This window comes from Engraulis encrasicolus, chromosome 23, assembly GCF_034702125.1.
Source record: "Engraulis encrasicolus isolate BLACKSEA-1 chromosome 23, IST_EnEncr_1.0, whole genome shotgun sequence".
In the NCBI taxonomy this organism is placed as follows: Eukaryota; Metazoa; Chordata; class Actinopteri; order Clupeiformes; family Engraulidae; genus Engraulis; species Engraulis encrasicolus.
Genome location: NC_085879.1, coordinates 22,639,242 through 22,783,420, shown reverse-complemented (window position 1 = coordinate 22,783,420; position 144,179 = coordinate 22,639,242). Strand labels below are relative to the sequence as shown.

At 41.4% G+C, this 144,179-nt stretch overlaps 6 protein-coding genes across 6 annotated transcripts; 3 read left to right on the top strand and 3 right to left on the bottom strand.

The window, feature by feature from the left end:
* Positions 1 to 52,983: 52,983 nt before the first annotated feature.
* Positions 52,984 to 81,971, bottom strand: LOC134440327 (NLR family CARD domain-containing protein 3-like). Its single transcript, XM_063190360.1, has 24 exons — positions 81,621 to 81,971; positions 79,055 to 80,849; positions 76,743 to 76,910; positions 76,436 to 76,606; positions 75,910 to 76,083; positions 72,722 to 72,886; positions 72,524 to 72,601; positions 72,206 to 72,370; positions 71,714 to 71,887; positions 71,322 to 71,480; positions 70,608 to 70,781; positions 69,041 to 69,205; positions 68,634 to 68,807; positions 67,088 to 67,252; positions 63,844 to 64,017; positions 62,882 to 63,055; positions 62,566 to 62,739; positions 62,128 to 62,301; positions 57,465 to 57,638; positions 56,959 to 57,132; positions 56,470 to 56,643; positions 54,243 to 54,437; positions 53,703 to 53,876; positions 52,984 to 53,323 (listed from the first exon to the last, which is right to left on the bottom strand). Exons 1-24 carry the CDS (start codon positions 81,787 to 81,789, stop codon positions 53,149 to 53,151), a joined length of 5,658 nt encoding a protein of 1,885 aa, XP_063046430.1. The 5' UTR covers positions 81,790 to 81,971; the 3' UTR covers positions 52,984 to 53,148.
* A 1,957-nt stretch (positions 81,972 to 83,928) lies between these two features.
* On the bottom strand, positions 83,929 to 88,425 carry LOC134439939 (uncharacterized). The gene is made up of 8 exons (XM_063189866.1): positions 88,297 to 88,425; positions 87,913 to 88,026; positions 87,611 to 87,718; positions 86,553 to 86,666; positions 86,270 to 86,383; positions 84,808 to 84,849; positions 84,553 to 84,630; positions 83,929 to 84,019 (listed from the first exon to the last, which is right to left on the bottom strand). The coding sequence occupies exons 1-8, from the start codon at positions 88,356 to 88,358 to the stop codon at positions 83,929 to 83,931; spliced, it is 723 nt and encodes a 240-aa protein (XP_063045936.1). The 5' UTR covers positions 88,359 to 88,425.
* Positions 88,426 to 88,644: 219 nt separating this feature from the next.
* LOC134439938 (uncharacterized) lies at positions 88,645 to 99,866 on the bottom strand. The gene is made up of 9 exons (XM_063189865.1): positions 99,800 to 99,866; positions 99,140 to 99,347; positions 92,399 to 92,512; positions 90,398 to 90,511; positions 90,125 to 90,235; positions 89,816 to 89,929; positions 89,390 to 89,503; positions 89,037 to 89,147; positions 88,645 to 88,648 (listed from the first exon to the last, which is right to left on the bottom strand). The coding sequence occupies exons 3-9, from the start codon at positions 92,506 to 92,508 to the stop codon at positions 88,645 to 88,647; spliced, it is 678 nt and encodes a 225-aa protein (XP_063045935.1). The 5' UTR covers positions 92,509 to 92,512; positions 99,140 to 99,347; positions 99,800 to 99,866.
* A 4,829-nt stretch (positions 99,867 to 104,695) lies between these two features.
* LOC134439871 (proteinase-activated receptor 4-like) lies at positions 104,696 to 108,250 on the top strand. Its single transcript, XM_063189776.1, has 2 exons — positions 104,696 to 104,992; positions 107,237 to 108,250. Exons 1-2 carry the CDS (start codon positions 104,887 to 104,889, stop codon positions 108,217 to 108,219), a joined length of 1,089 nt encoding a protein of 362 aa, XP_063045846.1. The 5' UTR covers positions 104,696 to 104,886; the 3' UTR covers positions 108,220 to 108,250.
* A 3,089-nt stretch (positions 108,251 to 111,339) lies between these two features.
* Positions 111,340 to 116,044, top strand: LOC134440399 (proteinase-activated receptor 4-like). The gene is made up of 2 exons (XM_063190462.1): positions 111,340 to 111,644; positions 113,825 to 116,044. Exons 1-2 carry the CDS (start codon positions 111,545 to 111,547, stop codon positions 114,907 to 114,909), a joined length of 1,185 nt encoding a protein of 394 aa, XP_063046532.1. The 5' UTR covers positions 111,340 to 111,544; the 3' UTR covers positions 114,910 to 116,044.
* A 5,384-nt stretch (positions 116,045 to 121,428) lies between these two features.
* On the top strand, positions 121,429 to 131,501 carry LOC134439578 (proteinase-activated receptor 4-like). The gene is made up of 2 exons (XM_063189479.1): positions 121,429 to 122,526; positions 129,185 to 131,501. The coding sequence occupies exons 1-2, from the start codon at positions 122,421 to 122,423 to the stop codon at positions 130,258 to 130,260; spliced, it is 1,182 nt and encodes a 393-aa protein (XP_063045549.1). The 5' UTR covers positions 121,429 to 122,420; the 3' UTR covers positions 130,261 to 131,501.
* The last annotated feature ends 12,678 nt before the right edge of the window (positions 131,502 to 144,179 follow it).

Below are 144,179 nucleotides of genomic sequence, written 5' to 3'. Positions count from 1 at the left end.
GCAGGAGATGTAGCATGTGGTTGGCATAGACACACACTTAAGGGTGGTTTATGCCTCGAGATCAGCGTCACTGCATCATGATGCAGTGAGCCGCGCAGTTAACGTAGTGAAGCCCCCCCCATCACGCAGGTACTCTGGGGCACCTCCCCAAAATTGTGTCTCGACGCAGGGAGCGACGGCGTGAAAGGGCGAAAATAGGTCTCTGATTGGTCCTCTCGACCAGCCTGCTCTGTCCTCGAGTCGAGAACAAGCGCTACTTCCTTGTTCTAACCTTCGTCGGTCTACGGACTGTGAGCTCTTCATTAAATAAGTTGCCCGTGCTTTGTTGTTTGATTTATTTACACGAACCAACGACAACACATGCGCTTGCAAGTTACGACGCTGAAGTTATTTGGACAGTTGAACAGTGGTTCCGAGGTCGAGGAAACATTCCGCTTCGTCCTCGACAAATGAGCCACTTCTTTGTTCCAAACTACTACTGTGGCTGCCAGTGCGATCAAACATGCACGTGATATAAAGATTTAATGTTTCATTTTCATTCTCGTCGAGTCTGTGATGCTAAAAAACAACCGACACGTCTAGTTTACTCTTTGTATTGAAGGCAGTTTCAGCGTGGAATGACATCGCGCAGACCGTGCTTCAAAACAGGGCATAAACAAGAATTAACTGCATCATGGCTGCGTCAAGCTCACTCTGTGGCACAAGTAGGAAGCATAACTGAGCCTTTACACTCCACTGTTTTCTGTGGAAACCCATGGCAGTTGTTTTTCCTGCTTTGCCTAAGAACGTAATTGTGGTCGATGTAACTGTGAACTGTGTGTTATTTGAAACATATGCTTAATATTTTGATCATGTCAAGTACAGCCAGTATATGTAGTAGCAACCACACTCGATACATTTCAACAACACGGCAACTGTTCAGGAAGTGAAAGTGGCAAATGCTTCAAGCAGTGTGATCACCACCACAATACAGGAAATGTACTGAGTGACACAAAAGTAGCATGAGTTATCAGCATGAGCTATCAGTGTGTGTGTGTGTGTGTGTGCGTGTGCGTGTGCGTGTGCGTGTGTGTGTGTGTACGCGCCTGTGTGCATGCCCGCGTGCGTGCCTGCGTGCGTGAGCGTAAAGTGTGTGTGTGTGTGTGGTGGTTTTACAGTCCAGTCCAGTAGAGTTCTAGCTTATCTCAAAAAGAGAAGCATTCCACTGACTCCAACGGGTTCTAATAAAGTCATGCTGCTGCCAGCCAAATGCATGTGGACCCTAATGTCCCCCTGAGGTGTCATATATGGAGTTGGTCTTCATGATTACCCTGTCTCCTCTGGGTGCACTGGGGTTATCAGTTTGTTGTGTAGGCTTCTGCACAAAGGCGTATGCTGGATCACCGCCGTCTGCGTTGTCAGGTTGCTGGTTAGGCAACTGAACGAGGGAGTACATCGGTGCCTCGTCCCTCTGGCTCACTGCATAAGGGGAACCTATATAGCCGCCGAGTGCAGCGGAAAGAGATTGTAAAATAATACTGATAATACTAGAAAATACCTAAGGAGATCTATTATATTACGGTATGTAGAAATAATAATTAATCAAATGGATGACTACTGGTGTCAAGGTATGTGTATAACTTCACCACAAGCTAGACAGAAGACTTAAAAACAATAAAACAATAAAAAGATACAAAATACAAATAAATGCAAGTACTGAAATACAAACACAGTGTAGATCAGAAATACAAATAACTCACAGTCATCATTGTCCATGTCGTCACTTCCTTGTCTGTGAGAGAAAACAGTGATAGCGGATAGCAAGAAAAAGAGTAAAAAGTGGGTAACGCTTTACTTGACGCCGGTGTCACAAGCATGTCATTACAGTGCCATAATAGTGTCATGGCACAGTTATGCACGAGTCATAAACATTATGTCCGTGTCATAAACATTTGATGACTGTTTTTTTTGTAAGGTTTTTTTTCACGACTTTATTTGACAGGACCGTTTGAGAGGTGGACGGGAAGCGAATGGGGAGAGAGATGGGAAGGGGTCGGCAAATGACCTGGGCCGGGAATCGAAACCGAGTCGGCCGCATGGCAGACGAGTGCCCTATCGATTGACCACGGCATAAACATTTTATGACTATTGACCTTAAGTGACATTCGGTTATGGTTTTCTTTGCCATAACCGAATGTCACTTAGGGCCATGCTTATGACACCAGCGTCAAGTAAAGTGTTACCAAAAAGTGTTACATGAACATGCTTATGTCAACTGTTTCAGAGCATTCCAGCCCTCTGTTAACCATCATGTTTGGACAATGAAAGTTTTCAAGAATTCTGGGCCTCATAGAAAATAATGTGGAGTTTTAAAATCTTACATTGTTGTAGAACTCATTCTCTTCCAAAATTCCCCTGCATGGCAAATAGCAACATCAACATCATATCTCAAATATCTCAAATGATAGTTACCTTTGAGTTATGGTGGTTTGAGGTACTGTGAAAGCAAAACAAAAACAACTGGATTATATCACAAGTTCACAGTAAATATATAAATAAAAATACAATGTTTAAAATAAAAACATATATAATAAAATGAAATATTTATATTTTACCTTTGTTCCTCCGCCTTAGTACCATGATCACGATGATGAGAAGTAAGGCAGGTACTATGATGCCAAGCAAATATATGGGCTCAAAACCTGCAAATGGGGGATTCTGTTAGCCTACACAGTCCTGTCGCATGGTAATGGGCATGCTTTTTTATCACAGCACCACTCTGCCGCCTGACATGGTTCTGTGGACCACAGCTGAGGAGAAAGCATTGCATTTGCTGGTCAAGCAGACACCATGGGAATAGGGGTTGGCAGATGTCCACGAGGGGAAGGGGGCAAAGTACTCTCTCACACCTACTGGTAGGGTACAGGGAAGCTGCGTGGTTGTGTGGATGAGAGGCTACATCCCGTCTGCTCAGGGATCTACTGCATGTAGGCCTACACATTACATTAACTTAAAGTCAAGTTCATCACATGTGGCTGCTTTTATCTAAAGCAATTTTTGCAATGATTAGTATTTCTAGATAAGTATACAGTAGATATGTATTTCTTCAGAGTGGATCAGAGGGTTCCAAGTTTGAATCATTCCCTTACCAGTAACATTCTGGGCTCTATCTCTATTTAATCCAGGGACAACATGCCAGTTTGTCCCTCATTGGTCGGCGGCCCTGTGCACAAGCAAGGCACCTAATCAAATATTTCTTCTGAGACTGCAGCCAATGCCTTGCTTTGGATAAAAGTGTCAGCTACGTTAATGTACAGTAGTAGTTGACAACAGTAAAGTAATGTAAAATAGCTGCACTGACAGGTGTTTGTAGATGTGAAGGCTGAAACATCTGTGTGTGGTGGTCCCCAGATGAAGCAAGCAAGCAAGGCACCAGTGGAGGTGCTGCATGCCCAGAGCATTGCAGAGGAACATCTGCCAATAACACTAAGTATTGGCATCAGTGATGGGAAACCATGGATTCAGGAGCTACAACCCAGTGCCACATACTGTATTCCAAATAACTAGTACCTGTAAATTTGCTCAATTTGGGACTGGTAAAACCAGGTCATTTGGAATATGGGATACTAGCTTCTGAATCCAGGTTGCCATTCACTGAATAGGATTCACATGTTAGACACTCATTGACTTTTAGGTCATGTTTAGAGCAGAAATCAAGGGCCTAGTTCCTTACTGCAATTTTCATCAAAAATAAAGGCCTTATTAGCAACAAACTAGCAATCTGTGAATAGATGCCTAAACGATTGATTTTGCTAAACACAGGTCTTGTACTGTAAGTCACTTCAAACGTCTAGGCAAATATTACTGGCTAACATGTGAACACTACTCATCTAGCTGTATAAAGAAACACTGCTTACCAGACCCAGCATCTGTGGGGTCACTCTTGACTCACACTGAGTCAAGGAGCAATACAACTACATGTTGGAATTGGCAGGAATTCTCCTGAGTGATGAGTCTCACACACACATACATAGGGGCCTACATACTGTACATATAAACATTTATACATAAGGTAGGCTACATACATACATATATGCATACATGCATACATACATACATACATACATACATACATACATACATACATACATACATACATACATACATACATACATACATACATACATACATACATACATACATACAAACCCCAACTCCGATGAAGTTGGGACGTTTGGTAAACAGTGAATAAAATCAAAATGCTATCATTTTCAAAACATTCAACCTATTCATTAGATGGAGAATAGTGAAAAGACAACATATTAAGAGTTAAAACCGAGAAAAAATATTGTTTTGGGGGACATATGTACTCATTTCTAATTTGATAAATCCAACACGTCTCAAAAGAGTTGGGACGGGGATCAGTGAAATTTAGTAAACATCCAAATAAGATAAAACAACAAAGAAGAGCATTTCAAAATGAATTGTACTGACGGACAATATAGGTGTCCAGGTATAAGATCATCACAGAGAGGCTGAGTCACTCAGAATTAAAGATGCAAAGGGAATAATTACCATAGTTATTACATACATTTTTGAATTCCCTTTGATTTACCACGATTGAGTGTATATAAGACATATTTTTGTTAATAAAATCATTGTATAGGTTCATGACATCATGAAATATATATTGGCTGTAGTCTCACTCTAGCACTCCAGGAATTAGAGCTATTGAAAATTGACCATATTAAGAATGCTTAATGCATGAAAATGATACAGGGGTGTAACATTCTCCTAAGCACCTGAGCTCACTTGAAATAGACCCAGAAGACATGGGAAACTGTCCTTTGCTTACAGAAGTCAGCAGAAGTTGTAGAAGTCCATTCTTTTTGACAATAATAGAGCATTGCACATCCTGTGCTACAGTGAAAATGGACCATCCAACTTGTGTTAGTGCTAGCTTCAAAAGTCAGCCTCCATGATGGCATGCGGGTGCAGTAGTGCATTGGTTAAGATGTTCTCACTCATTAAATTAAGTTAAATACAGTGCTGAATGGTATAAATGGGTTTTAAACAGCATGAAAAGCCACTCATGCATTATATTTTTAAGGGAGATCTTCGATTACTGCCACATAGTAAGGTCAAATTGCATTCTCTACTATGTTTTAACAGTTTGGCTCCATCATAAGGACCAGCAGGTGATAAAATGGTGGGTTTTTGGTCAAGAGCTGTCACACTGTAAGCACTAAAGAAAGGAAAACATTGCAAAACATGACAAGGAATTCACCCACCATTCAAGCTGGTGAAATCATGTCCAAGATAGCAATTAACACTGTTTTTTATATAAAATCATCTCATAGGTTAATGTATTTAACGGTTAAGTGTTGAATTTTGTTTTGTTTTTAGTCTTCCTCGACATATGCTGCCATTTATTGTCCCCGTCCCAACTCTTTTGAGACGTGTTGGATTTATCAAATTAGAAATTAGTACATATGTCCCCCAAAACAATATTTTTTCTCGGTTTTAACACTTAATATGTTGTCTTTTCACTATTCTCCATCTAATGAATAGATTAAATGTTTTGAAAATGATAGCATTTTGATTTTATTCACTGTTTACCAAACGTCCCAACTTCATCGGAGTTGGGGTTTGTACATACATACATACATACATACATACATACATACATACATACATACATACATAGCCTACATGCATACATACATACATACTTGTCAAGTGGTTGAAAATAGCTTTCAGAATGCAGTAATAAGTTAATTAAATCACGTATCTCACCTGATTCTCCGTTGCTTATGATGACTGTGGCATTGGTGATTATTGTCCAGTTGTTGTTAACTTTTAAGGCACACTGGTACAGCCCATGGTCTGAGTATACAGCATTGCTGATCTTCAGGTTGAAGGTACTGATACCAGTTAAATTGAATTTTGTTGTATTTGACATTCTCTCCAGCAGGTCCTTGTCAGTGGGAAAGTGTTTGCTAAAGCCAAAGTCTTCGTAAGACGTAAACCCAAATGAATAGACACAGGTGCTGCTGTCTGCTCCTTTCTTGATCCAGTACACTACAAATGACCCTTTAGAATATTTTCCAGTTCTAACAGTGCATGTTAAATTAATTGTTTCACCCACAGTCACATTCTGTGAGCTTTCCATGACAGGTTCAGAGACCACTGTGAAAAGATGTAAATCAGTTTAAATCATAAAACAAGTTACACTTGCTTGTGATGTGAAGAAGCAGTTTTAAATTCATTCATACTTACTGTCTGGTCGTGCCTGTGCAACAACAAAGGACTCCAGATGATGATCAGATGGTCTAAATGGATGAATAAAGAATGAGTCGTTTTTGTTGTCTTTCACACAGGCATACACTCCTCCTCTTACAATGATTTGACAAGGGCTGGACTTAATTGGATTTAATCCTTTGCAACTGTTGTTTCCCTGATGATGGACTTGAGTGGTCGTGTTCCCAGAGATCATACAGTCCATCTTCTCATTTGAGTCCACATCAGCCTCCCACTTACATGTTTCACAGGACAGAGTTACCTCCTCTCCTTTACTTAGATAATGGAACTGACTGGACCCTTCAGAAAGAAAAAAAGATGTTGTGAATCTTGTATTATTCATTTACACTTCATTTACACTTATTGATATAATTTGTCTGTCTGTATGTTCGTCTGATTATATTGAATGTATGATATCACAATATAACAGCACTGAAGATAACTTGACACTGACAAAGTCACTAAAACTGGTATTATATCAACATAAAGTAGTCATTAGCCCAAATAGTATGTCTCACCATAGCACTGTGTCAGGCAGATGAAGAGAAGTGTCAAACTCGGTGACTCCATCGCAGCAACTGAAAGCAAATGGGGAAGTGCTTGACTTTTTGCTCAGCCCAGCAGATACATCATGGCTGGTGGTGAATCACATCCTTGAAAAACACAAAGTAATTCACAAAGTCATAGTCAGAAGAAGGTACAGTTGAATTAAATACAAATTAGCTTTTAATGTAGAATATGAACAATGAAGTAGGTTTATCAGACAAACATTTAGGTTTTTGGTGGGGAAATGTAAGTTTGCCTACCTGTAGTTCTCTCGATTGCACATTGTTGCCTAACTTGAACCCCACCAGGAGAATGCAATGGGTAAAATTCAACGCAATACTGTCATCTAGTGGTAAGCCTTCTTAAACAGATGCTGAGGCGCAATAGACACACAAATAAATAAAAGGCAAGGCAAGACAAGGCAAGTTTATTTGTATAGGGCATTTCATACACGGGTGCAGTTCAATGTGCTTCATGGAAAATAAAAGTAAAGGAATAATGAAAAGAAATAGAGAAATAAAACATAAATAATTAGAATGAAAGAAAATTAAAACATTAAAATAAAACGTGTTGTGCACTTGTTTTTAGCAAAAGCGTTACAATTTGCACCGTGGTTCTTTGTGGAATGAGAATGATATTAAGAAATGAAGAAAACCAAGGGCAGAATAAGAAATGTAAGAGGCCATATAGCCAATAGATGCTTCTTATTGTCTTCTATTTGTTCTAGATCAGCTAGTACTCTGGCTGCTCGCTTTTTCGCAACCTCCCCAACTCCACTTTGTCATGTATGACATGGCATTGCTCTTCTCCTTGTCATATTACCTGCTCTGTTCATGGGGGAATTGTTTGCTCTCCTAATCTTTAATTATTACATTACACTTTTGACGCTTTCATTTTATTCAAAGCGGAGCAATGTGGGGATGTCTTGCTCAAGGGCAGTTCAGCCATGGATGGAGATGTAGGGAGGGGTCAGGGGGGATTCGAACCTACAACCCCCAGATTTAATGACCAAGTCCCTAATCTAACCTCTAGGCCACAGCTGTCCTTAGGTGCCCTTAGGTGAGCATTCTGCTGATATCCCTCCTTTCCATGGTGCTCATGGAAATCCAAGGGACTCATCTGAACAGAGCCATACAGCCAAATCTAACTTCAGTAAAAAAAATTGCATTTTGAATTTTTTGTCTTTTATTTCTTGACTGTAATGGTCCTGACAGAAATTACTGCAATAGTGTCATCTAGTGGTAGGCCATCTCAAACAGCCACAATAATCAAAAGGTCTACTGTGCACAAAAATACTGTTCAAAAGTGGACCTTCAAATACAGCATAAACCTGCAAACTTCATACCATAGTATGAAAATAACATATTTTATAATTGTACAGAATTATAACACTCAGTTTAGCAATGCAATGTCAATATTTTGCAATACCAGGGTACAGACTGTAAAACTGATCAATTGGTTGAAAGTCCACTTGAGGTTATCCACTATGTGTAAACCCCAAGTTCAGATACTGGGAATCCAGTTCAAGACAGCCGTTGGAATTTCAAGGAAGTCCACCAGCTGGTGAACAGTTGCACTGAGCCTATCTATGGTCCAGACCATTCCCCCTGGTGTGTGTGTGTTTGTGTGTGTGTGTGTGTGTGTGTGTGTGTGTGTGTGTGTGTGTGTGTGTGTGTGTGTGTGTGTGTGTGTGTGTGTGTGTGTGTGTGTGTGTGTGTGTGTGTGTGTGTGTGTGTGTGTGTGCGCACGCGCGCACGTGTGCATGTGTTTAATAACTGAACAGAACCACTAGTAACAGTCAATATACGTTTAATAGTATGACAACAATTCTTACAGTCAATACATATAAATAAATATACTTAAAAAATATATGTTCACGGAATCCAGCCTGGGGTCGGAATACTTTAATACCTGAGACCAGGCAACATTTTTACGTTTTTTTTCAGCCATCTTGAAAGTTTTGACCTCCAAATTCTAATCAGTTCATGTACCTAGCGCATTAACACTCCACAGAAGTTATTGCCCAAACAAAAATTCGGCCATCATGAAGAATTGGGTCGTCTTGAATTCCCCTATCTTGAAAGTAGCCATCAAAATTTAATCAGGTCATATACATACCCTAGTAGTGCATTAACACACAGAATCTGGGACAAATCCATCCATCCGGTCAGAAGTTATCGTGCTAACACAAAAGACCTAACGTGATGGGCACAAAGCATTTTTTACATCTCCAAGCCGAGCCGGTCGTTTTAGTGTTTGAACGGTGTCTCTGTCACGAAAGTCCTAGGAGGAGATATGTTTTAAAATGTTTAGAGATTGGCACAGGCTTTCAAGCAAGCAAGCATAAACAGGACTTAGAAATGACAAGAAGTGGGATTTTCTGGGGCAAGCCCACTTAATAATGTTTTACAAAAATATAATTCATACAGCCTGTATTTTATTCAAAACATTTAAAATATCAGTACATTGTGCCTCCCCTCAAACTACGCCCATGGAATGGGCAACATAAATATAAGAAAATAGGTCACCTATACAAAAACTACACACTAGACTGTAGGGTGACACAGATGGGTGACCATGCCACTTAAGGGGTGGGGCAGTAATGAATGTCTCATTTAGGGTATTTTCTAGATTTCAACTCTGATTGGGAAATTTGAGTGCAACAGTTCCTTCCCCATTTCACAACTCAAAAAGCAACCAGATGTGCCTCTAAATATAGAGCTCATGTCCACGTCCCTTCACAACATATTACAGTGTGGAAATAAGGCCTCTTTTTTCAACATTCTCAGCAAAGTATACTGTAGTGTCATTGCTGTTGTTTACAAACTTGCTCCAAATGTAATAATGTAATATCACTGCAGCTGCATGAATATGAGAACAACCTCAAGATTCATCTGGTATGTCAAAAAATATGGAGATAAAACCTGGCTAAGTTACAGAAAGTGGTAAACCTACGAACATCTGACCTGCAGAGGTCATAAAAAAGAGGACTCCAGGCTCCTTTAGATGATTTACCACTACCTCAATGTTAACTTAACCTGGTTTATTACTTCTGAAGCATAATGTAGAATTAAACAAACATGAAGACTGCATTCCCTTAGGCCAGGTTACGGCCAAAGTCAACACTGAGTAACAAAATCTGAAAATAGAGAATCATTCACATTAAATAACACCCAGCAGATACTTTTATTTAAAGCGGCGTATAGGCTACAGTTATTTAGGTAGGCCTACAGGGTATTGGTTACAGTGCCTGGAGCATTGTGGGGTTAGATATCTTGCTAAAGGGCCCCTTTCGTCAGCCATTACTTTCTGGGTTAGTGTAGTGTAGCCTCGTGGCCAGGAGAAATTGAGCAATGCAGTGACACAAAAAATAAGGGGTGAAAAAATTCTGGCTCTTTATTTAACCAAATTCCCAAACAATGAAGAAACTATATACAAAAATGTAAGAGAAAAAACAAAACAAAAGTCAGACATATGACTTGCAAAAAGCCACCAAAAGACAACAGCTCGCATCAGCTGGGGCCTACAGCACACATGTGCTTCCAATAAAGAATGAGCCTCATGAGTTCCCTACACCGGGATTTACATAGACAAGACACTCAGACCATGGGCCAATCACATGGCACTACCAATTAGGCTCTTCTTCTTCTTTTCCACCCCTATCATACTCTGTACACTGCCTACTTCTGCATACTATACTATATCATGGATGTAGTGTATGTGTCAACACTTGTTCCAGGTCATGTTAAGACTGTCTACCTTACAGAGTATGTTTTTTTTTCTGCACATGGTCTATCCCAAGTCACAGAATGTCTTTTTGCACAATTACCTTTTTTACATTTTTTACATATTACATTTTCACATTCTTTATCTTACTATTTTTTACATATTACATTTTCCCCTCCCTGACTATTCCTGTGTTATTTGTGTCTTGAAATGTCCATGTGGGCATTTGTTTATTTTTGTATTTATGTAAGCTGGATACCTGAATTTCCCCCTGGGGATTAATAAAGTTACTCTACTCTACTCTATTCTACTCTACTCTACTCTTCCAATTGGAAATCATCTGGCTACACAGCCAATTGAGGGCACCTTGTTACTCAGCCCATTAAGGGCACATGCGCATTCCACCAAACACAAATGAATTGAGGCTTAAACATACAAATAAATCAAGAAAACAAAAGTTACAAAAAGCAGTACAGCATGTGCACCTAGGACACTGACTGAAGGTCTTACACATTTAACACAAGAAAAGCAAACAAATAATTATCAGAAAATAAGTAAAACTAGTGCGGTGGGGTTCACACCGTCACAGTTACATAATTACCTATAACCTTAAAGCTTTCAATCTCTAAAGGTCTAGACTTCTTATCGTAACAATTAACCATTAGGTCATGACTACGCCAATTTTTTGTGGTTAGGCAGCTGACCGAGGGAGTACATCGGTGCCTCGTCCCTCTGGTTCACTGCATAATATAAGGGGAACCTTTAGGATGGAGGGAGATTGTAAAATAATATTAATGATTGTAGAGAAATATACACGATAAAACAATAACAATCAAATAACTGTTGAACATACAAACTGTCTGAAATACAACTACAGCGAACATCCAAAATCTAAATAACTCACAGTCATCATTGTCCATGTCCTCACTGCCTTGTCTAGAAGAGAAAACAGTGATATGGATAAAAAAAACAAGAGTAAAAGCTGTTACATACAGTATAATATGTGTAAAGATGCCTGTCTCTGATGTTTCATCCCAAGCCTCGGTAGCTTGTTTGGACAGCGAACATCTTCAAGAATTTTGGGGCCCCATAGAATATAATATGGAGTGTTAGTGTAGCGCCCCCTAGTGGGCAAAAGACTACGCCACCCCTTATGCTAGTACACCCGACAATAAAGAGTAAGGGGAACTCCTTAAATAAATACCAATGCACAAGTGATTGCAAAAAGTATAAAAATAGTTGTTTATTCATTTCTTTTGTGTTGCTTTATCAATCAATAAAAGTCCATAGACACACAAGGAATGGTCGGCCACACCAGTCAGGCCACTATAAATAGACAACAGTAAACATTGTTCATCACACGTGCAAAAATAAATACAATATCTGGTAGTTGCAAAATACACAGCACTCTCACCGCTAGGTGTATTGGATAAATCACACTTGCACAGCAACCTGCCTGCTTGGGCACTTGAATAGAGCACACTTCACAGCACTGCACACTCACCCGTAGGTGCTTGATCAAACTTCAACACACTTGTGTGCTAGGAGAAAAGGGAACCTTAGTTTCTGCAGCCTACCTAACCAGTAGACCCGACCAGCTGGCCACCCTTGGTAATGGGACAAGAGGGTCGGGTAATACAAACAAGACAAACAAAAAAAAAGAAAATAAACCTCTAGCCAGCGGTCACACTGCGCACTGTGCCACACTGGCTTAGATCCTGGCCGCAGGCTAGAGGAGTACAAATCAAATAGAACCAAAATAACTTGTCCTATAGCAGCACCTGCATACTCAAGCATTCACTCACTCATTCATTCACTCTCTAGAGAACAGCAACTGACTGTTGAATGATCCTCTTGCGGCCTTGCAGGCTAGCACCGCAGTTAAAGTGCATCGACCCCGGGCAGCAGACGTCTAGGGTGAACCGCTTTTTACTTCGGGTGCAGTACCCCTGGATTCTCTCCCCGGTGTGGAAGGCTACGAGCGCTCCACCAACTCACCCCCGGTACTTGCGAGAGAAACTCAGACCCCGAACAGCCATCTGCTAACTCGCAGCTCCTGCCTGGAGGGTTCTGACCACTAACTCCCCAGCTTATCGCTGCCAACCCGACACACAAACAGCACGCCAACCCAGCTTCACCAGCGTGCTAGCCTAGCGGCTATGGACCATTACCGGTCTCAGGACCCCAGGTGGCTATATCAATGCCCAGTCTAAGGACCCCAACTCTGCCCATAACGCGCCTGTCCAAAAAACTACCCTGACAGTGCCTACGCCCCCAATGAGTTTCAGGAAAGAATACAGGGAAAGCAAAGGAAAGATTAAGTGCAAGGCAAAAGGATTAAAGAAAGTGAAAGCAGCAATAGGTTCCCTGGCTACAATCCACCCCCTCCAAATGGATCGGCGGCCCGACGATCCCATCTCAGGACCCGGCATCTTCCTCGTCCACAGGTGGTAGCCCGTCTTCTTCTCGGGTAGCCGTCGCTCTGGGCAACCGGTGAGGATTGGAATGTTGGCCCGCAGTGGATCTACCGGACCGTCGTAGGACCACCTCCTCCAGCCCAGTGTCCTCTGCGCCCTGGGACTGATTCCCCTCTGGCACCGGTACAGCTGGTGCTTCCTCTTCGGTGTACAACATTACTACCTCCCCGCTGTCATCCTCCTCAGCCACTGGAGGCGCGTCCGTTGGGCCCCTTCTGGCGGGCGGCAGATCAACCCCTTCACAGTCTTCCCGTAATCCATCGGGGACAGCCCGCATCTCCGATCGATGAACATGTCTGACTGGTCCCTCTCCGTCGACCGGTACAACTGTGTATACGGCTGCTGCCCCTGAGGGGCCCCGGAGTACTCGAAAGACACAAGGGTTCCAGTAATCTTGAATTTTGTTACGGCCATGAGCATGGTTGCGCAAATAGACAAGCTGCCCATCTGCAAACCCAGCATCATTAACTTGACTATTATGCGGCTGATTTCGCTTCAGGGCCATGTCCTGTGATCGTCGCTGGACATGTTCTTGTGTCATTCTAACACTCTCTTGATGTCTCTGGACCCACTCTTCCATTGTCTCTGCCGTTGGGGTCGCTTCCCCCATTCCCAGCAAGAAGTCGACAGGTAGTCTCGGGTGGTGTCCAAACATTAAGTAGTACGGAGTATGCCCTGTGGTCTGATGGGGAGTGGTATTATAGGCAAACGTCAACTGAGGCAAGTGGTGTGGCCAGCGGCGCTTCTCCTCTGCAGGCAAAGTACGCAACAGGTCATGTAAAGTACGATTAAATCGCTCGCATTGTCCGTTTCCTTGCGGATGGTATGGAGTGGTTCGACTTTTCTGAATGCCATACATATGACACAACTGCTGGATTAGCAGACTCTCGAAGTTCCGACCCTGGTCAGAGTGGATACGGGCCGGGGCCCGAAACGGTAAAACCAATGCTGGACCAGTGCTTGCGCCACGGTGGAAGCCCTTTGATCCCGGGTGGGGATAGCCTGGGAGTACTTCGTGAAGATGTCGGTCAGAATCAAGACGTTCTCCCTCCCATCGCTGGCCTGCTCCAGGACTGTGAAATCAATGGCGAGGATTTCATTTGGTTGCGTGGCCTGCAGTGTGCCCCAGTAGGGTCGCACCTTTGGTTGAACTGCCTTCCCCAGCACACACCGTTTGCAGTTTCGATACCATTCCTCCGCATCCTTGGCCATACCTGGCCAGAAGCATCGACTTTCGAGTACCTTCAAGATCCTCTCCGTGCCTTGGTGGCCCTGGTCATCGTGCGAACTTCGCAATGCTTCCTTCTGCAGGTTCTTTGGGAGAAGTAGTTGATGAACCTCAGGACCTCCTCCTGGTGGGTGAACCCGGCGGTACAGCACCCCCTCTCGATGGACTAACCGGTCCCAGTCTCTAATCAGCCTCTTGCTGTGCCTGGAAAGGACCCTGCGCTTCGCTGCGCCTGGAAACCGACCCTCCTGGAAGTGCTTGTACACTGGTCCAATGACGGGATCATCTTGCTGCAGGAGCTTCAGATCTTCCGGCGTACGCCCCGGTAATGCCACCATTTCAGCACACTGGCCTTCCTCTGACTGGACAGCACCCGCTAAAGCTCCGAGAACTGGAACCTCAGTCCCAAAGTTGAACCGCTCTAAATACTGCCGGGACAGAGCGTCACAGTTTTGATTACTCTTCCCTGGTCGGTACTTAATTGTGAAGTTAAACGATGCCAATTGAGAGGCCCATCGCTGCTCTGTAGCCCCCAGTTTAGCAGTTTGAAGATGACTGAGGGGGTTGTTGTCCGTCAGGATGGTGAAATGGTTCCCCAGCAAGTATTCTCGAAATTTTTCTGTGACTGCCCATTTAAGGGCAAGCAACTCCAGCTTCATGGAGCTGTAATTCTCCATATTTCGTTCTGCTGGTCTGAGGCCACGGCTAGCAAATGCAACTGGGCGGACTTTTCCCTCATGCTCTTGCGAAAGAACAGCGCCTAGACCTCCATGGCTGGCATCTACCTCTACAATGAATGGCTTCTTGAAGTCTGCATATGCCAAGACTGGAGTGGAGGTGAGTTTCTGCTTCAGCGACTGGAAGGCATGTTCACACTCCTCATCCCAGGCAGATGCTATGGGGACGGGTGGGGTCTTTCCCTTCCTCCGGGGCCCGCTTAGCTTCCCGACTAGATGATGCAGCGGGGCCGCTAGCTTCGAGAACCCCTCCACAAACCGTCTGTAATAGCTTGCAAAGCCGAGGAAGGACCGTAGTTCCGCAAGGTGTCCGGGCCGCCTCCATTCCTTCACCACCTCGATCTTGGCGGGGTCAGTGGACACCCCGTCTGCCGACACCACATGCCCCAGGTAGCTGACTTGATGTTGGAAAAACCGGCATTTGGAGAGCTTTACTTTCAAGTCTTCTTTTTGCAGGCGAGCAAACACTTCACCTAATCTCTCCAGGTGTTGTTCTACGGTGGCAGAAAAGACAATTACATCGTCCAAAAACAACAAGACTGACTGATAGCGGCAATCCCCAAACATTCTTTCCATTAAACGCTGGAAAGTGCCTGGGGCATTGCAGAGCCCAAAGGGCATGCGATTGAACTCAAATAAGCCAAATGGCGTGCAAAATGCAGTCTTTGATTTGTCTACTTCTGCCACCGGAACTTGATTGTAACCACTCGCGAGGTCCAGAGTGGAGAACCACCTCGCTCCAGACAGTGCATCAAGAGATTCCTCAATTCGAGGGAGGGGGTAAGCATCACGGCGCGTCTTGGCGTTCAGTTGCCTATAGTCTACACAAAGACGGAGACTTCCATCCTTTTTTGTCACCAAGACTATGGGGGATGAGTATGGACTGCTACTCTCTCTTATCACCTGACTATCCAACAGCTGCTGAATATGGGCCTTCACAGTTTCGTATTGGGAGGGTGGAATTCTCCTGTAAGGCTGGCGGACCGGGATGTTATCCAGCAGTGGGATTTCATGAGTGATCAATGACGTGCAGCCCAAGTCTCCCTCGCCTCGGGAGAAGATGCTACTGTACTGGGCGAAAAGTGCTTGGGCCTGAGCAGCTTGTTGAGTGGACAGCCCGGGGAGATCAGGGAGCACAGTTTCAGCGGCATCAGGGGTTGCTACTACCTCCTGTGCGGAAATGTAAGCTTGACAGTTTTCCTGGGACACTTCAACTGAAATGGAGGTAGATGTTTTGGCAGACGACGCCATTATCACTTGTACCGTTCCAATAGTGCTACGGGGAGGCAGCCATGCCCCAGTATTACCCACGTTGACCACAGGGGCATACAGGATACCCTTCTTGGCTGAGACAAGAGCGGGGGACACCAGCACACCCTCCGGCAGCTGCTCCTCGGCAAAGCCTAATGGCTCCAGTAGAAGCTCCGCTGAATTCAGTTGTGGACAAGTCACTGGAACCATGGTAAGGGTGCCGGCTTCCAGGAAAACGGGGGCCTTCCGTGCAATTTCGCTCGGAACGGCTCGGATGCGTTCAGGATCGCCTTGATCTTCTCACAGCGCCGCAGGGCCCGCTGTGCTGCGGGGGCCGCCGATCTCACAGGAGGGGAGTGAAAAAGCTGGGAACCATGCTGCTCGAAAAGAAGTTGATAGCATTCCCCAACTACGTTCATCCCCAAAATACCCGGCGTCACTCCTTTACGCTGTTTAAAAGCTACATTTTCAGGGTCTCTCACAATCAACACCCCCCTCCCCGGAATACTCTGCCCCAGCACTACCACCTCCAGTTCAACATACCCAACATAAGGAATCTCTATCCCATTTGCAGCTTGGAGCCCTAACCAGTTACACTCTCTCTTTTTCAGATGCTGAAAATGCTCTTGAAAGAAACTTTCTGTGATGGTGGTTACCATGGACCCAGTATCAATGAGGCAAGGGACTTCTACCCCCCCCATAGAAACACACAATACGGGACAAGACCGCACTAATTTATCAAGAGAGTGCAAAGAGCCAGGGCTATCCCCTCCCAGTGTGTGGCTCTGCACACTGGGGGTTAACAGTTTTCCGGCTGGGTGGCAGAGCGGTCAGGGACTGATGACTGGGAAGACGGATCAATCAAGGGCGACGGCATGGCGAGTCTATTACTATGAGGCGCAGGAGCGCTACGGCAATAACGAGCGATGTGTCCAGGTTTTCCGCATCTAATGCAAATGGGTTGACCATCTGGGGTCCGTTTATAACGCCCACCTTTATACGGCTGAGGGGCTTGGGACGTATTACTTGGCTGCCCAAGCTGTCTAACCAGCATATCCAATTGAGCTTGCTGTTTAAGGACAATTTCCTTGAGATCAGTGAACTCTGTCGATTGGGCAGCCGTAGACGCACACTGAGCCGCGACATGGACTTCATTAGTTTTACCTGGGGCACGATGGCTCCGGTCACGATTCGCCTGACCCTCTTCCACCCACCGAATGGCTTCTGTTCTTACAGCTAGAAGTGTCAGCTCGTTATCCGTCCGCACCAATTTCTTGAGTTCCCTGCGTAACATAGGATCACAAACGTTTTCACAAAACTGGTCTCTTAGCACAAGGTCAGGATTACTAATGGCATCTGCTTTTGACAGTTTAACACGATCAATTAGTTCCATTAGGGCATGGGAAAACTCAAATAAACTCTCATTTTCTCGCTGTTTTCTGTCAAAAAAACGTTGCTGCCAGAACACATAAGACCTGGAGCAGCCATACACCTCTTTTAACACCTTAATCACAGCATGAGGATCTTCACGAACAGTTGGAGGTCGATACTTGATTTCATTTCTGGCCTCCCCCTCTAAATGATCATACAAGAACAACGCTTTTTCACTTTCAGACATAAACCTTGAGGAAATACACCTCTGGGCCTCCTCAACCCACTCTTCAACGGTCAGGGACCCCGTCGTTGTGGAGCCAGAGAATTTTGGGCACCTGCGTTCTCTGGGCAGGTAAAGGGCCTGCTCACGGCGAACAGGTTGAGCGCTAGCCCCACCATCGTTCCCAGAGTCCCTACCAGACAGTCTCTGATTTTCTGCCTGCAGCTGCTCCACACGCTGTCGCAGCCGTTGTAGTTCCGGCCCAGATTCTTCAGCGTTGTCCATCTTGCCAGTTGCTGTTCTCTCCACACACTCTTACACACACACACACACAGGTGCTGCCAAACTTAAATTAACAAAGCAACACTTCAAAAGACTCGTCCTGCCGAATTCTACGCCAAATTGTAGCGCCCCCTAGTGGGCAAAAGACTACGCCACCCCTTATGCTAGTACACCCGACAATAAAGAGTAAGGGGAACTCCTTAAATAAATACCAATGCACAAGTGATTGCAAAAAGTATAAAAATAGTTGTTTATTAATTTCTTTTGTGTTGCTTTATCAATCAATAAAAGTCCATAGACACACAAGGAATGGTCGGCCACACCAGTCAGGCCACTATAAATAGACAACAGTAAACATTGTTCATCACACGTGCAAAAATAAATACAATATCTGGTAGTTGCAAAATACACAGCACTCTCACCGCTAGGTGTATTGGATAAATCACACTTGCACAGCAACCTGCCTGCTTGGGCACTTGAATAGAGCACACTTCACAGCACTGCACACTCACCCGTAGGTGCTTGATCAAACTTCAACACACTTGTGTGCTAGGAGAAAAGGGAACCTTAGTTTCTGCAGCCTACCTAACCAGTAGACCCGACCAGCTGGCCACCCTTGGTAATGGGACAAGAGGGTCGGGTAATACAAACAAGACAAACAAAAAAAAAGAAAATAAACCTCTAGCCAGCGGTCACACTGCGCACTGTGCCACACTGGCTTAGATCCTGGCCGCAGGCTAGAGGAGTACAAATCAAATAGAACCAAAATAACTTGTCCTATAGCAGCACCTGCATACTCAAGCATTCACTCACTCATTCATTCACTCTCTAGAGAACAGCAACTGACTGTTGAATGATCCTCTTGCGGCCTTGCAGGCTAGCACCGCAGTTAAAGTGCATCGACCCCGGGCAGCAGACGTCTCGGGTGAACCGCTTTTTACTTCGGGTGCAGTACCCCTGGATTCTCTCCCCGGTGTGGAAGGCTACGAGCGCTCCACCAACTCACCCCCGGTACTTGCGAGAGAAACTCAGACCCCGAACAGCCATCTGCTAACTCGCAGCTCCTGCCTGGAGGGTTCTGACCACTAACTCCCCAGCTTATCGCTGCCAACCCGACACACAAACAGCACGCCAACCCAGCTTCACCAGCGTGCTAGCCTAGCGGCTATGGACCATTACCGGTCTCAGGACCCCAGGTGGCTATATCAATGCCCAGTCTAAGGACCCCAACTCTGCCCATAACGCGCCTGTCCAAAAAACTACCCTGACAGTGCCTACGCCCCCAATGAGTTTCAGGAAAGAATACAGGGAAAGCAAAGGAAAGATTAAGTGCAAGGCAAAAGGATTAAAGAAAGTGAAAGCAGCAATAGGTTCCCTGGCTACATCAGCATCTTGCATGGTTGTACAGCTCATTCTCTTCAAATGATAGGTCTCAAATATCAAATTGTAGGCCTACCTTTGAGTTATTGTGGTTTGAGGTACTGTGAAAGCAAAACAAAAACAGCTGGATTATAAATCACAAGTTCTCAGTAAATCTATCAATAAAATATAATGTATATAAATATTGAAATGTAATACAATATAGATATAATATATTTGTGTTTTACCTTTGTTCCTCCGCCTCAGTACCACAATGATGATGATGAGAACTAAGACAGGAACTACGATGCCAATCAAATATATGGGATGAAAGCCTGCATAGTCAGGAAAAAGTATTCTGTTTGAGAACTAACAGTCACACACCATGGTATAATGCGTTCACTTTTTCACAGCACAACCCTGCAGCCTGGGTTTTTTCTTGTTTTTTGAGTAAGTTAACTCAACCCCTAACTAGTGTCTAAAAAGTGTCTTCAGGTGCGAACACCTGGATCACTCACCCTGCCTACATCCTCTGTAAGACACTGAAGATGGCTTAGGCCAAAATGTTTGTCTGTGTGTCATGCTAACCCACTGGATTGAAAAACAAGAATGATAGTCAGGCTTTTCTACAACAATTGATTCTGTGGCCCACAGTTGACAAAACTGTCCTTGGAGCAATCTTGGATTAGGTGCCTTGCTCAAGGGCATATCAGCCATTGAGTGAGGTGGGACTGGAAGGGTGGGATTCAATAGCCTGGTCCTGACCATCCCATAATACTACCATTTCATTTCGTATTATGGTCTGGAAGTTGTGTGATCTGACGCGATTGCAGGAATCGGGAAGTTTGTACTCAGTTATGGTTTAAAATGATTGGACAGCTCTCACCCAATCTCCGACAGTTACTCAACAACAACACAGCGCAGACCAATGGCTCTGGCACAGACGTTTACGTCATCGTCACGAGCGTCCTCCCCCTTTCGCCCCCACGTGGGGCGCTTATTCGCTTATTGGCTGTTTTCTGGGGAGGGTTGGCCGGCCAGATCCTGCCGCTCAACAATCGCTCCACAGAAAACAGTCGCCAGTCGTAGTACACAGCGAAGTACGTAGGATAGCTCGTGAGGTAGGGATTCAATCCTACAACCCTCAGATTTAAAGCCTGGCATTGCCTTTGCCAAGAGTATTAAGTAACAGATTAAAGCATGGTCATTACATTTCATGACAAATTTATAATGGACTCTGGAAGGGTTAAAATACAGTACACACTAAGCTGATGCTTTTGGGGAATTCAAACCTAAAGCCACCTCACAGCTCAGCACCAGACTGAGAGCAACCAGAAAACTGTCAGAGTAGGCAGAGAAAGCTGGATGGCTCTGTTTGAGATGGTAGGATGTGGCTAACCTGGTTCTCACGCGATGGTTCTGGAACATTGACAATCGCTTAGCTCTGGAAAGGCGCGAGTGTGTTGAAAACAGCTCGGACCTGATTGGAGAATTCATGTGGCTTTTTTTTAATCACTACTACTTCAACCACTGACTTGTATATACCCCGTCCCACGATTACGATTGGACAGGCCATGAAATATCTGATGCCGTTCGGGCTCGTCTAAGATTTCCAGACCCTTGTGCGAGCTCACAAAGTTTAATGAAGATGCACGAAGCACGAAGGGTCTGCATGAGAGCCAGGCTAGGATGTGGCATGTGTAGCACCAACTTCCTGAGATAGGAATTCTGCTGGGGATGTCATAGCCTTAGGGTAGCTGTGGAATAATGGCTAGGGAAACACCCTTCAAGATGGCACGTCCAAGTTCAAGTATGCATCCTTGCACCTTTGTTCATGGCAAACCAATAGGCCTACTTGCAATAACTGTAAGCTAGTAAAACTGTGAAGCAAGTTAAGCGCAATGTAATGTCAGGTAGGTGTAGGGTGCAGGTGTTACTGGAGATGTTGTCACTAAAGGCTGTGAGCAGTCCCCAGCTGATGACCGTGCATATCAAACAAGGCACGGTGTATGGTGCTGCATGCCTGGAGCAATGCAGGACATCATCTGACTGACTATATAAGGACTACACTTACCAAAACAGGCATCTATGGTGTTGCCTCGTTTGATGTGAGTTGTCCCTTAACCCCTTTGCACAGAGCCTCTGTTATAACATTGTCACCAAAATTGGAATGACCAAGTCTTAATCTATACTCAGTAACGTCATAGCAATATTGGTAACACTTTATTTTAGGATTACATCTATTAGCACTCATACATACAATATTAATGCCTGTGTAAGTAACTTGTAAGGCATGTACTAAGCAAAATCAGTCAGTTGTTAGACATTTATTCACAAATGTCTTGTTCAGGCACAATAAGGGATTTATTACCAATATAACCTTAGTAAGGACCTAGTAGACCTAGATTTTATTAATGAGTAAGCAGTAAGGGCCAGAATTCAATGTGTATACGCTCCTGGTACACTGTGTGAACAAACCCTGAACAGTGTGAAAACAGATGTGGAATAAGGGTCCCTATTCTAAAGTGATGCATTGCTCAGCCCAGATGGCTTAGGGCCCCCGCACTACCTAAGGCCCCCACGGAAGCAAAGTGTAAGAAATTATTTAAGTCTGCATCAGTCCAATTGGATAATAGACCTCACTCATTCCACTTCATGCCCAGATGAGTAATTGGAAGCATTATATAGCAAGGATTGGACCTAAGAGCCTACAATAAATGCAGAATATAACGATGAGTAATAGTTTGGAAGTGAAACTAAGCTATTCCATTGTGATAAATAAGTAAATGTTTGAGAAACTTAGCTCCAGGATGTGCAGTGCATGAGAAATGCAATGCATAGCCAATGCAGCAATGATAATATTTCTGTTGTTACGTACATGGCAAATTGTTTGGATAGCAACTAAATTGCACGAGTGAGGGGAGGAGCTAAGGACGTAGGTAGGCTCAGAGCTGAGCTGGGTAGGTTGTCTGTAGGTCTAGATTGCGTACCCATCATGCACTGCACTTCTTGAAGATAATGTTCTCAAATATTAACTTAATTATCACAAAAGAATAGTTTAGTTTTGCTTCATAAAACTTATTCTAATGTTCTGCATTTATTTTGGGGGGTTTTTACACTTAAAACTCAGTGGTACATGAAAAAAATTACATCTCACCAACTCACCGCCATTGACAAGTGTACGTTCAGTCCTAGCTATATAAAGGCTCCTGTTACCTTCCCTTCATTGATTCGAACCAGAAAATACTATATGTTACAGTTGCTAAGGTATCAATTAATTATTTAATATAACCTTACACTTTGCTGATCAGGGGGGGCTAGGTAGTGCGGGCCTAGGTGGTGTGAGGGCCCTAGGTAACGAGGGGGACTTTGGTAGTGCGGGGGCCCTAAGCCATCTGGGCTGAGCAATGCATCACTTTAGAATAGGGACCCTTATTCCGCATCTGTTTTCACACTGTTCAGGGTTTGTTGACACAGTCTGTCGGGAGCTTATGCACATTGTATTCTGCCACTTACTAATTACTAATAAATAGAAATACAGGCTTACTGGTCCTTACTAAGGTTATATTAGTAATAAATCCCTAATTGGGCATGAACAAGACATTTGTGAATACATGCTTAACTGTCTTATTTTGCTTAGTACATGCCTTACAAGTTACTTACACAGGCATTAATATTGTATGTATTCGCAAATAGATGTATCGCTAAAATAAAGTGTTACCGCAATATTATAGTTGGGTGTTTTCAGCAAAAAAAAGAGGCCGCTGGTGGGTCCATTTGCATGAAGAGGCTACTGAATGCATTTAATTGCATAACATCATCCACACATATAAAGCTACCTTTCATTCTAGTTGTTCAACTGAACTTTCCAGCTGTTATACTTGTAACATTATTCAGTATTTCTTTGATAGCAATTTAGTAGTATTATTACCTCCATCTGTCAGCAGCCTAACTCAAAAACTAATCAACAGATTAGGACAAAACTTTGTGTATTTGTTGATAATGACCCAAGGAACAAGTGATTAAATTCTGGTGGTGATCCGGATCACGAACCGGAACCAGGACTTTTCAAAAGATTCTTCACTATCTAGAAGCCCCCTAGTGGCCAAAAATGGAATTGCGGGGACTCCACAAAGCAAGGCAGAAAGACATAGGGTGTAAAAATGTATCAAGCAGCTTCCTTGGTGGAGGTCTCTCTGAGTGTTTCTAGTTAGTATTATTAGTAGTACTATTTCCATGAAAAAATGCCACAGTACATTTAAGGCCAAGGAATTATGACCCATAAACAGACAGAAATGTGCAATGGAAGGGAGCACAATTTCAGGCAAGAAATAAACTAATGATCACGTCCATTTTGACATGTTAGACGGAGGCTGACAAAACAGTTTAGAGAAATAGAGGATGAAATTCGATTGACATTTAATATTAGGCTAGGCTACTAAATAGTTGTATTAGTTTATATTTATTATCTCACCTTTCAGCTCTTGATTGGTTATGATCACTGTGGTCTTGGTTATTACTGCCCAGTTCTCCAGATCTGAACCATGGTGCACTCGTAAGGCGCAGAGGTACAGTCCATGGTCTGAGTGTACAGCATTGCTAATCTTCAGGTTGAAGGTGTTGATATCCGTTAAATTTGTTTGCGTTGTATTTGACATTCTCTCCAGCAGGTCCTTGTCAGTGGGAAAGTGTTTGCTAAAGCCAAAGTCTTCGTAAGACGTAAACCCAAATGAATAAACACATGTGCTTTTGTCCGCTCCTTTCTTGATCCAGTACACTTCAAAAAAGTGTATTTTATTCATTCTAACAGTGCATGTTAAATTAATTGTTTCACCCACAGTCACATTCTGTGAGCTTTCCATGACAGGTTCAGAGACCACTGTGAAAAGATGTAAATCAGTTTAAATCATAAAACAAGTTACACTTGCTTGTGATATGAAGTAGCAGTTTTAAATGCATTCAAACTTACGGTCTGGTTGTGCCTGTGCAACAACAAAGGACTCCAGATGATGAGCAGATGGTCTAAATGGATGAATAAAGTGTGACTCATTTTTTATTTCTTTCACACATGCATACAATCCCCTCTTGACATTAATTTGACCAGAGTTTAGTTTAACTTCTTTGCAAAGCTCTGGGCTGTTTATAAATCCTGGATGCTCCACTGGAGTAGTAATGTTTCCTGAGATTCTGCAGTCCACCTTTTCGTCTGTGTCCACATCAGCCTCCCAGTGGCATGTTTCACAGGACAGAGTTACCACCTCTCCTTTACTTAGATAATGGAAATGAGTAGACCCTTCAGAAGGAAAAAATATTTTGTGAATCTTTTATTGTACATTTTTTGATCATTTATGAAACTAGTTTGTCTGTATGTCTGTCTATTTAATCTAATATCAATAGCACAGTATATACAGTACACACACTGAAGTTGACATAACTTGACACTGACAAAGTCATTACTAACTGGTATTATATCAATCTAAAGTAGTTATTAGCCCAAATTGTAGTCTCACCATAACACTGTGTCAGCCAGATGAAGAGAAGTGTCATACTCGGTGACTCCATCGCAGCAACTGGAAGCAAATGGGGAACTGCTTGACTTTTTGCTCAGCCCAGCAGATACATCATGGCCAGTGGTGAATCACATCCTTGAAAAACACCAAGTAATTCAAGAAGTCAAAGTCAGAAGAAGGTACAGTTGAATTAAATACAAATTAGCTTTTAATGTAGAATATGAACTATGTAGTAGGTTTATCAGACAAACATTTAGGTTTTTGGTGGGGAGATGCAAGCTTGCATACCTGTACACTTCTCTCGATTGCACATTGTTGCCTGACTTGAACCCCACCGGCAGAATGTGATCGGTGTAATTCACTGCAATAGTGTCATCTAGTGGTAGGCCTTAAACAGATGCTGAGTCGCAATAGAGACACACAAAGGCAGGGCAAGACAAGGCAAGTTTATTTGTATAGGGCATTTCATACACAGGTGCAGTTCAATGTGCTTCATGGAAAATAAAAGTAAAGAAATAACGAAAAGAAATAGAGAAATAAAACATAACAACTAATTAGAATGAAAGAAAATGAAAACATTAAAATAAAACGTATTGTGCACTTGTTTTTAGCAAAAGCGTTACACTTTGCACCGTGATTCTTTGTGGAATGAGAACGATATTTAGAAATGAAGAAAACCAAGGGCAGAATGACATGTGAGAAATATAAGAGGCCATGGTAGTCAAGAGCTGCTGCTTATTATTTGTCTCAGGTGTTCTAGATCAGCTAGTACTCTGGCTGCTCGCTTTTTCGCAACCTCCCCAACTCCACTTTGTCATGTACAGTATGACATGGCATTGCTCTTCTCCTTGTCATGTTACCTGCTCTGTTCATGGGGGAATTGTTTGCTCTCCTAATCTTAAATTAGGTGAGCATTCTGATGCTGTCCCCTGAATCCCTTTCCATGGTGCTCATGGAAATCCAGGGGACTCCTCTGAACAGAGCCCTGCTGTCAAATCTAATTCATAACTTTCAATAAAGAAATTGCATTTTGTGTTTCTTGACTGTAATGGTCCTGACAGAAATTACTGCAATAGTGTCATCTAGTGGTAGGCCATCTCAAACAGCCACAATAATCAAAAGGTCTACTGTGCACAAAAATACTGTTCAAAAGTGGACCTTCAAATACAGCATAAACCTGCAAACTTTATACCATAGTATGAAATTAACATATTTTATAATTGTGCAGAATTATAACACTCTGTCTAGCAATGCAATGTCAATATTTGGCAATACCATGTGCTAATTTACAGTAAATAAAATAACATGGACTCAAATTGAGGTTTATCTTTGTTTCAACTATGTAAACCCGAAATTCAGATACTAGTAATCCGGTTTAAGGCAGCTGTTGGACTTTCAAGAAGTCCACCAGCTGGTGAACTGTTGCACTGAGCCTATCTATGGCCCATTCCCCCTGGTGTGTGTGTGTGTGTGTGTGTGTGTGTGTGTGTGTGTGTGTGTGTGTGTGTGTGTGTGTGTGTGTGTGTGTGTGTGTGTGTGTGTGTGTGTGTGTGTGTGTGTGTGTGTGTGTGTGTGTGTGTGTGCACGTGCACGTGCACGTGTGTGTGTGTGTGTGCACAAGCGCGTGTGTGTGTGTGTTTAATAACTGAACAGAACCACTAGTAACAGTCAATATAAGTGTAATAGTATGACAACAATTACTACAGTCAATACATATAAATGTACTTAAAAAAACATGTTCACGGAAATCCGGCCTGGGGTCGGAATACTTTAATACCTCAGACCAGACAACATTTTTTTTTTTTTTTTTCCGCCATTTTGAAAGTTTTGGCCTCCAAAATCTAATCAGTGCATGTAGGCTACCTACCCTAGCGCATTAACACACCGCAGAAGTTGCCTAAACAAAAATTCGGCCATCATGAATTCAGCCATTTTGAAAGTTTTGGCCTCCAAAATCTATTCAGTTCATGAACCTACCCTAGAGCCTTGTTGCACCAAATCTAGGAGAAATCCATCTGTCCGGTCATAAGTTATGGGCTAAAAGTCAAGCCATCTTGAATTCCGCTATCTTGAAAGTGGCCACCAAAATCTAATCAGTTCGTGTAGGCCTACATACCCTGAAAGGTGGCTGATAAATACAATTATGCAACATAATATATATTTGTCTTAGTCAGTGGAATCTTTCATCTGGCATTTACATACAATTAAGTAAATTTAAAATTATTTATTAAGTTGCCTCAGTAAGCTGCAACTTCGAACGTAGGTTGTGTGACGTCTCCAAATGTATTACTTTTCTAAGCTTGTGTGGTATCGGATGTGATGCCATTTTACGGCTTGTTGGTTTTGGGGTGCCTTGAAATTTTTCATGAATTGAAAGGGTGCCTCTCTTAAAAAAGGTTGGAAACACTGCCCTAGTGTATTAACACACAGAATCTGGGACAAATCCATCCACCCGGTCAGAAGTTATCGTGTTAACACGAAAGACCTTATGCGGCAGGCACAAAGCATTTTTACATCTCCAAGCCGAGCCGGTCGTTTTAGTGTTTGAACGGTGTCTCTGTCACGAAAGTCCTAGGAGGAGATATGTTTTAAAATGTTTAGAGAGTTACACAGGCTTCAAGCAAGCAAGCATAAACAGGACTTAGAAATGACAAGAAGTGGAATTTGCTGGGGCAAGCCCACTTAATGATGTTTTACAAAAATATAATTCATTTTAATATAAATATTTAATTTAATAAAAGTAGTAGTTTGATTTAATTTAATACAAATATAATTACTAGCCTGTATTTTATTCAAAACATTTAAAATATCAGTACGTTGTGCCTCCCCTCAAACTACACCCATGGAATGGGCAACATAAATATAGGAAAATAGGTCACCTATACAAAAACTATACACTAGACTGTACTGTAGGGTGACACAGATGGGTGACCATGCCACTTAAGGGGTGGGGCAGTAATGAATGTCTCATTTAGGGTATTTTCTAGATTTCAACTCTGATCGGGAAATTTGAGTGCAACAGTTCCTTCCTCATTTCACAACTCAAAAACAACCAGATATGCCTCTAAATATAGAGCTCATGTCCACGTGCCTTCACAACACATGAAAGTTTGGAAATAAGGCCTCTTTCTTCCAACATTCTCAGCAAAGTATACTGTAGTGTCATTTCTGTTGTTTACAGAGTTGCTCCAAATGTAATAATTTAAAACTCCAGGCTCCACTATTACATGATTTACCCCTACCTCAATGTTAACTTAACCTGGTTTATTACTTCTGAAGCACAATGTAGAATAAAACAAACATGAAGACTGCATCCCCTTAGGCCAGGTTACGGCCAAAGTCAACACTGAGTAACAAAATCTGAAAATAGAGAATCATTCACATTAAATAACACCCAGCACATGCTTTTATTTAAAGCGACGTATAGGCTACAGTTATTTAGGTAGGCCTACAGGGTATTGGTTACAGTGCCTGGAGCATTGTGGGGTTAGATATCTTGCTAAAGGGCCCCTTTCGTCAGCCATTACTTTCTGGGTTAGTGTAGTGTAGCCTCGTGGCCAGGAGAAATTGAGCAATGCAGTGACACAAAAATTAAGAGGTGAAAAATGATGGGTTTTTATTTAACCAAATTCCCAAACAATGAAGAAACTATATACAAAAATGTAAGAGAAAAAACAAAACAAAAGTCAGACATACAGTATGACTTGCAAAAAGCCACCAAAAGAACCCAACAACACCTCACATCAGATGGGGCCTACAGCACACATGTGTTTCAAGACAAAGAATGAGCCACCCTGACTCTCCCCACACAGGGATTTAAATAGACAAGACACTCAGACCATTGGCCAATCACATGGCACTACCAATTAGGCTCTTCTTCTTCTTTTAAGTCCATGTATAACTACTGTCTATGTCTATACTGTCTATGTCCTTACCTAGATTTAGTCTATGTCTGTATGGGAAAGCAAGAAATGTAATTTCAAATTCTTTGTATGACCAGTGCATGTAAAGAAATTGACAATAAAACCTACTTGACTTGACTTCTTTTCCACCCCTATCTTACTCTGTACACTGCCTACTTCTACATAACTATACTATATCATAGATGTATCTGTCAACACTTGTTCCAGGTCTACCTGACAGAGTATGTATGTTCTGCACATGGTCTATCCCAACTCACAGAATGTCTTTTTGCACAATTACCTTTTTACATTTTTTACATTTTTTACATGTTTTACATATTACATTTTCACATTTTTCATTTTTCACATTCTTTATCTTTACTACATTTATTTTTATTTTCCCCTCCCTGACTATTCCTGTGTTACGCCTGATGAGGCCAATCAGTTTTATGCTAGAGTTGACTCCACTGTGAACTCAACGGATCATCACACATCAGTGCAGTACATTGCACATTTAGAGAAGGAAGAGGGGCATTCATCTCTCTGTCCTCCAATAACCATCACTGTTGAGGAGGTACGCTCCCAACTAAGAAGGCTAAATGTAAATAAGGCACCTGGTCCGGATGGGTTCATGCCACGTGTCCTCAAAGTGTGTGCTGATCAGTTTGTGTGGGGTTTTACATTATTCGTATACCCGGTCTTTGTCACTTTCAAACTACCACTATATGGAATATATCCTGTATTGTACCGGTGCCTAAGAAACCTAGTGCCAAGGCTCTTAAAGACTTGAGACCCATTGCCTTGACCTCTCACGTAATTAAGTGCTTTGAGAGGACAGTGCTGGGACACCTGAGGGCACAGGTCAGTGCTTTTCAGGACCCATTGCAATTTGCATACAGGGTGTGTGTGGGTACAAATGATGCTCTTATTTATCTACACGGTGTATAGCCATCTGGAGACCTCTGCTGCATCTGTGAGCATAATGTTTTTTTTTTATTTTTCTAGTGCTTTTAACACTTTACAACCCCACATTTTATCTAAATAGCTTAATGATTTTCATATGCACAACTCTACTGTTAGCTGGATCACTGACTACCTTACAGGTAGAGCTCAGTATGTAAGAATCCACAACAGCACATCTGACACCATTATTACAAACATAGGCGAACTACAAGGAAAAGTTTTATCTCCTTTTTTATTTATTTTATACACCTCTGACTGCAGGCATAGTTCGTCCTGTCATTTGCAGGAGTCATCAGATGACTCTGCATTAGTGGGCTGCATCAATAACAATAACTATGCTGCATATCAGTCTGAGATTAATTATTTTGTTAACTGGTGCGAAGGTGGCCATCTCATTTTAAATGTTGAGAACACCAAGGAACTAATCATTGATTTTAGGAAGCAAAGAAATGTTCCAGCCCCTATTTTAATCAAAGGTCACCCTGTAGAAGCTGTCTCCTCTTAGTACAAATACTTGGGCGTCCATCTTGACAGCAAGTTGGACTGGAAGGAGAACAGCAGGGTGATTTTTAAGAAGGCCCAATCAAGACTCTTTTTTTCTAAGGAAACTGAGGTCATTTGAGTTGGGGAGGCCTATTTTAAACACATTTTATCATGGGATTGTGGCAAGTGTTTTATTTTATGCTGTTATGTGCTGGGGTGGAGGGATATCACTGGAGGACAGAAATAAGATAAATAAGCTAATCAAGAAAGCGGGGTCCATCACGGGTGTGTGTTTTAATTCGGTGGAGCAAATTTTAGAGGAGCGGACATTAAGGAAGGTGAACAGTGTGCTGGGCAGGGACGACCACCCACTGTCCAGCCTGTTCACTAAGAGTGGCAGGAGCCAAAGGCTCCTTCTCCCCAGGTGCTCCACCGAAAGGTTCAGACGATCTTTTATCCCTGCAGCAATCAGACTTTTTAACAACAGCTGCTGAGGGTTTTATTGGTTTTATGTGTTTTTATATGCTGTGGTGACTCTGTGTGTTTTTATGATGGACTGTCTATTGTGTAATGCTTATTTATTGTTAGCTCTTATTTATTGTTTGTCTATTTGTCTGGAATGTGCTGTGTGGATGGCCAGGTGGCATTCAATTTACCCTGTGGGGATTAATAGTCTCTCTCTCTCTCTCTCTCTCTCTCTCTCTCTCTCTCTCTATTTGTGTCTTGAAATGTCCATGTGGGCATTTGTTTATTTGTGTATTTATGTAAGCTACTGGATACCTGAATTTCCCCCTGGGGATTAATAAAGTTACTCTACTCTACTTTACTCTACTCTACTCTACTGTACTCTACTCTCTTCTAATTGAAAATCATCTGGCTACACAGCCAATTGAGGGCACCTCGTTACCAGCCCATTAAGGGCACATGCGCATTCCACCAAACACAAATGAAACTAAATTAGGCATATACATACCAATACATCAAGAAAACAAAAGTTACAAACAGCAGTACAGCACCTATGTGCACCTAGGACACTAACTGAAGGTCTTACACATTTAACACAAGAAAATCAAGCAAATAATCATCAGAAAATAAGTAAAACTAGTGCGGTGGGGTTCACACCGTCACAGTTAGATTCAAACCTATAACCTTAAAGCTTTCAATTTCTAAAGGTCTAGACTTCTTATCGTAACAATTAACCATTATGTCATGACTACGCCAAATTTTTCATCTGACGTAAGACACCTTTCATTCTATCTATTTGAGGCAGGATATTTGCATGCAGTTGGCATAGACACAAACTTGAACCCCAGTTTTTTCTGTGGAAACTTTTTGTGGCAATTGTTTGTCCTACCTTGCCTACTGTAAGAACGAAACTTGTTTGACGTAATTGTGAACTGTGTGTAATTTGGAACATATGCTTAAGTTTTCTCCAGAGGAAACATTTTGATCATGCGAAGTGTAGCCAGGGTATATAGTAGCACCCGATACATTTCAACAACACAGCAACTGGTCAGGAAGTGAAATTGGCAAATGCTTCAAGAAGAATGATCGCCACCAAAATACAGGAAACGTTGTGACACAGAAGTACTGGCATGAACTATCAACGTGTGTGTGAATGTGTGTGTGTGTGTGTGTGTGTGTGTGTGTGTGTGTGTGTGTGTGTGTGTGTGTGTGTGTTTGTGTGTGTGTGTGTTTCACATTCCATTGCTCTCAACACAGTTCAGTCCAGTAGACTTCTAACTTACCGGTATCTCAAAAAGAGAAGCCTCCCACTTACACCTGTTCTAATAAAGTCATGCTGCTGCCAGCCAAATGCATGTGGACCCTAATGTCCCCCTGAGGTGTCATATATGGAGTTGGTCTTCATGATTACCCTGTCTCCTCTGGGTGCACTGGGGTTATCAGTTTGTTGTGTAGGCTTCTGCACAAAGGAGTATGCTGGATCACCGCCGTCTGCGTTGTCAGGTTGCTGGTTAGGCAGCTGAACGAGGGAGTACATTGGTGCCTCGTCCCTCTGGCTCACGGCATAAGGGGAACCTATAGGAGGGAGGGATATTGTAAAATAATAATAATAATTGTAAAAAAATATACACGATAAAATAATAACAATCAAATAACTGTTGAAAATACAAACTGTCTGAAATACAACTACAGCGAACATCCGAAATCTGAATAACTCACAGTCATCATTGTCCATGTCCTCGCTGCCTTGTCTAGAATAGAAAACAGTGAGAGGGATAGCAAAAACAAGAGTAAAATCTGTTACATATGATATGTGTAAAGATGCATGTCTCTAATGTTTCATCCCAAGCCTCGGTAACATGTTTGGACAGTGAACATTTTCTAGAATTTTGGGCCCCATAGAATATAATATGGAGTTTTAGAATCTTGCATTGTTGTAGAGCTCATTCTCTTCAAAAAGAAAATCATCCCTGCATGATTAATAACAACATTACCATTGTAGGTCTCAAATATAAAATTGTAGGCCTACCTTTGAGTTGTTGTGGTTTGAGGAACTGTGAAAGCAAAACAAAAACAGATTATAAATCACAAGTTCACAGTAAATCTATCAATAAAATATAATGTATATAAATATCGAAATGTAATATATATATATATAATAGGCTATTAGTGTTTTACCTTTGTTCCTCCGCCTCAGTACCACAATGATGATGATGAGAACTAAGACAGGAACTACGATGCCAATCAAATATATGGGATGAAAGCCTGCATAGTCAGGAAAAAGTATTCTGTTTGAGAACTAACAGTCATCCATCATGGTATAATGTGTTCACTTTTTCACAGCACAACCCTGCAGCCTGGGTTTTTTTTTTTTGAGTAAGTTATCTCAACCCCTCACTAGTGTCTAAAAAGTGTCTTCAGGTGCGAACACCTGGATCACTGACCCTGCCTACATCCTCTGTAAGACACTGAAGATGCCTTAGGCCAAAATATCTGTCTGTGTGTCATGCTAACCCATTGCATTGAAAAACAAGAATGATAGTTAGGCTTTTCTACAACAATTGATTCTGCGGACCACAGTTGACAAAATTACAGTCCTTGGAGCAATGTGGGATTAGATACCTTGCTCAAGGGCACATCAGCCATTGAGTGAGGTGGGACTGGAAGGGTGGGATTCAATAGCCTGGTCCTGACCATCCCATAATACTACCATTTCATTTCGTATTCATGGTCTGAAGTTTGTGTGATCTGAAGCGATTTCAGGAAGCAGGAAATTTGCACTGAGTTATGGTTTGAAATGATTGGACAGATCTTACACAATCTCCAACAGTTACTCAACAACAACACAGCGCAGACCAATGGCTCTGGCACAGACGTTAACGTCATTGTTATGAGTGTCCTCCCCTTTCGCCCCCACGTGGGGCGCTTATTCGCTTATTGGCTGTTTTCTGCGGAGGATTGGCCGGCCAAATCCTGCCGCTTAACAATCGCTCTACAGGAAACAGTCGCCAGATGTAGTACAGAGGCAAGTCTGTCGGCGGAAGTACGTAGGATGGTTCGCGAGGCTAGGGATTCAATCCTACAACCCTCAGATTTAAAGCCTGGCATTGCCTTTGCCAAGAGTATTAAGTAACAGATTAAGACATGGTCATTACATTTCATGACAAAGTTATAATAGACTCTGGAAGGGTTAAAATACATTACACAACACTAAACTGATGCTTTTGGGGAATTCAAACCTAAAGACCACCTCACAGCTCAGCACCAGACTGAGAGCAACCAGGAAACGGTCAGAGTAGGCAGAGAAAGCTGGATGGCTCTGTTTGAGATGGTAGGATGTGGCTAACCTGGTTCTCACGCAATGGTTGTGACAATCACTTAGCTCTGGAAAGGCGCGGGTGTTTTCAAAGCAGCTCGAACCTGATTGGATAATTCACGTGGCTTTTTTAAAATCACCACTACTTCAACCACTGAATTGTATATGACCCGCCCCGCGATCTCGCCCCACGATTCTGATTGGACAGGCCATGAAATATCTGAGGCATGTGCAGCACCAACTTCCTGAGATAGGAATTCTGCTGAGGATGTCATAGCCTTAGGGTAGCTGTGGAATAATGGCTAGGGAAACACCCTTCAAGATGGCACGTCCAAGTTCAAGTATGCATCCTTGCACCTTTGTTCATGGCAAACCAATAGGCCTACCTGCAATAACTGTAAGCTAGTAAAACTGTGAAGCAAGGTAAGCGCAATGTAATGTCAGGTAGGTGTAGGGTGCAGGTGTTACTGGAGATGTTGTCACTAAAGGCTGTGAGCAGTCCCCAGCTGATGACCGTGCATATCAAACAAGGCACGGTGTATGGTGCTGCATGCCTGGAGCAATGCAGGACATCATCTGACTGACTATATAAGGACTACACTTACCAGAACAGGCATCTATGGTGTTGCCTGTTTGATGTCAGTTGTCCCTTAACCCCTTTGCACAGATGCCTTATTATAACCTTGTCACCAAAATGTGAATGACCAAGTCTTAATCTATACTCAGTAACGTCATAGCAATATTATAGTCAGGTGTTTTTTTAGCAAAAAAAAAGAGGGCGCTGGTGGGCCCATCTGCACAAAGAGGCTACTGAATGGATTTAATTGCATGACATCATCCACACATATAAAGCTACCTTTCATTGTAGTTTTTCAACTGAACTTTCCTGCTGTTATACTTGTAAGATTATTCCGTATTTCTTTGGTAGCAATTTAGTAGTATTATTACCTCAGTCTGTCAGCAGCATAACTCAAAAACCAATCATCGTATCTGGACGAAACTGTGTTGTTGTTAGTAATGACTGAAGAAACAAGTGATTAAATTCTGGTGATGATAAGGATCACGAACCGGAACCAGGACTTTTCAAAAGATTCTTCACTATCTAGACGCCCCCTAGTGACCAGAAATTGAATTGTGGGGACTCCACAAAAACAAGGCAGAAAGACAAGGCAGAAAGATTTAACACAGTCAAATGTATCAAGCCGTTTCCTTGGCGGAGGTCTGCGCTCTCTGAGTGCTTCTAGTTAGTATTATTAGTAGTAGTATTTTCATGAAAAAATGCCACAGTACATTTAAGGCCAAGGAATTATGAGCCCACAAACAGACAGAAATGTGCAATGGAAGGGAGAACAATTTCAGGTAAGAAATAAACTAATGATCACGTCCATTTTGACATGTTAGACGGAGGCTGACAAAACAGTGGAGAGAAATAGAGGATGAAATTCGATTGACATTTAATATTAGGCTAGGCTACTAAATAGTTGTATTAGTTTATATTTAATATCTCACCTTTCAGCTCTTGATTGGTTATGATCACTGTGGTCTTGGTTATTACTGCCCAGTTCTCCAGATCTGAACCATGGTACACTCGTAAGGCGCAGAGGTACAGCCCACGGTCTGAGTATACAGCACTGTAGATCCTCAGGTTGAAGGTACTGATACCAGTTAAATTGAATTTTGTTGTATTTGACATTCTCTCCAGCAGGTCCTTGTCAGTGGGAAAGTGTTTGCTAAAGCCAAAGTCTTCGTAAGACGTAAACCCAAATGAATAAACACATGTGCTTTTGTCCGCTCCTTTCTTGATCCAGTACACTTCAAAAAAGTGTATTTTATTCATTCTATAAGTGCATGTTAAATTAATCGTTTCACCGACAGTTACATTCTGTGAGCTTTCCATGACAGGTTCAGAGACCACTGTGAAAAGATGTAAATCAGTTTAAATCATAAAACAAGTTACACTTGCTTGTGATATGAAGTAGCAGTTTTAAATGCATTCAAACTTACGGTCTGGTTGTGCCTGTGCAACAACAAAGGACTCCAGATGATGAGCAGATGGTCTAAATGGATGAATAAAGTGTGACTCATTTTTTATTTCTTTCACACATGCATACAATCCCCTCTTGACATTAATTTGACCAGAGTTTAGTTTAACTTCTTTGCAAAGCTCTGGGCTGTTTATAAATCCTGGATGCTCCACTGGAGTAGTAATGTTTCCTGAGATTCTGCAGTCCACCTTTTCGTCTGTGTCCACATCAGCCTCCCACTTACATGTTTCACAGGACAGAGTTACCTCCTCTCCTTTACTTAGATAATGGAACTGACTGGACCCTTCAGAAAGAAAAATATTTTGTGAATCTTTTGTTCATTTATGATTATCATTTATTAAATCAGTCTGTCTGTACAGTATGTCTGTCTGTCTGTCTATATTTAATCTAATATCAATAGCACAGTATCATATAGGTACCGTATAACAGCACTGAAGATAACTTGACACTGACAAAGTCACTACTAACTGGTATTATATCAATCTAAAGTAGTTATTAGCCCAAATTGTAGTCTCACCATAACACTGTGTCAGCCAGATGAAGAGAAGTGTCATACTCGGTGACTCCATCGCAGCAACTGGAAGCAAATGGGGAACTGCTTGACTTTTTGCTCAGCCCAGCAGATACATCATGGCCAGTGGTGAATCACATCCTTGAAAAACACCAAGTAATTCAAGAAGTCAAAGTCAGAAGAAGGTACAGTTGAATTAAATACAAATTAGCTTTTAATGTAGAATATGAACTATGTAGGCCTACTAGGTTTATCAGACAAACATTTAGATTTTTGGTGGGGAAATGTAAGTTTGCCTACCTGTAGTTCTCTCGATTGCACATTGTTGCCTGACTTGAACCCTTCCGGCAGAATGCAATGGGTAAAATTCAACGCAATACTGTCATCTAGTGGTAGGCCTTAAACAGATGTAGAGATGAAAAAGACAGACAAAGACAAGACAAGGCAAGTTTATTTGTATAGGGCATTTCATACACGGGTGCAGTTCAATGTGCTTCATGGAAAATAAAAGTAAAGGAATAATGAAAAGAAATAGAGAAATAAAACATAAATAATTAGAATGAAAGAAAATTAAAACATTAAAATAAAACGTGTTGAGCACTTGTTTTTAGCAAAAGCGTTACACTTTGCACCGGATTTCTTTATGGAATGAGAATGACATTTAGAGATAAAGAAAACCAAAGGTTGAATGTCATATAAGAAATGTAAGAGGCCATATAGCCAATAGATGCTTCTTATTATGTGTCTCTGGTGTTCTAGATCAGCTAGTACTCTGGCTGCTCGCTTTTTCACAACCTTCCCAACTCCACTTTGTGACGTACAGTATGACATGGCATTGCTCTTCTCCTTGTCATGTTACCTGCTCTGTTCTGTTCATGGGGAATTGTTTGCTCTCCTAATCTTAAATTATTATTACATTACATTGCACTTGGCTGACGCTTTCATTTTATTCAAAGCAGAGCAATGTGGGGTTAGGTGCCTTGCGCAAGGGCACTTCAGCCATGTATGGAAATGTAGGGAGAGGTCATGGGGGATTCGAACCCGCAACCCCCAGCTAAAAAGACCAACTCACTAACCACTAGGCCACGGCTGCCCTTAGGTGCCCTTAGGTGAGCATTCTGCTGCTGTCCCCTGAATCCCTTTCCATGGTGCTCATGGAAATCCAGAGGACTCCTCTGAACAGAGCCCTGCCGTCAAATCTAATTCATACATTTCAATAAAGAAATTGCATTTTGAATTTCGTGTCTTGTGTTTCTTGACTGTAATGGTCCTGACAGAAATTACTGCAATAGTGTCATCTAGTGGTAGGTCATCTCAAACAGCCACAATAACCAAAAGGTCTACTGTGCACAAAAATACTGTTCCAAAGTGTACCTTCAAATACAGCATAAACCTGCAATATGAAATTATCATTTTATAATTGTACAGAATTCTCTAGCAATGCAATGTCAATATTTGGCAATACCAGGGTACAGACTGTAAGACTGATCAATTGGTTACCGTTACACCTATGAATGAAAGTCAATTTGGTAATTTTCTGGAAAAAATTATAAGGACTCCACTTGAGGTTAATCTTTGTTACAACTAACCCCCAAGTTCAAGTGTCCACCACCAAGTGCAAACCCCAAGTTCAAATACCGGTAATCCATTTTAAGGCAACTGTTGGAATTTCAAGAAAGTCCACCTGCTTCGTGAACTGTTGCACTGAGCCTATCTATGGCCCATTCCCCCTGGTGTGTGTGTGTGTGTGTGTGTGTGTGTGTGTGTGTGTGTGTGTGTGTGTGTGTGTGTGTGTGTGTGTGTGTGTGTGTGTGTGTGTGTGTGTGTGTGTGTGTGTGTGTGTGTGTGTGTGTGTGTGTGTGTGTGTGTGTTTACTGTAATAACTGAACAGAGCCACTTGTAACAATCAATATACGTTTAATAGTATGACAACAATTCTTACAGTCAATACATACAAATGTACTTAAAAAAATATTAACAATCTGTTAACATGACCACACTGAAACTCCCATTGGAAGGCACATTCCCTTGGCTGGCCATTCATAAACATCCGCTCAATTCATAGTTCACTGCTCCCACCACTAATCCTTTCACGATTTGGTAATTTCGGACTTTCTCTATGAATTAGGTCAGACCAGGCTATATATTCACATTAATAGTTACAGAATGCATATTAAGTCACATCTGAGTAGCCCACCAATGGGCCATTTCACTCTCTGCTGAGAAGATTCAACTACATCATAACAACATTATGACATTCCAGAGAGCTGTAAGTAACAGAATAAGAGTTGATCATTACAATTTTGTTAACAATTAGGACAGGTTGTAACAGATGCTCTGCGCAAAAGGGGTTAATTCAAGGTGTACTGTTATAAATTCACATGTACAGTATGTATATAAAATATATCTGATTAATTAAAACACTGTTACAGCCCAATCCCCTCCTTAGCTCATTTAGGTCATGTAGGGTAGGGTGGGGCAAAACGCCCCCCTTAAGGAAAACGTAACTTTTCTCTAAGCAGAAGAATCCCATAGGTTCAGTTTTTGTCAAAGTTTTTGGTGGCAGTGACATCATTAATAAACCATCAAGGAAAATGTTCCAAGTTAATAGTTTGTTTATATTTTAACAAAAACAAAATTTTGTGTGAGGGGGGCGTTTTACCCCACCAGTGGGGCAAAACGCCCCCAGGGGTGGGGTAAAATGCCCCCCTTTGTTACCAACCTGTTTGCTTCATGTCTCATTACCAAAGTGACCAGAGTATTACTTTTAACCTCTGGAAATAAAAGACCAGTAATATTTCAACAGTGCATACACAATATTAAGGATCAATATATGCATTACAAAATATTAAAATAAATTAATTAATCTGAGCGGTCAAATGTAAAATACCAGGCTAAATTTAGGATGAATAAATATATAGATGAATGAAAAAAAAAAAAATATATATATATATATATATATATACAGTCCCAGGAAAAAGTTTGTACACCCTTTGAAATTTCTTACCTTCCGTCAAAAATTGGTCATAAAACCATGGTCTGATCTTCCCGGAAATCACAAGAAGGAACAACCAGTGTCTGCTTTAACTAATTCAACCCAAACATTTAACAAGTTTTCATATTTTCATTGGCCATAAGATGTAAACATTCACAGGACAGCAGGGCATAAGTAAAGTACACCCTTGCATTCAATAGGTTTTTATAACCCTAAGTTAGTCGCAATAACCTCAACCAGATGTTTCCTCTAGTTGCAGATCAGATTAACAAAACAATATGGATGCATCTTGTCTCCCTCTTCTTTAGAAAACTGCCTCTCGTCAGCAAGGTTTGTGGGATGTCTGGAGTGCATAGCTTTCTTGACTTCATGCCATATAATCTCAATTGTTTTTTGTCAGGGCTTTGACTGGGCTATTCCAGAATGTGTATTTCATTATTATGAAACCATTCTAAAGTCGATTTGCTTCTAAAGTATGGGTTGTTGTCACATTTCAGGACCCATACTCTTGTGTGCTTCAACTGTGTGACAGACTACCTCACTTTTTTCTGTAAAATATCTCGATAAACTTCTGAGTTCATTGTTCCACTGATAATATCAAACTGAAAAGGGCCTGAGGCAGCAGGTTCGCCGCATATAATGATGCTCCCGCCACCATACTCGAAGGTGGAGATGATGTTTTGGTGAAGGTGTGGTTCTACAGTTCTCCTCCAAACATGACATTGTGTGTTCCCCTGAACAATTCAACTTTGGTTTCAACGTTGGTCTACAGAATATTTTGCAGTAATTCTATGAAGCATATAAATGCTTTTTCGCAAACCTCAAAGGTGCAGCAATATTTTTTTGGACAGAAACCCCATTAATTTTAGATTGGCAGAATGAATCCCATTTTTAGCTATTCTTGGTTACATCTCCACCTTTGAGTATGGTGGCGGGAGCATCATTATATGCGGCTACCTTGCTGCCTCAGGCCCTTGACAGTTTGCTATTATCAGTGGAACAATGAACTCAAGTTTATTGTGATATTTTACAGAAAAAACGTGAGGAAGTCTGTCACACAGTTGAAGCACACAAGAGTATGGGTCCTGAAATGTGACAACAACCCATACTTTAGAAGCAAATCGACTTTAGAATGGCTTCATAATAATGAAATACACATTCTGGAATAGCCCAGTCAAAGCCCTGACAAAAAACAATTGAGATTATATGGCATGAAGTCAAGAAAGTTATGCCACTCCAGACATCCCACAAACCTTGCTGACGAGACAGCAGTTCTCTAAAGAAGAGGGAGACAAGATACAAACAGATTGTTTTGTTAATCTGATCTGCAACTACAGGACAAGTCTGGTTGATGATATTGCAACTAACTGAGGGTTAAAACCTACTTATTGCAAGGGTGTACTTACTTATGCCCTGCTCTCCTATGAATGTTATGGCCTTATGACCAAAACAAATATGATAACATGTAAATGTTTTGGTGGAATGAATTAAAGCAGACTCTGACTGCTCCTTCTTGAGATTTCTGGGAAGATCACACCATGTTTTATGATCAATTTTGACAGAAATGTAAGAAATTTCAAAGGGTGTACAAACTTTTTCCTGGGACTGTATATATATATATATATATATATATATATATATATATATATATATGCATTAATGGGCTATTATACAATAGCAATTAGCTCGGCTTAATGCCTATGAACCACACCTGGGAGGATGTCAGGTCAACATCCTCCCTCCCACTCTGGTCATATTGCTTAAATAAATTCAAATTCATAACAAATATGGGAAAAAATACAAATGTAAAATAGGCAAGTTTAGGTATTTTTATTAGTCTCCAGAACCATAAGATACATGACACATAACACCAACAGAAAAACACACTGCCCCTGACCCATCAACCACCACCCCGCCGCCCCCGCCCCACACACACACACTTAGTCCCCTTTCCTTCAACCATACCAACCACGCCTTCACTCTGTAATAAATATAAATTCCATCCAATTTACATAAAAATAATAAAAACAAGGATACATTCATGTCGGCATAGATCAATAAATAAATAAATAAATAAATAAATAAATAAATAAATAAATAAATACATAGATTAATTAATACATTAATAACTAAATAAATAGATATAATAGTTAATATTACTATATTATTTATATAAATAGATATACATACGTAGATAATAAATTCATTTAGAGAGAGGGAGGGAGGGGAGGGAGGGAGAGAGAGAGAGGGAGAGAGAGAGAGAGACTGACCTACAGACAGACAGACAGACAACCTTCATTCCATACAAAGTTCGCATACAAATTCCCCTCCCACCTCATTGGAACATTCGGTGTGAGCCCATTTCTGGCACCCCTCACATCTTATCCAATCCCCCCCACTAATCGAAAACAGCTCAGAACAGTATAGGCATTCAGCATCAGCATCCTCATTCTGATTGCTTGGCTTCATAGCGTTTTTAGTTTTAATCCTAACCTTTTTTGGGACGGCTTTGTTTTGGCGTTCGGTAGCCTTCTCTTCCAAAACCCTCTTGTAAGGGGAAGAGGTGAGGACTGCTGACGCTTCACTGGCCCTCTTACTAGGCCTCTTGCTCTGTATGCATGGCCTGGGGGACAGCTCCTCAATAATGGAGAGACTCTCCCCTTTAACAAAGAATTAGAATTACAGAAATACACATACAAACACAAAGCACAGTGATGCTGATGTTAAAAGAGAATATAATAATAATACTTTAAAAATCTTACCATGGACTGGCCTCTGCTGTGTTGTACCAGGTTGTGGGCGGGCACTGAGGACCACAGAAGACGTACTGGGGTCTGTTAAGAACACACACACATTTCACAAGTTAGTGATGATGATGATTATGATGATGATGATGATGGGGCCTGTCAAGAATATGCAAGTGCGCACACACGGACACCATGTAATGACAATGGTGATGGTGGTGATGATGATGAGTATGAGTATGATGATGAAGATTAATATGGTAAAATGATGGGGATGAGGTTCAATTTACTGATTAGTTAGAAAGGTTTTCTTACCATCCTGGCTTGACCTCTGCTGAGTTGTACCAGGTTGGGGGCGGGCACTGAGGACCACAGAGGACGTACTGGGCCCTGTCAAAACACACACACACACACACACACACACACACACACACACACACACACACACACACACACACACACACACACACACACAGGATGCAATGCATATGATGATGATAATGATGGTAATGATGCCCATTTAAGTGAATATAGTAAATAGTTTTCTTACCATCCTGGACTGGCCTCTGCTGTGTTGTACCAGGTTGTGGGCGGGCACTGAGGACCACAGAAGACGTACTGGGCCCTGTCAAAACACACACACACACACACACACACACACACACACACACACACACACACACAGGATGCAATGCATATGATGATGATAATGATGGTAATGATGCCGATTTAAGTGAATATAGTAAAAAAAAATCTTACCATCCTGGCTTGACCTCTGCTGAGTTGTACCAGGTTGGGGGCGGGCACTGAGGACCACAGAGGACATGCCTGTCGAGATCTGTCAAGAACACACACACATTTCACAAGTTGGTGATGATGATGATGATGATGATGGGGCCACAAGGAGTACTAGTGATAGTATTTATAGTTTCTTACCAGCACTGATCTCTTCCCCGTTTTCCCTGTTGTCTGCTGGATTTGGCTCTTCAGTGACCTCTGCCACCTGAAAGTCTTCGCCTCTGAAGACGTTTTTGTTCAGAGGCCATATTCCACAGGCCTGGAGTCCCTTCTGGCCCTTCCCAACACTGGCTGAGGTAGAATATGCCTCATTGAATAAGCCACACACCTGGTAGATGTCAACTCTCTGCCCTGGGTGGCACGTCATCCATCTGTCTGCTGCTGCGTTATAATTGGATTTTAGGGACTTAAAAAAGGTCCGATCCAAGGGTTGCATCTTGTGGCTGCTGTGGGGTGGGATGGTGATCATTACTATACCGTTCTCCCTTGCAAAAAGCACTGCCTCCAAGGTCTTGTGGGAGTGGTGCCCATCAAGTATGAGGATGTGAGGCCTCTGGGGGGTGCATCCAATGGTGGTCTGGAAGTGTTTGAGCCACTCAATGAAGACAGTGCTGTCCATCCACCCTGAGTCGGTCACGGTACCAATTGACCCAGGAGGAGCCCCTACCATGAGACGGTCACTCATGCGCTTCCTTGGGAAGATGAAGAGTGGGGGAACGAACTGCCCAGCGGCATTCATTCCATATGCTGCTGTGACTGTAAATCCCCTCTCCCCACTTGTCACTAGTCCCACTTGCATCTTCCCTTTAGTGCTGATTATTTTGTGTGGTTTCTGAACATTTTGAACACCCACCTCGTCCATGTTCCACACACAGGTGGGCCCGACACTCTCTCCCAGCTTCTGTAGCTGCTCTTCATATATTGAGAAGAAGAGGTCCACTTTCGGCCTGTTAAACCCAACCATGCGCGACAAGCTCACACCCTCTGGTTGTCTGATGGACAGGGTTCCCTGACGTTTCAGAAAACCACTCAGCCAATCTTTCCCTGCCATCTTCTGTTCTCGATTAAAGGTGTGCTTGAGGCCTACCTTTTCGGCTAGATCAAAAGCCAGCCTTCTGACATCACCTGCCCTCAGACCAAACAAGGCCCTCTCCATTGTTTGAATGTGTCCCGTCAGCTGGACCTCAAAGGAGGCTGGGAATACACTTTTGCGGCCTAATCTCTTCATGCCCGGCTCTAAAACATTTTTGTCCCTGTGCCGCCTCAGGGTCTTTGGGGGAATTCCATATTGATGGGCTGCAGCTTTTAGGGCAGCTCCATCTTTGATGGCCTTGAGGGCATTTTGTAGGGCCCCCTCTGTGTAGCACCCACGGTTGCTTATTCTTTTATAATTCAGCATCAATGAGAAGTAAATAAAAGAGAGAATTGACATTTCCACGCTTAACCTATGGGTTAGATAATCAGTTGTCATTATTAACAAAACAATAAGAAACCTCTACATATAAAATGAAACATAAAGACCTGGGTACAAACATGTAGGTCTAGCTGAATATAATGAAATAGATTTCAGAAATAGGCCTATCATTTTTCTATGGTTGGTTCACCCAAACGCCTGAACTAACTATGCTAACTCTGCTAGCATATTTAACATGCCTGAGGAAAATATTTTAGGTTTTGCTCAAATATTCAGATTTTACCATCTGTTTAAACACAATGAAATGTAAAAAACCTGATATTATATTAATATTGTGATAGAGGGAAACTATGCCCCCTGGGGGCGTTTTGCCCCTCTGCATAGGGGGCGATTTGCCCCTCAACCGATGGTTTTTCCAAAAATGGTTCAGTTATTAAAATATAACTGTATTCGTTATGAACAGTATATGTTCTAAAACTACAGACTTCATTCTTCTTCTGTCATACAGCTCTGAAAGAAGATATCCTTGACATGCAATGCAGAAGTATGAAGAACAATGTCATTATTATGGGCCTGGAAGAAGAAAAAGAAGAAACATATGTGGTGACGAGAAATATTGTCAAGGAGTTCATGAACAAAGATCTGAAGATGGCCGAGGACCAACTGGCCAAAGACGCAATTGAAATAACCCACCGCATTGGCCAGATAAAGGCGGATGGAACACCTAGGCCAGTTGTGGTGAAGTTTGCGTCTTTCGAACATAAACTCGAGGTATTGGCCCAGGGTCATAAGCTCAAGGGGTCACACTATTCCATGTTTGAACAATTCCCACGGGAAATCGTGGACAGAAGACGCGTGTTGGTGCCAATCATGAAGACACACAAAGCCCGCAAGGCAAAGACGCGACTAGTCGTGGACAAACTATATATTGATAACCAGCTTTTTAGAGATTCCAAAATCACGCCGTGGTTGTTGTGAGTACTCTAAAACTTCTGCATCACATCAGAGCTGGTAAGTGACTTTTACTTAAAATATTTTGCATGGTGACAACATGGACGGAACGCCGACATGCAATAAAAGATTTCGGTTTGGTCTGACTTTTTGATGGTGGCATAGGCTACATTACGACCTTTTTTTAACACCTGGCTGGGTGGCCTTGAACTTGGATTTGTGGGAGAACGTCATCATTTCATTTTGTTACTGTCAGTGAGCAGGTTTCCTTTCGGGCCCATGAGATTTTGATTGTCTCCACCATCTGGTGGCGATTTGGATGGATTGCTTGGTGCCTTGGTCCGTTTTGGATATGAGCTCCTCCCAGAACCGAAAGTGTTTTTTTTGATCTGACGTAGGCCACCAAAATGCAAAGTGAACTTCTAAGTCATTAAAAAGCATAAGTGGTGATTCAACAAATAGCCTAACTCAAGGATGGCGCAGATCACATGTTTTGTTGTTGTTGTTGTTGTTGTTGCTTATTCTCTCTCTCTCTCTCTCTCTCTCTCTCTCTCTAGGCTATATTTCCTATTCTTATCCACATGTTTTTTTTGCTGTTGTTGTTGCTTATTATCTCTCTCTCTCTCTCTCTCTCTCTCTAGGCTATATTTCCTATTCTTTTGGCTGTTTTTCTTAATTTATTAGTATGCTTGCCATGCGGCAAGCATACTATTGTTATTGTACCGTTTCTTTTTATTATTATTATTAATTTTCTCCTTCCGTCTACGATCCATTCGTTTTGAAGAACCGCTCAAGGTAGAAAATCCGTTCAAATACCGAAACGTTCGGCTTGATAAGACGACCAGGTCTTGTATTTTTCACAGGGGTAATTCAAACTCTCTAGCGCCACCAGCAGGTCAAAGTTGCAAGTACATTACATGCTTTAACTTTTGAACCGTTGATCGGAATTTCAAAAACTTGGTATCCCTGGAATCCTTGGGCCAAGCCGAATCCAATGCACCCTATGACGTCATTTTCCGCCTGGAAAGTTTTTCCGCCATTTTGAATTTTGTGAAAATCAATAAAAATGACGCCCCGCCCACAATTTTTGACCGATCATCACGAAAATTCTATGAGGGCATCTTCGGACTGAGATACATCTATCCTAAAAGTCCTGGAACGATTGATCAAACCGTCTTCAAACAGGAGCCAATCAAAGTTGGCGGCGAAGACGCCAAACAGGAAGTGAGCTCATATCTCGGCAACGGCTACTTGTATCACAACCCAATTTCATAGGCATAGTCAGCACTATCTTCAGAGGACACGTAAAGATTTTCGTGTAAATGCGCCACTAGGGGGCGCTACAATAAGCAAAAATGTGTTTTTGACGATATTAGCCCGTACTGACTTCAATTCATCAAACGCTTGGTATCGCTGAAATCCTTGGGTCAAGCCGAATCCAACGCATACTATGATGTCATATTTACAATCATGAATTTCCCGCCATTTTGACATATTCAAAAATCAATAAAAGTGAAGCTCCGCCCACAATTTTTGTCAGATGACCATTGGACTATTTTACACCTATGCTGAAATTTACAGAGCAATAGCTGAAAGCATCGGCGCACAGCAGCCAATCAAATTTGACAACGAAGACAAACGCACCGTCCAAACAGGAAGTTAGCTCATATCTCAGCAACGCCTTGACAGATCTTAACGAAATTTCTTACACATGATCTCCAGTACACCCAGAGGGTACTTAACGAATTCAGTGCAATACGGCCACTGGGGGGCGCTACAGTTAGTGAAAATGTGTTTTTGCCAATATGGTACATACCAAACAGGAAGTTAGCTCATATCTAGATGGTTAACTGTATGTTGTGTATGCATGAAGGGCAGCATGTGCATTAAGGGCAAGTCATGCATGAAAGGCAAGGCATGCATGAAGGGCAACGAATGCAAGACGGGCAAGCATACTCCAGCATTTTCTGTGAGGAAATGCAATCTAGTTATTATTATTATTATTATTTTATTGCTAACTACGCTTTTTCATTATGCTTGTTTAAATAATATTTTTTGTTTTTGATTGAATATTTTCCTTTCTCTTTTCCGCTCGCTTTTTTTCACTTTATTTCTTTACCTTATTTTTCATTTTGGATAGGCTACAGTATGTGTTTGTGTATGACGAAGAAACGGTTTGGGTGGTGGGGCGGTCAGTGTAAGGGTAGGGGTGGGGGTGGGGGAGGACAAAGAAGGATTTGTAGACAGAAAATCAGTATGCCTTGGAGACCAAATATTCCTTTGTTTTTCTATTATATACATATATATTTTGTTATATTCAAATATAGGCTACTTGGATTCCTTAAAAACCTTTCTATATGGGAACTAACATTGAAATAGCTAGTTACAATGTTAACGGCTTAGCAAATAAGACTAAAAGATTACAATTATTTACATGGCTTAAAGAAAAAAAACGTACTATAATTTGTTTGCAAGAAACACATTCAAGTCCCCCTGATGAAGATCCCTGGAGAGAAGAGTGGGGAGGTTCAATATTGTTTTCTCATGGCCTTAAGAATTCACGAGGAGTGATGATCTTATTTAATAAGGGTTTTGATTTGAAGATGGAGAAAGTAGAAGTGCATCCTCAGGGGAGATGGATTATTGTAAAGCTTAAAATAGAAGATAGAAGTTTGTGTTTGGTTAATATTTATGATTAATAATTCAACCAAAAGTTGCTTGAAGATCAGACCTTTGTAGAGAAAACATCAAATTTCATCAAGGATTTTTTTTTCTTATAATATAGGTACGGCTAATCCGCATATTGTTTGGGAGGCCTTTAAATGTGCCTTTAGAGGTCATACAATTGGCATGGCATCGTACAGAAAAAAATGTTTTAAAACAATGGAACAGGATTTAAAAACAGAAATTGAAGTCTTGACAGAGGTGGTGGAGAAACAAGACACTACCCAGGACACTCTTGATAAACTTGAGCAAAAACAAAAAGAATTTGAACAGTTAATCCAGGAAAGGTCTAACATTTCTTACTATAAACACAAAGCACAGTGGATGGAAATGGGAGAGAGATGTAACAAGTTTTTCCTAACCTTACAAAGAAGAAACAGTTCAAAAAAGAATATACAAAAATTAATAATGAATGATGGGAAAATACTAATTACACCAGATGAAATTATGAAGGAAATAGAAAAATATTATACGCAACTTTATACAGAGGATATTCGTGAAGAGTGTGATGAAAATATATTTTTCCCTAGCAAACATGCAAAATTAACGGAGGTCCAAAAACAATCCTGTGAGGGCCTAATAACAGAGGAGGAGCTTTATACATCAATAATGTCCTTTAAAAAAGGAAAAACACCTGGCCTAGATGGCCTTCCCATTGAAGTCTATCAGGTATTTTATGAACAACTGAAAAAACCTCTTATCGATTGTCTTAACTTTTCATATGTTGAAGGTATTCTCCCAAGAACACAAAGAGAAAGTGCGATTTCTCTATTATTAAAGCAAGACTCCAGTGGAAAGTGTAAAGATCCTGTTAACCTAAAGAATTGGAGACCACTGACTCTTCAGGGCTATGACTCAAAGATCTTAGCCAAGTGTATAGCAACAAGGATCAAAAAGGTTCTACCAGCACTGATACATAATGATCAAACCGGATTCCTTGAAGGTAGAAATATATCTAGTAGCATTAGGCAGCTATTGGAGATAATAGAGCACTATGAAACCAAGGATAAGGATGGACTTATATTTGTTGCTGATTTTGAGAAGGCTTTTGATAAAGTATATTGGACTTTTCTCACCAGATGTTTGCAATATTTTGGTTTTGGGGATTCCTTTATAACTTGGGTAAAAGTCATGTATAGGGGAGCTTCCAGTATCGTTATTAATAATGGTTACCTGTCAAAACCAATTAAATTAGAGAGGGGAGTGAAACAAGGCTGTCCTCTTTCTCCATATTTGTTTATTTTAGCCATTGAAATATTGGCAGAAAGAGTACGCTCAAATGAAAAAATTAGAGGATTGGGACTAAACGGCATACACTCGAAAATAATAATGTATGCGGATGACACAACATTTATGATCAAACCAAACACACAATCCTTGGAAAATCTCATAGACGACTTGGACCTTTTTACCAAATTATCTGGTTTGAAACCCAATTATGAAAAATGTCACATTATGAGACTAGGTTCACTCAAACATACAAACTTTACCCTTCCATGCAAAATGCCAGTGACATGGACAGATGGTGGCATCAATGTTCTAGGAATCCACATACCAGAGACTGTGAAGGATATATCAACATTCAACTTCAACATCAAATTAAAACGGCTCAGCAAAATATTACAACCTTGGCAAGGAAATAAACTGACGATTTTCGGCAAAACAACACTTGTCAATACACTGGTTGTGTCACAGTTTACATATCTAATGCTCTCTCTTCCAACACCCGCTGAATCATTCTATAAGGAATACGAACAACAAATATTTAAATTTATATGGAATGGAAAGAAGGATAAAATTAAACGCACATACTTATATAATGATTACAATGTAGGAGGCACAAAACTGCTAAACTTAAAAATTATGAATTTATCCATTAAGGCATCTCTTATCCCAAAACTTTATTTCAACAAGGAATGGTTTTCTAGTAGACTGTTGGGAATGGTTCACCCTATGTTTAAAAAAAACCTATTCCCTTTTATTCAAATTCATTCATCACAATTTTTTACAATGAAGGATATTTTTTCAAAACTCTCATCTTTCTTGACCGAAGCGTTGCAAAGCTGGCTCCACTTTCAATTTCACCCACCAGAAAGAAACGAGGACATACTGCAACAGATGTTATGGCTCAACTCCAACATAATGCTGAAAGGCAGAACAATTTTCTTAGAACATATGTTTTCGAAAGGAATAGTGTTCTTCAACGACATTGTGGAGAAAGGTGAAATATTATCATATGAACAGATAAAACAAAAGTACGGTGATGTTGGCACACTGCATCAGTATAATCAGCTTATAGGATCAATACCTCGAATATGGAAAAGGAAAATAAAAAGCCTCTCTTTCACACAATGGGTTTGTAGACCCCATATGAAAGTGAGTAAGTGGATCACAAAAACAAAAATAAATAAAGAGATGTATAATTTCAATCTGATAAACAGCAAATTCATAGATATCCCTTATAAATTTACGAACTACTGGGAACGGCTGGTAGATACTCCAATACCATGGACATCTGTATTCAAAACACTTTACAAAACAACGCTCGACAATAAAATAAGATATTTCCAATATAAATTGTTTTACAAGTTTTTGGAAACAAATTTTTTTTTGCATGTATGGGAAATTGAAGCATCTCCTAACTGTCGATTCTGTCAAGAAGAGGAGGAGACAGTGGAACATCTCTTTTGGTACTGTGCAACCTCTGGGGTATTTTGGTTTCAGGTTGAAAATTGGTTGTCGGAACATGACATAAAACTACAAACAGATCTGTATATGGTACTTTTTGGTAACCTAGCTGTGACAGAAGGAATCCAAAATATGATCATTTTACTGGGGAAAATGTTTATTTTTGGTTCAAAATGTAAAAGTAGATTAAATATCAAAAGGTTCATAAGTTATGTTAAATTATATTGTAAAATTGAATGTGGGATGACATATGGAGCTCATAATGCAATGTATAGAAAACGATGGATTAAACTTATAGAAGGGGAACACTGGGAAAACTGGAGTGAAGATAGACAAATAATAAACTAGCCTACAATAAAAACTCCAAAAGATATAGCTGCTAGAAGTCTCTTTATGTATTTATTTTGTATTATTTTTTTTCAGTACTATTGTATTATTTGTTACTATCTAATTTTACTTTGTTTATTATGGCCTTTGTATGATTAACTTGATGTTTAATTACATTTTTGAGCTATGTTATTATGTTATATTATTATGATGTGAAAGAAATACATCGAAGTAAAAAGGAGAAATACAAAAAAGACAAAGATAAAAAAAAAAAATAAAAAAAAAAGTCCTCCATTAGGGGGGGGGTGGTGGATGGGTTTAGATTTAAAAAAAACAAAAGAAAAGAGGACACAAGAGAGTGTGTGTGTGTGTGTGTGTGTGTGTGTGTGTGTGTGTGTGTGTGTGTGGGTGTGTGTGTGTGTGTGTGTGTGTGTGTGTGTGTGTGTGTGTGTGTGCAAACAACCAAACGCTGCCTTGTGGGCTGCATAAGCATGGTCACAGAGACCTGTCCAGCCACTCTCGACAGCTCGACATCTGCTTCAGTTTATAATCATTTTAATGTGTAAAGTAAAATTCCAGTGAAAATTCCTGTGCACAAGAAATAAAAAAGGAAACTCTGAAATCCATCGCTCGCAGGAAAAAAATCCTGTTCCTCCAAAATCCTGTCGAAACCAGGACTCCGGCTACTTAATACGGGACAGGGACAATATTCACCCCACAACACTGTCTTCAATGTCAAGAGTGTAAGTCAGTCTTTGTCCTCCCGTCCTGTCCTCAGGCCTCTGGCTTCTTGCCACAGTGTCTTGCCCCTGTCTCAAAGTTGCCCTGCTGTGAAGCAGCACAGACTTTTGGGGGAGCCTTTCAATCATATTTTTGCAAGATATTGAATAAAATCTTTGTTCATCAATGATGTCAACCTCGTGTTACGAGGCCAGATGCCACAGGAAGGGACGTGAGGATTAAGATGGATTTGCATCCAAACTCCTTCCTACACAAACCATCATTCCAAACACACGCCCACTGAAACACTACTCCTGCCGTCAGTGTGGACAATTAAAGGTGAGGCCCTAGCACCTGGCCTCCACAGGTTACAACCACACCAACCAAAACTGAAGAATCACAGTTAAAATTCATAGAATCAATAGCTTCGTAGGTGTCTGCATTCGTAACAGTACACATATGCAATGATATGAGCATACGGAATGCATTGATAAAGAATACAATGAAGCTAATGAGACATAGAGTATAACTAGTAGGCTTCAAATGTCATTATTCTTATGCAATCAATCAAAATGAGAATGAAATATAAGTATAATCACAAACACATCATCTCAATTAGATGCAGATACCTTCATAACTGAAGGCATCAAAACCCCAATGAACAGATGTGAAATTATGTAGGCCTAATTTACAATTAAGTGTGAAACAAAATGAGTGTTGTATTTTCGAATCCTCAAAGCACTGCAAAACTTTGGTGTTCATTAAAAAGGGTAAATGACTGAGGTATTCACCTGAAATGGTTTTCACTTCACAGAAGTGCTTCGTCAGGGCTACTTAGTTGGATTTCTCTTCACATTATGTAATGGAGTTGAAACCATCAGTTGTATTGTGCAGACACCAGGCTGATTCACAGCCAACAGCACTAGGAACAACTATTAGAAAATACTGTATATCGTTTTGCTAAGAACATACAACAATGTGTTCATTTACAGTTTTGATGCCTTTGGTGAGGAGAAGGTCTGTCCAAACTTTTAGCATGTACTGGATATATGATATATCAATAGATCGATAGATAGATAGATAGATAGATAGATAGATGTGTAGAGTGATGATTCAAAATTGTATCTGTAGTTTGCAGTATGGATCCCTAAGTAAAGCAGAGATCTTCTCTTTGGAGTCTCCCAGTTTGTTATCATTCAGATGCAGCACTCTTAGGTGTGGTGTGTTTGATGACAGAGCCGAAGTCAGAGCAGCACAACCTTCTTCTGTTATACCGCAGGACCCAAGACTGGAGAGAGAGAGAGAGAGAGAGAGAGAGAGAGAGAGAGAGAGAGAGAGAGAGAGAGAGAGAGAGAGAGCAGGACAGTGAATAAAGCAGGGAATCATTCACGTTTCTCTTTCTCACTGCCTCACACACACATGCTCGAACACACTCTCTCTCTCTCTCTCTCTCTCTCTCTCTCACACACACACGCACACGCACACGCAAGGTGGCAGATGGAATATGTATCAATCGCCATGCCCACATCTACACACACCAAATATTTGAACTGTGTAAGACTATAGATATTCACAATATAGATCTGTATGCATCCAAATTTGAATCTGTCCCTGAGAATTCTGATGGCATTCAGTCTGCTTCAACACAGATTTTTATTTTTATTTACCTCAGTTTCTGTAGTTTACAGTCTTGATTTCTGAGTAGAGCAGCGATCTGCTTCACTCCTGAGTGACCCAGATTATTATGATCCAGGTCGAGATCAATCAGGTGTGAAGAGCTTGATGTCAGGGCTGATGTCAAAGCAGCACAGCCCTTTTCTGTTATACTGCAGTCACTAAGGCTGAGAGAGAAAGAGAGAGGGGGGGCACTGATTAACACAAATAAAACACACAACTTCATCATCGTGCCACAAATACAAAGCCCACAGATGCATGCACATTGCGCGCACACACATATGACAATGAGAATAAAGGCAAAGGATAAAAGTGTGAATTAAAAAAAACTTAAAATAAAAAAAATAATCAAATATAGTTACAATATTAAAATTAAAAGTTGGTCATTTGGATTTCTAAAAGAAAGCATCTGAGGACAGCTTTGTCTTTAACAGTAGGAAGAAGTTCTTGTGTGACTGCTTTAAGGTTTAAATGTTTCTGTTACTACTTGCCATTTTCTAAAGTCACATCATTTCAAGTGACTCTTTGCTTACCTCAGTGTCTGTAGTTTACATTCTGGCTTCCTGAGTAAAGCAGAGATCTTTTCCACTCCTTGGTCTCCTAATGTGTTATTACTCAGATCCAGCCAAATCAAGCTTGAGGGGTTTGATGTCAGAGATAAGGTCAGAGCAGCACATCCCTCTTTTGTTATGCTGCAGGACCTAAGCCTGTAGAGAGAGGACAGGACACTGACTAGCAAAGAGAAACATACATGTCCATTACACACACACACACACACACACACACACACACACACACACACACACACACACACACACACACACACACACACACACAGGGCTGCACAATATCAGAAAAATGTGATATTGAATAACATGGAATAACATGGAATACCTTTCTAACAATATTTAAACTATATTTGAAAGCATAGTGTTTTTCTTGTCACTAATTTGTGAAGCCAATATTTTTATTGCAGTCTAAGTATAAAATAATAATAACAATGTTTTGGCAGAGAAGAAAGATTATGCTTCATGTGATGTGAAGTTATTGAGAATGTGTCTTTAAGGACTTTAGGAGTTGTGTGAGGATAAAAGTAGAGCTATGGGGTGGGAGTGGGGTCACTGTTAAGTGTGAGCACGCCATGCACATTGTTGGATCAAATAAACTATGCAAGACCTCCATGGCTATAGAGAGAAAAAACTCGAGTGTGGATATTACACTTCAATTAATTCGAGGTCAAGCATTGGGGACAATAACTAGGAGATTGAATTTGATACCAATTATGCCCTCAAATTCATCTCTGAGTATTGTATTCTACATGGAAAACTCCATGCTACTAGATCAAACATGCTACTCTTTTCACAATGCTGGCGTGTTTTCTGCTAACACTAGACACAAATGTTTGTGTCGGAGGGGTGAACCCTGCTAGTTGCTGTAATTTAAATAGCTCATAATGATAAAAATGGTTTTAGTCCCCAATTCTTTGCCAGCGTTTACTAGTAACATTAGGACTGGACCCAGAAAACGGCAAATAGTGCCACAAGAGAGATCCTCTCCAATATTCTACTGCATCCACTGATGTCACTGATGGCTTTCCACCAAATGCAAAGACTAAAAGGTGGAAATTTGAGCAGAGTAATTCCTGTGCACGCTGGGATCAACCCTGTCCGTGGGGAATAGGAACTGTAAAACCTCGGTGAGAACACGATGAATGTTTATGTGTGAAGTGTGATTCATTGCCCTGTTAGTTGCGACCACTAGCCTACTCGACATGTATACCAAAGTCATTGGCTATGTCTCAAATCATGCACTTGAGTCAGTGCACTCACAGTCAGTGCACAGTGCACACAGTGCACTGAAGTCTTAGTGCATAGTGTCGGGGAAACATTTGAGCACTATGCACTGTCCCCTCGCTGGAAGTGACGGCTGAGCATGGCATTAGCTCGCCAGTTGGCTACTGTTAACAATGCACATCGTCTGGTGCTTGTATTTACATTTCCTTCACCCCAAAGGACAACAATCACACATACAATACTTTGGTTGGCATGAAAAGGTTGGTGTCCCATCAACATTACTTACAGAATTAGGAGACTGTTGACCAAACTCTTCTACTGAACTGAGTGCCACATTTCCTCCGTGTCATTGTCAACATGGCCACCGTTTAGTGCGTGCAGTGTCCATTCAAGCACTGCATTTTTCCGCCATTGTTAGGGGATCATCCTGGCACTTTCAGTGCACTGGCTCAACTGAAATTTTCAGCGTGAGCGCCCTAGGCACTGAAACACAGTGCCCGAAGTGCACAAGTGCGTGATTTGAGACACAGCCATTGTGTCTGTAACATCACGAAAATGAAATAGAGCTTCAAATGAAGTAGTTTTAGTCTCTGATTATGAAAATGTTTGAAAAACGACAAGCATCAGTGCCATGAGAGGAGGAAAGAGATAATCCCCACTGCTCTGCCTGCATGCACTGTGTCTGTGTCAAGGGACTGGCTTTGGTCGTGTCAGGCTTCTCGCACATTTGTTGACATTCAGCTAGTGATTGGATGACACAGGAAATGTTGGCGTGTTATCGAAAGTTAAGTAATTTTTGCGATATGCATATCGCAACTGTTGATATTGCAATCTCTATACTTTTTTGATACATCCTGCAGTCCTAACACACAGACATACACAAGTCATGGGTATGAAAGGAAAAAGAGATTGCATTGTTTTCATGTTGAGCCTAATGGTGTGTTTGCCCCTTTGCCACTTTACTCACCCCAGTGTATGTAGTGTACAGTCAGGATTCCTGAGAAGAGCAGATATCTGCTTAACTCCCGAGTCTCCTACTTTATTATCATTTAAACAGAGCTCTGTCAGGTGTGAGGGGTTAGATGCCAGAGCTGAAGTGAGAGCAGCACAACCTTCTTCTGCTATACTGCAGGACTGAAGCCTGAACAGAGAGGACATAGAGGAACACAAACACAACTGTGCATCACAAACACAAACACAATCAATCAATCAACAATCAATCAATCAATCACGCACAAACACACACATCCCCACACACACACACACACACACACACACACACACACACACACACACACACACACACACACACACACACACACACACACACACACACACACACACACACACACAGCCATTCCAATGATGATGGTGATGCGTCTTCAATACCAGCCAACCTCCCGCCACTTTCACTGACTAATTTTGTGGGAGACAATGCATTTTACTCCTTACTTACAGCAGCTTCTGTAGTTTACAGTTTGGATTGTCGAGTACAGAAGAGATATGCTTCACTCCTGAGTTTCCTAGTTTGTTGTCATCCAGATCTAGTTCTATGAGGTGTGAGGGGTTTGATGTCAAAGCTGAAGTCAGAGCAGCACATCCCTCTTGTGTTATACTGCAGGACCAAAGCCTTTAGGGAGAGAGAGAGCATTACATTAAGATACACAGCGTTACATACACAACACACACACACACACACACACACACACACACACACACACACACACACACACACACACACACACACACACACACACACACACCTGTGACTAGATATTAAGATAAAAAGAATAATACCAATAGGCTCTTCATAAGACAATTATGATAATTCCAATATGAAGAAAGCCAAAACCAACTAGTGATATCAACACTTAATTGGACACACACAGAGACTTGCTAACACCTTTAGTATTTACTACAGTTGATAATACGTCATCACAAAATCGTAGTCATTTTACGTACCCCAGTATCTGTAGTTTGCAGTCTCGATTCTTAAGTAGAGTAGAGATCTGCTTCACTCCTGAGTCTCTTAAGTTGTTATTGTTCACAGACAGCTCTATCAGATGTGAGGGGTTTAATTCTAGAGCTGACACCAGAAAATCACAACCCTTTTCTGTTATATTGCAGTCACGAAGCCTGCAAAGAGGGAGAGAGAGAACTTGAGTAACATAGAAACAAATAAATTGCACACACGAGATGTGAGCCTGCTGAAAGGGAAATAAACGAATTAATGTATTTATTGCAAAATAAAAGACAAATTCAAGAATACTGAATCAGGTCACCCAAAGAAAACAGCAGCCAAAAATATCGGCCGAGTAGTTTGTGTATGTTTTCTGTGTGTGCATGTGCGTGAACTTCATGTAAAGCGTCTTTGAGTACCATGAAAAGCACTATACAAAACGGATGTTTTTATTTTTAAAAATAATGCTACAGTGGAATCCGCTTATAGTGGTCACGGATATAGTAATCAGCCGCTTATATAGATCAAAAGGCTTGGGACGGAATCATTTCTATACAAATGCTGTTTAAATAATTCGCTTATAGTAATCAAGAAATCCGCTTATAATGTTCATTTTTGGCCGTTTTATGAATGTAAATATGTGCAAAAATAATTTTAAAATTACGTGTAGTTATTTTTTTTTTTTACTCCCATGATTCCTTTCTGGACGTCGCTTCTGCGCTTCTGCCTAGCTAGCTAACGTAAAGAGTTGACGACCCACGCAGCTAGAACTAGCTGGCGAATCATGGCTGGGAAAAGAAAGTCATTTTCTATGAATGAGAAACGTAGTCTCCTCGAGGCATATGATAAGCTGACAAAAACGACCCAACGAGATGCTGCGGAGAAGCTTGGCATTCCTCAGGCTACCTTGTGTAGTCTAATCAAACAACGAGAGACAATCATGACCGCTAACGACGGGGAAAGAAAACGACGGCGCCCGGGCAAAGCACCTGCGGTTGAGGCCGCCCTGGTCAAATGGATTGATCATGCCCGGTCTCGCAACGCTCCGTTGAGCGGACCCTTGGTCAGGGAGAAGGCTGCGGCATTAGCAACAAGCCTCGGAGACGAGAGTTTCAAAGTTTCTAGCGGCTGGTTTGAGCGATTTAAAAAGAGGGAGAACATTGTGTTTAAGAAGCTGCACGGGGAAGCTGCTGAGGCTGACACTGTGTCACGCGACGAGTGGCTCGAGCAACAGTGGGTCAGAATGAGAGAGGAGTACAGTGAGGAGAGCATCTGGAACGCTGATGAAACCGGGATTTATTTTCGGGCTTTACCTGACGGCACCCTGACCTTCAAATCTGACAACAAAAGAGGGGGTAAAAAATCTAAAGAAAGAATTACGGCTTTGTTCGCCTGCTCTGCCGCAGGAGAAAAGAAGGAACTTTTTGTCATCGGAAAAAGTCAGAACCCCCGCTGCTTCAAACACGTACGTACACTGCCTGTTCGCTACGCAGCCAATGCTAATGCTTGGATGACCGGGGCTCTCTTTGTGGAGTGGTTAAAGGACTGGGATCGCAAACTGGGCCAAGAGAGGAAGCGTATTCTGCTGCTTGTGGACAACTGCTCCGCCCATAACATGAACAACTCAACACTGAGAAACATTCGACTCGAGTTTCTTCCGAAGAACACGACCTCCATTCTTCAGCCCTGTGACCAAGGCATCATCAGAGCAGCCAAAGCTTACTTCCGCAAAGACATGGCCCGCTCCGTACTGCGCCAAATTGATGAGGGGAACAGAGCAGGTGCTGCAGACATTGCAAAGAAAATTAGCCTCCTGGATGCGATTCTTATGCTGCGGGACGCCTGGGCTGATGTGGAGGCTTCCACAATCAGGAATTGCTGGAGGAAAGGAGGTCTGGTCATGTCACCAGAGGAGGAACCGACACCTGTTGATCCACCTGCAGAGATCAGCACTGACCAGTTTGAGCAGTGGATCGAAAGTGACGACAGCACTCCCGTGTCAGAGCCCGTGACGGATGAGAACATCATCGCGGAGGTCAGGGCTCTACGCTTAGCTTTTTCATTAGGAGCACCTGTGCCCCTAAGTGAAAAAAATTAGGGGCACAGATAAAAATTTAGGAGCACAGTGAGTTTTTGTGACGCTGCTTCATTATTAACACACAGATACAGAGAATATACTCTTTCCACACACAAATACACATTCTAGAGGGGTAGGCCTAGAATTAAAATAACTTCGGGCCACTTTTTAAAATTCCTCCCAGTAAAAGGACTAAACAAAATATTACACATTCATATCTATCACATTCATTTCTATACGCAGCGGGTGTTCCAATTTAGGCCTACACAGCAGGATCTGGCAGGGTGCTGGGATGAAATTGGTCAGGGGGGCAGATTTTTTACAAGAGAGACCAGAGAGGCAATTACACTTATGTCCTGAAAATACAATGACTTGCATATGGATATGCTATGATCCTATGATCCTATGATCAGCCTACCCATGGGCCTACCCATGGGTTACACTTTTTTTTTTTAAATTGCATTTGTACCACAGTAACAGCAACTCGGTAATCTGAACATCACCCTTTGAAAATATAACATTGTTCTATACTTGCATTTTAGAAATGAAACAAAAAAGAGTGGATGCCAACCAAACACATTTCCTCTAAATAACAATTTGGCAATATTGAAGGCTTGCACATCAAAAACGTGCCCTAGGCTACACCCCGAGACAGTCCAACAAAATACTGACTTCACATGACGTGACGTTATGATGATGACAGTTGAACAAGTGAGCGCACTGAGGGAGCCTGCTATGTGTCCTCCCTTGCCAACGTCCCAGGAGGAGTAACATAAACAGTACAAGCCACGTACTACAAGATAAGTGTATGTACAAACCGAAGCTATTTCTTCTCACTAAGTTAACAGTTTGAGCATTTGTTAGCATTTGTGCTAAGCGGAGAATTAGCAATTCTAGCGCTGAAGTTTCTCTCCAGCTCTTCTCCATCATTGGAAGCGCTCGATACTCCAGACGCTTATCTTATTTCAAAACTCGCCCGACTGTTTGTCTGTCTGCCTCTGTTTCTCGCGCGCCGTGCACGCTGTCTTTTGTGCCTTCTCTCGTTCACACGTCCCTGCGTTTCTCTATGGGGTGTATTTATTTTAGGAGCAAAATACGATTGAAAGGGTTGAAATATCTACTCGCACACGTGCGCCCTTTTCATTATTTCGTTCGCACAATCATTTATTTTAGGGGCATATGCGAGCAAAATGCTCGCACTGTAGAGCCCTGGCGGAGGTACAAGAGCTCTTTGGTGTGGGTACCAGTGCTGCGCGCGAGGGGGAGGAGGAGGAGGAGGAGGAGGAGGAGGAGGAGGAAGAAGAGGAGCCCGTTGCCCCTTCCAGAGCTGAGATGAGGAATGCAATTTGCATTTTAAAGACTGGCCTCCTGCATCATGGTTTCAAAAACTTTGACCTTTTACATCGGTTTGAAAAAGAAGTGAACTCGGTGTTGGACAACACTCTGATCCAGGGAACCATGGATAAATATGTTAGGCCGTAAGTGTTTTTTTCTTTCTTAATGCGGCTCTGCAGATCCCCAACACAAGAGAGGTAGGCTAGCTTTAATTTTCTTGACGCAGTTGTCGTTTATGTTGTTGTTGTTTAATGAAAACAGCTTGTTTCAAAATCTATTTTCAGACATGTTTAAAAAAAAAGAAAAATGCACCGGCAGCATAGCAGAGCCGACGCACAGAATAAGTTACTGTACATAGGCCTACTGTAGGCTATTTGAGTTATGCCCGCGCACTGCGCAGCACTGTGATGTGGTTATGCATTTGTTTCAAACTTTATTTTCAGTCTTGTTAAAAAAAGCACTGGCTGCAGAGCCGACGCACGGCACATAGCCTATAAGTTACGTACCAGAGTTATGTCTATGTAGGCTAGGCCTAGGCCTATTAAATTTCAATGATACGGTAATGTAATAAAATTCCATAAATGCGGAAGCTACTGTATCTGTTTCATTTCATTTTTCTCATTGAATTCTGCATAAAAAATAAGTGAAATAAAGGTAAATTCGGTTTTAGTAATCAACCGCTTATAGTGTTCAAATTGGCCCGGCCCAACGTGACCACTATAAGCGGATTCCACTGTATTATTGTTTCTCCTGACCATGGTAGCTGCAATCCTTGTGCACGTCCGTCAAATAACTAAAATGCATACTAGTGGCAGATTTTTTTGTATCATAGGTATCGTGTCATGTGCAGCAGTGTTTATTTTGTCAGCTTTTTTTTATTTAGTCGTAGTCTTAGTCACAATGACGAAAATCAATTTTAGTCATAGTCATATTTTAGTCATTGCCTTCCCAATTTAGTCTTAGTGTTTGTCTAAATGACGAAAATCAAAAAAGGGCTTTGACAAAATATTTTAGTCATAGTCATGGTTGACGAAATTAACACTGATGTGCAGATGGTCTCCTATCCTGAAAGCCCTACCTGTTTTATTTTCCCTTGGCCTGTCTTAATCCGGGCTTACACTCACACTATGATAAACTTCTAAAAACGGTTCATAACCAAGACCATTTTCAATTCTCTTAAAACATGTGTAACCAAAACAGCTTACACATTCACATATGATTTTGAAGATAGGGTCTCAAGTCTGTCCACTTACCCCAATATCTGGATTTTACAGTTTGGCTGGCTAAGAAGTGCTGAAATGTGCATCACTCCCGAATCCCCCAGTTTATTACCACTAATGTCCAGCTCAATCAGGTGTGAGGGGTTTGATGTCAATGCTGAGGTCAAAGCAGCACAGCCCTCTTCTGTTATACAGCAGGACTGAAGCCTGTAGAGAGAGGGGGCAGATATGACACGGCAGAGGGACATACAGGTCCAACACACAGCGTTACATACACAACACACTAACACACACACACACACACACACACACACACACACACACACACACACACACACACACACACACACACACACACACACACACACACACAGAAACACACACACAAAATCCTTCATCCATCCATTATAATGATGTGAAACAACATCAGCTCACAGTCTGTATCTTTACTCCTGTTGTGTCTTTACTTACCCTAATGTGTGTAGTTTACAGTCTGGGTTCTTGAGTAATGCAGCAATCTGCTTCACTCCTGCATCTCCCAATATATTACTACTCAAGTCTATCTCCACCAGGTGTAAAGGGTTCATTGTCAGAGCTGAAGTCAGAGCGGCACATCCCTCTTCTGTTATACTGCAGGACTGAATCCTGTGGAGATTGTTGAAAGTTGATTTCTAATGTCTACCACAATAGAAGCTATTTGATTCAGTATCTACATCAGAATCTATGTTTCCATGGTGATTATATGTTTAAGTGTATTTCATCACGCACAAGTTGGCTCTTTACTTACCATAGTCTCTGTAGCATACAGTTTGGATTCTTCAGCAGTTCAGAGATCTGCCTCACTCCTGAGTCTTTCAGTTTATTTTCATCCAGATCCAGGTCTGTCAAATGTGAGGGGTTTGATGTCAGCGCTGAGGTCAGATCAGCACAGCCCACTTCTGTTATACTGCTATTGATAAACCTGTGGCATAAGCAGAATTAGTTGTAATCACCACAGATATGCTCCTTCCGATCCGCTGTAATTTGCCCAAGAAAAGTTGTCGTTTTACAAAAACATTTGCTCAAAATTATAAGTCAAGGTATTGATTGAAAAGGTGATTTGATAATTTTACTTCACTGTGGTGCTCTACTGGTTGCACGCACATATTCAAAAGTTTCTGTAATGTCAAACAAACCCAATACACTCCAAAATATTTACGTGATTTGATAGGATCATCCCATATTTTTTCCCAGTTATAATTTAAATGATTTCAATGTCTCTCAGATTTCAGTTGTGACATTCAGGTGAGGAAAATGGTTTGGGGGATGACTGCAAAACTGTAGCAATTTCTCTTTAACAATGCACATGCATTGGATCTTCCCCAACTTCTTAACACCTTACAATGTATCCAGTTCACATTAAATTGTTCTAGCTGTATGTGTTCATTACCACCCATTTTATTTGATAAGCCATCATTTATTACCAATCTTATATTTTATTTGATAAGAAATACTCTTTATTTGATGGTCTTCTGTCTGAGTATATGTTAAACACAAACTTCATGGCATCAGGATCGATACTTTGGCATTGACTTCTACACAATTATTTACAGAAATCAAAACGTGCTAATTTGTGACATTATGTTCTTAATTAAGTCCAGTGGTAAATGTCTACAGGTTTGCCTTACCTTCTGTGTTTACATCAACAATAATCAAATATGTTATAGAATATGCTAAATAGCAGACATATAGAACAAATAAATCACTTACTTTAGTTTTTTGGGCCTACAGTGTGAATCCTCTAGTAGAGCACAGAACAGCTTCAGTCCCGAGTCCCCAAGTCTCTTCTTACTCAGGTCCAGCTCTGTCAAGAGTAAGGGGTTTCTACCCAGAAATGCAGTCAGATACTCAAAAGCTTCATCTGCTGCATCACACTTCAACATTCTAAAGAGAGTGGAGAAAATGAATTTAGTGATATTAATGTCTATCAGTGATGGTAACACTTTATTTTAGGGATACATCTATTAGCATTAATACATACAATATGAATGCCTTAGTAAGTAACTTGTAAGGCATGTTCTAAGCAAAATCAGACAGTTGTTAGACATTTATTCGGAAATGTCTTGTTCATGCCCAATAAGGGATTTATTACCAATATAACCTTAGTAAGGACCTAGTAGACCTAGATTTCTATTTATGAGTAAGCAGTAAGGGCAAAAATACTATGTGTATAAGCTCCTTGTACACTGTGTGAACAAACCCTGAACATTGTGAAAACAGATGTGGAATAAGGGTCCCTATTCTAAAGTGATGCATTGCTCAGCCCTGATGGCTTAGGGCCCCCGCACTACCTAGGGCCCCCGTACTACCTAGGGCCCCTGCTCTAGCCCCCCCGCTCCCGGGAAGCAAAGTGTAAGAACATTTCTGAATCTGCATTACATTCAATCGATATGTAGACCTCACTTATTCCACTCTATATATAAGACAAGACTTGGAAGCACTATATAGCAAGAATTGGACATAAACTTCTCAATGATGGTGGGGTGGTGAGATGGATTTTTTTCATAAACCAATTAGTTTTAATTGTAAAAACCCTACAATAAATACAGAATATAACGATGAGTAATAGTTTGGAAGCGAAACTCAGCTATTCCTTTGTGATAAATAAGTTAATGTTTGAGAAACTTAGCTCCAAGAAGTGCAGTGCATGATGGGTACGCCCTTAGTCAGAAATGCAATGCATGGCCAATGAAGCAATGATAATATTTCTGTTGTTACGTACATGGCAAATTGTTTGGATAGCATCCAGAGCCATCTAATAACAGAGTTAGGTCACTCCCATAGACCTCTGTGGTCCAATCCTTCCACAGCAATGGCGGCTCTCATGGAGCCTCACGGAGCGTTAACATGGAAATCCCCATTGACTTTAGTTCTATTATAAGTAGTTACTTAGTTCTAGGTGGTGGCCGTAGAACACAGAAAATGTGGTAAAGGTAATGTAATTTGTTTGTACTTAATCTTTGTTTGGTATGTGATGGTTCTGTGTTAGTTTCCAACGAACAGAAGTTTACTGTTAAGAAACATTTTAATCTACGCGAATCAACCGACTTCCTGGTCCCCGGTTTGCGTAACTCTTATTAGACGGCTCTGGATAGCATCTAAATTTCACGAGTGAGGGTAGGAGCTAAAGACGTAGGCTCAGAGCTGGGTAGGTTGTCTGTTGGCCTAGATTGTGTACCCATCATGCACTGCACTTCTTGAAGCTAATGTTCTCAAACATTAACTTAATTATCACAAAAGAATAGATTAGTTTTGCTTCAAAACTATTATTCTAATGTTCTACATTTATTTTGGGGGTTTTCACAATGAAAACTGAGTGATACATGAAAAAAAATTACATCTCACCAACCCACCGCCATTGACAAGTGCACGTTCAATCCTTGCTATATTAAGGCTCCTGTTACCTTCTTTGCATTATTATGAACAAGAAACAACGACATGACTCAGCTGGGTAAGTATTAATTATTTAATATACCCTTACACTTTGTAGATCGGGGGGGCTAGGTAGTGCAGGCCTGGGTGGTGTGGGGGCCCTAGGTAACGAGGGGGACTTTGGTAGTGCGGAGGCCCTGAGCCATCTGGGCTGACCAATGCATCACTTTAGAATAGGGACCCTTATTCCGCATCTGTTTTCACACTGTTCAGGGTTTGTTCACACAGTGTGTCGGGAGCTTATACACATTGTATTCTGCCACTTACTACTTACTAATAAATAGAAATATAGGCTTACTGGTCCTTACTAAGGTTATATTAGTAATAAATCCATAATTGGGCATGAACAAGACATTTGTGAATACATGCTTAACAACTGTCTTATTTTGCTTAGTACATGCCTTACAAGTTACTTACACAGGCATTAATATTGTATGTATTAGTGCTAATAGATGTATCCCTAAAATAAAGTGTTATTATTTTTATATGAAGACAGTAACAAACACAGATGAATAGACAAAGACTCAACAGAGGTAAGAAGAAAAGAGGTTAACAAAACAAAACCAAAGATGTGGAGGAGAAGAGGGTGATTCTGGTGGTACTAGACGCAAGTGTTGAGAGTGGTCTTGAGATTGCATTTGAAGGAAAGCAATGAATAAGAATTTTGGATGGCCAGGGGAAGTTCCAGAGGGTGGGGGAAGCAATGGCAAAGGCTATGTCTCATAGGATGCAATACTTGGTGTTTAGGAGGTTGGCATCTGAGGAGCGTAGTCAGTGAGGGGGACATTGACGTAAGTGAATCTATTGTTCTACCCATGTTGAAGTGATTCTGCTCAAAGCATACTGCACACTACCCTTAAGGGCGCGATCATACAGACCGCAAATTTTAAAGTAGGAGGAGGATGTGTTCTATTGTTTGTCAAGGAAAATGAGTGGATTACGCGTCCAATATCAGCGCAAGACCGGTTGCGGATTCTCCGCCTCTCCTGGCCGGGCAGATTGAGTTGAAAAAAGTTCAACTCAAGGCGGAAAACCCGCGGCAGATTTCCAGATGTTCGATAGGAGACCGTTATCAACATTCATATCAGATTCACTATCCAACGTTAGGAGAGCAAGAAAATAGCTTGTCCTCTATTAATTTTACATAGATGAATGGACAAAGCATTTTGTGTATGTATTCACAACATTTAAGGACACAACACCATCGATTAGGCTACATTGCGAGTGACAGTTGAGTCGTTACATTGCCTAGTCACCGCATTTGAATGGGCAGTGGATCCGCGCTCGGTGTGGTCACTTCTGATTATCAGCTGGACGCGCATCGCAGATTATAGGCAGAAATCCGTGGTCTGTGTGATCGCGCCCGCACTTTAAAGAATTCTAATGTTTAATTTAATAGAGTAACTGTATCAATGTATGGAGTCTCATATTTAAAAGTATTTAATATAATATTTGTATTCACAACACCCATTGTGAGTTGTCCATGGTACTCATCCAGAGGAAAAATAATAATCGTTTTCACCTCAGTTTGCATTTCTGATTTTTCAGTGCTGAAGTGAGGAGCTCCACTCCAGTGTCTCCGGGGTCATTTCCTCTTAGGTCCAGCTCCTCCAGGTGTAAGAAGTTTGATTTGAGAGCTACGGCCAGAGCAGCATATCCTTCTTCTGTTATACCGCAGTCTGATAATCTGGAGAGAGAAGAGAATATTGCTTTTTATACCTCTTTATTGAGTAAAAAAATGCTACCTTAAATTTAGCTTTGTAACGGTGCCACCAACTCTTTTAAAAAAGATTTTTAAGCTCTTTGTTGAGCACCAGTCAGCTATTTACCGCATTTACCGCTCTTGCTCAGGCCTGAATGTGCTCAAGCAGCGAAGGCAGTCGGTTAGGGAATTCCTCCTGGTAAGTTACAATTCCTTGAACGAGTCGAACACTATTGGTCTCATACTGGTCAACCGGAGGAAACAGAAGAGGATCCCTTATTTGCAGACGTGCGTGCTCAGGCTCAATTTGGATCAGAGCAGATCAGTCTCTGGCACCAGCATTTCGGAACAGGGAATCTTCATGGTGCACATTCTGCATTGTTCTCTCTCTCTCTCTCTCTCTCTCTCTCTCTCTCTCTCTCTCTCTCTCTCTCTCTCTCTCTCTCTGCTTGTGGTTGTTTCTGACAGCCATTACATTTAAACTTAGCCTTCTTATAGGCTCACTCCTGCTATTGGTGAAGTTCGTGGTGACATTGAAAATGTAGTGTAAATGGGGTAACACTGCGCTCTCACTCCGGAGGAGACAGAGCAACCGTATCTCACGCCTTTCGTGAAGTATTCACGAAAAAAATAACTTCAATTTTCGTGGTGCATTCACGTTATTGCCCGTTTTTCGTGGTTGGGCAACGAAACGCTGCCTATTCATTTGAATTGCCCGACTGCTGCCTAGCGACCCACTAGTTTGACGCCCTTTCGGTACCGTCACCAAACATTTCAAACAAGCAATTTAGGGTTAGGGTTAGGGTTAGGGTTAAGGTTAGGGTTAGGGTTAGGTTTAGGGTTAAGTAGGGTTAAGGTTAGGGTTAGGTTTAGGTTTAGGTTCAGGTTTAGGGTTAAGGTTAGGGTTAGGTTTAGGTTTAGGATCGTATGACATAAGGCGTAAGTACCGAAAGGGCGTCGAATTAGTGAGTCCCGAGTGTATCAGCAGTGTTCTGTCAGCACCCCCTCCCCGCCCCTGCAGACGCTTGGATAACCATAGCAGCAGTCGGGCAATTCAAATGAATAGGCAGCGTTTCGTTGTCCAACCACGAAAAACGGGCAATAACGTGAATGCACCACGAAAATGAACGTTATTTTTTTCGTGAATACTTCACGAAATGACGTGAGATAGGGCTCGAACAGAGGCAGTCCGTTACAGCTTCAAATTCAAATAACACTGAATAAGTTCAGTTTGTACTGTCCTTTTATAATGGCATAAAAGCACAGGGTTTCCCCAAGCCTCCTTCCACCACAAACATTATTTCATAGTTCATGTATGACTGGAGGCAATTCTTACTGATTTTAAACACATGCCCCAGGCACTTACTTGAGTTTTTTTAGTCTGCAGTGAGGATCCTCCAGCAGAGCACACAACTGATTCACTCTGGATTCTCCTTGTTGCTTCCCACTAAGGTCCAGCTCCACCAGGAGTAAGGGATTTCTACCTAGAATTGTTGTTAGATACTCACAGGCATTCTCTGCTGCATCATTCTTTAATAACCTATATAGAGACAAACACGAGTTTACGGCCATTGTCTTCTCTCAACATTCCTCAACATTTAACAGAGGGCATAGGGCGAATATTGCACAAACATAATTTCCCAATTCTATTCAATTCCCTTAATCCATCATTTTGCATACACCAATACATTTCCATTTCCCACACTCATTTTTTTTACCAGCAATGAAATCCAAAACATTGACATTGACTGTAATCTAACTTAATTATCTAACCTCAGTTTGCATTTCTGATTGTCCACTGCTGACAGGAGGAGCTTCACTCCAGAGTCTCCAGGGTCATTCCCTCTTAGGTCCATCTCCTCCAGGTGTGAGGGATTTAATTCTAAAGCTGAGGCCAGAGCAGCATATCCATCTCCAGTAATACCACAGTCTGACAGCCTAAAAAAATGTTAAATCATTTTTATTTTTATTTTTTTTATTTAAGAAATTATTGTTAAATAGAACAATGTCCTATTATATGCATATGCATGGAGTTAAGCAGTTTGAACACCAACAATTGGTACCTTCAGATTTATATGGTGCAATATTAGATTATTCTTTTCACGTTTCAGTCCAATGTTCGCATGACACTCCAAAGAACATTGTACACAACCTCAGATAACACTAAACTTAATGTGCATGAATTATTTAAGCCAATTCTTATTGATCTGTTGCATTTTAATTTCATTATATTATACATTTTAACAATAAAGTATGAGTTTAGTTTGTGGAATTATATTCTGTCAGAAATTAAGAGGAATGGAACATCTAGATCAATTTTTTAAAATGGAGAAACAAATTAACATGGTCGTAAAATCCAGTTTTTATCAACTAAGGTTTTTATCCAAGGCTAAACCTTTTTTATCTTTTAAAATTTTTGAAAATGTTATCCATGCCTTTGTCACCTCCCGCCTAGACTACTGCAATGCCCTATAAGCTGGCATAAGCTCCGCCTCTCTTACCTGGCTACAACTTGTGCAAAATGCAGCCGCACGTCTTCTGACCAAGACACGGAGGCGTGAGCATATTACACCTGTACTCGCTGCCCTCCACTGGCTCCCCGTACGACACAGGATACATTTTAAGATTCTTTTATTTGTTTTTAAAGCCCTACACGGTCTGGCACCCCCCTACCTAGCTGATCTTTTAACTTTACAGAGCCACTCCAGGGCCAACAGGTCAGCCGACAAAATGTGTCTTGTGGTGCCCCGTTCCAGACTTAAAAGTAGAGGGGACCGGGCCTTTGCAGTTGTTGGCCCAAAACTGTGGAACGAGCTCCCTATTCACATCCGCCTAGCTCCCTCCTTAGCTGTTTTTAAAACGGATCTTAAGACCCATTTTTATGCCCAAGTTTTTACTTCCCCTTGATATATTCTTGTCTTTTAAATCTCATCTGGGCCCTATTGACTTACTGATTTGTTTATTTATTTATTTATTGTTTTAACCCACCTTCTTCTTTTTTTAAACCCTCTTATTTATTGACACTCTTGTGTGATGTTCATTCATTTATAGGCCTATAGGCCTATTTGTTCTTACTGATACTGACTTCAGTATTTTATTGTATTTTTTTCAGTCATATCGTATCCACTAATGCCTGTGTTTTTTATGTGTTTTATGGATGTCTCCACGTCTTTTGTCAATTGTTGCTTTATGTTGTTTCAAGTCTTTTTACTTAGGCCCTTCTGTTAGCACTTTGGTCAGCTGCTTGTGTTGTTTTAAAAGTGCATTACAAATAAACTTTGACTTGACTTGACTTGACTTGATCTATAGCAGGCATTTGGAAAAACATCAAATCACTAACCTGATTTTCCTGAATCTGCAGTGTGAATCCTCCAGTAGAGCACAGAACTGCTTCACGTCTGAGTCTCCTTGTATCTTCTCACTCAGGTTCAGCTCTGTCATGAGTAAGGGGTTTCTACCCAGAACTGAGGTCAGATACTCACAAGCTTTCACTGAAGCACAACTTTTCAGCAACCTATATAGAGACAATCAATAGTTAATCATTATTCTCTTTCAGTAATTGTTAACATGTAACAGGGATAGGACAAATCTCACACGATCTAATGCCCTAATGCCGCGATCACACCGCCAGCGTTGAAAGAGCCACAACGCTGCTGACTCCTGCCTGGAAAGCACTGGTCAGGGGCGTTGAACGAGGCAAACGATTCAACCTGAAGCGTTCAGCCAGGAATCTCGACCAACCGAAGCTCGTGTTTAGAAAAATGTGAACATTCCATTGGCTGACGCCCTGCAGCCACCGAGCTCATTACATATTTCTATTTATATATTCAACGCCCTCGCCTCTAGAAACGCTCCCGACGCGTTTGCCTCGTTCGCCGCCTGCTCTCCCATACAAAGTCAATTACTTCCGCATCTTTCCACGCGTTCAACGCCCGTGGTGTGATCGTATGGTTATACAACATATCAACATACTAAAAGCACATTTTCATTTCTCATACTCTTCAGAAGAAAATCCATTATACTTTGACGCTGTAATTTTACTTTATTTCCTCACTTCAGTTTGCATTCCTGATTGTTCAATGCTGAAGTGAGGAGCTCTACTCCAAAGTCACCAGGGTCATTTCCTCTCAGATCCAGCTCGTCCAAGGAGTTTGATTTGACAGCTGCAGCGAGAGCAGCATATCCTTTTTCAGTTATGCCACAGTCTGAGAGTCTGGAAAGATAGGAATGTGAAGTGATTTAACTTTTTAAGTAGTGTAATTACCACTTAACTGAAACATGAATATCACATATTTAAGAATATAATGAGAGCATCAATGTGTGGTCTTACATAATGATAATACAGTGATGAAGCACCTCTACATGCCATGAGACAAAATATTAAACAATCTTCAAATATGTGTTCCAATGCAAAATATCCATGTGTTAATACGTTAAATTACTAACTTGAGTTTCTTGAATTTGCAGTGTGAATCCTTCAGTAGAGCACACAACTGTTGTACCCCTGAGTCTCCAACGTTTGTATTGCTCAGATCCAGCTCTGTCAGGAGTAAGGGGTTTTTGCCTAGAACTGAAGCCAGATGCTCATAAGCTTTCTCTGCAGTGGCACTCTTCAGCAGCCTACAGAAAAGAGAGGAGATTGTCTTCACGACAGTCTGCCAGAATTTCTAAGAATTTTACAGATGCAGAGCACAAATATGCAGGTGCAATCCTTTACCCTCCAGTTAAAAAAAAACAACTGCCACCCCCAGGTGAACAGACACTAATACATTCACTATTTTTGTTTCTCACTCACTATTCTATTATTCCACATTCCTTTCCTCAATTCCATCGCATGAACATATATTTAAAATAAAACAATAGGTAATGTCCACACGCTCTCTCCCTTTATACTTAAATGATTCATTCTGTGAACATTTTTGTACTTGATTTGCTCACTTCAGTTTGCATTCCTGATTGTTCAGTGCTGAGGTGAGGAGCTCAACTCCAGAATCTCCAGGGTCATTTCCTCTCATGTCCAGTTCTTTCAGGTGTGAGGGTATTGATTTGAAAACTGAGGCCAGAGTATTATATCCATGTCCTGTTATACCACAGTCTGAGAGCCTGGGGGGAAACATTGTGCAGTTAAAACATTTTCCAACATATTGAATTCTAGAGGGATGAGAGGATTAGAATACTAAATATGCATATTCACACCTGCACATTGTGAACTTAGTAATAAAAAGGGCATGACATTATCCCAAATCCATGACTTACTTCAGTTTTTGTAACTGGCAGTGTGGTGTCCTAAGAAGAGGTGATGGCTGTTCCACTTCAGAGTATACTTGCATATTCCTATTCAGTTAGAGATTTTCAGTTAGATAATCAAAAATAAAATAAAATAATTAAATTATTAAATGATTTAATCAGTATAATGCTGAAGAACTGTTCCGCTAATTGTGTTCCATGACTTACTCAGGAATCTCTGCTTTAAATGTCAGTAACTCCAAGATGTAATTCACACCTGTGTTCCCTAGTTTATTCTCACTAAGGTCCAGCTCTACCAGGTGTGAAGGGTTTGATATCAGAGCTGCAGTCAGAGCAGCACAGCCATCTTCTGTTATGCTGCAGTTCTTAAGCCTGTACACAGCAGGAGGCAAAAGTAATACAATAATCAAAAGCAGACCACGATGATTGCAAAACCCACAAGATAAAAGATGTAAAATGTAGTTTGGCAAAATGGCTAGGGTCTCCAGAATTACTCCCTTCAGCAGCAACCAATATCCAAAACCCCTGTTTAGAGTCCATTACCATTTTTGATATGGAACCAGGGGAAGGGTTTTGACCACATTCTGATGATGGCCTCACTTTGTAGCTCTATTGTGTTTATTAAGCAGGTGACATTTCAGTTGTTATTAGGCTAATGTATTAGTGATAAGTATTAGTGTGAACAATTACATAAAAAGGGTAACGCTTTAGTGCTGCCTGAAAGAGATATTTAGTTTAAATTGATGAACGGCCTTCAGAAAATACGGCATTATAATATTGTATACAGTCCTCTGCAATAATGTGTCCACCCCTTTTGAAAAGTAACATTTTGAGCAATATTTCAATAAAAGCAAACAATATCTCCATAACATGCATAGACTATGTTCAGTACAATATCTGTTGAACATACAACATAGAAGTATTTTTTTTACATGATATGATTTTTATTACACATTTTCCACTTCGGACAAATTAGGGTGATGCAGATTAAATGAAAGTCTCTGTGGAAACCTCTATTTTAGTAATTGAGCAAGCTTTCAATCGGTCTCAAAAGAGTGTAAGGATTATTACACAGTTTCTACCAAACAGTTGGCTATAAAACAATATTTTTCAGAGCAAACCCCTTCTCATTTCCTGCTGTTAGCAACGATACCACATGGAAGAGAAAGGACAAAAGGCCTGACAAAGAAAAACACTTTTTACACCAGAAGGGTCAATGCTATAAGAAGACCATCAAAGCTTTCCTTATCAGTCAGAAACCTGTATCTACTGGGGTCCAAAACTATCTAAGGAAGTACAAATGTAAACTGGGGTGATTAATTCCCATGACACTATGCCGCACATGGCAAGGAATGGCATATGTGGTTGTTGTGCACCCAACACACACCTATGTCCAATACTGATTTTCTAAAGAGGTGAGAGTGATTTTAGTGATTACTGTAAGTATGACAACTGATCTTAACTCATTCGAACATACAGTGCCCTCCATTATTATTGGCACCCCTGGTTGAGATGTGTTTTTTAGCTTCCAATTATTATTATTTTTCTCTAAATAATATGGGACCTTAATGGAAAAAAAAGAGAAAAATCCAACCTTCAATACAAGTGCATTTATTCAGTGGGGAAAAAATCCCACATAAAGAAATAATTATTTGACATCAAATAATGTGTGTCACAATTATTAGCACCCCTGTTGTTAATATTTTGTACAACCCCCTTTTGCCAACAAAACAGCACCTAATCTTCTCCTATAATGTTTCACAAGATGGGAAAAGACAGAAAGAGGGATCTTCAGCCATTCCTCTTTGCAGAATCTCTCTAAATCATCCAGAGACCTGGGTCCTCTCCTCTGTACTCTCCTCTTCAGCTCACCCCACAGGTTCTCAATGGGGTTGAGGTCTGGGGACTGAGATGGCCATGGGAGGAGCTTGATTTTGTGTCTGGTTAACCATTTCTGTGTAGATTTGGCCATATGTTTAGGGTCATTGTCTTGCTGAAAGACCCAGTGACGACCCATCTTCAGCTTTTTGGCAGAGGGCAACAGATTTTGATTTAAAATGTCCTGGTATTTCAAAGCATTCATGATGCCATGCACCCTAACAAGCTTCCCAGGGCCTTTGGAAGCGAAACAGCCCCACAGCATCACTGACCCACCCCCATACTTCACAGTGGGTATGAGGTGCTTTTCAGCATGCGCATCTTTCGTGGCACGCCAGACCCACTTAGAGTGTTTGTTGCCAAAAAGCTCAATCTTGGTCTCATCTGACCAAAGCACACGGTCCCAGTTGAAGCCCCAATACCGCTGGGCGAACTCCAGACGTTTGCGTTTATGATTGTGGGTGAGGAAAGGTTTTCTCCGTGCATACCTCCCAAACAGCTTGTTGGCGTGTAGACAGCGCCTGATGGTTGATTTGGAGACTTTGTGACCCCAGGATGCTACCATTTGTTGTAATTCTGTAACAGTGAGCTTTGGAGATATTTTGATTTCTCTTACCATCCTCCTCACTGTGCGTGGTGGCAAAATAAACTTGGGTCCTCGTCCAGGCTTGTTTACCACTGTTCCAGTTGTTTTGAACTTCTTAATTATTCCTCTCACAGTAGATATGGGCAGCTGCAGTTGAGTGGCAATCTTCTTGTAGCCTCTGCCTGACCTGTGAAGGTCGACGCACATCTGCCTCACTTGTATGCTGTGTTCCTTTGTCTTTCCCATGCTTAAGAGTGGATAAGAGAAATGGCCTCGGTGTCACGTCATAGTTATACCCCAGGGAAACAGGAAGTGATGAATTACTAATTAAATGTTCCTACATACTCTGGTAAACTTTGTAAACTACTGTAGAAATGACAGAAATGCTTCAATTATATTTATTTCCTGGGAATTGTTAAGGGTGCCAATAATTGTGGAACAGGTGATTTAATGAAAAATAATTATTTTTTAGTCAGGGATTTTTTTTATTTTCCTACAATTCATTTGAGTTGAAGGCTACATTTTCCTAAAATTTTCAGTGTGACAGTATTCTTCTGCAATAAACACTGAATTTATTTTAAGGCTTTTAACACATCTCAACCAGGGGTGCCAATAATTATGGAGGGCACTGTAAATGGGGAGTTTTTGAAGAGACAAACTGTGCATCAGTTTGGGGTATGCTCACCATAATTTCACAAAAATGGGAAAATATGTAGTTTAACTTACATAACTTACTTTTCTGTGGTAAGCTTCAAAGATGTAGTAAACTTACTCTACAAATTCTGGACCTAACTTGTGTGTTTATGAAATATTGTTCAAAATGTTACTTTTCAAAAGGGATGTACTCATTACTGAGCACTGTATGTACATTCATTTTAACATCAACATATTGACTATTACAAAACATGCTGGTTGGACTTAAAGCACTAACTTGAGCTTCTTGAATCTGCAGTGTGAGTCCTCCAGGAGTGCACAAAACTGCTTCACTCCTGATTCTCCCAGTTTGTGTTCACTGAGATTCAGCTCTCTCAAGAGTAAGGGGTTTCTGCCTAAAACTATACTCAAATATCCACATGATTTCTCTGCATCATCATTCATTAAGAACCTGTAGAGAGTGAAGAAATGACGGAAATTGAGAAAATGACATTTAAAATGAATTAAATCATTACCTTGTGTGTCCAGACAATGTAATGAAATTCTACAAAAGCAAAGCATGTATAACACATGCACAAATAATTAAAATAGACTGATATTGACACGTGAACATGTATGGATTAATAACATAATATTGATCTTCACAATGTAATGAAATTCTACAAAAGCAAAGCATGTATAACACATGCACAAATAATTAAAATAGACAGATATTGACACGTAAACAAGTATGGATTCATAACATAATACTGTATTGATCTTCACAATTGAAAAAAATGTCACAATGGGAAATGAAGTAAAACCTGACGGTGTCCAGTTTGCAGATGGAATCCTTCTGTAAACCTGTCAACAATTTCACTCCAGAGTCACCAGGGTCATTCCCTCCCATATCCAACTCTTTCAGGTGGAGGTTTCTTCTCAAGGCTGATGCAAGAAGGGCATATCCTTCACCTGTGATGCTGCCTTTTGAAAGCCTAAAGAAAAGAAGAAAATGAAAGTTTAGGGTGGATGGAAAATGCTGTAAATGTTTTCAGCCATATCATGTGATATCTCTCTAGGAGAACATTTCTTCCCTAATACTTGTGTTGATGTAGGGGCAAGTAAAATTACCTCAGGGTCTCAAGTTTGCACTGTGGATTTTGAAGTTCGCAGGCCAGAATCTCCACTCCTGTGTCTTTAATTGCATTGCCACTCAGGTCCAGCTCCTTCAGAGATGAAGAGCTGAGGATTTTTGCAATAGCTAAACAGCTCTCTTGAGTTAGACAACAGTTGTCCAGCCTGTGATGTAAATAGTAAGTATAAGAAGATAAATAAAACCATATATTTGTTGGTCACAATTGATATTCACACCAGCTTTATGGAGTTTGCTTATATTGGAGCAAACAAAAGCTCAGATTCCTTCGTGCATACCACATTAATTGATTTGAAACACAACTGAATACATTTTCTTTGAAGTTGAGAAGTTGAGATGTAGAAGGTATTTAACCCAAATGGGAAAGCAACCAAAAGCAACTCAAACCCAAATACAACCCAAAGACCTGTTCTACACCACTCATGTTTCCACAATCTAGTAGTCTGAAAAGAAGCACGGTAGCAGTTAATCAATTAAGGTACACATTGCATCAGTTATCACCAGGGCTCTAAATTAACACACGCCAACACGCCAAACACGGGTGAAAAGTAATTTTGGCTAGTAGAAAAAAATACCTACCCGCCAATTTGGCTAGTAGCGCCCGAGTACAGTAACTTATGAACGGTAAACCGCTGCTCTGACGAACGTTATAGGGCGAGATTTCCTACATTACCCATGGACACTAGCGTCACGACGTAGCCTCCCACCGTGGGCTTTCCAGTGCATCGAGCGTCAACTCCATGCTGTTGCGCGCGCCAGGATTGAAAACATTTCAGACGACCAGCCTTCTGTCAGCTAAGCTGCGCTCACACTATTCTGACAGGCAGCTCTCCTCCTATGCTCTCGTCGCTTTCGCTACAACCCCGTCACTACTGCTATTATTACTATATGAACCTTGCTGTAACAGGCTGCATTTTTGAAGCAGCGAAACCCTGACCGTTTCAATAACAGGACTTACGCAGATTATGCATAGCGCTAGGCCTACTTCTGTTGTGTAGACTATGTTTTGTGCGAGTGATGAGAATGTGGCGGGGGTTAGAGCAAGGTTCTGTGTGTTGGTGAATGCTAGTAGTAATTGTAAATAGTGACGTTAAAAATGAGTGGTTGTGGAACGAAATAGCGACCAGGGCAGAGGAGGAGAACCGACTGTCAGAGTAGTGTGACCGTAGCTGTCAGTTCAGTTGTCTTCTGAAATGTTCAGAGTCGTGGCGCAACTAAGTTGGAAAGCCCACGCCATCGGAAAGAAAAAAAAGCAACCAACGACGAAGCTGTGGAAGTAACAAAGGAAGCGAAGATTCCCGAGATATTATTTACTTTTAATTAAACTAGGACTCTTGTCATTTTGTTGCGCATGGTAGAGAAGAGCTCCTCCTCTCTCCTCTCATTTTCCCCTCATCTCTCCTTCCTTGGGGTGTGCGTATGTGAGGTTTTGTAGTGTTTGGCTCTGTGATTGGTTACTGTATGTTAAAGGTCTGTTATGTGAGTGGCTTGTCCGATGTGATTCAGCTGTTTTCAGAGGAATTGAACAAAAACTAATCAAATTAATTAGGCCTAAGTAATGAAAGTAAAAAATAAAGCAGAAGTTAAAAAATAATGAAAAAATATATAGCCTAGGCCTATAATATGCTTAATTATTATGTAGGCATATAGTAGCCTATGCAGGCCTATAGTGTATCTGTGTTGTAGAAACAGTTGGACAAAATGACCATTTAATTAGAAAAAAAATAACTAGCCTAATGCATAGTTTATTTTGGCGAGATTTAAAAAATGGCTAGTTGAACTTCTGTTTGGCTGGTAAGAAAAAATGTCCACTAGCCAAATTGGCTGGTGGTGGAAAAAGTTAATTTAGAGCCCTGGTTATCACCACAAAACTATTAAATACATGATGCAAGGTGACTACAAAGGTTTGATCTAAAATGTTTGGACACTAAAATGTTTGGGCACATCATAAACAGGTGGATACACTTAGCTACTGTATGTACGAGACTCTTAATGATTACAAGAAATAACAACAGGTTCATAAAACGCTACAAATACAACAGGTTCTTAAAACGCTACACTACAAATAAGCATTAACAAACATACATGTATATAAACATGAATTTTATATTATATTTCATAATTAGTTTAATAAAGTGACCTAACCTAATATGTATCTCATCTGGGAAAAATATACAATTCATGTTTATATATGTTTGTAAATGCTTATTTGTAGCGTTTTATGAGCCTGTTATTATTTTTTGTCAATGCCAGTGAGTAACAGTTCAGTGAAAACAAAGGTTGTACCCACCTAGCTTTTGTGGCAGTTTTGACCACGGGAAGAAGTCTCTTCAGGCATTCATCTGACCTTTGAAACTTCTTAAGGTCAAAGTCTTCGATCACCTTTTCTGATGTCTGCAGTACAAAGACCAGTGCTGACCACTGGGCAGGGGAAAGCTTTGTACAGGAGAGGCTGCCAGACTTCAGCTGATTTTGGATGTCATCCACCAACGACTTGTCATTCAACTCATTAAGACAGTAGAAGAGATTTATTGATCTCTCTGCTGAGAGGTTTTCCTTCAACTTATCTTTGATGTGTTTCACTATTTCCTCTTTGCTCTGAGATGTGCGCTCACTGTATGTCAGTAAGCCAGGTAAGAGCTTCTGATTGGACTCCAGTGAGAGACCCAGAAGGAAGCGCAGGAAAAGGTCTAACTGTCCACTGTTGCTATTCAAGGCCTTGTCCACAGCATTCTTCAGCAGGTCAGTCATGTTGGTTTCCTTCTCGGAGCATGTGTCCTCGTCAGCAAAAACATTCCTGTTGTCTTTGCTCATACAAATGTGTGCATACAATGCTGCCATGAACTCCTGGATGCTCAGATGTACAAAGCTGAATGCAGTGCCAAAGAGTATCCCGGAATCCTCCTTGAAGATCTGAGTGCACATTCCTGAGTATACGAAAGCATCTTCCACACTAATGCCACAGTCTATGAGATCACTGTCACAAAAGATCAGATTGTTGTCCAGCAAGTTGTCAAAAGCCAGTTGCCCCAAGGCCCGAGTGCCCTTCTCATCCCACTGGGGAGACCCACAACAACTGGATTTCTCATCATCATACTTCTCAGTCTTACGTTTTGTCTGAAATATCAAGAAGTGTAGGTACATTTGTGTCAGCGTATTCAGGATTTGCTGTTTACTTGCCCTTGAGGATTCTGTTTCCAACAGAATTGTTTCAAAAACAGTTGCACAGATCCAGCAGAAGATTGGAATGTGGCACATGATGTAGAGACTTCTTGATTCTTTTATGAGTTTGATAACTCTTTCAGCCAGCATCTGATCTTCGATCTTCTTTCTGAAGTACTCCTCCTTCTGTTCGTCATTAAAGCCGCGTACCTCAGACACTAAGTCTATGCATTCAGGAGGTATGTGGTTGGCTGCTGCTGGTCTGGAAGTTATCCAAATGAGAGCATTTGGCAGCAGATTGCCTTTGATCAGATTTGTCAGAAGGACATCCATTGAAGTTGGTGTGGTTAGGTCAGACCAGATCTCATTTTTCTTGAATTGAAGAGGATGTCTGCATTCATCCAGGCCATCGAAGATGAAGAGGACTTTGTAGTCCTTTCTTTTGGTGAACATCATCCCTTTTGTTTCAGGAAAAAACTGGTGAAGGATCTCCATCAAACTGTATTTTTCTTTCTTCAAGTTCAGCTCTCTGAAGGGAAGTGGGAAGATCAATTCGATCTCTTGATTTTCAACTCCATTTGCCCAATCCAAGATAAACTTCTGCACAGAAATGGATTTTCCAATTCCTGCAACTCCATTTGTGAGCACCAATCTAATGGCCTTCTCTTCTCCAGGCAATGGCTGGAAGATGCTGTTGCACTCAATTGGTTTCTCTTCTGTATCTTGGGTTCGGGTTGCTTTCTCAATACAGCTTATTTCATTCTCGCTACTGAATACATCACCTCTTCCCTCTGTGATGAAGAGATCCGTGTAAATTTTTTCAAGGAGTTCTGATTTCCCCTGCTGTGATATTCCTTGTAAGACACGTTTGTATTTTTTCTTCAGATTTGATTTTAGCTTTTGCTGACACAGCTCAATGGGACCTGTTGATTATATTTAAAGCCACTGGTTTAAATGGGACAAATATGGCCTTTAAAGGAATAGCCCAGCCCCAGGCAAAATGGAGTCACTCCCTGGAATTTTTTCCCCCTCATTTTAATTCATACCACCACGTTAACAAGGAGATGCATTTCGGCTCTCAAGTTAGTGTCAGTGTGGCCCACCAGCGCATCATCACACAGTGGCGCACATTTAAATGATGTTGAGAATAAAGCGATATAGAGAAATAGAGTTTAAGCATACAGTGTGCCATAAGATTTGAACAACTATGCTGAGGCAAGTTAATTTAGCTGACATTAGCTTTGCTTAGCATAGTTGGTGTAATATAATGGCACCATTTCAAAATATTGTGCCGCCAGATTCAGGCAGTGGCTGGGTCTTCCAATGCTAGTTACTGTGGGAGGAAGTTTTACCTGTGGGTGGGGTATCCCTTTACAGTAATATGTATCCATTCAGCAAAAATACCAAGGTTGTTAGCATTCTAAAGGAAAAATCTAAGTAAACCAAACTGCTATCTGTGGTGTTAAAATGCAAATTTTAAGGATTATTTGAAGTTATTTCCTGTTTGCATAACCAAGCCTACACTACTAGAATAACTATCGATTTACAATACACAAATAATCTATGGAAACCTCTGCCAGGACAAACAATTTTAATAAAAACACAGTTATGCTGCACAGGTGCATTATCGGTAAAAAAACAAAAATATAGTATATTTGTCCCTCTATGTGCACCATAAGAAAATGATTTCTTACATTTCTCCAGGGAGTCTGCAAGGTCTATTTGGTTCATCTTCCGTAGGAAATGTAGTGCAATGTTGAGAGCGCCCTCTCTGGCATCATAGTTGTCATCTACTCCCTTGTCATAGTATTTTATGTTGTCATTTCTCAGAAGCTTCTTAAACCTCTCCAGTTCATGCTTCATAAATGTTATCACTCTATTCTCCAATTCCTTTGACCAAACAGAAGGAGAAAGGGCTAAGATGTCATATGAATCTTCATGAATTCAAACATAGCCTCTTACTGTAGATGGGACCGTCGATGGGCCTATTGACTCTTTAATGGAAACACTCAACTATATCATAACGAAATTCCTATGGCATTGCTGAGTGCACAACCAATTAAAGCAACACTCTGGTTTTTTGGACACAGGACCTCATTTCCGAGTCAGCCGGAGTGTTAGAAGTGTGTCCAGATTGTTTTTTTGAAATTCCATGCAGTCATTGTAAAACCACAGGTCGATGTTGCTAAGCTAGCGCAAGTGATCCACTTTTGTTAGCATGACCCAAAAAAGCAGTCTTAACAAGTTCAATAAACACTCAAAGCACGTCAATTACTTCGCCAGGCTATCGACACACATACCCACGTCGATACAGAGATTTAGGGAGTAAACCAACCTTATAATTACATTGCTCACCCGCAGCAAAGTACTTCCTGATTTGGCAGTCGCGGACTGATATCTAACACCAATGTTACCGGTTCTCACTGTCAAGTTTGTTTTGAGCGCAGCTGTCTGCTAGATCTATGATCAGACGATCTCTGATCATAAAAAAGAATGGTAATATTCTGAGAACCCGACGCTTTTGATGACGAGGACTAGCAAATTCAGAAGCATACCTGTATGAGCCGGAATATACTGCATTAGAGTTGAGATGGATTTGAAAAGGTCCGAACAAGAGCGCGCTCTGTATGAGGCAGCAGCCACTGAAACTGTAGCAGAAAGCCGGAACAGAATAACAGATTGGTGTCGTGTCAGTGCCGAAATTGCAAGGCATTGGAGATGGAAGAAGAATGTTTTTGCTGCCGAGTTGGGACTTAGTTTCCCCACAGATGCAAGAGATTGCATCGTTCCATAGTCTAGATGCTGGCACAGCACATCTCGAGATGTGTGCATAACGGAGCACCAGGACTTGTATCTCAATTGTGGAGTGCTAAACATTCTTCTCAGTCGAGAAAAAATACCTGGACCTGCTGGAACCAATGGCCAGTTGTCAATGCGGTAAGTTATCAAAACATTTTGTGAGTTGTTCCCTAGTTGAAGAACGAAGCTGCCGTGTAAGTTTATGTAAACAGTGTACTGTGTAACTATTGCAATGAAGGCACACCAGCCATAGCACGTAAAGCACAGCAAAGGTTTAGGTAACGTTAGCTAAATCATCATCAGTAAAACACTGCTACAGTGACAGCAGCAGAATGCCTGTGTAAGCTAGGACAAACGTGATCTTCGGAGACTGTTGGTATCACAGTGGCTGTGGCACACCAGGGATTGGGAAGGTGAATGGCACCGCAAATGTTTTCAGACTTTTCTTTGTGGCTATTCTGATTGACTTTATGAAGTCGTCAGGGCTGAAATGATCACTGCAGATCACCCTGTTACGTAGCGTCGGATGTGTTTACTATCTCCTGCAGATAGGAGTAGTTTTGTTCTTTCCGGGTCTTTTCAGGAAAAGAATGAGAACGGTTATGGGCTCTATTGTCGCAATTTGATATGCACATTTATTTCCATGTTGCCACGTTGTTGGTTTATATTCCACTATACATTAAAAAAACGCAGTAATGTAGAGTAGTGTGGTTCTAGCTGGCGTCTCACTGTTGAAGTGGTTATCTGATCACAGCTGTCGAGAGCAAGGTAAAATTCCGCTGACTAGGAGAAACTAGTTCACCTTATTACAAAAATCTATGTAAGGCCAGGTCAGTTTTATTTGAAACAGTATTCTATCACCACAAACCTTCACATCCACAGCCTGGCATAATAATTGATGTGATTTGATTGCTTATTGAATTTGTTAAGACTGCTTTTTTGGGTCATGCTAGTAAAAGTGGATCACTTGCGCTAGCATAGCAACATCGAGACGCGGTTTTACAAGGACTGCATGGAATTTCAAAAAAACAATCTGGACACACTTCTAACACTCCGGCTGACTCGGAAATGAGGTCCTGTGTCCAAAAAAACGGAGTGTTGCTTTAAGACTTGGTCGTTACAATAAGGTTATAACAGAGGCTCTGTGCTACGAGTAAGTCAAAGCGCAGACAGCAAAGTAAGATTTTTTTTTTAAAAAGAGTGTCATACCCTGAAGATGTTAACTAAGTCTTCATGAAACTTCTTTTTTTCAGCCAAATTTTTCATGCCTTCTGATTCCTTTCTCCGTGACTGGCTGGAAAATAAAGAGACATGGCTTTTGACAATGAATTGTATTGAATAACCGTAAAACTTCACAAAATTATTTCCAAGGGACAGTTTTACTATTGCCTACAACGTTCTATTTGGACGGGACTAGTTTTATGGGGTAACCTGGGTTAAATTAATAATAACAGGTAATGTTGCACCTGTCTGAATATGTATACAGCCGCGGCAAAAATTGAGAAACCACCTCGAAATTAGCAGTTTTTCTGGTCCTACTACTTTTTGGCAAGTGTCTAAGTAAAATCATAATCAAATGATATGGCAATAAACTGTATTTCATTTCCTAAGGGCATTCACTTCTGTTTGACTAACATAGATTTATGCATTCCTTTATGTTTCTACTTTACTTTTATTGGGTGTCGTCGTGAGCATGCACAAATTAAAATGAATACTTGTGTGAATGCATTATGACACCTTATTTTGTAGAAAAGTGTAGTATTGTGACCCATTATGTTTGCTTATTATGAAGTTCATATGAATTGTCAACAGAGGTGCTTAACATACCTTTGCTCAGAGTACTTTGATATGTCGCTTCTCATGGATGCACAGCTTGGTGTAGGTGATACGGATCTCATCATATCACTAATGAAAAAATGGCAGAACTCAGGAAGCTAACGACGTATGACAGACCCAACTAAAATGCTACTGGGTAAATGAGACAACACAAAACAAAGATAAATACCCTGTGCTACTATTATATCAAAAATACACATTTATCGTTTTGCCCAGAATGTTGATAAAAGGTAGTGCTTGACAAACCTTAGTTCATAAGGAAGTTCTGCTTCTAAGGCTTCTATGGCTCTAAGGAACGAACAGAACGATGATGAAACAAGGTCAACACATCTAATGGTTAGATTTAGATGTACAATAAGAGTAACATCAACTGGGCTCTATCTGTCTCTCTTTTATTCATACCCATGCATGCAGGCACACATACGTACATCAGACACACACTGTCATAGTAGAAATAAAATGTCAAAACAGCTTGAATCATTTGTATGGACAAACATTCACAAAATACAGCAGAGGCTTACTTATCAACATACTCACAAGAAAACAAATTGTGTGGACATGCTATTTATACATATTATAACAATGGTGAATGAGTGGTAGTATCCCACAAGGCCTTTGCTAACACCTGCTAATTCCCTGCAGTTAATTCAAGTTTATTTTCTTTCACCCTTGCATAGTCTGCCCTCTCATTTTGGGTGGGCAGACCAAAGATGCCGACTGCATCTCCCTATTCGCTCTGAATATGTATTACCTGTGGACCTCTCAAACTTATATTATGTCAAATTACTGCTTTTAGCTCTGTATTTATGAATGGAAAGTTTCCACGGGAGGAGAAATGTCCGTAATTTACTGAACTTACAGACATTGTGAACGCTGGGTAGGCTAGTATGTAGCCTGAAGGCATCTGTTAACAATAGAAGCACACTGACAGTGTAGACATATTAGTGTACACTTATTAATTAGGCTTGAAACAGTTAACGACACTGTAGCCTATCCTCTTTATTAGAAATGTGAAACACGCCATTAAAGGGCACAATGTTATGGACCACTTCAGATAACTGTCAATGTTGCTATGTCAATACAGTATAAGACAACCTGCAAGCACTCTTCTTAGATTTTTTTCGTTATTTTTGTGAGTCAGATTCTGTTTGGTATGATAAGGGACAAGTTGACATCTACATGAATTTCCTCATTATCCTCAGTTACTCATACCAGAAAATGATAGTAGCCTCTTACTGCAGATGGGGTCGCCAACGGACCTATTAACAATTTGCTGAAAATACTCGCTATGACATTACTGAAAACATTAAGTAACATATTAAGACATAGCCATTACAATTCTGGTGAGAGTATGGTTATAACATAGGATCTGCCCAAAGGCATTAAAGGGTATGCAATTACAATAACAATCACAGACAATTGCATTCGCATGAGACTACTTGCTGTACTTGCTTAAATGTCCTCCTTGTAAGTCGCTTTGGTCTAAAGTGTCTGCTAAATGCAATGTAATGAAATGACTAGTATTATCACTGGACGTCTGAGTTCTGTGAAACTGAAAATGGGTCATTTGCAGTGGAATTATTTCTTGACAAATACAGACATGGTGCATTTGCATGGGACTAAGAACTCAGACCTTATTATTATTATGACAAATTACCAGAGGTCCACAGGTAATATTTATCTTGCTGTTCAGAAGTGCTTAACAAACCTTAGCTCAGGGGGCAACGCAGCCTCTTTGAACCTGAGTGGCTCATCCATTGATTGATCACTCCTCATGGATACACAGCTTGATGTGGGTGACCTTGGTCTCTTCTCCATGGTACTAATAAACAGAAAGAATTAAAAAAACACTCACACATACAAATGGCCTACCGCTCTCACAAACAGGTGTGCGCGCACACACACACATACACACACACACACACAAACACACACACACACACACACACACACACATACACACACACACACACAAACACAAGTCATAATACCTTAGTTCAAGGGTAAGAGTTGGCACTTTGAACCTGAGTGGCTCATCCATTGATTGGCCACTTCTCATGGACACACAGCTTGGTGTAGGAGACTCTGGTCTCTTCTGCAGGGCTCTAAATTATAGGGAATGAAAAATCTCATAGTATAATAATGGGCTAACACGCACACACACACACACACACACACACACACACACACACACACACACACACACACACACACACACACACACACACACACTAAATTACATTACATTAGTATTTAGCAGATGTCTTTGTTCAAAGCAACTTACAAGGAGTAATTTAAACAAGAACAGCGTAAGGCACAGTGTACAGTTGCAACACTGATATCATTGTCCTTCAAAGAGTAAAGAGGAGGACAATGCATAAAAAAGTAGCAAAAAAGCAACAACAAAAAACAAAAAAAAGACCTCAAGGGGCAGTGTACAGTTGCAACACTGGCAACAATGTCCAACACAGTGATAAAGAAAAATAAGTAAAGGATTTTAAAAGGATGTTGAAAGCAAATTAGGTACATAAAGATGTTAGGTACATAAGAGATGTTAAAGGAAAGACCTCAGAGACTAAGACTAAGGAAAGAGATTAAAAACTAAAGGCTACAAGGTGAGTAGAATTAGTTATGTTAGAGTGTTAAGCACGGAAGCTTTCTCAGAAGAGGTGAGTCTTCACTAGCTTCTTGAAGGTTGAGAGGAATGACCCTGCTCTTGTAGCAACTGGTAGCTCATTCCACCATTGAGAAACAATGACAGAAAATCGTTTGGACTGGGGTTGCCTTGTGTGAGTAGAGGGCAAGGCTAAACGCACAGACACACATGCACACACAGGGCGGGAGAGAGAGAGAGAGAGAGAGAGAGAGAGAGAGAGAGAGAGAGAGAGAGAGAGAGAGAGAGAGAGAGAGAGAGAGAGAGAGAGAGAGAGAGAGAGAGAGAGAGAGAGAGAGAGAGACAGAGAGACTTAGCGCCCATACATGCATAATTAAACAGCCTAGTAAACAATATCATTGCTAACTGTCATATTGCAGGTTGTGCTTAACAAACCTTAGTTCAGGCTGTAGCTCTTTGAGGTTGGGAGGATTGTCCTTTGATATGTCACTCCTCATGGACACACAGCTTGGTGTGGGTGACTCCGATCTCTTCTCCGTGACACTAAGGAACAGAATGAATATAAAACCACTCACAAATATTAATGGGCTCATGCAACAGACTGACTGAGAGACAGTCAGACAAACCGACAGAATTGTAAACTGGACTGAATTTATATAGCACCTTTCCACTCCTTCAAGCACTCAGACAGACAGGTAGGCAGGCAGACAGACATACACACATGATCATGATGATACCTTAGTTCTGGAGGAGGCTTTGGCGCTTTGAACCTGAGTGGCTCATCCATTGATTGGTCACTCCTCATGGACACACAACTTGGTGTAGGTGACCCTGGTCTCTTCTTCACTGCACTAAATAAAAAGGAATGAAAAATCGCATAGTATGACAATGGGATCACATGCGTACACACACACACACACACACACACACACACACACACACACACACACACACACACACACACACACACACACACAGAAAGACAGAAAGACAGACAGACAGACAGAGAGAGAGAGAGAGAGAGAGAGAGAGTCTTCAATAGAGCCTAGATGTGCACATTTAAACAGATTGGTAAACAAGATCATTGCTAACTGCAATTTTGCAGGTTGTGTTCAATAAACCTTGGCTCGGGCTGTAGCTCTTTGAGGTTGGGTGGATTGTCCTTTGATATGTCACTCCTCATGGACACACAGCTAGATGTGGGTGACTCTGATCTCTTTTCCGTGACACTAAGGAACAGAGGGAATATAAACACACTCACATGGGCTCATGCATTAAAGTGATACTGTACCATTTTTTGAAACAAGCTCATATTACACCACCCCTGCCCCCTTAAGTTAAATGATTGAAGTTCCTCCTGTCGTTCTCTGAGTATGGCAGTGCAAACTTTACTCCAAGCTAGCAATTAACATTGAGTCCTATGAGACCAGCTGGCGGCTACCTGGTCTCATAGGATTCAATGTTAAATGCTAACTTGGCAGCAAAATTGGCACTGTCATAGTCAGAGAATCATTGCAAGTACAGGAGAAAGGTAAACTTCACTCATTTAACTCAAGGGGAGGTGTAATGTAAGCTTATTTCCAAAAATGGTACAGTATCACTTTAAGAGGCATGCTGACAGACAGGCAGACAAACAGAGAGATTGGTAAAATGGACAGCATTTATATACTTTAGCACCTTTCCACTCCTTCGCGCACCCAAAGACAGACAGACAGACGGATGGACGGACAGGCGGGCAGGCAGGCAGGCAGACAGAAAGACAGACACACAGATAGCAACACACACACACACACACACACACACACACACACACACACACACACACACACACACACACACATACATACAGTCATGATGATACCTTAATTCTGGAGGCTTTGGCGCTTTGAACCTGAGTGGCTCATCCATTGATTGGTCACTCCTCATGGACACACAGCTTGGAGTAGGTGAACCTGACCTCTCCTCCATGGCACTAAATGAAAAGGAAAGGGAAATCTTATAATAATGGGCTCACATTTGTACATGCACACATGAGAGAGAAAGAGAGAGTGTGAGAGAGAGAGAGAGAGAGAGAGAGAGAGAGAGAGAGAGAGAGAGAGAGAGAGAGAGAGAGAGAGAGAGAGAGTCTTTAATAGTGCTCAGACATGCACAACTATACAGATTGGTAAACAACATCATTGCTTACTGTCTTATTGCAGGTTGTGCTTAACAAACCTTATTTCAGGAGGAGGCTGTGGCTCTTTGAAGTTGGGAGGATTATCCTTTGATATGTCACTCCTCTTGGAGACACAGCTAGATGTAGGTGACTCTGCTCTCTTCTCCATGGCACTAACAGACAGATTGACAGACAAACAGACTACTTGCTGTACTAGCTTGAATTTCCTCCTTGTAAGTTTTGGTCAAAAGTGACAGAAAGCGACAGAATGGTAAAATGGTAAATGGCCTGCAGTTATAGAACACCTACCGCTCCTTCAAGCGCTCAAAGCACTCGAAGGAGTGGAAAGGCAGGCAGGCAGGCAGGCAGGCAGGCAGGCACACACTCACAAACACAAACACACACACACACACACACACACACACACACACTCACAAACACAAACACACACACACACACACACACACACACAGTCATTCTAATACCTTAGTTCAGGAGGAGGCTTTGGCACTTTGAACCTGAGTGGCTCATCCATTGATTGGTCACTCCTCATGGACACACAGCTAGGTGTAGGAGACCCTGCTCTCTTCTTCATGGCTCTAAAGAACAGAGGGAATATGAAAACATGCACACATATTAATGGGCACATGTACTAACAGACAGCAGACAGACAGACAGACAGACAGACAGACAGACAGACAGACAGACAGACACACACACACACACACACACACACACACACACACACACACACACACACACACACACACACAGACACACAATCATGACAATACCTTAGTTCTGGAGGCTTTGGTGCTTTGAACCTGAGTGGCTCATCCATTGATTGGTCACTCCTCATGGACACACAGCTAGGTGTAGGAGACTCTGGTCTCCTCTCCATGGCACTGAGGAACAGCAGGAATATAAAAACACTCACACGTGTTAATCTGCTTATGTACTGACAGACAGACAGACAGACAGACAGACAGACAGACAGACAGACATACAGAAAGACCCCCCCACACACACACACACACACACACAAACACACACAGTCATGACAATACCTTAGTTCTGGAGGAGGCTTTGGCGCTTTGAACCTTAGTGGCTCATCCATTGATTGGTCACTCCTCGTGGACATACAGCTTGGTGTAGGAGACTCTGGTCTCTTCTCCATGGCACTAAAGAGGAGAGGGAATATAAAAAGACTCATACTGTATGTTACAATTTTGTTGACGATGAGATTATAGCAAATAGGCTTAATGGAGCTGGATACAGTTAAAGTGACACTCCAGGACTTTTGACATAGGACCCAATTTCCTAGTTCATTCATATCGACAGTCTAACAGAGTTAATTGAGGTGCTTCTGGTGCTTTGTGGACATGGTGTAATACCTTTTTTAATGACAGGCACCAAAAAGGCTGTTCACTTGTGCCAGCCTAGCACCATTGCCCTCTACAATTACAAGCTCGTGATATCAAAAACAGTGTCTCCACATGTCTGATACTCTGGCTAACTAGGACATTGGGCCTTGTGTCAAATATCTGGCAGTCACACTGTAGCCTCTTACTGCAGATGGGCCCATCAACTGCCCTATTCACTCTTTGCTGAAAACACTCAACTACATCATAACAACATTGCTATAACAATGCAGGTGCACCGTGTAAGATGGTGGCGCACGGTGGCCAGAGTAGGTATTGCAGCTATACTGCTCAAAACTTGAAACTGTGCTGCCTATTGCCAAATTTGATCTTTTTGCAGCTAAAAGTGTCTATTTCTGGAAATTCAAAATGTCGGAGCATGGAGAAGATCCCCCTCTGTATGTATAAAAAGTGCCATTTTCTCGGTCATATCGAATGCTTAGAATTTGATGGTGATGGTAAGTACTTGTTAAAAAGGTAACATTTGTGAATGAGCAGCGTGGATTCTGGAAATGAACTACTAAAAATATTACACGGTGCAACTCTAAGTAATTGATTAAGACTTGGTCATAACCAATTTGGTGACAATACGGTTGTTCTGCCTTGCATTTAATTTCATGCCTGAGTTTGTATTACTCCCGTGAATCTTATGGTGAATACCGCCACCTAGTGGACATTTATGTGGTACTGCGCCTACTGCGCAAATCTTCTTCCTCGTCCCAGTCAGTGTTTTGAAGTGTTTTCTGCCGTAAAGCCACAGACTTCTTCTCTCACGCAATTCGTATCTTTTCTCACTTGAGCCTTGGACAATATTAGTCTTTTTACAGTACAAAAAGAAGTGAAATTGAAGAGTAAGAAAAGTGTCAAGAGTGTTACGATGTAAAGGGTCAGTAGGTGCACAGAACAGTACAGCCCACTATCATATCCACATCACACGGGGGAGACGCAACTGGTTACCTATAAAAGGTAGGGGTTCAGAGGTCACGGGGGACTTCCGGAGCGAGACCTCAGGAGAGGTGGCTCTCGCGTGCTAGCCGGGCCTGCTAGGCCGTGAGCAGGCAATTGGAGAATTCACCTGCCGAGAGGTTTGTCAAGGATATTTAGAGACTGTCTCATACAGCTTGCTGAGGACACGAAGACTTTTGGATTTTAAGAACTATACGTGGGGTTTCCCCCCCGAACCCTGAACACTGAAGAGGAGCGCATGAGAAGAAGCGCTGGGCTTGCATTGGTCGCCTACCGAGGGCCTGGAGATTGTGGTGGCCCAGCTGTCGCGTGAACGCTTGGACCCGAGGTAAACACTGTGTTCTCTCCCTACAGACATGCATACATTTAGATCGTACACTCATACTGACACGTTAATGCACACATAAAAGTTAGGAGTTAGTCAGGGGCAACTAACGACCTTACAAGAGTAAGAAAAGTGAAAGTGAATGTGCAAGTGCAAGTCAAAGTCAGTAAGGAGATGAAAGACAGAAAATAAAAGGACAAAAACACACTTCAGCTTGCCTTCTCTGAAACTGTTTGCGAGCTGTCTAGTTCTGCACCAGTAACGCAGTCCAAGGGCAGCGTAACGGTTATAACAGAGGCTCTGCACTTAGGGGTTAAAACAGCTTTGGAAACAACATGAAGGAGTGCTTCACGAACCTTAGTTCAGGTGGAGGTTTTGGCTCTTTGAGGTTGGGTGGATTGTCCTTTGATATGTCACTCCTCATGGACGCACAGCTAGGTGTGGGTGACCCTGGTCTCTTCTCCATGGCTCTAAGGAAGAGAGGGAACATGGAAGAGGCAAGAAAAAAAGATCATATTCATCATGTAACCAAGTTCCTCCTGGGGTGTCCCTCAACACAGAAACGGAAAGAACGGACCAAAACGGACCATGTTTACCATTGAGAAACATTTGTCATTAATGTTTACAAATATTCAGAACTTCTTGAAGTATTTTTCCTTCGGAATTAAAAAAAAAAAAGATGATCATCTGTGCGTGAAAACAAGAGGGATGGGTGGGCCAATGGGATGTACATGGTCCTAGTATGACATTCTAAAAGTGGGTATTATAGGATACATTTTTTTTTAGAAACCAAGCACAAACTATTTTGATATAATCAGTTTTGATAGAATAATGAGGGTATACAGGTAAAAAAAAATGTCAGGTAGAGTATCGACCTGTTCAAAACAGGTAAAATACTTAACAAAACATGTTATAATCTACTTTAGCTTAATTCTACATTTGTCTTGTCAAATGTAATTTTCACAGTTTTGTCAGAAATTTAGGGAATTTACTGTGTCACTTCTGTTTTCTGAATTGTCAAGTTGCATAACAAACATTTGGGGAGCCATTTTATTAATTTGTGTCAGAACAGAAGACCATGTCACAGGAAATGACACCACACAGAAGGACCCCTGATTAACATATCTGCTACCAGTTGTGTAACCTTTCTTGAAATCTGCTTAATTTAACATTTTTTGAGCATGGCCAGGTGTATTAATAGTTGCATGTCACATACAACATTATCAAAGCATTTAAAATTCAAAATTCCTGTCAAAAATAAGTATTCGTTTTAAATAGAGATGTACAGGATCCAAGATCCGGTTCCGGATGCGGCAGGATAATAGGGTTTTTCCAGAGGTGGAAAGTAACTAATTACTTTACTTGCGTTACTGTAATTGAGTAACTTTTTTGTGTACTTTTTAAAATTTGTAATTTTACTTTTACTTAAGTACATTTTCTTTCGAGTAATGTACTTCGGTACATTTTACAGCACAAGCGTTACCGAGTATTTAAAAAAAAAAAAAAAACCTCTGAAACAGTGGCGGAAAAAAAACGTGTTCTGATAATGTTTAAAATTTAGGATGCTGAGCGTTGTTCCCATGCGCCGGCAGCTCTAGAATTCTAGCCTAGTTTATAAAGAGTTGGCGCGTGCGACCAGTGTCTCTCACCCAAACGATGATGGCTGACATGGAGATTCACTTAACTCAGAGGAGATCAACATTAGCTGTTCTTCCTCTAACCCGTTGCACCCCTTGCACATCACAGTAGAGGCAGAAAACGCTGATTGTTTAAAAAGTAACTTTTTACTTTTACTCAAAGTACATTTAAAATGTTTTTGACTGGTAAATTTACTCGTACTTGAGTACATTTTCAACAGGGTAACAGTACTTGTACTTGAGTGCAATATTTCAGTAATCTTTCCACCTCTGGGTTTTTCAGACTATCATGATCCGGCAGGATCTTAAGCAGTGCATCCGTTATCCGGCATGTTACCTAAAAATCAGGATATGGGGCATCTCTACTTTTTACATAGCCTAGGCTTTTCAGTCAGTCTTTCACAACCCCAATCGCTGCATGGAGTGAAAGCCCTTTGGAAGCGGTCATTGAAGGCAGTGTGGCAGTAAGCCAATGAGTCTTAAAAATAGTTTGCGCCAACGTAATAAAAAGGGCCCACGTGTGCGAGATGGCTATGTGTTTCAACCTTACGTAGGATCCGGTAGGCCTATCCGGTTCCGGATCCGGCAGGATCTTAAGCAGTGTATCCGGCAGGATCCTAAAAATCAGGATCCGGTGCATCTCTAGTTTTAAATAACATGTTTGAAATGTCAACATCCACATCACAAACTTTGATAGGTTTCCATCAGAAGGGCTACAAAGTTTGAATGAAACTTCACATCACATACCATTTGACATACCCTATTACATTGTTATTACATACCCTGTTACGGTGTGACTGTGAAATCTCAAATGTTGACCGTCCTAAACCTAAACTTTTACCCAAAGCAACATATTTTATTCTGTATATTTGAAAGTAAATCAGTCACCCAATATTACATCCTTTATTGTCGTTAAATGCAATTTGACATTTTAGGGGGAACGAGACATTCATTTTGTAAAATGAATTTAAGAAAACCTGATGGAAATGTTTGGAATAATGCATTGCAATATTTTATAAAGTGTCATTATACAAACCCTCATTTATCACTAGTGTCCCCTACAGTGTCAAACCTAGTTTTGAACAATTTGAACACATTGAAGTTTTGAAAAAAATGTCACATTGTATGGAAGAATTGGGTGTTAATCATTGGATATTAAATACAGACCAGTTTTCAATGTGTTTCAAATCTAAACGTGGCCCTTTTTAGTATGTTTCGGTCCATTCTGCCCATTTCTTTCTTTAGCGACACCCGCATGGTGTACAGTATGTACCATACAACTGATCTAAAGGTCTAGCCGATGGCTTAGCACTACCACAACTGTATGAGGCTTCGGGAGGGGGATTTACTACTAGGCTACCTGTTTTTGGGTGGTCCATTTTTTCCTTGTTTTTACCTCAGCCAAGGTTTGTTTGTCTGTCTGTCAGCAGCATAACTCAAAAACTACTCAACCGATTTGGACGAAACTTTGTGGGTTTGTTGATAATGACCCAAGGAACAAGTGATTCAATTCTGGTGGTGATCCGGGTAACGAACCGGGACTTTTCAAAAGATTCTTCACCATCTAGACGCCCCCTAGTGACCAGAAATTGAATTGCGGTTACAGCACAAAAACAAGGCAGAAAGACTAAGGGTGTAACAGTCAAATGTATCAAGCTGCTTCCTTGGCGGAGGTCTGCGCTCTCTGAGTGCTTCTAGTTTACTTGTGCTACTTTATGCTTATTTACAGTAACACATACAACAAGCACTGACCACATGCCAATAGGCCTACCTGCAATAGGCCATAGGCTATAGGAGCGCAACAAGTGAAAAAACAAAGAACAAACACAGGAAGGGAAAGGGGGAAATTAGACCACCCAAAAACAGGAAACAAAAGCTGTGGTGTCCCATACATTAGCGGAGTCACAGAATGTATCAAGCAAGCCATGAAAAAACACATACAGACACATGTAAAGCCACACACAAAACTATGACAGTTAGTAGGCCTAGTACACCCCAAGGTCAAAATCCACCAACACAGATGTGATGTCATATATGAAATACCACACCAGTCATGCAACAAGACCTACATTGTGGAGGACATTCAGAATGCAACAAAATGAACATGAAAATAATAATAAAATAATAAAAGAAAGAGAACAGAGAAAAAGAAGAGCAATAAAGGTAAAAGCCATGCAAGAAAACCGCAACTCAGCAATAAGAGACCATTGCAGACGGGGAAATCATGTAATGGACTAGGACGATGTCAAAATCATACAGCAAGACAACAACAGATATCACTGTTGGAATAAGGAGTCAATAGAGATCAGAAAGCGCAGCCCGGCAACCACCATGAACAGGGATGAGGGAGCATACATGCTGTCTCACACCTGGACCACCACTCGGATGCCACAACTCTAACAGTAAGAGGTGTGACCAACTGTCAATATTGACAGAAAGGTCACACCTCCACAACATCGACTCTTTTGAAGCAATTCACACTTCAAAATCCATGTGACCCTCTGATGAAGACAGAAGTCTCACCGTCGAAACATGTCAGGTTAAAGATAAAACTTTTACATGTTTGAAATGACAGCATTGAAAAAAACAAGCTTGGTGAAACATGAGGGACCACTTGTGCCGTGTGGATGTCAGATGCATAGACAGCTGAGATTGCTGTTGGACACCTGTCTAGAATTGATATTTTTTGCTAAGCACATACGTCTATTAGGGATGGCACAAACCGCACCGAAAACCGAAACCGTACAATTCACACACATACCGAACCGAACCGTGCAATCCATCGCAAACCGCAATTCATGTACTGCCCAGAAAAATATGTAAAACAGAGATTCTAGGAGTATCTTATCCAGTCTCTCTGATTAAAACATTAGCGTATAAGACCAAATCAGAGGATGACACAATTAAAATCACACCATTTTCACATTATAAGTCTATACAAACCATATGTAGGATATTTAGTGATAAGTCCGATTCTATTAGCCAGTGCACCATTTATCATGAACTTAAAAAAAAGAACCGTAGAGAACCGAAAACCGTGACCTTGACACCGCGATATGAACCGAACCGTGAATTTTGTGAACCGTACCACCCCTAGAATCTATGTGTTCATGCAGAGTTTTGATGCCCACTGTGGGAATCTACAATGTACAGTAAATAGCAAGGAAAATAAAGAGAAGGCATTGAATGAGAAAGTGTGTCAGAGAGCGCACTAAAGGGCAAGGGCAGTCATGGGTGAGCGGTTAGGGCGTCAGACTTGCATCCCAGAGGTTGCCGGTTCGACTCCCGACCCGCCAGGTTGGTGGGGGGAGTAATCAACCAGTGCTCTCCCCCATCCTCCTCCATGACTGAGGTACCCTGAGCATGGTACCGTCTCACCGCACTGCTCCCCATGGGGCGCCACTGAGGGCTGCCCCCTTGCACGGGTGAGGCATAAATGCAATTTCGTTGTGTGCAGTGTTCACTTGTGTGCTGTGGAGTGCTGTGTCACAATGACAATGGGAGTTGGAGTTTCCCAATGGGCTTTCACTAAATGATTAAGTCAGCGGAAAAAAAGCGAAACAATAAGCTTTCGGTGTGACGACCTTTGTTTTACCCTCTCCGACCGGACCGTCACAGTTATCAGATTCATCAGTCAGTGGACAAACTCTACAAGAGTCATTTTACACCAGAGTAGAGTACTGTATCCCTGACTACATCTGGTGAATAATGATAATACGAGGTGCTGCACTGTTTGCAATGATGACTTCAGGTAGGTGTTCACAGTGTTCTATGTAGGCTGGTTGATGGGCAATAGCAATAAGATTTTATTAGCAACTGTCATTCAGCCAGAGGAAAAAGAAAGAAAGAGAAGAGAGAAGACGACAAAAACGAAATAAAGTGGAAAGTATGCTATAAAAAAAATATAGAGAATAGATGACTAACCTGAAAATAAAATGGATTTTAGGTTCTTTTTTTACAGCCACTGTTTGCATGGCCGTAGCCACATATTAGGTAAGGGAGATCCGGACCTCCCTAATTTTTAGAGAAAATAATATATTTTTTAATGTCAGTTCTTGCATACATGTTAACATTCAATTGACGTTTTTATTTAGGCTACATAGCTTTTGAGTATGGGTGGGTGCATTGAAAAGGTCTCTTTCTGCCCTTTCCCACAGTATGTGTATGACTCGGCAACTAATGTCAATAGTTAGTAATTGCTAAATTAACTGGTCATCAGTAGACAATCGATTTCTTTGGCCATCCTGCAGCATACAGGCCATGTCATATACTGACAGAATATTTATGCCAATTGATCAATATCAATATTACTTAAAGGTAGAGTTTTTGTTAGCAGTTGATATCCAGAATTTATGCTGCCCATTCACAAGTGTTATCGTTTCTATTTCTCATCGCCATCTATTTGAGTATGCCTGTTCAAAATGTCAGAAATCTATATTTTCCATACTTTTCTCTATTTTGTCAGATCAGTAGATGTTAGTTTATTCTTGTAAATCATACCAAATACCAATATCAAAGTTGTGAATGGTCATGCATTTTCAAAATAAATTGCAAAAATGGCACATTCGTTTAAAAAACTTTGGCGCACTGCGCACACATTATTGACCTCCCTTATTTCAAACTCCTGCTTACGGCCATGCCTGTTTGGGGTAGTTATACTACTTTAAACAGGAAGCTGGTCATTTAGCCTTTTAATTTAAATATCATCTCACCCAATATTTTTTTAGTGGAAGAGACTCTTTGAGACCAGAAATCTTTTATGATAATATTGCTCTAGCATAAGAGGCCTAGGCCTACTGATTTAGGGGTCATTGAGTGACATAAAGACAATCAGAAGTGTTTAAACTCAATTCTAAACCTCACTTGGAGCCAGTGTAATGGCTTAAGTCTACTTTGAGTGGTGGGATATCTGTTTTGGTTAGAATTCTAGCAGCAGCATTTTGGATCATTTGCACATGCCTGGGTGACTTTTGGGTAAGGTAGGCTATTGCAATAGTAAATTCCCCATCCTGTTTAGATACACATCTTTAATCTTAGCTGTGTTCCTAAGGTGCCAAAAAGTTGATTTAGTTGTGTTTTTGATTTGAGCATTTAAACTGTGCTGTCCATCATCACACCAGTTTTTTGTGGGGGTTTTTGTTATTATTATTATTATTATTATTATTATTATTATTATTATTATTATTATTATTGGGCAATTTTTTTTTTTTTTTTTTGGGGGGGGGGGGGGGTGTCGACTCATATTTTTGTAGCCTATAGGCCTATGGTATTCTACTCACTCAGTCTTTGCGCTTCTGATTGAATGCAAAACTGCATGTCGTTCGTTATCGATAGGCTACTCATGTATCCTTACATAGCCAATGTTTGAAATTTAAGCCACCGTCACATAGGACACCGCCGCTCAACGTCTCATTCCCTGATGCAGCTCCAACATGTGTAGGCCTAGCTTATTTAACTTACCAAACAATGTTTTAAACTTTCCAAATAGGGCCTACGGGGCGAGTGAAGTTTGTTGTCAAGAGGCACATTGCTTCCCCAAAAGGAGGGCGTTTTCCACGGACATGTCCAGTTCACGTGCCGTTATGGCCGTCCAAGTATTGTCTCTTTGAGCGGGGGTTTCGGAATGTTCTGTCCTAGGACCTCGAGCAGCTGCGCAGCTGGATTTCGCCTGCACAAATGAGAAAGAAAAAAACAGGCAATATGAAGTAGAAATATATTGCCGGTTGTATTAAGTTCGCGTAAAATAGCCTATTACCAAAGTAAGGAGATAAAAACACTACTTTCGGTAACCAATTGTTTTTCGGTGAATCGATCTCAAGTAACCACACACAGTTAATGCAGGTGAAATTGACACATTCCAACATTTAGTCTATTTGTTTGATAAGCTATCTGAAACTTCTACACGCAGTTATTCTCTCATTAATGGCTGAGGAACGTCGATGTCAACAGACGTGACAAAGGCGCATCCCTCTCCTCGCTCGAAGATTATCATTACGCTACTGAACTAGTTCTATCGAACTTGACCAGTCCGTTCTCCCAGCCGAGAGTTGGTGCATGCCTCCAGCTACATTATCCTACAGTCACCATAAAACATTGACAACTTTCTTGCAGACTACTTACTGTATGTAGGCTAATAATCTGTGTGTACCGTTATAGTCGCTTTGATGGCGTATCAGATCCCTCCAAATCAACGTCCCTCTCCTCCCTCTTGCGCAATGCGATTGCTGCAGCCAATTTGTCGTCAATGTGTCATATTTTAAGAGTTTACGTTATTTTCCTGCCTTGCCTCCCCGCGATGCACTACCAATACGGCTAGGACATTGCATTGCATTTAGCAGACGCCTTTTTTTGTGTGTGATGCAACCACCTGTAGGAGTAGGCTTACAGCGAGGTTCGCTCCTGACACCTCACAACACCAAACCAGAGAAAAAGTGTGCGTTGTTGTTGTGCAGGATGTGTTATTCCCGTTAGGCCTATGTGTCATTGCCTGATTTTTGTAATTCAGTGATTCCTTTGCCTTAAACTATGAGCAAGGCTACATGTTTCTTGTACTAGGCTATACAAATAACAATAGCCTAATTATAATAATAACAACAACAACAACAACAATAGCCTAATTAAATTAAAATAGCCTATCTGCCATCAACCCTGAGGGGCTCTACCCTGTTCCCGCTGGACATGTAGTGCCACCTGTAAGCCTATTGGACAATAAGGTGTTTTTTAGCAGAGACAGCGGACCATGACCACATTACAGTTAATCTCACCTTGTCATCATGACAATTCTTTTCCAGGGAGTGTGTGTGCGTGTGCGTGTGCGTGTGTGTGTGTGTGTGTGTGTGTGTGTGTGTGTGTGTGTGTGTGCGTGTGCGTGTGCGTGTGTGTGTGTGTGTGTGTGTGTAAACTTCACTGGATCCTGAATGGGATCCAGCTACTTAAACATAGCCTACGTTGATTCCAAATAAGTAAAATGTCCACACATATATGCTAATATTTGGTTTTTATATTCCCCATTGGTAGGCCTACGTGTGTTTTCAGATACTGTTACTTTATATACAGTGCCTTCAAAAAGTCTACACACCCCTCTTCAAATGTCAGGTTTTTGTGATGTAAAAAAGGACAGAAAGACAAATAAATCCACAGATTTTTCCATCTTAAATCTAAACTATTAACCTGTACAATGCAATTGAGAAACAAGCATGAAGCTTTAAAGGGAAACAATAGAAAATAAAAAACCTCAGTTAACATGGTTGCATAAATATACACACCCTTAAATTGATACTTAGTTGCAGTACCTTTGGGCTTGTCTATGCTATTCCAAAACCTCAATCTTATTTTAGTGAAGCCATGCTTTTGTAGGCGTGTGCTTGGAGAAATTGTCGTTCTGAAAGATTAGCTCCTCTGCATCTTCACCTTTCTACCAGGGGGGCGAAGGCTTTGTGCCACTACCACGGCCCCCGGTGAAAAGTTTCATAATTCCCTCCTCCCTAATGAAGGCCCCAGTTACAGCTGAAGAAAAACAGCACAAAAGAACAATGCTGCCACCACCATACTTCATGTTAGGTATGGTGTTATTGCGGTGATGTTTTGCGCCAAACATACCCTCTTGAATTATGACCAAAAAGTTCAATCTTGGTGAGGTAAATTTCTCAAAAAATACTTCTGTAATCTCCCAAATGCATGTGGGAAGATGTGTTATGGTCAGGTGAAACTGAGGTTGAACATTTTGGACATAATTCCAAAAGGTGTTTTTGGCACAAAACATCACCATAATAGCACCATACCTAACGTGAAGTATGGTGGTGGCAGCATTGTTCTTTTGTGCTGTTTTTCTTCAGCTGTAACTGGGGCCCTCATTAGGGAGGAGGGAATTATGAACATTTCCACAGGGGCCGTGGTAGTGGCACAAAATCTTCGGCCCCCTGTTAGAAAGGTGAAGATGCAGAGGAACAAATCTTTCAGAACGACAATTTCTCTAAGCACACGCCTAAATCTACTAAAGAATGGCTTCACTAGAATAATATTGAGGTTTTGGAATGGCCCAGACAAGCCAAAGGTGCTGCAACTAAGTATTAATTTAAGGGTGTGTATATTTATGCAACCATGTTAATTGAAGTTTTGTATTTTCTATTGTTTCCATTTAAAGCTTTATGCTTGTTTCTCAATTGCATCGTACAGGTTAATAGTTTAGATTGAAGGTGGAAAAAGCTGTGAATTTATTCGTCTTTCTGTCATTTTTTTACATCACAAAAACCTGACATTTGAAGAGGGGTGTGTAGACTTTTTGAAGGCACTGTATATTCTTTTCCTTTTTTTGCATCTCAAAACTTGACTGAATAAGTATGAATTAAAATGGTCACTGTGTGAACCTCGCTTTATTCATATCACACTATATGGCAGTAGGATGGCCTGAGTAGTAGGCGTATAACTATTTACACATAAACATAAAGTGAGCAGCCTACAACAGATGCAAGGCAAGATGAATTACTATTTGACAGAAGATACAGTCAGGAGCAACAAGTACAGGACAGGACATGCAAACAAAACATGAAAGCTGGCGCAGCACAAAGGTCTTCTTTTCATGTTTATTTACAAGTGCAGACAGACAGTTGTTTCGATGCACAAGCATGTTCCTCACACAGTTCACTTCACACATGAGACGAGGTGGGCATTGCCCCTACAGATGGTATTTGATGGGATCTGGATATTCGTGACATGGCTCATTCATTTCTAAAAGTCATTCAAAAAACTAATTTCTAATTGTCTAATTTTCACTGTATTTTTTGCTCAATGTTAAGACAGCATTTACTAAGAAGCAACCAACAGCTCATTTAGTCAAAACAACAACTGACAGTCTTCCTCCTTCTAAAGATCATGTCATTCTGAGGCAGAAACACTTGTGCTTTTCTCAACTCACGTGAAGGTCATGTGCTCAAAACAAATGAAGTAACTGTTGAATAGTTTGTCCTGTCCTGCCTACTGTCATGTCAATGTCTACTATCTAGGTAAATGTGTAATGTAATATCTTAAATCTTTGTTTTATTATATCTTTAGGCAATACAACTTGCCTGGTGTTTACCTCATTTGCTGACAAAAAAAATGCCCATTGGGGACAATAAAGTTTTAAACTTTCTTACAGCGTCACTTCCTTCTCGAACATCCCAACACTAAATGCCACATCTCTGCAGATGATTGGCCAGCAGCAGGAGGAATCTGGTGATGCTCTGCTGGAGGAGAACCAGCTGGCATTTCCTGCTCCACTAGAGGTCAGTGTATCACATTTCATTGGAGTAAAATCAATCCAGGATCCATTTCAATGTCTAACCTCCAATCCTCTCCTTGAGCTTGTAGCCTTGCGATGCATGGCAAGATGTCAACATTGACGATAGAAGTTTTATTCGCAACTTTCTTGCAACAGTACAATTCAAAGGTCATTGCTGCCAAAAATGTTGTGCTATAGGCTGACAGCAGGGAAACATAATTTTCTCCAGAGTTGCGACATCAGCAAAGCACAAGGCCACAAACACAAGGCAAGTATGGGAGGTTAAATATTGAGACTGACTCCCAGTCTTGACTGAAGTCATTTGTTGAGCGTTTATTTCTTACCTTGTCCATGTCTCTTGAGTGCTGAACACATTGTTCTAATGGGGACTAGATATAGATTTCCGTTCCGGAATATCAGCACTGCATGGTAATAGCATTCTGGTAGTTTCACCATTAATTCTTCTACATCTTTGGCTGTTACATCGTAAACACATTTCTTATCACTCTGTAGGCTTTGTAACTGTGTGATAGTGTTGTCATCACATGACTAATATCCTGGTCACATCCCTCTGGAAGATGTTAAATTATGTTGTTTTCAGAGTGTGTTGGACCTCATTTGTTGCTCATTTTACCAGAAGATAAAGTTTCCTAATACTTGCGTATGGACATGTCTGTATTGACAATGAACCAATGGCCCGTACCCTCTAAACTATGAGCCAGTCTCACAGAAAAACTATAATAATAATAAAATAACAACTAAAATAACAACTAAAATAACTAGAAAAACAAAAAACATCAGAAAAAAACAAAAACAAATTTGCCTGTTGAGAAAGCAGAAAAGAGAATAAGTCCTGTGTGCTAGATTATCCGTCCAGGCCTTCAGTGGGCAGCGTGAAAATGCCTTGTGTGCATGTGTGCACAACTTGGGGTAGGCCCAAAATTAGAATCTTTCATTGATGTCTAAAAAGCACCTGCAAAAACGCCTGCTGAATGTCTAAGCCCTTTTTGGGAAAGTTGCCCTCAGCCTATAAAATCCTCAATATCTTCGCTTCTGATTCACATAAAAATGTGACAGAAGTTGCCTTTAAACCCTAAGACCCTCATCTTGCATTAGAATGTGTTCATTCAGCTGTAACATACCCACATTTTTATTAAAAAGGCTAAAATCTCAAGGGCCTGAATGCAGCGTATATGTGTCTCCAGGCACCAAAGGTCAAACAACATATACCCGTCATCAGGCTAAAATGGTTAAGAGCTTGAGAGAAGGTTTCAAGCTTGCCCGTATCACCCGCTTTGATGGAAATGCGCTCAAGACCCAAACTTAGTGCAGGTCACCTTACATTTTCTCACCATTTTCCCTTTTTCCAACTTCCGTAGGCCTCAAACAGATGATATATGTTTGTAAAATGGCCATTGGGCCTCCTTTAATAAAATGAGGACTCAAGACATTTGTACTGTATGAGCTTGATTTACTCTTCCCTTCATGTTAATCTACTGTAAACCTAGTTTGTTACTGAACCTTTTCGAGTGCCCCTCTGGCCTTTAATGCATATGTAAGACACTACGTTTGCCTACATAGTGGCTTTTTTCTTTACTCTCTAGAAACACTGTTTCTTTAAAAGAACCCCTCCCCCACTTCACATATGGTTAAAACTTCCCAAATATGACCAAAACAGACGTCACAGTGATGTGATGACTGCACTCCAACTCCCTCACTGCATGGAATACAAACACTGGGAAGTGTGGGTATTAGAAAGCTAAGTGGAGAAAATGGTCTCTGAGGTTTTGCATTCATCATAGTGGAGATAATAAGAAGCTACGAAGGGGAATGAAGACAGCGTTAGGGAGGTCTTTGGATCTGTTTACATCATCCCTTCCTCAGAAATGCTTCTGTGCCTTCAAAGCATAACTTTGTTACCGTGAGCAAAACCAGACATGTGAAGAACATGGCGGACATGGCTTTGTGCTGGTCTCTCCAGGCACCGCTCTTACTACTGTTTTCCTCAGCATTTAGACTCACATCTTCATCCCTGGAGGAGCCAAGAGACCCATGTAAGTAAGAATTACTATGGTCCATTTGTTTTGTTGTGAGTGTTGTGAGAAGATGTGTGTGTTTTTTTTAACATGTGTCATTTTATGTGTGGGCAGGGGTGTTGTTAAGGGGGTTAAAGTGTGACTGAGTTACCAGGACCCCAGGTACGTATAGCGGGGGCCCTTAAGGGGACCTTATAGAGGGGGCCCTTAACACACGGTCCGATTCATTAAGATGGGGTTAGGGTTAGGGCTGTCCATTGGAGCTGATTGTACATAGGGTCCAAAATTTGCTTCACCCTTGTGTGTGGTACACAGTGAATTGTGAACTGCAGAAGGGGTCGTCATAGCGGTGGGAATTATGTTTACAACTTCGCAGAAACATGTCATGAACACAAAACTAATCAGCTTTCAGCGAACTTTGGCTACTCTTGTACATATCAATGAAATTCCTTTGAAATGTGTTCAGAACACCCTGCTTATACAAAACAAATTGACTTGGGAATGTTCATGGTACTTGAATAACGCATAATAGTGCACTTTAAGTTTGAGGAAGTGGTTTACTCATTATTATGCAAGTATTATCTGGGTTTTATCACTTCTATTATTAGGCCTCTCATAGGCTAAAAGAGTACAAACATGGATAAAACAATACACGGACATTGAAATGTTGTGTACGAGATGGGGGGCAAATTCGGCAATACAATTAGATAGATGGCATCATAATTCCAGAAATATTAACAAGATTTTAAACAGTACTCAGCGGCATAAACATTTTTCAACCCCATGTGCCCTCCTGGAATGTGGGGCCCCCTTGGCTGCAGCCATATCTAGCCTGTGCGTTAATACGGCCTTGGCTGAAGTAATAGTTTAGTGATGCTTCAGAACACGTACCTATATGTAATTGAATGTGATTAAAATATGGTATGAAATATACAGTACAATGTCCCTACATGTAATATAATATCATGTATAATATAATACATGAAGTTACTGTACTCCAAAAGTAATACCACACTTTTCTGTTTAACTCAAACAAAATGGTAATAAAATCTGTCTTTGCCTCACATGGCTGGCAAAAATCTGTTTGTGTGTATGTCCACCCATGGTGTACTTGTTTTGTCTGCAGGGGGGCGCCAAAAACACACCAAATCATATACACACACACATCACCAAATGCATGTGACTCAAGGATTCAAGGATTCAAGGATTCAGCACGCATGCGCAATGCAAAATTATGATGTATTCTGCATTCTAAACAGAATGCATGGAAATGGCAAAGTGTGCATTGAGCACTGTGCAGACTGTGCAGCAATTCGCCATCACGTTCGAGCTCCTTGTTACCTGGCCTGGCCTTACCAGAGGATTGGGCTAGATATTTGTTTGTCTCTGGGTGCGTTCCAATATGCAACCTTGCTTCCTCCACTTGTGCTTGTGGCCTTGTACCAGGAAGTAATATGTCATGATGACATCACTGACAACAGCATTATATTTCAATATCTTGCAAAAGCTCAATTGTAAAGTCTTTTTCTCATTTGCAATTGGGATGATGAATGAAAAACAGTCCCCCAAAAGTTGTTGTGGCTAGGCTGACAGCTGGGAAGTTTTATTGTTTTCTCCATGGAGGAGGGGCCAGGAGGCAGGGTGAGGCCACAAGCACAAGTAGAGGAAGCAAGGTTGCATATTGGAACACACTCTCTGTGTGTTTGTCCGCCCATGATGCCTGTTGATTTCTACAGGGGGCACCAAAGACCAGTGATGTATAAAGCACTGGACCGGAGGAGTGGAGTAGAAGTACCGGTACTATTATATCAAAATCTGACTTGAGTAAAAGTAGAAGTGGTACTCAAGTGCATACAAGTACAAGATCTTAAAGTAAAAGTACAAGTACAAAAGTCCCTGATTTTAAGTTGAGCCTAATTTTAAACTTTATAATAGAATAGCCCACATGCATCATCAGGCAAAGGGCTCTTAAATAAATAGGTTAACTAACCTTCTAAGGCTGTACTTTTTATAAATTACATAAACAATCTATTGGAGTAAAAGTACTGAATTCATCGTAAGTATGTAATTAAGTAAAAGTGGAGGTATCGAGAAAAAAATTAAACTCAAATAAAGTACATATACTGTATTTTAGTAGCCTACATAATTAGGGTACTTCAGTAGTTCTACTTCTTTACTATACAACTCTGCCAAAGACACATGCATCTAACGTTGGCCAGGTTGCCATCTTTGATTGCTCTTCTTTGTATTGTTGTTCCTCAGGGGTATCTGCACAGAATTGCAGCATGGAGCAGATAGCCACAGAAAACATGAAGTCTGGCACTATGACCGTGTTGCTGCCCAGCCTGTACCTGGTGGCCTTGGTCCTGGGTCTGCCGTCCAACCTGCTGGCCCTGTGGGTGCTGCTGTTCCGCACCAAGAAGCAGCCCTCCACCATCCTGCTCATCAACCTGACCACCTGTGACCTGCTGCTGCTGGCTGTGCTGCCCTTCCGCATCGCCTACCACTTCCAGGGCAACAACTGGACGCTGGGTGAGCCCTTCTGTCGCCTGGTGATGGCGCTCTTCTATGGGAACATGTACGGCTCCATGCTGTGCCTGGCACTGATCGCGTTCGATCGATACCTGGCGCTCGTTCACCCACTCAGGGCGCTGACTCTGCGGGGCCTACATCACACCGTGCCCATGAGTGTTGCTGTGTGGGTGGTGGTCCTTGCTGCTATGGCACCACTCCTGGCCACACAGCAGACGCATCCAATAAAGAACCGCAACATCACCACCTGCCATGACGTGCTACCACTGGACAAGCAACCAAACTTTTTCCTTCCATACTTTGTCAGCCTCTTTTGCATTTGTTTCGTCCCGTCATTCCTCGTCGTGGTCTTCTGCTACGGCTGTGTCCTACGCAAAAACACTGACAACCGCTTCCGGTATGCGGTGCATGCCACAGTGCTGGTTATGGGGGTGTGCCTGGTGTGTCTGTTGCCAAGTAATGTGCTAATGATCTTGCGCAACATCAACTGGTTGGAGGTTGTTGAGGGTTGGTCGCAGGTGATCCACCTACACATGGCGTACATGTTAGCTCTGGCACTCAGTGCCTTCAACAGCTGTCTTAACCCCCTGAACTTGTACTACTTGTCCACGGACTTCCAGAAGAAGATGCAGCAGGCCATGTGCCATAGAGACCTCAGCCAATGTTCCACTTTAAGACCGAATAATAAAAGACTCTCCTTGATGCCCACCTAGTTCAACATTAATTGTCAGACACAGATATGCACCCACCACAGTCACAGTCAGGAAACTACACTGTAAAAAATACCAGCTGCCTCAGAATTCCAAGTTAATTTAATTGAATAATCCTTATTGTAAGTTGTGTTAAGTTTTGAATTGAAGCTTTGAAGCTCCACATTTTTTCGATTCAAAGCTTCACACAACTCATAATAAGTATTTAAATTAACTTGGAATTCTGAGGCAGCTGGTAAACTTGTGATTTCAAGTTAATTTAAATCTTTATTGTAAGTTGTGTGAAACTTTGAATTGTGAAGCTTTGTGTTCAAGCAACAGCTTCAAAGCTTCACACAACTTACAAAAAGGATTTAAATTAACTTGGAATTCTGAGACAGCTGGTAAACTTGTGATTTCAAGTTAAGCCATGCTGCTTTTTTCAATTTCATCGCAGAATAGCATGACTTATCACTGATATCATTTTTTACAGTGTACAGTCTTTAACCTGCTTGGAAGAACACATATACCAGACTAAAAATGGCTACAGAATACAAACAATGACAAATGGGGAAATATGCCAATGTTAAAGCTTGAGAATTAATAATAAAAAAAGAGAATCTCCTTGATGCCCTCCTTGTCCAATATGAACATCCTATCCACCTCTGGTTGGGTGTTGGTCGCCATAAATGGACTTTAGATCAGAGGGTTACAGGTTCGAAACCCTCCCTTCCACTCCCCATCTCACTCCATGGTGATCTTGAGCAAGGCCCCTAATCCCACACTACTCCAGGGACTGTAACCGCTGAATACTTTAAAACAATTGCACGGCACTTTGGATAAAATTGTCAGCTAAGTGTAATGAAATGTAATGTAATGTGTTGGTGACTAAGTGCATAGAAACCACCACACGTACATCTGTAAAGTCCCATGTACATCTGCAAAGTCCCATGTGATCACAACGCAGTCTCACCCCAAGTAGTCAATTTCTGACTACCTTGGACCAGACTGCAATTTTTGACGTCTTGGGTATTCCTTCCACGTCACATTTTGACTATGTGGCCTAACTCTAAACCTATTCCTAAACCTAACCTCAATGACGTTATGCTGCCACAAGGACATAGTCAGGCCTTTGAGGACATAGTCAAAATGTGACGTGGAAGGAATACCCAAGATGTCAAAAATTGCTGTCTGGTCAAAGGTACTCAGATATTGACTACTTGGGGTGAGACTGTATAGGTGATCACTGTTACTCACTTAACAATCAGTCACTCATATTGCTTCATCAGAAACATGATCTTGTTATCTATAATTTCACCATAATAGGACATTGCTGTCAGGTGCTGATGGGTCAGCGTGTCATCTTAACACTCTAGCATGAAGACATGTTGGGATTTGAATGGGCTCGTTGCCATTGCTATAGCGCCTAGATAACATACTGGATACACAAATTGATCTGGCTCTGGTGGGAAGAGTGCCAGGGAAGAATGGCTGGGAGCTGAAACTACTATATGACATGATGGCATCTGGAAATCTTGTGTGATTATTGTTCCTTACAGATAATCAATCAATCAATCAATCAATCAATCAATCAATCAATCAATCAATCAATCAATCAATCAATCAATCAATCAATCAATCAATCAATCAGTAAACCAACCAACTTGGTTGTTCAAAAGGCTTTTGAATCAAAGTCAAAGTTTCAGGACACTTTGCACTATTGCTGTCATTTTTAAAAGAAAACAACATGTTGAAACGGCCTCATTGTCTGATTTTAGTGTTGTAGCCTACTGTAATTTTTCATGTTTATTCTGTTGCATTAATATTTCGATGCAGAACACATTTTCAGTTTGATCCTGTGTGCATCTTTTCCAGCTTTGCATGTAGTCTAATATTTACTGTAACGGAAATGTCTCCTCTCTCCTTCGGTGACATATTTGTGACATTTTATGAGTTTTTTTATGATGACTTGCTGTGAATCATTTACATAGAAAGCCTTTTCATTTCAGGACTGTGCATGTGATATGTGGTTGTGAAAACATTCCCCTTGAATTATGTGCAATTCACCAATATTCACCTTGAACAATGTGTGTGTTTTTTTTTTTAAACACACGTGTATACATGTAGCTTTCTGAAACACAACACATTTTGTATTTTTGTATTTTGCATTTTGTATTTATTTTTAAGTGCTAATAAATACAATCTCACCCCCAGAGAAACTGCTGTATATTCCAACTGTACACCAACATTTTAAAGAAAATCACTATTCCAGTACATTGTTAACTGAGTTCCATGTTAATATTTTTTGCATGATGGTAATCCATTATAGTGTTGCTGTACATGTCAGGAAGTCTGCTAAATGCATCATTAAAATCCTCCTAGCAGTGCCATTTAACCTCACTGTGATTGTGTGGCTGCCTGGACTCCGTAATGTCTGTAAGTCCTTTAACTGTGGCTTTTGGTATTCCAATAATGACACTCACCACCACAATAACTCTCCTAATGCTACTGCACTCAGGGTAGGACCTAGCCATTTTGGGGCCCTTGGCGAAATATAAACATAGGCCCCTTAAAAGTCTTTATATAGACACAACATTTTTCCTAATGAAAAGTCAGCCTCTGACTGCACTGTAAACAAATGTGGTGTTAATTCAACACTTAGATAGTAGATGAGACCATATGTACTATAAGGAGGTTAAATCAATTCTGAGTGTTAAATAAACACAAAATTAATAATGTTTTGAACTGTGTGCTGCTGCTACTGCTGCTGCTGGAAAAGTGCTCCACCCCCTTCTTGACTACATCGCACAGCGTAAGTGTTGTCACAGTCTAAGCCACACTCGTGTGGGGCAAAAAAACAAAGTACATGAAGTCAGAGTCATACAGTAAGAGAGTCCAAGCCTCAGTCAGAGCAGCAGTAGGAGTAGAGGAGCAGTAGGAGCCAAGTCAGTCAGACACAGTGGTGTCATAAGAGTTGCAGTGGTCAAAGTGAGAGTCAGTGCTTTAAAAGAGAGAAGTCACATAAACAGGGAGAGTGCAAGGAGTAAGAGACTCACACCTCACCAACACAGGCAACTGTGTGAGTGACTGTGATAGGGGTTAGAAAAAGAAGCAAGATCGCACAGACAAATAGAAAGAAGAGAAAGACAGAGAGAGAGAGAGAGAGAGAGAGAGAGTAACATATTAATATCTGCTCCATATTTAGACACAGAGGGTGAGAGAGAGAGAGTGGAAGAGAGAGGTGAGGTCTATTTGAAGATTTATCTGGCGGTTGAGATTTGTTTACAAGTTTGGACAAGCAGTGGAATTACTTGCTCTTTGATATCGGCGGCGGTGGCACAAAACTGCCATGGCGGTGTGTTTCACTCTACGGGCTCTGTTCATCGCCCTCCTTCTCTGTGCATTTCAACCAACGTCCTCTCACTCAGACCCATGTGAAGAGGATCCATGTAAGTTGTATTTTAATTTGTTGTTTCAAATGAGTTGTGTGTGTGTGTGTGTGTGTGTGTGTGTGTGTGTGTGTGTGTGTGTGTGTGTGTGTGTGTGTGTGTGTGTGTGTGTGTGTGTGTGTGTGTGAGTGAGAGAGAGAGATTTTCTGTTGAAGTTCTTATTACACAAATGAACTGTTGAAAAGAGGCTGAAAAGAGGGTCCCAGCAGAATGATTTCTGGGCATATGGTGTTGGCAGGGTTGATGTCAGAGCAGATGTGCTGGACTGCCATTTGACAAACTGTGATGGGAGATTTATTCATTGTCAGTTAGATGTTTTGTACATAATTCATACATCAATGCTACTTGGATATTGGGTGATATCTTGATACTTCCAATATACTATCGATGGACAACCATCTCGAAATGGATTTTGACATATTCTATTCCTATCCTGTATCGAATAAAAATGGTTAACCCTTGTAAGGTGTTTGCGTTTTCAGTTACAGTATCAATTATTATTCTTTCACACTGAGATTCACTGGCTTTGGCTCAAGGGCATTAATCTGGAAAAAAAAATAGTGAACCCCCCTTGTTAACCCCTCCTGCACATTTCTATCACACAGGAGATTTTCCTGGGTCATTTTGACCCGTATTACTTGGGGGGCTTATACATGAATATTTTCCAAACTCTCTGATACATGTTGAGTAGACAAGGCGGTGGGTGAATTATGTGGAAAAAGGTGTGAAGATATTGTTCAGTCCCTCAATTGTGCATTGATGTTTCAACCTTGCACGATAAAAGCACTGGTGGCTCAATCCGAGAGCTTGGATTGAGTTTACTCTCTTTCTTCACTGACTCCTTATCTTTCTCACTGTATCTCTCACTCTCAAAAACATAATTACACAAAAAATCACAATCATAATGAAGGGAACAAGAGGGTGAATATGAGCTATGTTTTTTTCCTTTTAAAAATAATTTTCTATATGTCCGGGTCAAAATGGCCCGAACACCTTCTATGTAACACAAACACGAACACCTTACAAGGGTTAACTTTCACATTCTGAGATTTTCATCAGAAAAATTCTCCTCCTCGCCGCTGCTCTTGCACCTGTTTACATACTTTTGCCCCCCTTCCCATGTGTGACTCGGTTACCATAGAAAATAGCGAATGGTAACCATAACAAAGGTTAGGACCTAGCAAAACTTCTACATCTTTGAGTATGATGCATGCAAAGTGTAGTGGATGAGCCAACTTACAGTAGCAGCAGCATGAATAGAGTAACAACTTAATCACACAATGATGAAGAATGGGGTGCCATGCTCAGGATACCTCAGACATGGAGGTGGATGGGGAAGCACTAGTTATGAAGCATTAGTTATTCCCAGTGTCTAGAATCAATCAGGCAACCCTCACTGTACAAACATACCACTGGGCAGGCACGCAGAATCCTGCCTGTACTGAACAGACCAGAGACGGCAAAAGCGGCAAAACACTCGACCTTCAATGTTTGATCAGAGAGAGCAATCAACCAAAGTCCATGTTTAGAAAAATGTTGACATTCTGTTGGCTGCTGTCTGCTGCTGCTGAACCATGTCATAACACATTACACCTTTTCAGCTGAAGTTCAGCACTCTTTTGATGTCCTTGATGCCAGAACGGCTTTTGCAGCTTTTGCCGATTGCTCTTCCAAATTCAATTACTTCCACCTCCGATGCTTTTCTGCCTTTGGTCTGTCTGTACGTCAGGCTACAAGTCCCCAACTGGCTGCTTAGAAATGTTTTGAAATGCCATTTCCCGATCCCTTCCCAACTCTCTCTCCCGCCCTCAATCCTGTCTTGTCATCACTATACTTTACGAGGAAACACTTTATTTTAAGGTTCACGTTAGCCAGTAATAAATGCCTGCCTGTATTATTGACTTACAGTTTAAGACATGTGTTGAGGGCTTACATGTGCTAACTCTTACTTGGATTATATCAGTATTAAATGGCTTACTGCCAAAAAAAACAATACGTTTGTTAATAGACGTCCAACAAATGATTGGTTTTGCTTAGCAAATGTCACTCATTAAGACAGGCATGTATTAGAGGGTAACATTGTGAAACCTAAAAATTAAAGTGCTACCCTTTCTGATTTTGGGTTAATAACTATTTTGAAAAATGATGTAACTAAACAACATTCTTTTGTTTGATCTCAGGGCAACGTACTTGGAGTGTGAATGAGAATTGCACTGTGACGACGGACACAGCAGAACAGCTCACATCCAGCACCATGACACTGTTCCTGCCCAACCTGTACCTGGTGGCCTTGGTCCTGGGTCTGCCGTCCAACCTGCTGGCTCTCTGGGTGCTGTTGTTCCGCACCAAGAGGCAGCCCTCCACCATCCTGCTCATCAACCTGACCACCTGTGACCTGCTGCTGCTGACTGTGCTGCCCTTCCGCATCGCCTACCACTTCCAGGGCAACAACTGGACGCTGGGTGAGCCCTTCTGTGGCCTGGTGATGGCGCTCTTCTATGGGAACATGTACGGCTCCATGCTGTGCCTGGCACTGATCGCGTTCGACCGATACCTGGCGCTGGTTCACCCACTCACTGGGATGACGATACGCAGTCGCCGACTGTCTGCGTTTCTCAGCATGGCTGTGTGGGCGGTTGTGCTTGTTGCCATGGCCCCACTCCTGGCCACAAAGCAGACCAGTCCAGTCCTGAACCTCAACATTGTCACTTGCCACGATGTGCTACCCTTGGAACATCAACACAGCTTCATTCTGCCCTACTTCATCAGCCTCTTCAGCATTTGCTTCGTGCTGCCGTTGGCGGTGGTGGTCTTCTGCTACGGCTGCGTTCTGCACACGCTGATAACAACCAGCGAGCGATACAACCACGCAGCAAAGGTCACCGTGCTGGTGATGGTGGTGTGCCTGGTGTGTCTCCTTCCCACCAATGTGCTGCTGATTGTCCACTACTCCAAAGTGCAGCAGGTAGAAGCAGACATGGGATTGACAACAGACACCTACTACATGCCCTACGTGCTGTCGCTAGCCGTCAGCACCTTCAACAGCTGCCTAGACCCCTTCATCTTCTACTACGTGTCCGAGGAGTTCCGGGAGAAGGCGCGGCAGGTGCTGTGTTGTAGAACTCCCATCCAGCCCACCACCTCCAGTCAAAAGACCACAAGCACGACCTCAATGTCGTCACGGTCAAAGGTGACGCTGCTATCAACGTCTGGGAGGTTGTTGGTGACTCCAGAACCTACCTGTGTCAAGCGAGACATTGTGTGAACAGCAAGGGGGAGACCATGGACTACTGTTATGGGTGAAAGCATTGCATTTCATTTATATAGTTTTTATCACATCATTACCCATGATTCCAGATTGAGAAATCACTTGTCTATGTCTATGATACGCACCTCTGGGGTGTTGTTAGTGTTAGTTAGTCTGGGCTGTTGACTCAGTGTCAAGTCTGACAAAGTAAAGGGGAGACCATGGACTGCTGTCGTGGGTGGCATTGTATTGCACTACTGGCTTGGGACCAACAGTCGGCCTGGGCATTTTTTTTAGCTAAGACCCCCTCAAAACACCTCCACTCACGCCTCCGCTTCAAGTCCATTGGGTCATGCACTATAAACTCTGGACCAGTCGGCCAACTGGGGAAATGGCCAGGTAGACTTTAATTTATAAAATTTATCGAAAGATTTTTTTTTGCAATTCCCACTGTTCCTTCCAAATGGAGAAATCACACAAAAATTACCTGCTTTGTTTTTGGCTGGCCTGTGTCTGTCAAATGGAGACCTTCTCTGACTACAGCAGGGGCGGTCCAGTAAGCAGAGAGCACAGGCTTCTGTTACAGGCAGGAATGTTGCATCTGATGTACCGTATATGTTTTCTTTATGTCCCCACTGTTGTCTTCCAGTGGAGAAATTACATGTTGTTGTCAAGGGAGATGTTGTCAAGGGAGAGACCATGGACTTCTGTGTGGACTGGAGGAGTATTTCATCGCATGTGCAGCATATGTTTTCTTTATGTTCTCACTGCTGTGTCCCAATGGAGAAATGACATGTCTTCTAGTATGTCTATACTGTATACCATAATGAACTTAACTTCTTGAGGAGGAGTCACATGTGTACGTGACTGGAGGCTCAATGTTACGAGAGTCTGAGAGTCTGAGAGTCTGAAGTGTTTCCATTCATGGCATCTTTCCAAAGGAAATGCCATACTGAGTGTTTGTAGTCCAGATTTTGTAAGCAAGCGCTCAAGGGTTCTGTATTGTTCTGCTTGTGTCACTTTGACAATGTGGGGCATAAGTACAACCTGTGTTCTAGCATTTTAATTCGCCCCCAAAACTCATTGCCGTAATACACACCTTGTAATACTGCACCGAGGTGTGTGTGTGTATGGGTAAACGTGTGTGTGTGTGTGTGTGTGTGTGTGTGTGTGTGTGTGTGTGTGTGTGTGTGTGTGTGTGTGTGTGTGTGTGTGTGTGTGTGTGTGTGTGTGTGTGTGTGTGTGTGTGTGTGAAAAAGCAGATGTTGTGTCTTTCTGCAATTTTTGAATCTGTAATACGGCACATACGTATACTATGTGTGTGTAAAAATGAATGCATGTTACTGACTGTTAATGGCTATGGTTTTGCATAAGCCTTTCCCTTGTCAGCACATGGGCCATTTCATTGCTGTTCAAGAGTCCTCATGTTCCACAGATTACACTGATACCTATTTCTATTGCTATCACCATAGGCGTAGCCATGGGTGGGCCTGGGCCCGCCCAATTGACATCCAAGCCCACCCCATTCACACTTGATAGTCAACTGTTGCCTCATTGAACTACAATTAATGGCATAGCACTGAGCGATGATTAATCATTTTGTCAAAAGTCTGGTTCATCTTCTGTGATTTTTATGATTTCAATTTCAAAGTATCATTTTTGAGCACAATATTATAATATCTCCCTACACGCTTTCGGGTTGGGCCCGTCAGATTTGTTCTGGGCCCACCTGTTTTATTATTTCTACCTACGCCCCTGGCTATCACAATTCAAACTACCAGTGAGAATACAGGAAGATTAGTTCACTATCTCTACTAGAACCCTACAATAGTAACTATACACTTAAAATACAGTAGCTAGCTTATTGAGCCTCTTCATTTCAGGCAGGTTACACGTCAGATGCAACCACAGCAAGCTCTGACATGTTGCTGCGCAATCTGATTCACTTGAGTAGGAAGCTGAGGTATGCAGTGCTGATAGTGAGGTCAGAGTAGGAGGCTCGCAAGCACACACAAGACCAGCAGAGATAGAGAGAGATAGATGTTAAAGGAAGAAGTAGGCGGCTGCGCTTTCACGGTGGAAGAGCTACGCAGCTACGCAAAATTTAGTGTTATAGGTGTTTGAAAGTTAGGCCTACTAAAACCAGCTGGAAAAGAACAGCAATGGAAGAGCCAATGCTTAGGGCTTTTGCATTCACACTTTGTGAAGGTAAAGGTAAAGTACATTTTTTCTCTTAATCTGGTAAACATATACAGTATCTCTAGTGTTGTTTGTCTATGTTGTGTCCTCTTGTGTTTGTTGATAACCTCGTATTGTGAGTTGTTCTAATGTTCCATAAAAATGGGGAAGTTTGATATCAAACATGGATGCTTAGTCGTTTATCCTAGCGTTGTGAGGCCAATTCTGGAAATTGGCAGCAAGAGATTTTGTTTTATAGCAGTTTTGATTTACAGGTTAGGTGTCGATACACATAGGAGCCTTATTAGTGACAAACCGATCGAAGGAATCTGGAATACCCTTGTTGTTATGTTATGTGGCACATATTCCCTGGCATTAGATTGTGTGGTTGCCTTTACAGAAGAAAAAAAATTTGACAACATGTTTGTTTCATTTTTTCCCAAGCAGTGTAGTGCAAAACGACAATAAGTTGGAATATGAAATGATGCCAAAATGAAAATCAGTAAATACATAAAATAAGTTTGTAAACTTAAATGTGACACACGCCCGTCGCAGTATCAATCATAAACAAACAGTGATGCTGAGTGTTAGTTGCCATGCCACCTAGGCTATATTTGGGCACAAATAGCCTAACTTTTGTTAAACGGTCAGTAGAGTGCCCTATTTAAGATTAATAGGCCTACATGTGTAAACCCCACCCTCTGAATAAACACACTGGCCTTGGACTACAAGTTTTATTTTAGTACATTCACTACACAAGATGATCGGCATGCTGAGAGCTTCAGGATACCTACAGGCTGGGCGAACAAATTGTAAGGCGTGCTCTGACACAGTCGACCCCACAGTAGGCCAGATATGCAGAGAGGGGACGGCTCGTCAAACAAATCCACACCTTTACTATGTGGAGTACGTGTCGTGGGGCATAAATTACTCGCTGACCAAAACGAAAAGTTGGTGGATTTTGGGGTTACCGAAGTTATTGCCTCAGACGGCTTTGGTGGGAAAATCTTGGCGTGGTTTAGTCCTAGCCTGGGCGAATAGCCGACTGTTGACTCCGTCAATCAGTCTGGCAAAAGCCATGAGGAATTCGTCTCCGTGGACGATGGGAGATGGTCTGATCTTACTCTATCATTTAAATTAATTGAAGTTCCAAACTAAAATTAAAACCCTTATTGTGCTTTATTAGCATGCCTGTTACGTTATAGCATCGCAAAAGCATACAAATAACAAAACGAAAGTGTGAATATAGTTACCTTAACCAATCGGTGAGTTCTACGTCACCACTCTCAACTGTTTGCTGATTGGCGAAACACTGAGAGAACCGAGCTCGAGGCTTTTGCCAGACGATGTGCGGAGCCAAAATCTTTGGGTGGAGTACAGAGGATGGCGTCGCAAGGCTAGTTTAGTCCATCCACGATGCAGAAATTGAAAATTGGTATATGAATTCATTTTACTTTGATTTCAAATTCACCTCTTCACTCTTTCAAAAGCCACTGACAAATTACAATGAAATGAATTATCAATTATTAATCAATTATCTGGAAAATTTAAAATTGACGTTTTGAACCCATTTTTCATCTTTTTCATGTGAATTCCAAAAATGGATCAAAGCACTGCAAAGTGTTACAACAACCGTTACACAGACCGATAACCTGTCTTACTGCATCGCTAACAAATTGCTCAACTTCGAAACATACAGTAGCCTACAGCTGGTCTTTCAAATTACCACTCAACTCATGCATGTAGCCTACTATGCAGCTGGTCACTCAATGGATTACATGGCAACATGACCTGGTGTTCTGTCGAGATGAGTTGCCTTGTCGAGATGAGCGACCGGTAGCCTTACTCGATAGTGGTGTTCTATCGTTTTGAGTTGCCTCATCTAAATGAGCTACCTTGATTTTCTGTGGAAGACGTTTCAATTGGCCATGGTACACGTAGGACTGTTTTAATAACCATTACTTTATTTATTTCACGGACAAGGGTGTGCAATCGTTCGTGCGGAGTTCAATAAGAACGTGCTGACCACTAAAAAAAACGTGAGCCTCTCGTTTGAGCAAGTTAAGAAACGTGCCATATGAAAGAGACTGAGCTGAGTTTGCGCAAATAGGCCCCTACTGGACTCGGACTGGAGAAAGTGTTTGGGATCAGGGCCTGGCTACGGGTTGTTTAATGCAGCCATTTGCTGTTGGTTTGGTTTCAATGCGACGTGGGCCTGTCTCGCAAGGCAACATTGCCATATTAAATTATGTGCTATGGGGATAAACAAGCGGGGTATTGTGGCTTTGTTTTGGCAGATGTCTGTCAATTTATGGGCAACACCTCTTTTAAAGACCGGAATCATTTTCAAAACATCCCCACCAGTGCTTACTTGTAATAGCGCCGTTTGGTCAGATGCATGATCCTTCCTGCCATCTCGAGTTTGTAAACTGCGGTAGCACAATTCGATGGGCAATCACCCGCGAAAACCGCTGCGAGGGTGTGCGCATGCGTGCACATGCTCAGTAGCAAAAAGGATCACATCTCGACGGGTAGCTCACATAGACAGGACACCTGCAACAATAAACGGGAGGGATAGACAGAGATAGAGGAAGACCAAGCAAAAAGACCTACGGAAAATCCACACATTATTCTCTAGAAACGACTTTATGATTGTCAAGCAAAGACAAGTAAAGTCAGGCAAAAAGTGAAAGCATAAAGCAGATGATTTAGAGAGGATAGAGGCTGATGCATCAAAAACCACAAGAGGAAATGGACGGTCATGTCACCTCTTGAATGGTCTCGAACTGTCACCACAGTCAACGGATGTAAGGAACAGGTTGATGTAAAGGACAAGTAAAAAACATGAAATGAAAGTAGATCACCCAACAAAAACAGCAATTGTCGGGGTGGAAATAGAGCAGGCATGGCCTATACACAGTGAAAAGTGGTGTTAATTCAACACTGATTTAACTAACATATTTTAAGTGTATTTTTAAAGTGTATTTTTTATGCATTCATTTGATAGTGACGGCAAAATGATGACACAAAACGGTTGGGAGAGAGAGAGATTGGGAAATGATCTCTGTCTGGAATGGAAGCCAAGTCCATGGTAGAGCAGTATAGTGCCTTGGTCATTCAAGTAATGGCCAAGGTCATACATTCGATTATTGCACCGGTGTGCAGCCGTTCTTTTTATGTGTACATATTTACCAATAATTTAATAGTATGCCTTACTCATTTACACATGTTTGAAACGGTTAGCTCACTATTTAATATGTGTTCATGAATTATTTGCCTAAATGATAAACATTAATCTGAAGTGGTAGGCTACATGCTGCTTATGAATCTCAATAAATATAAAGAAACCTCTCTCTACTCTATTAGCCTGAGTCTAAAGTGCAGTTAAGTCACACACTTGTGTGACTTTACTGATTTAGTTAGTGATTTAACGTTTTGTGCCGCTTTCTTAACAGACTTCAGTGATTTGAAGGGTGCTAAAGCTTTAAAACAAATAAACGTTATTCTAAAGTGTTAGACTACTGGCTAGTCATGAATCTCATTAAATGCAACAAAACCTCTACTCCATTAGCCTGAGTCTCATGTGCAATACAATTACACAACCCCTCGTCTAAAGTATTTTGAATTCAAGCCAACACAGAGCTTTAATAGGGTCACACACGTAGCTGGACTGGCCATAAGGCATACAGGGCATTTCCCCGGTGGACTATTGCTGATTTTGGCTTGGTCCTCCCCTAAGTGTAGTGGGATCAGTCCTCATGCCGCCACAGCTGACCTCTCAAAGTCACATTAAAATATTCATTTTGACTGTTGTGGTCAAAGCAAGAAATAGATGACTGAAAATGTTGTCATTGGGCTTCATTGTCTCTCTCAATGACTGGCGGACTGGTCTTGGCTGAAAATGCCCGGCCTGAAAAGGCCTTGGTCACACACATGACCTCTTTTTAATCTCCATTTGCTATCAGGAGCGGAAGTGTCAACAAACTTGTGTGCAGTAACATACACAAGTCATTACATGGTATCAGTTTAGATTAAGGTCAAACTATGGGTAGGGTTATTTGTTTATATATATATATATATATATATATACCGGTATATATACAGAGGCTGTGCAATGTGCTTTCCAGAAATAATAAAAGCAAGAAAAAAATACATAGGCCTATGTGACTGCATATTATATGACTGCAACATACTGTAAGACAGAATATGAGGGAAAAAAGATCAGAAACATCAAAACACTTGTACTAAATGGACAAAAACAAAATACATAAAAATCATGAAATCAGTAGAAGCTCATGTGGCTATGTATTTCGGGGGAGCAACTGCACAACAGTGAGAAGCAGAGGAAGTAGGCTTATCTACAATGTGCGAAGAATATAACAGTCTCTCGATAACACCACAAAACCTGCCTCTTAATAGACTCAGCTACTTTTCGTGGCTCTTTCTTGACACCGATAGCGGACTTAAGAGATATCTTTGCATCTTCAATTTCAACTTTTTCCCATGTATTGCCTATAGGCCTGCATGTGACTTTGAACATTGTAAATAGCTCTTAATCACCCAACAAGTGCTTCCTGCCCCAAAAGCTCTCCACTTCCTGTCCATTAACTTCCATCAGCAACACCCACAGTGAAGAGGAAATGTGAGAAGTCTACTCCCACCCTGACTGGCACATACATGCACGCACACACACACACACACACACACACTGCAGACACACACACTGCAGACAGACACGCACATACACACCCATGCACACACATGCACACACTGAAAACCAGCTGAGGGGTTATATAAGACCAAGGAATGAACGTTTGGCATGGGGTGTACCACATGTGTGCAAGTGTGTTTAGAAGAGGGAAAAACAAAGCGCTGTTCCTGTGTGTAAGGTTTACATGAAAGAGGGGAAGCAGGAATGCGAGAGAGCAACCACAGGCGTGTGTTGGAGGGAAGAACCTGCGCAATTGGAAAAGAGGCAAAGACAGGACAGGACAGGACAGGCCAGAGACACTTCTTCAAGAGTCTGAGACGCTCAGGACGAACAGAAATTTAAAATACAGCGACAGCACAGACGTTACTCTTACTCTTCATTGCAGAGCACACAAAATTGCTGGCCTGGACTTCAGGAGTCATTGTAGGGTTAGATGTAGTGATCAACAAAAAGGCGTGGGTGACAGAAACTGTTGGAAAACAGGGAAGCAAAAGGGGGTAAAAGCCAAGGAGACACAGAAACAACGGGAAACGGGAGGAAAAAAACAGAGAGACATTTGGAATTTCATTTGAAGTCGGATATTTCTGGGAATAGAGAGCCAGCTGGTTTCCTCTCCCAAACATCTGCAGTGTAAGAACAAATGGCAATGGCTGTGCATCGCTCAGCCCCAACACTAGTGCTTGTGCTCTTTCTCTGCACTCTTCCATTGACCACTTCCCAGTCTGAACCGCCTTGTGGGGCGACAAGTAAGTTTGGATTCAAATTTTTTTTGTGTGTTCTGTGTCTTCCATGTCGCCAGAAGGACGGAAATTTTTGCTTTTGTCTTTTTTTGATCATTTTTTAAATAGTAGGATGGGCTACCTTTTGAATGAAATGTATGAACAAATCATCAACCCCACAACATTTGCACATAGACACAATTTCTGCTTTTTCACACAAATGCACGCACACACACGCACGCACACACACACACACAGCAGTGTGTAAGAGTAAGAACTAAGGCCCAGGATATGCTTGCCTCGGGACACGGATGGGTATGAACATTTTATGCATACTTTGCCATGCATGCTTTATGTCAGTTTTACACTCAGTAGCACACCTGACACAAAACTATGAGGGACGATGACACTTCAATGTTGAGGTCGCGGTAGAGTCAAATGCTAAGAAATATTATTAAGAGCCTTGTTATCTGCCCCCAGATGATTTCTCCAATATTGTGCTCTGATAGTTCTTAAGCAAGGGTGTGGACTTGTTTGCATACGGTGGACACAGGGTTATAAATTTTCTGTTACCAGAATGGCAATGACCAAGTCATAGTGCGTTACCAAAGGCCTTGTTGTCCTATGTCAGTGGTTCTCAAACTTTTACCCCCTTCAGAGGGCCTGGATGCTTCCGAGCCCCATAGGCAGGGAAGCCGACAAGGGGGGACAAAGGGGTCAGCTATCCCCGGCCCAGGGATATAGGGGGCCCATAATTGGGTCCTCAGTACATTTAATGTATTGAGTAGAGGGCCCTTTCAGATGACTTTGTCCTGGGCCCACCCAAAGCTGTCAGCGGCCCTGCCCATAAGACACTGTCTTATGTCATATAGTAGTGTTTTCAACTTTTCAATGACTATAACAGCGCTCCACTGTTGTAACGGCGTGCATACAGTATCTGGGGCCTTGGGAACTGGAGTGTTCCCACGAGGACGCCAGCCACACATCTGCCTGCAATAAGGCTTTTCCTGTCTTTCAGTCACTCCAAAGACAGATATTGTGCACAGAATGCCGCCCACCACAAATACTAACATGTCAAGCATTGAACTTCAAACGTAGGCCTTGGTTACACGAACACTAATTGATATTTTTTTCATCCGTTTTCATCCGCATGTGAACCACCCATTCACTGATGACGTCCACAGTACGTCCATATAGGAGCCATTTCTAGGCCAAATGTGGTATTAATGGAGGTATTTTCAACGTCATTTCAATGTCACACTGGGCTGACCTTAGGTTACAACTTACTCACCTTAGGTTCTGAAAACAACCGACAACAACTAAACATAAGCATACTACTACAACTAATTCAAGATTCAAGGAGTTTATTGTCATTGTCAATGAAGGCAACAAAATTGTGGAATAAATTGCTTATATCATGTCAATTACCTGTTTAAGCCGTCCAAAAAAGTGGCCTATAATGACGTCCAAATGTTCAACTACAGTTTGACGTAATAATGGGGTCATAATTAGACGTCCAAATAGTGGACCTAGTTTGCACGTCGGTCTGAGGTCCAGAATTGGTCATGGACCTACAGACGCAATGTAGACATCATCTCAACGTCTATATGACGTCCAATGTTTAGTGGGGTGACTGGTGTGTTTTTTAGCAGTGTTTCTCAACCTTTTTTTAGGCGAGGCACCCTTTCAATTCAAAAATTTCAAGGCACCCCAAACCAACAAACCGTAACATGGCACCACATCTGATACCACACAAGCTTAGAAAAGTAACACATTTGGAGATGTCACACTACCTACGCTCGAAGTTGAAGCTGACTGGGGCGACCTGTATTTGCTTTATTGTGCGTAAATGGCAGATGAAAGATTCCACTTACTAGCATTAACTTATCAATTTAGACAAATATGTATTATATTACATAATTTATTTATCAGCCATGTTTCCGCGGCACCCCTGAAGGGGGCCTACGGCACCCCAGGGTGCCCTGGCACCCCTGTTGAGAAACACTGTTTTAGAGAACTCTATTTTTTTAAATATCCGTTTAAGGGAGCTAGAAGTCTGTTTAGGCCTATGCATAAGCAGTCCCAAATGGATGCATTCTAATATCCATGCATGTAAACATGCTCTAAAGAGGACCAGGGTAACTTGTTGTGTGTGTCCTTTTACCATTTACAGTAAATGACACAAGATAAAAGGAAGTTTTGATAAGAGTGTAAAGGGTTATTTTCACCATGGTTCACTTTATTTATTTCCCATAGGGCTACTCTTTTCCAATGCTTAAACTCTATCACTGTGCTTGGTAAAGATGTATGATGGAAAGCTAAGGAATCTGACCATTAACAGTACACCACTGCATGTTTTACGTAACTGCATGTGGGACATGATGCTGAGGTTTTAACATACCATTTTATCACATAATCAATCTCTTAATGGCTGGCCTTTGACTTTCCAACTGACCATTCGGTTTCCAGATGATGCGCCACATTCCAGACAGCTGTTGTGTAAGTAGGCCATCTGAAGTGTACCAGAGAATTCCTAGAGTTCCAGAGAAATTATGTTGAGCAAAAATAACATGGCCAATTGAGATGTGGATAGTAATTGAACTTATGATGAAAACCTGTGAGAATTCTTGGCAAAAGACCATAATGGCCTATTTTACTACAAGGCGTAGTAATAAACCTGTGTGTTTAGAAAGCCCAGAATAAACAGCCTTCTCAGTTTACTTCATTCACTGTTATGATAGACTACATGTGTTTGTCAAACTACAGCAACTGTAAACGAGAATTAAGTGGCCAAAAACCATGATGCACATTGGGTAACACACATAACGTGAAACAGGTGCTGAAAATATTGTATGGCTCGTGCTTTGACTTGTTTAACTCAACAAAGTGTACGTATGCATGGGCACCACCATTGCTCTGTGACGTCATGTTCCTGCAGCTTAGTGTAGTCCGAGAGAGTAGAGAGAGAGAGGTTCCATTGGCCCATTGTTTCCGGGTTCTATTATTGCAAGGGAGAGGGGGGGAAATCCCCCTTTAGGCAGACCTAAGGACTGTTCTATTCAATGCTAGGAGCATTATGACATGCCCCTTTAGGCAGACCGGAACCTGGTCATGTTAGGTGCCCATAGCAACCTATTATATTGGCATATCTCTATATACTTAAAGAATCTCTGGTGTAGCATAGTACAGTACAGTTCAGTTTCGTTTATTTGATAGGGACAGATACACATCATGTAGGCCAGGGGTCAGGAACCTTTTTGGTGGAGAGAGCCATAAACCCCAATTAATAAAAAAAAAAATCACGAGAGCCATACCATTTTAAAAACACTGAATACAATTAAAAGCATATAATATCTCAATTGAGCCCAATAATTTTGGAGTGTACCGTCAAGTTATTAGTTGTATTGATAGTATGGGGTTGCCAACTGTCGACTTCATTATGGCAAGGGTCTGGGAGTCCTCCCCCTGAAAATGTTGTATTTCTTAGATGTAATTTCCTGAATTTTAACGCATTTTAACCTCCCATGTCCTGTTTCAACTCAATATGGAACCTGTACTTTTATTTATAAATATAGGACAATAGATAAGTAAGAGCCAGATACAGTTCCCAAAAGAGCCACATGTGGCTCTAGAGCCATAGGTTCCTGAACCCTGATGTTGGCTATGTACGCTCAACAGAATAACATCATAGCATTTACCCAGAAGGAAAAAGAGAGGGAAGGGGGGTTCTGTGGTATGAATCAGGGGATGGGGTAAGATGGCACTCAGGGGGCCCCTGGCCTTGGCCCCTCTTACTTTAAGCCTCTAGTTCCAGAGCATTTTTCCTGGTGCGAAGGTGGAATTACATAACTCCCAATATTCTGGAATGCAGCATTCATAGAAATGGTTGCAAGGTGGTCGGCCGTCTTTAAGAGGTGGTGAACCTATGACCCATCGCACAAGTCACATGGCATGCTTTAAGTCATTGGGAAACACCCCAACCACTCATACCTTCTGTAATGTGTACAAAGGCCTGAAACTGTAACATTTTCCACCAGGAAGTGTTTTGCAACACTTTGTCAGTAAGTAGTTGTCATAAATTGTAGCAATGCTGATGTCTGCATTCTCTAGGATCTTACAACTACTTACACTGTTATGGGGCATATCGGAAGAAAACAGAAGGGGGATCCTGGGATATGAATCGGGGGGTGGGGGAAGTTGGCACTCAGAGGGCCCCAGGGCCTTGGCCCTTCTCACTTTGAGCCTGAGCCTTTGAGTGAAAACGCCTGAGGGCCCTGAAAACACAGATGATGTTAGTCACCTGAAATGGCCCTTCAATTAAAGGTTATTATATGCTTGTACTAGCATTAGGATTCATTGATAAAAAAAAAACCATCCTGTTACTGTATACTATGCCATAATAAAGCTACAGCCTTATAATTCTTGGAAGACTTTATGTCTGATTATGAGTCTGATTATGAGTATGAGTCAGACTTTATGTCTGATTATGTCTGAGTTCCAGAGTATTCTTCCTGGTATGAAGGTGGAATTACACAACCTCCCAATATTCTGGAATGCCCTGTTAATAGAAATGATTGCTAGGTGGTCGTCCATCTTTATGAAGTGGTGAACCTATGACCCATTGCATACAAAGTCATACGTATCACATGGCATTCTGTAAGTCATCACTCGTACCTTCTGTGTACAAAGGCCTGAAAGTCTAACATTTTCCACCAGGAAGTGTTTTGTAACACTTTGTCAGTGAGTAGGGATGAAACTGAGTTAAACCCCAGCTGACTAATGCAGTGCTCCTCTTTATTGATTTCCAAGCTCGACTCAAGTTGAATGACTGCATTTACAATATTCCCCTATTACAATCTGAATTTACATTACAAGACAATGCATAACGGCTGCAAGACAAAAAAATAAGAAAGACCGAAATTAACTTTGAGAAGTAAAGGACCTAATCCAATCAGACAAACTAATGACCATTGTCAAGACACAATGTGAATCTTGACATGGGCCGGGAAGAAAGAGGATCCCTAATCAGATCTGCGGCATTAGATTTTAATAATTGATGTGGGCAGTAAGCCGAAAAGGATATGAAACCACACAGAAGAAGCTTAGACAAAAAACAGAGAACATTTAGTTTATGGTACCCTCTCAACCTACTGTAGAAGTAAAAGGAGCCAGCGCCGCTGACAGCTTTGGCCAGGCCTAGCTCAAAGTCATCTGAGAGGCGGTCCCACCCCAAGCCCCATTCTGGGACCTGTCTCACCCTGGGCCTGGGACACATTACCTCTTTGGTTCTTGTCTGTGCTTCCCAACAGAGAACATTTTGTTCATTTTGGTACATTCTGAATGTACAACATGTGACTATGACTTATACAAGGAAAGTGTTTCCTTGTTGTTCATTGTGGGACAACTTAACCATTTTGTCAGATCATATTCCCATAGATGGTGTAGTACTCTGCAAAACAATATTACTGCAATGTTTGAAGAGCTCTTTATAATGCAAAAATAAACTCAATAGTATTTTAATGATTTTTTTCATTTCAATTTTAATTTTGCATTTACTTTCATAGAGTTTCACAAAAGAGTTCTTATTTTAGCCAAAAGAAGCACAATTACAGTTACTATTGGTCCAGTGCTGTGTCAGATTGTGCACAATCCTTTTAAGTTGTATTTATTATTAATTATTTGTTTACTGTTTATATAATTCTTCGTCTTCCCGTTGGTCTTGAACTTTTGACCTTGGCTATAGCTTTGTTTACACAGAATGTTTACAGTCATCAGCCCTCAAGCCTTGAAGTTGAAGCTCTGTAGAAAACATATTAACTCCTTTGAAGGCCTATCTTTTGGCTAAATTGGAATTGAGCAGCCACCAGGATGTTGTTTTCCCAGGGGAAATGAATGAACCTTTCAAGAAATACACACTAGGGTGATCATCAATGCAGTCATGAGATAGCCTACTGGTGTTATGTTGAAATGTGCTACCTTTTCCAACGGACTTTAACTCTAACCCAAACCCTTAACACTGACCCAAGAACAGTTTGTAGTGCAGCTCAAAGGTAATATCAACTGTACACTGGACATGGCATGCTCCCAAAAGTGTCAATTCTCAATCCTGGTGAGAAGGTGGAAGATGATGGTGGTAGATGTGCTGTCTGTGACAGAGATACCCTAAACAGGATACTATGACCTCTTTCTGGTCCCCAGGGCACCTGTTGGGCTGACTGTCCCCTTGCTCACATGCAAAGAGTGCACCTGCACACCTGCAGTGGTGTGCCGTGTGAATTTCCATCCTCATCTCTCACGCCATTTAACTTAATGATTCATTCATCTGCCCTCTTCTGTACAAGTCCAGACCATCTCAGATAAATGTTTATGACTTTTTTCACTACCTAATAATTTAACATGTGCTATCTCTCTGATAAGTTCATAGCTTCTCATGCAGTATCTAAGCTATTCCTACAGAGAATAATGACTCACCATACACTAAAACTAGCCTGATTATCATCTCTTCGAGACTTGGTCTGACCAAGAGCATAACAATGAACATTTCCCAAACGGCATGGTTGACCCGCCTCCCTTGGTTTCCCGACACAGTAAAAGGAGTTCCCGTATTTTCGGGAACTCCGAAAGTACTTGCATTGCTCATGACCTGACTATACTAACACATGCCCTCTGTGATCTTTTAACACAGGGGCTCGCTCCTTCCATTTGGACAACTGCAGCGAGGTACCTCCAGAGGAGGAAAAACAACTGAGGTCCAACACAACAACCGTGTTGCTGCCCAGCCTGTACCTGGTGGCCTTGGTGGTGGGTCTGCCGTCCAACCTGTTGGCCCTGTGGGTGCTGTTGTTCCGCACCAAGAAGCAGCCCTCCACCATCCTGCTCATCAACCTGACCACCTGTGACCTGTTGTTGCTGGTTGTTCTGCCCTTCCGCATCGCCTACCACTTCCAGGGCAACAACTGGACGCTGGGTGAGCCCTTCTGTCGTCTGGTGATGGCACTCTTCTATGGGAACATGTACGGGTCCATAATGTGCCTCGCCCTAATAGCGTTTGACCGATACCTGGCACTTGTTCACCCATTTAGCGGCATGATGCTACGCGGCTTTCGACTGTCAGTGTACATGAGCGTGGCTGTGTGGTCTGTGGTGCTAGCAGCTATGGTGCCCCTGTTAGCCACACGCCAGGCGTACCTTGTGAGGAACCTCGAAATCATTACCTGCCATGATGCGCTACCCATAGACACACAGCGCAGCTTCTTCCTGCCGTACTTTGCCAGCCTCTTCAGCATTTGCTTCGTGCTGCCGTTGGCGGTGGTGGTCTTCTGCTACTGCTGCGTTCTGTACACGCTGATAAAAGCCGGCGAGCGCTACAACCACGCAGCAAAGGTCACCGTGCTGGTGATGGTGGTGTGTCTGGTGTGTCTCCTTCCCAGCAACGTGCTGCTGATAACCCACAACTACAACCTGCTGAAGGAGGGCAAGGAGACTGTGGACAACCTCTACATGCCCTACATGTTAATGCTGGCCCTCAGCACCTTCAACAGCTGCCTGGACCCCTTCATCTTCTACTATGTGTCAGATGAGTTTCGGGAGAAGGCGCTGCAGGTGTTGTGCTGTAGAAAGTCCATCAAGGAGCCCATTTCCAGTCAGAAGGAGACAAGCTCGACATCCATGTCGTCAAGGTCAAAAGTGACACTGGGGACCACCTCTGGCCAGGCGTCGGCACCGACTGAGGCGAGCTGCCTGAAATCAGAAGTGGTTTGAAGTGTGAGCCCAAAGAATGAAGCTGTTCGCTTCTGGACTTCTTCTTTGAGTTTGAAGACATCTAGAGCTTTGCCAGTTCTAGTCAGGCAAGCTAAGCTGCTTTGATGAGGAGTGAAACAACTTCAAGCGCAATGGAGAAGTACAGTTTCTTTCAGCTAAACTCTCTGAATATCATGACCTGGATGAATGAGAATCTTCACAGACAGTCTGAGTGTGCGGTTAGCTGTGAAGGAGACTAGACTACAACAGCCATTTGACCATCTGACTTCCAGACTTGGAAACCTCAGAACTTTTGTTATTGTCATTACAGACTTCCTTGTACAATGAAACAAATGGGGTTCAACAAAATGGAGATGAAGTCTATTCGATGTGTTCAGAGAGTGTACATGCAATAACTGCAAGATGTCCTCACTGCCTATCCTCAGTGGCTATATGGAGCAAAGAGATGTTTACAGTATATGCAGTATTATGATGAGTATACAGTATTATGATTATAGGAAGATAGCAGGCCGGTTTTATATTTGCAATGCATGCAGTTTTGTTCAGCCACTTGTGGAGTTAATATGGTGAACTGAGAACTACTGTAATAGACGTAAAGGTCAACATGCCTTGAACTGAAAGGTCAGCATTATTTTCACATTTACACATTTACGGACCAATCGTATACAGTGCAACAAAGGTGGGGTCAAAATGTCAGAATTAATACAATGATCAGGATCTGTGTTGTCCTATTGGTAATTGTGGATGAATTTTGTTGGAACTGACTTTAATGACCATTTTAATGTAATACTGTATACCTGCTATATATCTGCAATGTAATATACAACAAAGAACAGTCTAAAGGGCCGTACACACGTCGCTGCTATTTACTCGCTACTTGCTCACTCGCCTACTTGCCACTCGCTCTGGGTGATTTTGTTTACTGGTTGTCATGGTTCCTGCTGTCCGCGCCAATAACGTCCGTACGAAACAAAATGTAGGCCTACGCTGTTTAACGTTGATCGTGTGCTGTGCACAACCATGCATATGAGCCTTTGATGGTGTACACTGTATGCATTTTACTCAACACTTTTAACCAAAGTGTGATGGCGACGTGCAGAAGTTGGGTGGTCAGAACACCACAGGGGCAACGTCACCTGTCAATAATCTGTATTCTGCATTCCAATTGGTTACTCGCTTAACTCGCATCGCTTGTACTCTCCTCGCCTACTCGCCAGCGAGACTCGCTGGAACACGTAGACATTCTATTGACTTCATCCGCTGAGCGAGTAACTAGCAGCGATGTGTGTGTACGGCCCTTAAGGCTTCTCTTGGTAGCCCTAATGGAGGGGGTTTTCCCCCCTGAGGACTCCTTGATAATTGCATGTACATATGCGGTATGTGCAGAGTTTGACACAGCTGCATAGAATTAGTCAACAGAGTGTATCAAAGTTATGAGGGCAATAGTTACGTCCAGAATTGTGATAAACCTTTTCACAGACCCCCTGGGAATATGTGACACACCCACTGGGGTCCCCGGACCCCACTTTGTAGATGGTAGCTTTTGCCTTGCCTCAAGTGAATGTATGTGCTATGCCTGTGAAATATGGAACATATTGTTTTAGTCTGAGAATGTTAATGTATGCTATATTTACCCTGTATTATTTTGTATAATTAAAACAAACACGCCTCACCGTCAGGAATTGTTTTGACCAACAGGCCAAATTATGTGAAAAGCTACAAACCGTGTGTCGAAATGACTGTGCTACTTTACTGTGTCCAGACTGTGTTTTTCCAAAGCGTGCCAAGAGCTACAAAACTGTGTGAACTTTGGAGGGCTGCCTTAATGTCTGTGTAAGCAGCTGAACGGTTCAGCCAAACAGACATTGTACATGGATTCATTCATCACTGTAAGTGCTCAAGGGGGAATAGGGGGCGTGTGGAAATTACGGTTGCCTGACTAGGCTATCAAAGCTACATATTATATCAGAACATTATTGTGACAAGCTTTTGATGCCAAGCATTTGTAGATGATATGATATCATAGACCACAGTTCACTGTGAGAAAAAAAAAGAATTTCAAAAGGGACATTTTTTTTGTCCACTTGGTGCTTTAGCACCACCTTGTCCCTATCTGTGCACGCCTATGCCCATGTATTGGGGGCCTGGCCATGCTAGCATACTTGTGCACTTTTATACTTGTGGATGCTTGACAGTGGCCCTGGCTATATGCAAGCAAACTTGCGAACAGCCCACTTCTGATAGTGCCAAGAGCAATATGGCTAAGAGCCAAAACACACGAGTAAAGGACGAAAGACGAGATACTAGAGCAGAGAGTGGGTCATTTCTCAAAAGCTTTTAGACGTTGACAAATCGAACTTGTCAAATGGTTAATTTCCTCCCTATTTCCTACAGCATACGTCGAAAACAATAAGGATTAATGATAATGAGAAGGGGTCAGAAAAACAGTTTTTATCTTTGGTACTGATATGTGGTGGCATGGTGTTTTATGTGTCTTCCGAGAATCCTGAAGTACGTAAAGGGTTTAATGACATTACTGTAAGCAGGGCTGATGGGGATAGACGAGGAAAAAACACAAGCTATTAATATCAAAATATTAGCAAAAATAAAATTGTTATCATTATATTATCCACACAATTTTATTATGTTGATATCAGCAAATGATACAAATTATATGATATCATAATGGTGGCCCAGAGTACATGTTGCAGTGTTAGTTCAACATTCAGAGTCAAAACTAACACTCATAGCCTACAGTCAATAGTCAATAGTCTGTATGTGTTTAATTTGTATCACTGCAACATCCACGGTGTATTACTCATATTTTTAATGTAATAATAGGCCTATACTAATTTTGTGTCCCGAGGTTTCACACTAGCCTGCCTGCAGCATTACTGTAAAAGAGTACCCCTCCGGACACCACTTTCTGTAATCAAGTGTGTGCATGCGGCCAACACAACGCCTTTTCAACTCCATGCATGGGGAGATAAGCAACACAATGACACAGCGGTCCCGAGGAGGGTGGGGTGAGAGTGTGTGTGTGTGTGTGTGTGTGTGTGTGTGTGTGTGTGTGTGTGTGTGCGTGCGTGTGTGTGTGTGTGTGTGTGTGTGTGTGTGTGCGTGCGTGCGTGCGTGCGTGCGTGCATGCGTGCGTGCGTGCGTGCGTGTGCATGGTTGCGTGCATGTGTTTGTGTGTGTCCGTGTTTGTGTGTGTATGAGTGTGTATGTGTGTGTGCAGGGGAGTTGTTTGGGTTGAGTGACATCCGTGGGTCGTCTATGTGTCAGTTGAGTGAGACTAAGCGCTTGGAATATCTCCCGCCTCTACTTTTGTGTAAGTGATTCACTCCTTATTTCTCTTTATTCGGCTGTTCAGTCAGCATTTAAAAATAGATACTTGTTGCAATGGACACAATGGAAGATAAACAATTAACCTCCTGCCATGAATATGAACAGATTATTTTCACTGTAACCCTACTGTATAAATTATGCTGTAAATGAAGAGCTCTTTTCCAAAATGAGATATATCCATTTTATAGAATGTTGGGAAATTGACATTTTTGTATTGGGCCTTCCATTGAAATGCATTGCAAAATGTATTTTTATAGAGGTTTAAAAGTATGTTCTCAAAACATTTGAATGGCAAGGATTCACACATAGATGATAGGACTTCTTTACAGTGAATTCCAATATTAAAATGCAAAAAGTAAAAAATGGTAGATATAGCGTTTTGGAAAAGAACTCTTCAAATCTTCCTCCATGACCATATTTACAAAATGCTTTATCTCTTTATCACTGAGGGAAGCTGACACTGAATTATAAATTACAAACTGAATGCTGAACTTTGAACGTAGCCCATCATGTCGCCCAGTATGTCTTATTTCCAGGACATCTCTTGTCGTCATATGCCTGCTTGACTCACAAAGGGCATCTAAAAAGTACAGGCTTTTACGGTAATGTAGCCAAGATAACTGATAGTCATGTGTTTATTAGGCCATGAGCGTTAGCTTGGGACCGGGGCAGTATCCACTTTGTGGAGCTTGTTTTTCATGTATTAGCACTTACTGATTTGCCCTGGGAAAGCCTCTTTTAATGCCAGAGATAAAATATTCTTGGTACAGTAACAATTAGCCTCCATCTCATCCATTATCGATCAGTAGGATATTAGAGAAATTAGCGAGGTTTGTTTATTATTTATTATTTTGCCGAAACATTTGTTACAAAGACACGGATATCTACAGCTGGAGAACATTAGCTTGATGTTTACCCTGAAAACACACACACACACACACACACACACACACACACACACACACACACACACACACACACACACACACACACACACACACACACACACACACACACACACACACACACACACACACACAGCGCAAATGACAGGCTGCATGGGGATTGTACATTTTCCTCTAAAGGCATGTCATCAGACAATTTTTGGTTTTCACTATGACTGTGTAAACTATAGTGCTGTGGCATCAGCAACTGAGACCTCTTTGTCACACCAGCTATGGTGACATTTGTGCAAGCTCAAATCGACACCTAGTGATCAGGGCCATGTAGTGCAACTTAGCGGATGCATCAATATGTGCAATCTTATTGTTCATTCAACTGTACTCTGAATTCCACTGTAGTGTTTCTCTTTAATTCAACACTTCAGCTCTTTAAATCAACACTCAAGGAGTTAATTGGGACCATATTTTCTCATATCCATATTGGGACTGAATTGATTGGGACCGTATATTCCCAGAACAGTGTTGAATTAAAACTGTAGCTGCTCCAAAACTGTGATTTTCCAGTCTTAATTCCAAACTTACTGTAGACCAAACAACACTAAGGGACCAAACAACACTATAGGTTTGAAATTGTAAATACATTTGCCTTTTTTCAGTGTCATTTCAACACTAGGACAGTAGATTAACACTCTTTTTGCAGAGTGTGTCGTCTGAGTATTGATCAAGTGTGAAGTGTTGAACATGACTATAGCAAAAGCTATATTCCATTCATTACATGGGGTACTTTTTTAGCCTTTGTCTGTTTTGATTCATTTAACTCAGAAGATGGAAGAGATTTTGATGAAAATTGGGATGGATTAGCATCTGAAAACTTTGATTTTGACAGGGATCCATGGGCACTTGAGCTGTCTATTGGCAGATGTCCTGCATCCCTTATAGTATGACTATATGCATATTGATAATACACGTTATTTTTACAGCATCTTAAATGTACTGTGTGTGACAGCAAGAAAAAATCAAGAAAAAATGTGTATATTTTAGGAAACAATGATGACAGGTTTACTGGGTGAAGAACCAAGCGAGTGATTCATATTCCACGCCAATATTTTAACACAATGTTGAGTTCCACATCACAAACTGAGTCTAAACATAACAATGGATAAACATACCTGTTTATAAAAAGTATCTTCTACATATACACAAGGCCAAAGAAGATGCAAACTGATGGGAGTTTTTTCCTGCTGAGCCCAGTTGTAAATGTATAAAAATGTGTGTCTACATGTATCAACATGTAATGATACATACGGTACTAACACTTAATATACCTAACTCTAACCCTGAGGTACAATGCAAACAATGTTACATAGGCTATCGCACATTGTTATATTGTAATTAGCCCATTTTGGCCTGATGCTGCATATATACATGGAGCGACATATACACTGCATTCAGGCTCTTGTGATTTGATGTTTCTTGTTACAAATGTGGGTATGTTAGAGTTGAATAAATACATTCCAATACAAGATGATGGACCTAGCTTCCTAGCCTAGGTCCTATTTCATGTTTTTTATGTGCTTCGGAGACTGCGATAGTAGGGCACTTTTTCTCAAAAAGAGCTTAGGCATTCAGCAGGTGTTTTTTTGCAGGTGCCTTAGGCTAAAATGGGTTAATGTAACAGTGATGGTAAAACAAAAAGTATCCATTGTAGTAAATAAATATTCTTGCTAAACTCTGATGCAGGTCAACGACAGTGCTGTGCCCTGCCACTTCTTTCTTCAATAACACACTGGCCCCATGGACCCCTCCGACTCAGTGAAGGCCGTGGATGATGGTATGCTGTTTTCCTTAGTCCTTCATCCTTCATGCTTCTCACCTGTAAGCTTCTAGGCTGTCAGTTCTGCACCATACACACACACACACACACACACACACACACACACACACACACACACACACACACACACACACACACACACACACACACACACACACACACACACACACACACACACACACACACACACACACACACACACACACAGTCTTGGAGCAGTTTTTGCTATAGGTTTGGGAGTTGATCCTGGGATCAAGGCCCAATTGGGAGACTTCTCCATTGGGAGGACACTTGTTTACCCTGATGTCTCCCTTGAGTCCTACAATGATAAAAAGCAGATTTTGACATTTTTACTGAGGGAACAAATATGATGCACAGTGTAAATATTCTACGGCACTTTACCGCAAACACTCAAACACCTATGGAGAGCCATAGTGTCTTGCCCATATGGTCTACCTGTCGAGCTGAGCTATGAAGCCGGTAGGAAATGCTGCAGTAGGGGTTAGTGTTTAGACTACCATCAAAAAAAAAGAGTTTGGTGGCCCTAGTCGTGGCTGAAATTGTAGGAGTAGCCTATTGACTGGGGAGCCGGGTTCAACTCTGGCCACTGAGGTTGTTTCCCAACACTCCCCCATCTCTCTCTCTCCCACTCACTTCCTATATATATATATATATATATATATATATATATATATAATGTGTATGTGTGTATATATATATATAATTTGTATGTATATATATATATATATATATATATATATATATATATATATATATATATGTATATATATATTAGGGCTTTGACTTGTGCCCCAAAATCATAGTCGAAGTTCGTTTCTAAATTAAAAACGATATTCGAATATATTCGAATATTTATCCATATTTTTTACCATTAAAATTGCCCCAGTTAGACCTGATATCAAACTGAAGTTGTTCTTTCCCCCAGTCAGTGACTAGTAAAAGGCTATTCCAACCAGAGATGTAGCCTAATGGCCCATTAACAACATGCATTCAACCAGCCATTATTGTTTAGCGATCGTTCAGCACCATTGAGAGTAAATAGAAGAGTAAATAGAATGGAGGCCAAAATTCTATTTCATTGTTGAAGCCAAGTTGGAGCCAAGGTTGGACCCAAAAAGACAAAAAAATGGCCAAATCCCATTCATTCCTATGAGAGACATAAAACCCTGTATCTCCCTTAAATGCCACTCCAGGGGGATAATTTTTCGCTCAACTAGTAGGTCCCCTTGCTCTCCAACTTACCAGGGTGGTGATTTTTTGTGGTGATGTTATGTTTTAGAGAGATATTAAAAGTTAAATTGACCAATGAGCATCAGAACATCAATGGCTCTGGATTGACCGTTAGAAGTCTTGTTGTTGTCCAATCAGCACCTGCGTTTGGCGTTGCTAAGGTGGAATGTAAGTTGGAATGTTCCCAAATCTGGCTTCAAAGCGTTGAATGGCAAATAGCGTTGATTTGGCGTCCATTCTATTTACTGTCAATGTTCAGCACTTATAAGAAGACGGTACTTAGAGGTGTGAATGCAGATTAAAACATGGCAAAGCTAGCAGCCATGTCAAACTTGTAGCCCAAGTTAAAATTTGAATTGGATCATATGGGAATCATGAGAATTGAGCACACAGCACCAATATCAACAAATATGTATTTATTTTCTATCACTAATGACGGACATTTAGGTAGTGTGTTTGTAGGCCCAGGTAAGATGACTGCTCTCATCTAAAAACGAACATTACACAAACTAGCAGTGCGCTAAAAATATGCTAAAAGCTAACAAAATCATCACCTGGAGTCTGCCTGATCTGACACCCAGACCAACGAAGCTAATTTGGTCAAAATCCAAAAAACAAGAAGTTATTATCTTACTCTTGGCGTAATCACAGGTACTTGTGGGTTGAATCACATAATTCCAGAAACTCGTCAACAACTCCAGAAAGTAATGTGATGGTGCTTTGTTTATTAACTGTAGCCATTCACTCGAATGGAACTCTGCAGCACTCATCTACTTGTTATGCGGACTCTGAGGGAGACTGCCTGCCGCAAGTGTCCTGCTACGGAACACAGAGAGATGAGCCACGCACGCGACTCTCCTCAACACAGCTGTAGTAATTAACCAGCCATGGAAAATATAAATTGAGACTGTGAATTGCGATGTTTACAAGGAAATGATTTTAATCAATACAATGAAATACCCAAAAAAGCAATACCCATGTCAGATTCGAATATTAATGGCCAATTAATATTCGTTCGAATGTCTCGAATTTTCTTAACATTCGACTTATATTCGAATATCGAATATCGAAGTCAAAGGCTTAATATATATATAGGAAGTGAGTGGGAGAGAGAGAGATGGGGGAGTGTTGGGAAACAACCTCAGTGGCCAGAGTTGACCTCAGTGGCCAGTGGCCAGAGAGTATAATTTGTATGTATGTATATATATATATATATATGTATATATATATATATATATATATATATATATATATATATATATGTATATATATATATATATATATAAATATATATATATACATAGGCTATATATACAAATTTATGTACAGACTCCCTCAGTTTGAAGTCTGTTATTTGCAACAGTGTGGAGAGTCAAAGTCAGTGTAAAATGGAGTCTTAAATCAGTATAAGTGTATTCTGCAGCCAGAGTAAAATTCTGCAGGTGGCCATTGCCATTTAAACTCTTCAGCTTTTAATATTTACACATCATTGGGTATAATTTACTCTGCAAATGTTACACCATTTTCATCTTACCAAAAGACCAACAATACCACTATTTTTTAGTTGAACCAATTATTATTATATAATTGTTATCTGAAATGGAGTTTTAAGTCTTAAGAGGTGCACCGTGTAATGTTTTAAGTAGGCTAGTTAACTGGTAACACTTTACTTTACGGATCGCTAATAAGGTGGTAATTTCGTGTTAATTTCATAGTTATTTCAGGGTAATAACTGTTTGTTTTTAGTAACAACAGCAAAATAACCATACAGTTTCCAGTGCAGTGTGTGTGTGTGTGTGTGTATGCGTGTGTGTGTGTGTGTGTGTGTGTGTGTGTGTGTGTGTGTGTGTGTGTGTGTGTGTGTGTGTGTGTGTGTGTGTGTGTGTGTGTGTGTGTGTGTGTGTGTGTGTGTGTGTGTCAACAAAGTGTCACCGTGCTGCGAGTCATCAGGGTGTCACCACAATGCACTGGAAACTGTATGGTTATTTTGCTGTTGTTACTAAAAACAAACAGTTATTACCCTGAAATAACTATGAAATAACTATGAAATAACTATGAAATTACCACCTTATTAGCGATCTGTAAAGTGTTACCAGTTAATTTCCAGAATCCATGCTGCCCATGTTACCTTTTTAACAAATAGTTACCACCACCATCACATTTTAAGTTTTCAATAAGACTGAGAAAATTGCACTTTTCATAATAAATATTGGTTTATAATTCAGAAAAGATTCATGAAAAGATCAAATTTGGCAATAGGCAATAGGTTTCAATGAGCTGCATTGTTCCAAGACCTACTCTGGCCACCCTGTGCCACCATCTTACACGGTGCACCTTTAAGACTTATATTAACCCTTTTGCGCAGAGCCTATGTTATAACCTTGCTGTCACCAACATTGTAATGGCTATGTCTTAATCTGTCACTTATGGCTATCGGTATTGTCATATCAATGTTGTTATGATGTAGTTGAATATTTTCAGCAAATAGTGAATAGGCCCCCTGGCGACCCCATCTGCGCAAAGAGGCTACCATTGGTGTTTTTTTTTACCATGTACAAGTCTGGTTATTCTCCTTATCCACAGATATCCCGAGCATCGTGATTGTTAGTAGTGTGTTGACTATCCTTGGCCTGGTCGTCACAACCATCTGGCTGTGTAGACAACTGGCAGGAGCCTATAGGAGAGAGCGGACAATGGAGAAGGCTAAGGCTGAAGACATCGAACCTCTGTCAGAATCGTCCTCTACAGATACGGTAAACAAAACAGTGTTATATCAGTGATACACTGTGTACACTCACACACAAACACACACACACACACACACACACACACACACAAACCTGTGCAGACACACACAGGCACGTGCACGCACACGCACGAGCGCACACACGCACGCACACACACACACACACACACACACACACACACACACACACACACACACACACACACACACACACACACACACACACACACAGCTGGATTATCCCCTGAAGTTCCCGTGGGGTTTCAGCAGTTGTGACTTACTGTAAAGACAGTTTTGTTGTGTGCACGTGGGCTGTGGTGCACAGTGTCACAATGATTTTCACTTTCTCATACAATACACACAGACAAAGAAGCTCTTGTTTACATGTAAACTCGTTAAAACGTTTTGGAAATCATTCGAAACTCGGGTTTAAAACAGGTACCTTTCTGGGGGCTAAATCGCAGCTGCGGCAATAGAGTTTTTATTTTTATCCACTTGTCCACATTTTTAAAAATCCACATACATGTAGCCAGCACATTCAAAGGGAGTCATTGCACATTGCATAATTCAAATAATACTTTCAAACATTACTTACCGTGCACAGCTATTTTGGTACAAGTTAAAGTGAAGTTAAATACACATACTGGCCCAAACTGTACAGTATGTTGAGGACTTACACTTACAGTAAATGCATGACATACATGGAACAAAATACCATGTGAAGAGGAGGATCAGCACAGCACCTCAGTCTGTCCTTCCCATTGACACACTGAATTGTGAGATACAGGAGTGCAAAATACAATGGTCTGCAATAACTTCTGTCCATCCAACCTTTAGCCTAATTCATCCGTTTCAAGTAGCAACACCAGTAGAACAAGTAGACTAAGCTGAGCTGGGATATTGGTAAGGGTGTTGGTCTTGGAATTGAAAGGTTTCGTATGAATCCCATGTCGTCCAGAGATTTTATGAAACTTACTTGTCACTGCTAAAGGAAATGTACCTGCACCCAACTCTAAGCTGTTTTGGATAAAAGCTTTTGGAATATATTTGAAACCCGAGGTTTCACTGTCAGTCTTCTAAGATGAACAACCAAAAATACAGAGGAAGCTGTTCAAACGGAGGGTATTTACTATACTCAGGAGATTTCAACGTACAACGTCCAGGAGCTACAAGAGTTTAAATCCACAGGATATCCCAAAATTACCCCCTCCCCCCTTCCCCAAAGACCAGAGGGATCAAACATAGAAAATATATTGTCAAAATGATGTAAACAGCAGGGAACATGCAAGCTTAGAAAACACGCTTGTGGGTGGACAGAGGTTAGCCAACAGTGCTGATGGCAGTGGTGACAAGACAAAGGAACCAGTACATGAAACAATTACAGGGTGACAACAGGACACAGGTGGGCGGGCAATGGGGAAATGAGACAGGTGGTAAAGGTTTGCTAAGTCCTTCCCGTTAATGCACTGGATTGTGAGATACAGGAATGCAGAGGATATAGGTTTTTCTACGCAAAAATAGCATGGTTGACAATGACATTCCAAGCTTTGATTCATCATTGCTGTGCATGCCCCAACTGGCATTTTAAAGGTGCACTGTGTACAACTTTTAGCAGTTTCTTTCCAGAATGCATGTTGTTGACTATTCATAAATGTTCTCCTTTACACAAATGCTTACCACCACTATCAAATTCTAAGGGAAAATTACATTCCATTCTGAATTTCCACATATAGACATTTTCAGCTGCATGTCTTACTGTACCTTTGGCATACTAGTAAACATTAATTTATTATTTCGTAAATATTCTTGAAAAGATTAGGCTATACATTTGGCAATGGGCAGCAAAGTTTCAATGAGCAGCATAGTTGCAATATCTATTCTGGCCACCATCCTACACAGCACACATTTAAAAGCAGTCGAACAACCAAGTAAACCATATAGGCTACTGTAAGCAGAGCTATACAGACATACGGGAGGTAAGTGGAGGGAGCAGCATGGGATATTGGTAAGGGTGTTGTTCTTGGAAAAGAAAGGTTTCAGATACGAATCCCATATCGTCCAGAGCTTTAGAGCCCTTGAGCAAGTCATTGCACCAGTCATTGCTCAAGGGACTGTAACCAACACCCAGCGTCAGCTTTTGGAATAGGCCTATATATGGGAAAGCCGTGGTCTCACAGTCAGGCTCCAAGGATGCAGATACAGAAGCAGAGGGCCAAACAGAGAGGTATTCATTACACTCAGGAGATTTCAAAGAACAACGTCCAAGATCTACAGAAGATCAAATCAGGATATCTAAATTTATGGAACCCTATCCCCATTCCCACCCCAAACAGCAGGGTGCAAATAAAAATGAACTAAACAGCTGGGAACAACCAAGCTTTAGGGAACAAAACAGCTGAGAGTGGACAGAGGTTAAAGGTTAGAGGACAGAGGTGCGTGCCTGCATGCAAGCGTGCCTGTGTGCATGTGTGTGTAAAACCAGAGGGCATTTTGCAGTAGGCTTAAGCAGGACATATACTGTGCAACATTTGTGGAGTCGTAAACTATCTGAAGACAGATACAGATACAGATATTAACATCACGGCGGGCAGGGAAGAATGATTTAAAACACATACAGAGAGTTTATAGAAGTAAGAGTACTATAATGGTCTATCTACTTACACTTTATTATAAACAAAACAGGTACTCTAGCCAATTACTGTTTTATTCATTGAGGTGATACTGCTATGGAAACCAGACATTGCTGTGGACACAAGCAGCAACATTGAAATGGAGCCCCCAGTCAAACGGACTCAGGCAGACATATACAAAGCCACAGACACAGTAGCCTACCATATTGTAGAAGTAGTAATAATAATTATAACCTGTTAAACTGTTTCTAATTAATTAGGTACAGTTTAACAAGTTATGTGACAATGTGTGATGCAGCCATACGTATGTAATGATCATATGATCTTTTTTACAACAGCCCATAGAAGAGGAGGAGGAGGCACAGGCAGAAGAGGACGAGGACGGGGATGTGGCCGAGACTGTGCCTAACGGCATCGATGACATTGACAGTTGAAATGACCATGCAGTTCCAGACAAAGTACAGAGGCAAAATGCAGTGGCTACACACTTGATCAAAATTGTGTTTAGGCTGAAAACGGTCTTCATAACACCCCCTTTATCTTGTGACAAATCCATATGGTCGAAATGTGTTCCGTTTTTGAAATGTTGCTATGTCAAACTGGCAGTGACTGCAATATCTAGCCTACTGAAAACTGGCCTTTTTTCTCAGTTGGTGTAGTTACTGCACTTCGGCTTTGTCAGAGTATTCCACTCTCACTCTCACGCTCACTCATCACACAGACATTTAGCTGGTTCATAGACCCCAAGAATGTACAGTTGGACATTTGAGCTATTACACATGTTTTATGTATTACATGTAAAATGCATAATTTCATTATTGTTACTGGTTTGTTTTTGTAGTTTTCTTGAACTTTCACGTACATATTTTGTAATTATTCTTCTGAAGGGAAAAAGCAAATAAAAAAGACATTTCATAATGTATTCTTCTGTTCATGTTGACTGACCTCACAACAACACACAACGGATCTAGTTTCATCACAAAACGACCATAAACAGTAAACCTAATAAGAATTGGACAACTTAAAAAAAATCGAGGTGGTATTTGAATTAAAAAAAAAGAGAAGAAGTTGTGCAATCAGTTACTTAACGTGTAGCTGCAAACCATAACATTTTGTCATACAGTGTTGAGCATGGCAGGTGTCACGGTAAGGGTTAGTGTGTGTGTGTGTGTGTGTGTGTGTGTGTGTGTGTGTGTGTGTGTGTGTGC

Bases quoted from the DNA above. Each gene is read 5' to 3' on its own strand.
- LOC134440327 (XM_063190360.1), bottom strand. From the start codon at position 81,789: ATGAAGCATGAACTGGAGAGGTTTAAGAAGCTTCTGAGAAATGACAAC. The intron at 72,371-72,523 runs GTAAGTCATGGA...GTTTCCCCCCAG, and splicing joins TGCCAGTTACAAAAACTGAA to GCTCTCAGACTGTGGTATAA. The intron at 70,782-71,321 runs GTGAGGAAATAA...GTCTCTATATAG, and splicing joins AATCAGGAATGCAAACTGAA to GTTGCTGAAAAGTTGTGCTT.
- LOC134439939 (XM_063189866.1), bottom strand. From the start codon at position 88,358: ATGAGGAGTGACATATCAAAGGACAATCCACCCAACCTCAAAGAGCTA. The intron at 86,384-86,552 runs GTATTATGACTT...TCTGTTTATTAG, and splicing joins ACTCTTACCCTTGAACTAAG to TACCATGGAGAAGAGACCAA. The intron at 84,850-86,269 runs GTTTGTTAAGCA...TTCGTTCCTTAG, and splicing joins GCGTTGCCCCCTGAGCTAAG to AGCCATAGAAGCCTTAGAAG.
- LOC134439938 (XM_063189865.1), bottom strand. From the start codon at position 92,508: ATGGAGAAGAGACCAGGGTCACCCACACCTAGCTGTGCGTCCATGAGG. The intron at 90,512-92,398 runs GTTCGTGAAGCA...TCTCCTCTTTAG, and splicing joins AAACCTCCACCTGAACTAAG to TGCCATGGAGAAGAGACCAG. The intron at 89,930-90,124 runs GTATTGTCATGA...TCTGTTCTTTAG, and splicing joins CCAAAGCCTCCAGAACTAAG to AGCCATGAAGAAGAGAGCAG.
- LOC134439871 (XM_063189776.1), top strand. From the start codon at position 104,887: ATGGCGGACATGGCTTTGTGCTGGTCTCTCCAGGCACCGCTCTTACTA. The intron at 104,993-107,236 runs GTAAGTAAGAAT...GTTGTTCCTCAG, and splicing joins GGAGGAGCCAAGAGACCCAT to GGGTATCTGCACAGAATTGC.
- LOC134440399 (XM_063190462.1), top strand. From the start codon at position 111,545: ATGGCGGTGTGTTTCACTCTACGGGCTCTGTTCATCGCCCTCCTTCTC. The intron at 111,645-113,824 runs GTAAGTTGTATT...GTTTGATCTCAG, and splicing joins CCCATGTGAAGAGGATCCAT to GGCAACGTACTTGGAGTGTG.
- LOC134439578 (XM_063189479.1), top strand. From the start codon at position 122,421: ATGGCAATGGCTGTGCATCGCTCAGCCCCAACACTAGTGCTTGTGCTC. The intron at 122,527-129,184 runs GTAAGTTTGGAT...CTTTTAACACAG, and splicing joins ACCGCCTTGTGGGGCGACAA to GGGCTCGCTCCTTCCATTTG.